Source organism: Entelurus aequoreus, linkage group LG10 (assembly GCF_033978785.1).
Source record: "Entelurus aequoreus isolate RoL-2023_Sb linkage group LG10, RoL_Eaeq_v1.1, whole genome shotgun sequence".
In the NCBI taxonomy this organism is placed as follows: domain Eukaryota; kingdom Metazoa; phylum Chordata; class Actinopteri; order Syngnathiformes; family Syngnathidae; genus Entelurus; species Entelurus aequoreus.
Genome location: NC_084740.1, coordinates 49850056 through 49994234, shown reverse-complemented (window position 1 = coordinate 49994234; position 144179 = coordinate 49850056). Strand labels below are relative to the sequence as shown.

The following is a 144179-nucleotide window of genomic DNA, read 5'->3' as shown; positions in this document are numbered from 1 at the left end:
TAGCCACAGATGCAGCAGAAGTGGCATCAAGGTGGCTGTGGATCAGGAGGGGAGAGGCGTGGCATGTAGGGCAGTAGAGGGGGGGGGGGGGATTACCCACATATGCGGTCCTCTCCAAGGTTTCTCATAGTCATTCACATTGACGTCCCACTGGGGTGAGTTTTCCTTGCCCGTATGTGGGCTCTGTACCGAGGATGTCGTTGTGGCTTGTACAGCCCTTTGAGACACTTGTGATTTAGGGTTATATAAATAAACATTGATTGATTGATTGATTGATTGATTGATTGATAGCGCTACCTGGACACAGGCTGGGGCCTGATCAACCCTAGCTGGGTCGCCTAAGGGAGGGGGTCTGATTGTTGAAAGACCCGAAACCCCCTGTGATCCTAGGTTACATCACTGAGGATGTGTCCAGTTGCACCATTGGTGTATTTAAAAAATATGTATATAAATATATATATATATATATATATATGCATGTATGTGTATATACAGTATATGTATATGTATATATATATATATATATATATATATATATATATATATATATATATATGTATGTATGTATGTGTATATACAGTATATATATATATATATATATATATATATATATATATATATATATATATATATATATATATATAAACTGTATATATATATATAAATACAGTGTGTATATCTAATCAACATAACAAGTGGGTAGTGGCTCGACAATATTTTTTATCCAAACAACACAACCGCATTACAACAAGCTTAAATGTCAACACACACACGTACACACACACACACACACACACACACACACACACACACACACACACACACACGCACATGCACACGCACGCACACACGCACACACACAGGCGTTCCAAAAACAAAAAAACTAAATAATTTTACCTTTTGTCTGCAAATATTTGTGGCATTGTTGAACACTTTGGGTTTTGGAGTGATAAAAAAACGGCTTCATGTAGTCACCGCTAGCGTTAATGCAATCTAGCAGTGTGAGGCAATCCTTCATTGGCTTGTGTCTATAGTGCCTTTTCCTTCGCTATGATAAAGGTTAGCTGTGGCATCTTTTTTAGTCTCATCACAATTAAAGACTTGCTGCAGAACAAATCCCCATTCGCTAATAAAGTCTTCTGACTGAAGTAGTTGCAAGCTGAGGGGTTCCTGGTTCGATTCCCAGCCTCTGGCATAATTCAGCAAGACACTTTACCCTTGCTCCTGATGAATGAGCTCTTGTGAATGGGTGAAAGTACCTTGAGGATAGAAAAGCTCCGTACAAATATGACCCATTTACCATTTAGCTCAAAGTGGCTGCTTAGCAACCCGGAACTGTACAGCAAGACGGTACACATTTAAAGCATTTCTGATCACACAATGTGATCTCTAAGACAGGTTGACGGGCACAATTGTGAAAATAAAAAAACTCAGAAGTGCCGCCAATAGTCAAAGCTTTTGGAAATGTGTACATGATGTAAACAGAATGTGACGTAAGGGGCCGGCCTCTTCAAAAAATGGCAGTGTACAGGAAGTGATGACCGAAAACAAATTATCTTTATGTATTTTTTGCTTTTAAAAAATAATCTGGTAGTCATTTCCCCAAATATTAATTAGTTTTGAGTAACGGGTGGATAACTAACTCCTTGGAATGCCCGCTTTGCATCGCCAGACTCAATATGCCACTTCCTTTTGGTGTGACGTCATCTACAGAATTGGAGCGCATTTTGCATTCGGATTCTCCCAACGAAGAAGCTGAGGAAAGCAAATTAGCTGCAATCGCGGACTTTAATCGCATCGTTTCAAGCCTGAAGCCAGGGAGGTAGAGGCAAGTCCTGACCAAGCTTCGGTTCAGGGCAGTGCAGCTGCAGATCAATGTGCTCTGTTGGCCTTTCCTCAAGATGCTTAAGGAAAAAATCAGTAAAAGAGAACGTAAATACTTGCGGCTTAAATGTTTTTTTTTTGTTTTTTACTACTCTTTCTCTATTCAGTCTTTCTCCACTCAAGGGGCCTTCTGATTTTCAGGGTCACATTTGCCTTGAGTCTTACACTTTTTTTTTTAATTCAAACTGCAACCAAACTCTGACCACTTCTTTAGTTGTATTGCTACAACCTGCAACAATGCATCTGCCAAACATATTTTAAGCATTCCTTCGAATTCTGTGCAAAAATATCATGGTTTGGGACAAATAGGCAGAGGTGGGTAGTCACTGGTGACGTTTGACTCCGTTTCACCAATCAAATGCAGTAACTGGTGACGTTTGCTTCCGTTTCACCAATCTAATGCAGTCACTGGTGACGTTTGACTCCGTTACACCAATCAAATGCAGTCACTGGTGACGTTTGCTTCCGTTTCACCAATCAAATGCAGTCACTGGTGACGTTGGCTTCCGTTTCACCAATCAAATGCAGTCACTGGTGACGTTTGACTCCGTTTCACCAATCAAATGCAGTCACTGGTGACGTTTGACTCCGTTTCACCAATCAGATGCAGTCACTGGTGAAGTTTGACTCCGTTTCACCAATCAAATGCAGTCACTGGTGACGTTTGACTCCGTTTCACCAATCAGATGCAGTCACTGGTGACATTTGACTCCGTTTCACCAATCAGATGCAGTCACTGGTGACGTTTGACTCCGTTTCACCAATCAGATGCAGTCACTGGTGACGTTTGACTCCGTTTCACCAATCAAATGCAGTCACTGGTGACGTTTGACTCCGTTTCACCAATCAGATGCAGTCACTGGTGACGTTTGACTCCGTTTCACCAATCAAATGCAGTCACTGGTGACGTTTGACTCCGTTTCACCAATCCGATGCAGTCACTGGTGACGTTTGACTCCGTTTCACCAATCAGATGCAGTCACTGGTGACGTTTGACTCAGTTTCACCAATCAAATGCAGTCACTGGTGACGTTTGACTCCGTTTCACCAATCAAATGCAGTCACTGGTGACGTTTGACTCCGTTTCACCAATCAAATGCAGCCACTGGTGACGTTTCACTCCGTTTCACCAATCAAATGCAGTCACTGGTGACGTTTCACTCCGTTTCACCAATCAGATGCAGTCACTGGTGACGTTTGACTCCGTTTCACCAATCAAATGCAGTCACTGGTGACGTTTGACTCCGTTTCACCAATCAGATGCAGTCACTGGTGACGTTTGACTCCGTTTCACCAATCAAATGCAGTCACTGGTGACGTTTGACTCCGTTTCACCAATGAAATGCAGTCACTGGTGACGTTTGACTCCGTTTCACCAATCAAATGCAGTCACTGGTGATGTTTGACTCTGTTTCACCAATCAAATGCAGTCACTGGTGACGTTTGAAGTGAAGTGAAGTGAAGTGAAGTGAATTATATTTATATAGCGCTTTTTCTCAAGTGACTCAAAGCGCTTTACATTGTGAAACCCAATATCTAAGTTACATTTAAACCAGTGTGGGTGGCACTGGGAGCAGGTGGGTAAAGTGTCTTGCCCAAGGACACAACGGCAGTGACTAGGATGGCGGAAGCGGGGATCGAACCTGCAACCCTCAAGTTGCTGGCACGGCCACTCTACCAGCCGAGCTATGCCGCTCCTGTTTGACTCCGTTTCACCAATCAAATGCAGTCACTGGTGACGTTTGACTCCGTTTCACCAATCAAATGCAGTCACTGGTGACGTGTGACTCCGTTTCATCAATCAAATGCAGTCACTGGTGACGTTTGCTTCCGTTTCACCAATCAAATGCAGTCACTGGTGATGTTTGCTTCCGTTTCACCAATCAAATGCAGTCACTGGTGACAGTTGACTCCGTTTCACCAATCAAATGCAGTCACTGGTGACGTTTGACTCCGTTTCACCAATCAAATGCAGTCACTGGTGACGTGTGACTCCGTTTCATCAATCAAATGCAGTCACTGGTGACGTTTGCTTCCGTTTCACCAATCAAATGCAGTCACTGGTGATGTTTGCTTCCGTTTCACCAATCAAATGCAGTCACAGGTGACAGTTGACTCCGTTTCACCAATCAAATGCAGTCACTGGTGACGTTTGACTCCGTTTCACCAATCAAATGCAGTCACTGGTGACGTTTGATTCCGTTTCACCAATCAAATGCAGTCACTGGTGACGTTTGCTTCCGTTTCACCAATCAAATGCAGTCACTGGTGACGTTTGACTCCGTTTCACCAATCAAATGCAGTCATTGGTGACGTTTGACTCCGTTTCACCAATCAAATGCAGTCACTGGTGACGTTTGACTCCGTTTCACCAATCAAATGCAGTCACTGGTGACGTTTGACTCCGTTTCACCAATCAGATGCAGTCACTGGTGACATTTGACTCCGTTTCACCAATCAGATGCAGTCACTGGTGACGTTTGACTCCGTTTCACCAATCAAATGCAGTCACTGGTGACGTTTGACTCCGTTTCACCAATCAGATGCAGTCACTGGTGACGTTTGACTCCGTTTCACCAATCAAATGCAGTCACTGGTGACGTTTGACTCCATTTCACCAATCCGATGCAGTCACTGGTGACGTTTGACTCCGTTTCACCAATCAAATGCAGTCACTGGTGACGTGTGACTCCGTTTCATCAATCAAATGCAGTCACTGGTGACGTTTGCTTCCGTTTCACCAATCAAATGCAGTCACTGGTGATGTTTGCTTCCGTTTCACCAATCAAATGCAGTCACTGGTGACAGTTGACTCCGTTTCACCAATCAAATGCAGTCACTGGTGACGTTTGACTCCATTTCACCAATCAAATACAGTCACTGGTGACGTGTGACTCCGTTTCATCAATCAAATGCAGTCACTGGTGACGTTTGCTTCCGTTTCACCAATCAAATGTAGTCACTGGTGATGTTTGCTTCCGTTTCACCAATCAAATGCAGTCACTAATGACGTTTGACTCCGTTTCACCAATCAAATGCAGTCACTGGTGACGTTTGACTCCATTTCACCAATCAAATGCAGTCACTGGTGACGTTTGACTCCGTTTCACCAATCAAATGCAGTCACTGGTGACGTTTGCTTCCGTTTCACCAATCAAATGCAGTCACTGGTGACGTTTGACTTCGTTTCACCAATCAAATACAGTCATTGGTGACGTTTGACTTCGTTTCACCAATCAAAGGCAGTCATTGGTGACGTTTGCTTCCGTTTCACCAATCAAATGCAGTCACTGGTGACGTTTGACTTCGTTTCACCAATCAAAGGCAGTCACTGGTGACGTTTGCTTCCGTTTCACCAATCAAATGCAGTCACTGGTGACGTTTGACTTCGTTTCACCAATCAAAGGCAGTCACTGGTGACGTTTGCTTCCGTTTCACCAATCAAATGCAGTCACTGGTGACGTTTGACTTCGTTTCACCAATCAAATGCAGTCACTGGTGACGTTTGACTCCGTTTCACTAATCAAATGCAGTCACTGGTGACGTTTGCTTCCGTTTCACCAATCAAATGCAGTCACTGGTGACGTTTGACTCCGTTTCACCAATCAAATGCAGTAACTGGTGACGTTTGCTTCCGTTTCACCAATCTAATGCAGTCACTGGTGACGTTTGACTCCGTTACACCAATCAAATGCAGTCACTGGTGACGTTTGCTTCCGTTTCACCAATCAAATGCAGTCACTGGTGACGTTGGCTTCCGTTTCACCAATCACATGCAGTCACTGGTGACGTTTGACTCCGTTTCACCAATCAAATGCAGTCACTGGTGACGTTTGACTCCGTTTCACCAATCAGATGCAGTCACTGGTGAAGTTTGACTCCGTTTCACCAATCAAATGCAGTCACTGGTGACGTTTGACTCCGTTTCACCAATCAGATGCAGTCACTGGTGACATTTGACTCCGTTTCACCAATCAGATGCAGTCACTGGTGACGTTTGACTCCGTTTCACCAATCAGATGCAGTCACTGGTGACGTTTGACTCCGTTTCACCAATCAAATGCAGTCACTGGTGACGTTTGACTCCGTTTCACCAATCAGATGCAGTCACTGGTGACGTTTGACTCCGTTTCACCAATCAAATGCAGTCACTGGTGACGTTTGACTCCGTTTCACCAATCCGATGCAGTCACTGGTGACGTTTGACTCCGTTTCACCAATCAGATGCAGTCACTGGTGACGTTTGACTCAGTTTCACCAATCAAATGCAGTCACTGGTGACGTTTGACTCCGTTTCACCAATCAAATGCAGTCACTGGTGACGTTTGACTCCGTTTCACCAATCAAATGCAGCCACTGGTGACGTTTCACTCCGTTTCACCAATCAAATGCAGTCACTGGTGACGTTTCACTCCGTTTCACCAATCAGATGCAGTCACTGGTGACGTTTGACTCCGTTTCACCAATCAAATGCAGTCACTGGTGACGTTTGACTCCGTTTCACCAATCAGATGCAGTCACTGGTGACGTTTGACTCCGTTTCACCAATCAAATGCAGTCACTGGTGACGTTTGACTCCGTTTCACCAATGAAATGCAGTCACTGGTGACGTTCGACTCCGTTTCACCAATGAAATGCAGTCACTGGTGATGTTTGACTCTGTTTCACCAATCAAATGCAGTCACTGGTGACGTTTGAAGTGAAGTGAAGTGAAGTGAAGTGAATTATATTTATATAGCGCTTTTTCTCAAGTGACTCAAAGCGCTTTACATTGTGAAACCCAATATCTAAGTTACATTTAAACCAGTGTGGGTGGCACTGGGAGCAGGTGGGTAAAGTGTCTTGCCCAAGGACACAACGGCAGTGACTAGGATGGCGGAAGCGGGGATCGAACCTGCAACCCTCAAGTTGCTGGCACGGCCACTCTACCAGCCGAGCTATGCCGCTCCTGTTTGACTCCGTTTCACCAATCAAATGCAGTCACTGGTGACGTTTGACTCCGTTTCACCAATCAAATGCAGTCACTGGTGACGTGTGACTCCGTTTCATCAATCAAATGCAGTCACTGGTGACGTTTGCTTCCGTTTCACCAATCAAATGCAGTCACTGGTGATGTTTGCTTCCGTTTCACCAATCAAATGCAGTCACTGGTGACAGTTGACTCCGTTTCACCAATCAAATGCAGTCACTGGTGACGTTTGACTCCGTTTCACCAATCAAATGCAGTCACTGGTGACGTGTGACTCCGTTTCATCAATCAAATGCAGTCACTGGTGACGTTTGCTTCCGTTTCACCAATCAAATGCAGTCACTGGTGATGTTTGCTTCCGTTTCACCAATCAAATGCAGTCACTGGTGACAGTTGACTCCGTTTCACCAATCAAATGCAGTCACTGGTGACGTTTGACTCCGTTTCACCAATCAAATGCAGTCACTGGTGACGTTTGATTCCGTTTCACCAATCAAATGCAGTCACTGGTGACGTTTGCTTCCGTTTCACCAATCAAATGCAGTCACTGGTGACGTTTGACTCCGTTTCACCAATCAAATGCAGTCATTGGTGACGTTTGACTCCGTTTCACCAATCAAATGCAGTCACTGGTGACGTTTGACTCCGTTTCACCAATCAAATGCAGTCACTGGTGACGTTTGACTCCGTTTCACCAATCAGATGCAGTCACTGGTGACATTTGACTCCGTTTCACCAATCAGATGCAGTCACTGGTGACGTTTGACTCCGTTTCACCAATCAAATGCAGTCACTGGTGACGTTTGACTCCGTTTCACCAATCCGATGCAGTCACTGGTGACGTTTGACTCCGTTTCACCAATCAAATGCAGTCACTGGTGACGTGTGACTCCGTTTCATCAATCAAATGCAGTCACTGGTGACGTTTGCTTCCGTTTCACCAATCAAATGCAGTCACTGGTGATGTTTGCTTCCGTTTCACCAATCAAATGCAGTCACTGGTGACAGTTGACTCCGTTTCACCAATCAAATGCAGTCACTGGTGACGTTTGACTCCATTTCACCAATCAAATACAGTCACTGGTGACGTGTGACTCCGTTTCATCAATCAAATGCAGTCACTGGTGACGTTTGCTTCCGTTTCACCAATCAAATGTAGTCACTGGTGATGTTTGCTTCCGTTTCACCAATCAAATGCAGTCACTAATGACGTTTGACTCCGTTTCACCAATCAAATGCAGTCACTGGTGACGTTTGACTCCATTTCACCAATCAAATGCAGTCACTGGTGACGTTTGACTCCGTTTCACCAATCAAATGCAGTCACTGGTGACGTTTGCTTCCGTTTCACCAATCAAATGCAGTCACTGGTGACGTTTGACTTCGTTTCACCAATCAAATACAGTCATTGGTGACGTTTGACTTCGTTTCACCAATCAAAGGCAGTCATTGGTGACGTTTGCTTCCGTTTCACCAATCAAATGCAGTCACTGGTGACGTTTGACTTCGTTTCACCAATCAAAGGCAGTCACTGGTGACGTTTGCTTCCGTTTCACCAATCAAATGCAGTCACTGGTGACGTTTGACTTCGTTTCACCAATCAAAGGCAGTCACTGGTGACGTTTGCTTCCGTTTCACCAATCAAATGCAGTCACTGGTGACGTTTGACTTCGTTTCACCAATCAAATGCAGTCACTGGTGACGTTTGACTCCGTTTCACTAATCAAATGCAGTCACTGGTGACGTTTGCTTCCGTTTCACCAATCAAATGCAGTCACTGGTGACGTTTGACTCCGTTTCACCAATCAAATGCAGTCACTGGTGGCGTTTGACTCCGTTTCACCAATCAGTGGCAGTCACTGGTGACGTTCGACTCCGTTTCACCAATGAAATGCAGTCACTGGTGACGTTTGACTCCGTTTCACCAATGAAATGCAGTCACTGGTGATGTTTGACTCCGTTTCACCAATCAAATGCAGTCACTGGTGACATTTGACTCCGTTTCACCAATCAAATTCAGTCACTGGTGACGTTTGACTCCGTTTCACCAATCAAATGCAGTCACTGGTGTCGTTTGACTTCGTTTCACCAATGAAATGCAGTCACTGGTGACGTTTGACTTCGTTTCACCAATCAAATGCAGTCACTGATGACGTTTGACTCCGTTTCACCAATCAAATGCAGTCACTGGTGATGTTTGACTCCGTTTCACCAATCAAATGCAGTCACTGGTGACGTTTGACTCCGTTTCACCAATCAAATGCAGTCACTGGTGACGTTTGACTCCGTTTCACCAATCAAATGCAGTCACTGGTGACGTTTGACTCCGTTTCACCAATCAAATGCAGTCACTGGTGACGTGTGACTCCGTTTCATCAATCAAATGCAGTCACTGGTGACGTTTGCTTCCGTTTCACCAATCAAATGCAGTCACTGGTGATGTTTGCTTCCGTTTCACCAATCAAATGCAGTCACTGGTGACAGTTGACTCCGTTTCACCAATCAAATGCAGTCACTGGTGACGTTTGACTCCGTTTCACCAATCAAATGCAGTCACTGGTGACGTGTGACTCCGTTTCATCAATCAAATGCAGTCACTGGTGACGTTTGCTTCCGTTTCACCAATCAAATGCAGTCACTGGTGATGTTTGCTTCCGTTTCACCAATCAAATGCAGTCACTGGTGACAGTTGACTCCGTTTCACCAATCAAATGCAGTCACTGGTGACGTTTGACTCCGTTTCACCAATCAAATGCAGTCACTGGTGACGTTTGATTCCGTTTCACCAATCAAATGCAGTCACTGGTGACGTTTGCTTCCGTTTCACCAATCAAATGCAGTCACTGGTGACGTTTGACTTCGTTTCACCAATCAAATACAGTCACTGGTGACGTTTGCTTCCGTTTCACCAATCAAAGGCAGTCATTGGTGACGTTTGCTTCCGTTTCACCAATCAAATGCAGTCACTGGTGACGTTTGACTTCGTTTCACCAATCAAAGGCAGTCACTGGTGACATTTGCTTCCGTTTCACCAATCAAATGCAGTCACTGGTGACGTTTGACTTCGTTTCACCAATCAAAGGCAGTCACTGGTGACGTTTGCTTCCGTTTCACCAATCAAATGCAGTCACTGGTGACGTTTGACTTCGTTTCACCAATCAAATGCAGTCACTGGTGACGTTTGACTCCGTTTCACTAATCAAATGCAGTCACTGGTGACGTTTGACTCCGTTTCACCAATCAAATGCAGTCACTGGTGGCGTTTGACTCCGTTTCACCAATCAGTGGCAGTCACTGGTGACGTTCGACTCCGTTTCACCAATGAAATGCAGTCACTGGTGACGTTTGACTCCGTTTCACCAATGAAATGCAGTCACTGGTGATGTTTGACTCCGTTTCACCAATCAAATGCAGTCACTGGTGACATTTGACTCCGTTTCACCAATCAAATTCAGTCACTGGTGACGTTTGACTCCGTTTCACCAATCAAATGCAGTCACTGGTGTCGTTTGACTTCGTTTCACCAATCAAATGCAGTCACTGGTGACGTTTGACTTCGTTTCACCAATCAAATGCAGTCACTGATGACGTTTGACTCCGTTTCACCAATCAAATGCAGTCACTGGTGATGTTTGACTCCGTTTCACCAATCAAATGCAGTCACTGGTGACGTTTGACTCCGTTTCACCAATCAAATGCAGTCACTGGTGACGTTTGACTCCGTTTCACCAATCAAATGCAGTCACTGGTGACGTTTGACTCCGTTTCACCAATCAAATGCAGTCACTGGTGACGTGTGACTCCGTTTCATCAATCAAATGCAGTCACTGGTGACGTTTGCTTCCGTTTCACCAATCAAATGCAGTCACTGGTGATGTTTGCTTCCGTTTCACCAATCAAATGCAGTCACTGGTGACAGTTGACTCCGTTTCACCAATCAAATGCAGTCACTGGTGACGTTTGACTCCGTTTCACCAATCAAATGCAGTCACTGGTGACGTGTGACTCCGTTTCATCAATCAAATGCAGTCACTGGTGACGTTTGCTTCCGTTTCACCAATCAAATGCAGTCACTGGTGATGTTTGCTTCCGTTTCACCAATCAAATGCAGTCACTGGTGACAGTTGACTCCGTTTCACCAATCAAATGCAGTCACTGGTGACGTTTGACTCCGTTTCACCAATCAAATGCAGTCACTGGTGACGTTTGATTCCGTTTCACCAATCAAATGCAGTCACTGGTGACGTTTGCTTCCGTTTCACCAATCAAATGCAGTCACTGGTGACGTTTGACTCCGTTTCACCAATCAAATGCAGTCATTGGTGACGTTTGACTCCGTTTCACCAATCAAATGCAGTCACTGGTGACGTTTGACTCCGTTTCACCAATCAGATGCAGTCACTGGTGACATTTGACTCCGTTTCACCAATCAGATGCAGTCACTGGTGACGTTTGACTCCGTTTCACCAATCAAATGCAGTCACTGGTGAGGTTTGACTCCGTTTCACCAATCAGATGCAGTCACTGGTGACGTTTGACTCCGTTTCACCAATCAAATGCAGTCACTGGTGACGTTTGACTCCGTTTCACCAATCAGATGCAGTCACTGGTGACGTTTGACTCCGTTTCACCAATCAAATGCAGTCACTGGTGACGTGTGACTCCGTTTCATCAATCAAATGCAGTCACTGGTGACGTTTGCTTCCGTTTCACCAATCAAATGCAGTCACTGGTGATGTTTGCTTCCGTTTCACCAATAAAATGCAGTCACTGGTGACAGTTGACTCCGTTTCACCAATCAAATGCAGTCACTGGTGACGTTTGACTCCATTTCACCAATCAAATACAGTCACTGGTGACGTGTGACTCCGTTTCATCAATCAAATGCAGTCACTGGTGACGTTTGCTTCCGTTTCACCAATCAAATGTAGTCACTGGTGATGTTTGCTTCCGTTTCACCAATCAAATGCAGTCACTAATGACGTTTGACTCCGTTTCACCAATCAAATGCAGTCACTGGTGACGTTTGACTCCATTTCACCAATCAAATGCAGTCACTGGTGACGTTTGACTCCGTTTCACCAATCAAATGCAGTCACTGGTGACGTTTGCTTCCGTTTCACCAATCAAATGCAGTCACTGGTGACGTTTGACTTCGTTTCACCAATCAAAGGCAGTCACTGGTGACGTTTGCTTCCGTTTCACCAATCAAAGGCAGTCACTGGTGACGTTTGCTTCCGTTTCACCAATCAAATGCAGTCACTGGTGACGTTTGACTTCGTTTCACCAATCAAAGGCAGTCACTGGTGACGTTTGCTTCCGTTTCACCAATCAAATGCAGTCACTGGTGACGTTTGACTTCGTTTCACCAATCAAAGGCAGTCACTGGTGACGTTTGCTTCCGTTTCACCAATCAAATGCAGTCACTGGTGACCTTTGACTTCGTTTCACCAATCAAATGCAGTCACTGGTGACGTTTGACTCCGTTTCACTAATCAAATGCAGTCACTGGTGACGTTTGACTCCGTTTCACCAATCAAATGCAGTCACTGGTGGCGTTTGACTCCGTTTCACCAATCAGTGGCAGTCACTGGTGACGTTCGACTCCGTTTCACCAATGAAATGCAGTCACTGGTGACGTTTGACTCCGTTTCACCAATGAAATGCAGTCACTGGTGATGTTTGACTCCGTTTCACCAATCAAATGCAGTCACTGGTGACATTTGACTCCGTTTCACCAATCAAATGCAGTCACTGGTGACGTTTGACTCCGTTTCACCAATCAAATGCAGTCACTGGTGTCGTTTGACTTCGTTTCACCAATCAAATGCAGTCACTGGTGACGTTTGACTTCGTTTCACCAATCAAATGCAGTCACTGATGACATTTGACTCCGTTTCACCAATCAAATGCAGTCACTGGTGATGTTTGACTCCGTTTCACCAATCAAATGCAGTCACTGGTGACGTTTGACTCCGTTTCACCAATCAAATGCAGTCACTGGTGACGTTTGACTCCGTTTCACCAATCAAATGCAGTCACTGGTGACGTTTGCTTCCGTTTCACCAATCAAATGCAGTCACTGGTGAAGTTTGACTCCGTTTCACCAATCAAATGCAGTCACTGGTGACGTTTGACTCCGTTTCACCAATCAAATGCAGTCACTGGTGACGTTTGACTCCGTTTCACCAATCAAATGCAGTCACTGGTGACGTTTGACTCCGTTTCACCAATCAAATGCAGTCACTGGTGACGTTTGACTCCGTTTCACCAATCAAATGCAGTCACTGGTGACGTTTGCTTCCGTTTCACCAATCAAATGCAGTCACTGGTGAAGTTTGACTCCGTTTCACCAATCAAATGCAGTCACTGGTGACGTTTGACTCCGTTTCACCAATCAAATGCAGTCACTGGTGACGTTTGACTCCGTTTCACCAATCAAATGCAGTCACTGGTGACGTTTGACTTCGTTTCACCAATCAAATGCAGTCACTGATGACGTTTGACTCCGTTTCACCAATCAAATGCAGTCACTGGTGATGTTTGACTCCGTTTCACCAATCAAATGCAGTCACTGGTGACGTTTGACTCCGTTTCACCAATCAAATGCAGTCACTGGTGACGTTTGACTTCGTTTCACCAATCAAATGCAGTCACTGATGACGTTTGACTCCGTTTCACCAATCAAATGCAGTCACTGGTGATGTTTGACTCCGTTTCACCAATCAAATGCAGTCACTGGTGACGTTTGACTCCGTTTCACCAATCAAATGCAGTCACTGGTGACGTTTGACTCCGTTTCACCAATCAAATGCAGTCACTGGTGACGTTTGACTCCGTTTCACCAATCAAATGCAGTCACTGGTGACGTTTGACTCCGTTTCACCAATCAAATGCAGTCACTGGTGACGTTTGCTTCCGTTTCACCAATCAAATGCAGTCACTGGTGATGTTTGACTCCATTTCACCAATCAAATGCAGTCACTGGTGACGTTTGACTTAGTTTTACCAATCAAATGCAGTCACTGGTGACGTTGGACCAATCAAACAGAGCCAGGCGGTCACATGACCGTCACACATGGACCCCGACTTAAACAAGTTGAAAAACGTATTAGGGTGTTACCATTTAGTGGTCAATTGTACGGAATATGTACTGAACTGTGCAATCTACTAATAAAAGTTTCAATCAATCAATCAAAAGTGTGAAGGAAAAAAAGACACTTTTTTTATTTCAACCGTACCTCCCTCAAAAGCTTAAAGACTGACCGCACAGTTCCTGTCTTCACAATAAAAGTGCCGCTCCATCGCGCCTGCGCTAACAAAATAAGAGTCTCCGAAAGCCAGCGCAAACAAGCTAGCAAGCTACGGAGTTTTCCGCCAATGTATTTCTTGTAAAGTATATAAAAACGAATATGGAAGCTGGACAAATAAGATACCAAAAACCAACCACTTTCATGTGGTATTAGACAGAAAGGAGGAACTTTTATTCTCCTCCATTTGAAAATGTGGACGTTATCAGCACTGCTGTCTGATTCCAATCAATACAAGTCATCAGAATCAGGTAATACACCAACTTATATTCTTGTCTTCATGAAAGAAAGGAATCTATATGTGTTAAACATGCATGTATATTCATTAAAACACCTTTAACATGTGAACAAAAAACGTCAAAATAAATAAATATAAATTATATACTGTATATATAAATGTATGTATGTATATATATATATATATATATATATATATATATATATATATATATATATATATATATATATATATATATATATATATATATATATATATATATATATATATATATATGATATGTGTGTGTATATATATGTATATATGAGGTAGATCACCTCGAATAAGTTGAAAAACTTATTGGTATGTTACCATTTAGTGGTCAATTGTACGGAAAATGTACTGTACTGTGCAATCTACTAATACAAGTTTCAATCAATCAATCAATGAATGCCTACTGAGCCTATGGTGCTGTTAAGTTATTGTGGCTCAATTTGCCTTCATTTTTTTTATTTTAATGTATTATTATTTAATATATATTATTGTTTTAGTTGCTTAAGAGATATTCCTGGCTCTGAGTTTGCTCATTGCTATTTTTATGTTTTTGTGCATTATTTGTTGCCGTCGTCATTAAACGAACAGGTTACTTAACAGTTACTCAGTACTTGAGTAGTTTTTTCACAAAATACTTTTTACTTTTACTCAAGTAAATATTTGGGTGACTACTCCTTACTTTTACTTGAGTAATAAATCTCTAAAGTAACAGTACTCTTACTTGAGTACAATTTCTGGTTACTCCACCCACCTCTGCAAATAGGCCACCAAAGCACATAATACTCAATATCAAATTGCCCCCAGTCTTCCTGAAACTCGTTAGAAACCAAGCATAAAATCCCTCTGGTGTCTATTTTGGGGGGAATCTTACACGCAGACATCATTTTTGGGTCCATAACTACGGAATAAGTGCCAATGTTGACAGCATTAGAGGGGCGCTGCAAGTGTGATCATGTTTGGCTCATTTAGAGCCCAGACAGGTTCGCAGAGATAAATAAATATAAACATTTTCTGTCAGACAATCAGATTAGGAGAGCCCATGCCGTCCCTGGGCCTAATTGGGGCCCCCACTTTTTTGTGTGAAATAATTTGTATACTTTTTTAACCAAACTGGAATCCAATGTGATGCACGTTTGTACTAAAATCAATTCATGGAAAATAAATTGTTTATTACCGTAATTTCCGGACTATAAGCCGCTACTTTTCCCCCTCGTTCTGGTCCCTGCGGCTTATACAAGGGTGCGGCTTATATACGGCCTGTTCTTCTCCGACACCGACGAAGAGGATTTGGGTGGTTTTAGTACGCAGGAGGAAGACGATGACACAATGATTAAAGACTGACTTTTCATATACCGGTAGGCTGGTTATTTTGATAACGTACAGGCGAGCACTTTGTATTACTTTGCAGCGTTGTATTATTTGTACTCTGCACGAATGCTGTTCGCCATGTCAAAGATGTGAAAGTTTGATTGAATGATTGAAAGATTTATAGTTAATAAATGGGACGCTTTGCGTTCCCAAACAGTCATCTCTGTCCCGACAATCCCCTCCGTGGTAGCAGGAACCCCTATATACTACGCTAATTACACATCAAAACCCTGCGGCTTATAGTCGGGTGCGGCTTATATATGGAGCAATCTGTATTTTCCCCTAAATTTAGCTGGTGCGGCTTATAGTCAGGTGCGGCTTATAGTCCGGAAATTACGGTATGTAAAAATATGTTAATTTTATGTTGTTGAAACATATTTTTGTAAACATTACCCCGACAAGGATTTAAACCCAGTATGGCGCAGAATAGAATGCCTTTTATTGACACAGGTACAATGAGATTAAAGGCCTACTGAAACCCACTACTATCGACCACGCAGTCTGATAGTTTATATATCAATGATGAAATCTTAACATTGCAACACATGCCAATACGGCCGGGTTAACTTATAAAGTGCAATTTTAAATTTCCCGCAAAACTTCCGGTTTTAAACGTCTATGTTTGTTGACGTATGCGCGTGACGTCAATGGTTGAAACGGAAGTATTCGGACACATTGTATCCAATACAAAAAGCTCTGTTTTCATCCCAAAATTCCACAGTATTCTGGACATCTGTGTTGGTGAATCTTTTGCAATTTGTTTAATGAACAATGAAGACTGCAAAGAAGAAAGTTGTAGGTGGGATCGGTGTATTAGCGGCTGGCTGCAGCAACACAACTAGGATGATTTTGACTTGGATAGCAGACACGCTATCCGACGCTAGCCGCCGACCGCATTGATGATCGGATGAAGTCCTTCATCGCTCCGTCGATCGCTGGAACGCAGGTGAGCACAGGTGTTGATGAGCAGATGAGGGCTGGCTGGCGTAGGTGGATAGCTAATGTTTTTAGCATAGCTCTGTGAGGTCCCGTAGCTAAGTTAGCTTCAATGGCGTCGTTAGCAACAACATTGTTAAGCTTCGCCAGGCTGGAAAGCATTAACCGTGTAGTTACATGTCCATGGTTTAATAGTATTGTTGATTTTCTGTCTATCCTTCCAGTCAGGGGTTTATTTCTTTTGTTTCTATATGCAGTTAAGCACGATGCTATCACGTTAGCTCCGTAGCTAACGTGCTTCGCCGATGTATTGTCATGGAGATAAAAGTCACTGTGAATGTCCATTTCGCGTTCTTGACTCTCATTTTCAAGAGGATATAGTATCCGAGGTGGTTTAAAATACAAATCCGTGATCCACAATAGAAAAAGGAGAAAGTGTGGAATCCAATGAGCCCTTGTACCTAAGTTACGGTCAGAGCGAAAAAAGATACGTCCTGCACTGCACTCTAGTCCTTCACTCTCACGTTCCTCATCCACGAATCTTTCATCCTCGCTCAAATTAATGGGGTAATCGTCGCTTTCTCGGTCCAAATCGCTCTCGCTGCTGGTGTAAACAATGAGGAAATGTGAGGAGCCTTTCAACCTGTGACGTCACGCTACTTCCGGCACAGGCTTGGCTTTTTTTATCAGCGACCAAAAGTTGCGAACTTTATCGTCGATGTTCTCTACTAAATCCTTTCAGCAAAAATATGGCAATATCGCGAAATGATCAAGTATGACACATAGAATGGATCTGCTATCCCCATTTAAATAAATAAAAATAATTTCAGTAGGTCTTTAAATATTATACTATATACATATATACAGAAGCATTCAGACTGTGGGTGGAAAGTCAAAATTGCACACAGAGAGGTGCTAAACTATAAAATCAGTGCCTATGAGAGTTCGCCGTGGTTATGGCTTCAGGGAAAAAACTGTTTTTGAGTCTGTTTGTCTTAGACCTGATGACCCTGTAGCGCCTTCCTGAGGGCAGCAGGTCAAACAGGTCAAAGCCAAGGTGTGAGCTGTACTTGATAATGTTGGTAGCGCTGCTGAAACAGCGGGAGGTGTAAATGTCTATCAGGGCCTTTACCACTCTCTGGAGCCTCTCCCTGTCTGCAGCGGTGCAGCTGCCGTACCATGCTGTGATGCTGTATGTCAGCAGGCTCTCAATGGATGAGCGGTAGAAGGTCAGCAGCAGGTTGGAGTCCAGGTTTTACTTCTTGAGGACTCTTAGGAAGTGCAGCCGCTGCTGAGCCTTCTTAGTGATGGCAGTAGTGTTATCTGACCAGGAGATGTTGTCAGAGATAAGGACGCCAAGAGACCGGATGGTGTGGACCCTCTCCACACACTCACCCTTGATGTAGAGGGGGGCTAGGTCAGTGCTGTGTTTCCTGAAGTCGATGACCATCTCCTTGGTTTTCTTGGTGTTCAGAGCAAGGTTGTTCTCTGAGCACCAGTCTGCCAACTTCCGGACCTCCTCTCTGTAGGCTGCCTCGTCCCCCTTTGAGGGGACTCCGACCACCGTAGTGTCGTCCACGAACTTCACTATGAGGTTGTTGTTGTGGGTCGGACTGCAGTCGTGGGTGTAGAGGCAGTACAGAAGAGGGCTCAGCACAGGAGCAGTGGGGGCCGAGTCGCACAGTCTGGGGCCGGTTGGAGAGAAAGTCCTTAATCCAGGCACAAGTGAGGGGGGGGGGCGCGAGAGTGTTCAGTTTTGTGATGATTTTCTTGCAAGCCCAGCACTTATCTTTGCTTTGCATGCTTTATGCTTCCTAAGCTCTTTTGCCCGTTCCCTGCAGCACATCTTTGTTTTTGTTCTTTCTACACTATCCCTTATAAGGAGGCCTCGTACCTGCACTTTGCCTGCCGTCTCTGCATCATGGGGTCCAGAAAAATACCAGACCTTGACAGAAACTGTCCCAAAAAACTCACAAGTTCAATGGGTGCAAGAATTGTCAAGGTTATAGCAAATAAATGGGTTCTATGTTAACATGTAACTCGGCCAGTTAAAATTTAAATATATTTTGCTTTTAGTAAATGTGACCTCCTAATATTACAAATGGTCATCTTCGGTTCTTAAAGACCTACTGAAAGCCACTACTACCGACCACGCAGTCTGATAGTTTATATATCAATGATGAAATATTAACATTGCAACACATGCCAATACGGCCGAGTTAGATTAGTAAAGTGCAATTTTAAATTTCCCGCAAAATATCCTGCTGAAAACGTCTCGGTATGATGACGTTTGCGCGTGACGTCACGGATTGTAGCGGACATTTTGGGACAGCATTGTGGCCAGCTATTAAGTCGTCTGTTTTCATCGCAAAATTCCACAGTATTCTGGACATCTGTGTTGGTGAATCTTTTGCAATTTGTTTAATGAACAATGGAGATAGCAAAGAAGAAAGCTGTAGGTGGGAAGCGGTGTATTAGCGTCCGGCTACAGCAACACAAACGCGTAGCGGCTACGTCGTAGCCGGTGTTTCATTGTTTACATTCCCGAAATCTGACAGTCAAGCTTTACCATTGGCCTGTGGGGAACTGGGACAACAGAGACTCTTACCAGGAGGACTTTGAGTTGGATACGTGCTACCGTGAGTATGCAGCTGCGGCTTCCAAACATTTGATCGCTTGCCCGTACGTGCGTGCCGCTATGTGCATGTCACGTACGTAACTTTGGGGAAATATATGTGCTTTATGAACTTTGGGGAGGTGAACGGTACTTTGGGCTATGGGATTGAGTGTGTTTTGTGGGTGTTTGATTTGTATTGGCGGGTTATATGGACAGGAGGGGGGAGGTGTTTGTTATGCGGGATTAATTTGTGGCATATTAAATATAAGCCAGGTTGTGTTGTGGCTAATAGAGTATATATATGTCTTGTGTTTATTTACTGTTTTAGTCATTCCCAGCTGAATATCAGTTCCCAGCCGCCTCTCACAGCATCTTCCCTATCTGAATCGCTTCCACTGCCCTCTAGTCCTTCACTCTCACTTTCCTCATCCACGAATCTTTCATCCTCGCTCAAATTAATGGGGAAATCGTAGCTTTCTCAGTCCGAATCGCTCACGCTGCTGGTGGCCATGATTGTAAACAAAGTGCAGATGTGAGGAGCTCCACAACCTGTGACGTCACGCTACTTCCGGTACAGGCAAGGCTTTTTTTTATCAGCGACCAAAAGTTGCGAACTTTATCGTCGATGTTCTCTACTAAATCCTTTCAGCAAAAATATGGCAATATCGCGAAATGATCAAGTATGACACATAGAATGGATCTGCTATCCCTGTTTAAATAAGAACATCTCATTTCAGTAGGCCTTTAACAACCACTGAAATATTGTGCTTAATTTGAAACTGCGTATTGACTACATAGAAAAATCTGTGACAAATATCATGTGCATAATATTTGGAGTGCTGTGAAACACACAGCCTCATACGTACAGTACATAATGGACGTCTCCACTTGGAACCTGCAATATTCCTGTGGACACTTGTCCAGGATGACTGCTCTACCATACAAAACGGATTAACTTTTGTTTAATTCATTTTGCTTACTGACCACAAGGCTCCAACATTCGATATAATATGAAGGAACAGCGGCTAAATTGGCTGGAAAGGCTTGATTATCATAATCAAAGCAAACGTTTTTCTGCCAGAGTGAACTCCTCGGGTATCTGGTGAAGCAGCAAAAAGAAGCTCAGGGCAGATGAAGTGGAATGACTCTTTGTTTTGTCCAGGATGCACATTAGTGTCGAAAGACCTGCACAGCGTGACACCTTTTGTTCCTGAAAAATGATCAAGTGAAATCGAATATAACATTTGTTTGTGGCCTACTAAATGATGCATACCCAAGTGGTGGCATAGTGTTTTTGCCTAAGACCATTTGTCTAATGACCATAACACTTTGAGATATTAGACCAGGGGTCACCAACGCGGTGCCCGCGGGCACCAGGTAGCCCGTAAGGACCAGATGAGTAGCCCGCTGGCCTGTTCTAAAAACAGCTCAAATAGCAGCACTTACCAGTGAGCTGCCTCTATTTTTAAAATTGTATTTATTTACTAGCAAGCTGGTCTCGCTTTGCCCGACATTTTTAATTCTAAGAGAGACAAAACTCAAATAAAATTTGAAAATCCAAGAAAATATTTTAAAGACTTGGTCTTCACTTGTTTAAATAAATTCATTTATTTTTTTACTCTGCTTCTTATAACTTTCAGAAAAACAATTTTAGAGAAAAAATACAACCTTAAAAATGATTTTAGGATTTTTAAACACATATACGTTTTTACCTTTTAAATTCCTTCCTCTTCTTTACTGACAATTTAAATCAATGTTCAAGTAAATTTATTTTTTTTATTGTAAAGAATAATAAATAGATTTTAATTTAATTCTTCATTTTAGCTTCTGTTTTTTCGACGAAGAATATTTGTGAAATATTTCAAATTTATTATGATTAAAATTTAAAAAAAATATTCTGGAAAATCTAGAAAATCTGTAGAATCAAATTTAAATCTTATTTCAAAGTCTTTTGAATTTCTTTTAAAATTTTTGTTCTGGAAAATCTAGAAGAAATAATGATTTGTCTTTGTTAGAAATATAGCTTGGTCCAATTTGTTATATAGTCTAACAAAGTGCAGATTGGATTTTAACCTATTTAAAACATGTCATCAAAATTCTAAAATTAATCTTAATCAGGAAAAATTACTAATGATGTTCCATAAATTATTTTTTTAATTTTTTCAAAAAGATTCGAATTTGCTAGTTTTTCTCTTCTTTTTTTCGGTTGAATTTTGAATTTTAAAGAGTCGAAATTGAAGATAAACTATGTTTCAAAATGTATTTGTCATTTTTTTCGTGTTTTCTCCTCTTTTAAACCGTTCAATTAAGTGTAAATATCATTAATTATTAATAATAACATAGAGTTAAAGGTAAATTGAGCAAATTGGCTATTTCTGGCAATTTATTTAAGTGTGTATCAAACTGGTAGCCCTTCGCATTAATCAGTACCCAAGAAGTAGCTCTTGGTTTCAAAAAGGTTGGCGACCCCTGTATTAGACGTATGCAGGGCATTTTGACCACAGCCCGTAGGAAGTGCCATATTTACTGTAGCACGGAACATTTCTGCCACAGAGCAACAGCTTTTGGAACATGCATGCATTCACACAGCTGAATCTAACTTCTGTTTTACCTCACAAAAATATGCCTATTTTCTATTTTTCCTCTGTTCTTGCTGCCTCGTTAAAGCGGGCGGCCCTTCGTGTCACAAAAGTATGTTTTTATTCAATATTCAAAGACTGTTGGTTTCCAACACAACACAGAAGACTTAGGTCCCTGTCTCGTTTCTCGGCTGGTAAGTAAGTCGCAAAACATCAGAGAAAAACTGCAAATAATTGGCACTGTAATAATTGGCATGTGTGGAGTTGAGCAATACATGTGTTTTGCAACTGAACTCATGTATTTGGAAGTGTTTATTGGTTGAAACAACAGAACTACGTATTGCGTGATAGTTTTTGTGTGCGTTTTTTGGTCAGTTTATCAAGAGAGTGGTGGACAACAAAATAACAACGTGACTAAATTAGTCGAATAAAATAACAACACAAAGGAAATGTGGAGGTGAAACATTGGGATGAAAGGTAGTTTTAAAGTACAACATTATTTGCAGTAATTTTCCAATAACAGGCTTTTACGAACCCCGTTTCCATATGAGTTGGGAAATTGTGTTAGATGTAAATATAAACGGAATGCAATGATTTGCAAATCCTTTTCAACCCATATTCAGTTGAATATGCTACAAAGACAAGATATTTGATGTTGAAACTCATAAACTTTGCTTTTTTTTGCTAATAATAATTAACTTAGAATTTCATGGCTGCAACACGTGCCAAAGTAGTTGGGAAAGGGCATGTTCACCACTGTGTTACATGGCCTTTCCTTTTAACAACACTCAGTAAACGTTTGGGAACTGAGGAGACACATTTTTGAAGCTTCTCAGGTGGAATTTTTCCCATTCTTGCTTGATGTACAGCTTAAGTTGTTCAACAGTCCGGGGGTCTCCGTTGTGGTATTTTAGGCTTCATAATGCGCCACACATTTTCGATGGGAGACAGGTCTGGACTGCAGGCGGGCCAGGAAAGTACCCGCACTCTTTTTTTACGAAGCCACGCTGTTGTAACATGTGCTGAATGTGGCTTGGCATTGTCTTGCTGAAATAAGCAGGGGCGTCCATGAAAAGGGCGGCGCTAACATGGCAGCATATGTTGTTCCAAAACCTGTATGTACCTTTCAGCATTAATGGTGCCTTCACAGATGTGTAAGTTACCCATGTCTTGGGCACGAATGCACCCCCATACCATCACAAATGCTGGCTTTTGAACTTTGCGTCAATAACAGTCTGGATGGTTCGCTTCCCCTTTGGTCCGGATGACACAATGTCGAATATTTCCAAAAACAATTTGAAATGTGGACTCCTCAGACCACAGAACACTTTTCCACTCTGCATCAGTCCATCTTAGATGATCTCGGGCCCAGAGAAGTCGGCGGCTTTTCTGGGTGTTGTTGATAAATGGCTTTCGCTTTGCATAGTAGAGCTTTAACTTGCACTTACAGATGTAGCGACCAACTGTATTTAGTGACAGTGGTTTTCTGAAGTGTTCCTGAGCCCATGTGGTGATATCCTTTAGAGATTGATGTCGGTTTTTGATACAGTGCCGTCTGAGGGATCGAAGGTCACGGTCATTCAATGTTGGTTTCCGGCCATGCCGCTTACGTGGAGTGATTTCTCCAGATTCTCTAAACCTTTTGATGATATTATGGACCGTAGATGTTGAAATCCCTAAATTTCTTGCAATTGCACTTTGAGAAACGTTGTTCTTAAACTGTTTGACTATTTGCTCACGCAGTTGTGGACAAAGTGGTGTACCTCGCCCCATCCTTTCTTGTGAAAGACTGAGCATTTTTGGGGAAGCTGTTTTTATACCCAATCATGGCACCCACCTGTTCCCAATTAGCCTGCACACCTGTGGGATGTTCCAAATAAGTGTTTGATGAGCATTCCTCAACTTTATCAGTATTTATTGCCAACTTTCCCAACTTCTTTGTCACGTGTTGCTGGCATCAAATTCTAAAGTTAATGATTATTTGCAAAAAAAAAAAATGTTTATGAGTTTGAACATCAAATATGTTGTCTTTGTAGCATATTCAACTGAATATGGGTTGAAAATGATTAACAAATCATTGTATTCCGTTTATATTTACATCTAACACAATTTCCCAACTCATATGGAAACGGGGTTTGTACTTTTTTGCTTTGTTAAATCCAGACTGTGGGTATCAAGATGGTGAATAAAGTACCATATTTTTCAGACCATAAGGTGCACTGACGATTAGCGGGTCTATTCGGGTATTTTTTTCAAAAGGTGCATTAAAGGGGTTATATTATGATTTTTTTCTACATTTAGAATACTTCCTTGTGGTCTATAACATATGTAATGGTGGTTATTTGGTCTAAATGTTGCATGGATTATGTTTTACAGATTGTTTTCAAGCCGCTTTCTTGATTTATGGTCTTAGTGCCTCCGCTTCGACAGTTTCTTCCCTCCGTCATCTTTATTGTACTGGTAGTTTTTAGCGCTTCCATAGCGAGCTTACTGACGGATGTAAGTTAGAACTATACACTACTTTATATTACAAATGGCAACAGAGGACAGAGATAAAGAAAGAGCTTATTGACTACGACGCAGACGCAAGCCCATTTTCGGGAGTTATGCGGAGCCCAAATACACATCAGCAGTTACCAATAGGCAAGAAAGGTTGATTTTGCATAATATTGCTAGACAAAACGACAGGTAATATCTCTTAATAGGTGCCCTTTTGGGGTCCTTATACACACACCATAAAAATACCCGTATGTTGAAGCACAGTACGTCTGGCTATGGTAGCCGTAATGCTCTGACAATTCATCAAGCGGTGTAGCTTCGTAGCTTACCCAAGTCGTATTAAAACCTTTTGACAGATATTTGAGACTCGTGTGTCATGATCTATATTCTCCATTAAACATCAAAGTTTTGGTGTTGCTTGCTTAGGAGTGCTTGCTCGGGTCATTTATTGAAGGTTTCAACCTGCAGTCCACATGTGTTTCTTATGTGGGACTCCCAACTATTGGTCACACGTATCATTACACCTTGTACCACATAAAATAACTTTGAGGTCAGTAAGCACATCCAGAAATAATACGTACATTAGGCGCACCGGGTTATAAGTACCGTATTTTCCGGACTATAAGGCGCACTTAAATTCCTTTTTTTCCCCTCAAAACTCGACAGTGCGCCTGTTGTACAGAATAATTATGGTTTCACTTGCCGACCTCGAAGCTATTTTATTTGGTACATGGTGAAATGATAAGTGTGACCAGTAGATGGCAGTCAAACATAAGTAATACGTGTAGACTGCAATATGACTCGAGTAAACAACACCAACATTTTATATGTTCCATTGAAAATGTAGAACATTACATACAGCGCTCCAAAATCTATCAAAATGTTTTCTGTACGACTTTGGTAAGCTATGAAGCCACACCACTTGATGGATTGTACTGTGCTTCAACATACCAGTATTATTATGGTGTGTGTATAAGGTAAGACATATTATCTGGCGTTTTGTTTCACAATATTATGCAAAAGCAACTGTTCTTACCTTCTGGTACCTGCTGATCTGTATTTGGGATCTGCATGAGTCCTAAAAAGTTGCGCTTGTCCACTTTATTAGTCCGTGGCGACGCCTTATCCGATAAGCTTCTTCTTTTTCTCTATCTTCTTATTATTTGACATTCATCCTCCACTTTTGCCATTTCTTATATAAAGTAGTGTAAAGTTCTTACTTATATCTGTCAGTAAACTCGCCATGAAAGCGCTAAAACATGCCGGTGTAGTGAGTTTACATTATTCACCCAAGGAACTTTAGTTATTAGAGAGTTCCAGTCGGACGTTTTTTCACAGGACACATTTCCGGCGTATGAGGAGATGCTGCTCCGTTATTGATTGAAGTAAAGTGTGAATGTCATTAAAACAGTTAGCGCCATCTTTTGACACTTCTTCCACTCCCGTCCTTGCACGCTACACCGCTACAACAAAGATGACGGGGAGAAGACGCTGCCTAAGGTGAGCCACGTAAATAAGACCGCCCACAAAACGGCGTATCCTGAAGCGACTGTCAGAAAGCGGCTTGAAGGTGATCTGTAAAACATCATCTATCCCAGTGATTTTCAACCTTTTTTGAGCAAAGGCACATTTTTTGTGTTGAAAAAATGCAGAGGCACACCACCAGCAGAAATCATTAAAAAATGACGCTCAGTTGACAGTAAAAAGTCGTTGTCGCAATTGTTGGATATGAATTTAAACCATAACCAACCATGCATCAATATAGCGCTTGTCTCAAAGTAGGTGTACTGTCACCACCTGTCACATCACATCATGACTTGTTTGGAGTTTTTTGCTGTTTTCCTGTGTGTAGTGTTTTACTTCTTGTCTTGCGCTCCTATTTTGGTGGCTTTTTCTCTTTTTTTGGTATTTTCCTGGAGCAGTTTCAGGTGTTCCTTTGAGCGATATTTCCCGCCTCTACTTTGTTTTTATCCTTCTTCGTGGGGACATAGTTGATTGTCATGTCATGTTCGGATGTACATTGTGGACGCCATCTTTGCTCCACAGTAAGTCTTTGCTGTCGTCCAGCATTCTGTTTTTGTTTACTTTGTAGCCAGTTCAGTTTTAGTTTCGTTCTGCATAGCCTTCCCTAAGCTTCAATGCCTTTTCTTAGGTGCAATCCCATTTTCTTTATTTGTGGTTTAAGCATTAGACTCCCTTTTACCTGCACACTGCCTCCCGCTGTTTCCGACATCTACAAAGCAATTAGCTACCTGCTGCCACCTACTGATATGGAAGAGTATTACACGGTTACTCTGCCAAGCTCTAGACAGCACCGACACTCAACAACAACACATCATTTGCAGACTATAATTACTGGTTTGCAAAAAATATTTTTTACCCCAAATAGGTGTGTGGAGAGGCGGGGCCGGCGGTCCGACACCGGGGCCCGCTCCAAGATGGCGGCGAGGAGGCGTGGCCTGCGGACCCGCGTCCAAATGGACTACAGGTGCGTGGGTCGGGCAGCTGGGCACAATCTGATAATCTGCTGTCGGTGTATAAAAGCGTGACAGCCGAGAGAGACGAGGAGGGAGGTGGAGAGCCAGAGGCAAGACGCGGAGCAGCGTATGCAGCAAGAGGAAGACGTCGACGGCGAAGACGCGGCCGGCTGAAAAGCGGACCGGAGGGCGAGCAGGGAAGAGGAGCTGCAAAGCGACCTGAGACTGAGGGGTTTGATTTGAAAAAATAAACGAAAGCCTACACCTGACGCAACATGTCTTCCTTTGATGGTCCATGGAACCCACCCGACAGCCTAGGACGGTCACATTTGGCGCCCAATGTGGCTGGACCATCGGAGGCGGGGGAGGACGATCTCCTGTGGGCCCTCGTGGGGGCGTTCACGGAACTGGCGGCAAGCAGCCGCCAGCGTCTCGAAGAGTCCCGCAAACAATTGCAGCTCCTGCAGGTCCTGGCGGGCCAGACGGGGGGCGGCGAATGGCCCCCCCACAAAAGAAGAGGAAGTGGTGGAAGAAGCACAGGAGGGAAACCACTCATGTGCTCAAGAAGAACAAGACAAAGGAAAAGACGACGAAGAAGAAGAACAACAACAACAACAAGACAAAGACAAAGAAGAAGAAGAACAACAACAAGACAAAGACAAAGAAGACAAAGGAACAGACAAAGGCGAACAAGGTACAGGAGAAGAAAAGAATACAGAAGAAGGAGAAAAGGACAAGGAAGAAGAAAAGGACACAGGGGAGGAGAAAACCGGGGCCACAGGAGAACCTGGCCGTTCTCACTTCCCGCTCCCTCAAAAAGGGGGGAAGGGAGTAGGCTTAGCCGGTCGGAAGTCCGGCTTGCGTCCGGCGATGGAGGACTGTGGCGAGGCGGAGCCGGAGGACCGACGGCGGGGCGTGCTGCGCCGGGGCCCACTCCAAGATGGCGGCGGGGACGGCGAGCAAGCGGCGAGGGAGACGCGACAACCAGGTGCGGGGATCGCGCACCTGGTCACAATTACCTAATCCCCTCGCAGTGTTTAAAGAGACAGCGGCCGAGAGCGACGGGGGAAAAAGGAGGTGGAGAGTCAGCGAGACACGCAGAGGTTAACGAGGAGCGAACACGAAGACAAAGACGCGGCCAGCTGAAAAGCGGACCGGAGGGCGAGCAAGGAAGAGGAGCTGCAAAGCGACCTGAGACTGAGGGGTTTGATTTGAAAAAATAAACGAAAGTCTACACCTGCTGCAACATGTCTTCCTTTGATGGTCCATGGAACCCACCCGACAGCCTAGGACTGTCACAAGGTGAAATTAGATCATCTCCCACGGCACACCAGACTGTATCTCACGGCACACTGTGTGCCGCGGCACAGTGGTTGAAAAACACTGATCTATGCAACATTTTGACCAAAGAACCACCATTACATGTTATGTAGACCAGTGGTGCCCAACCACCGGGCCGCGGCCTGGTACCGGTCCATGGACCGATTGGTACCGGGCCGCGGCCGCACAAGAAATAAAACATTTTTAAAAAAATACAAAAATAAAAAAAAAATCTTTTTTATTTTATTTTTTTTTAAATTAAATCAACATAAAAAACACAATATATACATTATATGTCAATATAAATCAATACAGTCTGCAGGGATACAGTCCGTAAGCACACATGATTGTATTTCTTTATGACAAAAAAAAAAAAAAAAAACATTTTTATTTGTTTTTACTACACCTCCCCCCCTACCCCCCGGTCCGTGGGACAAATTTTCAAGCATTGACCGGTCCGCAAGTACAAAAAGGTTGGGGAGCACTGATGCAGACCATAATGTAATTATAATCCGGTGCGCCCTGTGGTCCGGAAAATACGGTAGCAATGTCGATTTTTGAGAAAATGAAATTATTTTAAGTGCGCATTATAGTCCGAAAAATACGGTTCATGATTACATGCTAAAAAGGCAGATTTTTCAGCTCATGACTCAAAGGAGAAAGTCAGCCAAACCTAATCAAATACATCACGTGTTGCCATAACGTTCACATATAAACGGCTTATAAAAAGTGCAACATTTGTTACAACCAAAGCCAGCCCAAAAAAAAAATAATGCTTGCTTGAGAAGCAACAATAAAGCCTTAAGCCATCAGATAATCAGCGATCCGATAAAAACAGACCAGGGACCTATTTCCAAAAGTAATACCTTTATTAGGCACTAAACCAAAGCCTCACATTGCTAGCTCAGCTGATTACTTCATAACAGTTTGCTTACCTTTGAAAGTGTGTTTTTACTCCGGCAATGTTAGTGTATTAGTGTTGGCTTTGCTGTGAGGGTTCATACACTGAAGACAGTAAACAATGTTATTGACAGCGATACAATATTGTTGCAATTAGATCATAGAGGACAGAGTTAAACCACCCAACCACAGGACAATGACATGAGTGTCACTTCTGTCAATATACCTCAAAATCCAATTGTAATCTAGTTGTCACAATCCAACAAATCTATCTTAATAGCACACATTCCATCATTTGTAATGTTAAACAATGCACAAATAGGGAGCAGTCTGTTATGTCACTGTTGTGGAGTCCCATGATTAGGGACGGGTATTGAATTTGGTACTTTCATAAGCACCGATTAAAGTCCGTCGGTACTACCAAATACAAGTCACGTAAAAATCAAAAGGGGCCATATTTCGATACCTTTAGTTGCACGTTACGTCACGTCTGGTTGCAAAATCAACACAACCTCAAGCACTTGGCCAGGAAACAAGCAGTCAAGCATTTAGAGCGGACTCAGCCGGACCGCCTCGAGGTAATGTTACGATGTCCGTGCCGACAAATCTTCCACTGATCCACTTTTAAAAAGGCACAAGCTTGATGCTAATTTACATTGGCTACGCCACAGACATGCTACCGGTTAGCATTAGTGATTTTACATGGCAATTTTAACACCTCCAAATTTGGTAATTGAAACTATAATAGAATAGGTTGAGGTGTGGGGGAGGCAGGGTTTGTGGGGGGGGCGGGGTTTGCTGGTAGCGGGGGTGTATATTGTAGCCCGGATGAGTTAGGGCTGCAAGGGATTCTGGGTATTTGTTCTGTTGTGTTTATGTTGTGTTACGATGCGGATGTTCTCCCGAAATGTGTTTGTCATTCTTGTTTGGTGTGGGTTCACAGTGTGGCGCATATATGTAACAGTGTTAAAGTTGTTTATACGGCCACCCTCAGTGTGACCTGTATGGCGTGTCTGTAGAAGCCTAATACAACATGTGACTGGGCCGGCACGCTGTTTGTATGGAGAAAAAGCGGACGCGACGACAGGTTGTAGAGGACGCTAAAGGCAGCGCCATCACGGCACGCCCTTAATATTGTTGTCCGGGTGAAAATCGGGAGAAATTCGGGAGAATGTGTTATGATCCGCTGCCCGGATCATATTCTGTTTATGTTTCCAAGTCACTTGTGTGTTCTGCACCTCTTGAGTTTGTTTGTTTCTGTTGCCATGACGGCAGATTGCATTCACCTGCCTCTGGTTAGTGTTCGGGACGCTCACCTGTTGCCCGGGCACTAATCAGAGAGCTATTTAGTCTATGCCCTGGCCTCACTCGGCCTGGTGGTCTTGTTTGCTCCCATGCAACAAATTACGCTCTCGTTTATGCTCATAGTCTGTATTTTGGTACTGGCATCTTTTGGCTACCCTTTTGTTTTCCGTGCCGTGGGCACCGCGCAGCATATTTTGTCTGCTAATAGAATAAATAATTTATTCTCACCTGCAAGCCGCTTCCTGACATCCCTCTGCATCTTGAAAAGACGACCTCCGGCATCACAATGCCTTGTCACCGTAACAGAAGACCACCAGAACACAGTCTTTTCGAAGAGGGCGTGGAGGATCCCGGCTACGGGATGTGGCTGGTCTTAAAGGCCTACTGAAATTATTTTTTTTTTATTTAAACGGGGTTAGCACATCCATTCTATGTGTCATTCTTGATCATTTTGCGATATTGCCATATTTTTGCTGAAAGGATTTAGTAGAGAACATCGACGATAAAGTTCGCAACTTTTGGTCGCTGATGAAAAAAAGCCTTGCCTGTACCGGAAGTAGCGTGACATCACAGGTTGAAGGGCTGCTCACATTTTCCCATTGTTTACAATGCAGCGAGAGAGATTCGGACCGAGAAAGCGACCCCATTAATTTGAGCGAGGATGAAAGATTCGTGGATGAGGAACATGACAGTTAAGGACTATAGTGCAGTGCAGGACGTATCTTTTTTCGCTCTGACCGTAACTTAGGTAAAAGGGCTCATTGGATTTCACACTTGATAACTGGCCCTCTTTCTGGGGCAAACCAGGCTTGCTGATGAGAGACGGCCTTCACCCTAACCAGGAAGGCGCCATCATCCTGTCTAGAAACATAGACTACTATTTAAGTCTCACTTGACTGACTACACTAGAGCAAGCCCGGTCACAGGCAATTACAATGTCTGTTAGTCCGGGTGAGGAGTCAGTTAAGCTAGAACTAGCCAGCGCCAGGCTGGATAATCCATGTACGCATAGCAATTCTCTTAGAATAATACACAATTCACATAATGTTTTTTCTGTTGTGTCTGTGTCAGAGGTGGACATGCATTCTACTGAGGTGGCAAATTATGATATGTCCAGTCTATTGCAGCACCATGCAAACAATCGGAAAATTCCCGTCATATCAATTCCTAGATATGGTCGAAACTATTTAAAGTGCACTACGCATAATAAACGAAACTTTGTAATATTGCCACTACGGATAATCTTAACAAAAACTCGTCAAAACAGCCCAATACCTATAATATGGGCTTTTTAAACATAAGATCATTGTCTCCCAAGGCGTTATTGGTTAATGAGGTCATTAGAGACAACAATCTTAACGTCATTGGTCTTAGCGAAACCTGGCTCAAACCAGACGAATTTTTTGTGCTCAATGAGGCATCTCCTCCTAACTATACGAATGCGCATGTTGCCCGTCCTCTTAAAAGGGGAGGGGGTGTCGCACTAATATACAATGAAAATTTCAACCTTACCCCTAACCTAAATAATAAATATAAATCGTTTGAGGTGCTTACTATGAGGTCGGTCACACCGCTACCTCTCGACCTGGCTGTTATCTACCGCCCCCCTGGGCCCTATTCGGACTTTATCAGTGAATTCTCAGAGTTCGTTGCTGATCTAGTGACGCACGCCGACAATATAATCATAATGGGGGACTTTAATATCCATATGAATACCCCATCGGACCCTCAGTGCGTGGCGCTCCAAACCATAATTGATAGCTGTGGGCTTACACAAATAATACATGAACCCACGCATCGCAACGGTAATACAATAGATCTAGTGCTTGTCAGGGGTGTCACCACCTCCAAAGTTATGATACTTCCATATACTAAAGTAATGTCCGATCATTACCTTATAAAATTTGAAGTTTTGACTCATTGTCAACAAGCTAATAATAATAATAACTGCTATAGCGGCCGCAACATTAATGCTGCCACAACGATGACTCTTGCTGACCTACTGCCTTCGGTAATGGCACCATTCCCAAATTATGTCGGCTCTATTGATAACCTCACTAACAACTTTGACGATGCCTTGCGCGAAATTATTGATAGGATAGCACCGCTAAAGCAAAAAAGGGCCCCTAAAAGGCGCACCCCATGGTTTACAGAAGAAATTAGAGCTCATAAATTATCATGTAGAAAACTGGAACGCAAATGGCGCGCGACTAAACTTGAGGTTTTCCATCAAGCATGGAGTGATAGTTTAATAACTTATAAACGCATGCTTACCTTAGCTAAAGCTAAATACTACTCAAATCTCATCCGCCTCAACAAAAACGATCCTAAATTTCTGTTTAGTACAGTAGCATCGCTAACCCAACAAGGGACTCCTCCCAGTAGCTCCACCCACTCGGCAGATGATTTTATGAATTTCTTTAATAAGAAAATTGAACTCATTAGAAAGGAGATTAAAGACAACGCATCCCAGCTACAACTGGGTTCTATTAACACAAATACGACTGTATATACGACGGACACTGCCCTCCAAAATAGTCTCTCTATTTTTGATGAAATAACATTAGAGGAATTATTACAGCGTGTAAGTGGGATAAAACAAACAACATGTTTACTTGACCCACTTCCTGGGAAACTTATCAAGGAACTGTTTGTATTATTAGGTCCATCAGTGTTAAATATTATAAACTTATCACTTTCCTCCGGCACTGTTCCCCTAGCATTCAAAAAAGCGGTTATTCACCCTCTGCTCAAAAGACCTAACCTCGATCCTGACCTCATGGTAAACTACCGACCGGTCTCCCACCTTCCGTTTATTTCCAAAATTCTCGAAAAAATTGTTACACAGCAGCTAAATGAACACTTAGTGACTAACAATCTCTGTGAACCTTTTCAATCCGGTTTCAGGGCAAATCACTCTACGGAGACAGCCCTCGCAAAAATGGCTAATGATCTATTGCTAACGATGGATTCTGATGCGTCATCTATGTTGCTGCTTCTTGATCTTAGCGCCGCTTTCGATACCGTCGATCATAATATTTTATTAGAGCGTATCAAAACACGTATTGGTATGTCAGACTTAGCCTTGTCTTGGTTCAACTCTTATCTTACTGACAGGATGCACAACAAATCCGTGAAGGACATGTTCCTGGTACTAAATAAACATTGATTGATTGATTGATTGATTGACTTTAATTCGACAATTAAACAATATCAGGACATTTTTGTTAATTCTAGGTCTAGTCAGTCCCAGTCACCTTCTGACTTTCAAGCTCCGCTCACTCCTCTGTTTTCTCCCTCCTGGTCGTCCCTACAGTCCACTATGGGGGTGGCTCAGTTCCTGCCAGCCGAACTGCCACGCCCTGCAAAACCTTCTCTGCCTGCTGTTGCTCCAAGCTCGGCTCCGCCTCCTCTGTCTGCTGTGCCACGTGCTGCTCAGCCTTCTCCACTTCCTGTTCCAGCCCAGTCATCTTCCGGGACACCCCTTGAAAAGTACAGTCCTGCTTGGGTGGATGAGTGGTACCGCAAGGTCATACTTGCCAACCCTCCCGTTTTAGCGGGAGACTCCCGGTATTCAGCGCCTCTCCCGATAACCTCCCGGCAGAAATTTTCTCCCGACAAACTCCCGGTATTCAGCCGGAGCTGGAGGCCACGCCCCCTCCAGCTCAATGCGGACCTGAGGGGGGACAGCCTGTTCTCACGTCCGCTTTCCCACAATATAAACAGCTTGCCTGCCCAATGACGTCATAACTGTAGAATGATCGAGGGCGAGTTCTTGGCTTCTTATGTGGGTTTATTGTTAGGCAGTTTCATTAACGTCCTCCCAGCGCGGTAACAACACACAACAACAGCAGTCACGTTTAGTCTACCGTAAAGCAGTTCTTCTGCCGTAAACAGCAATGTTGTGACACTCTTAAACAGGACAATACTGCCATCTACTGGATAGCCTCCAGAACACTAAAATTCAAGTATTTCTTTTATTTATATGTATAATAAAATAAATTATATATATATATATATATATATATATATATATATATACATATATATATATATATATATATATATATACATATATATATATATATATATATATATATATATATATATATATATATATAGCTAGAATTCACTGAAAGTCAAGTATTTCATATATATATATATATATATATATATATATATATATATATATATATATATATATATATATATATATATATACATATATATATATGTATATACATATATATATATGTATATATATATATATATATGTATATATATATATATATATATATATATATATATATATATATATGTATATACATATATATATGTATATATATATATATATATATATATATATATATATATATATATATATATATATATATATATATATATATATATATATATATATATATATATATATATATATATGAAATACTTGAGTTGGTGAATTCTAGCTTAAATATATTCCCCTCTTAACCACGCCCCCAACCACGCCCCCGCCCCAAACCCCACCTCCCAGTATCGGAGGTCTCAAGGTTGGCAAGTATGTGCAAGGTACTTATTGAACTAAAACAGGAGGAACAATCCCAAGCGGCAGAGGCTATTGAGGCTTTTGACGACTCTCCTCGACAGTCCCATATTGGGGAGTATAACAGAGGGACAGAGGACGTGGTTGGGGGCGGGGGGCGTGGTTAAGAGGGGAGGAGTATATTTACAGCTAGAATTCACCAAGTCAAGTATTTCATACATACATATATATATATATATATATATATATATATATATATATATATATATATATATATATATATATATATATATATATATATATATATATATATATATATATATATATATATATACATACATACATACATATATATATATATATATATATATATATATATATATATATATATATATATATATATATATATATATAAGAAATACTTTACTTTCAGTGAATTCTAGCTATATATATATATTTATTTTATTATATATAAATATATATAAATAAAATAAATACTTGAATTTCAGTGTTCATTTATTTACACATATATACACACACGTAACACTCATCTACTCATTGTTGTACTTGAAAGACTTGATCAAATACACAGTAATGAAAACACAGTTGTTCTACTGACTGTACTGTGCTTGCTGCTTACTAAAAAAAACAAAAAACACTTACCTTTCATTATTTGAGTAGCCTTTGTTCTGCCATTTGCGTACTGGCGAGCGATCTCTGAATACCAGGAACATATCCTTCACGGATTTGTTGTAGACATCCGCAAATGAGAACGGGATGTTGCTTCCAGCTATCAGCATAGCCATCTTTGTCTCGGCATATGTTACACCAGTGGCACCGGTACCGGTCCGTGGACCGATTGGTACCGGGCCGCGGCCGCACAAGAAATATAAAAAAAAAAAAAAAATGTTTTTTTTTTATTTATTTTTTTTTATTAAATCAACATAAAAAACACAATATATACATTATACATCGATATAAATCAATACAGTCTGCAGGGATACAGTCCGTAAGCACACATGATTGTATTTCTTTATGACAAAAAAAAAATTTTAAAAAAAATTTAAAAATTTTTTTTATTACCCCCCTCGACCCCCCCGGTCCGTGGGACAAATTTTCAAGCGTTGACCAGTCCGCAAGTACAAAAAGGTTGGGGACCACTGTGTTACACCATCGGGTCTCCATTTAGCGAGGTGGCCCATAATACTGGGTTGTTGGGCTGTGACCGGTGCTGCGGTGCCGCCGCTTTGTGCTTCGCTGACCGTTCATGAGTGAGTATATCCGTTCGGCCACCGTGTTCAATGGAGAAGTCTGATCTACAAAATTTACAGGCAGCATACTCCTTCCCTTTCGAACTGTCCTGGACTGAATTTCCCCCAGGGATCAATAAAGTACTTTCTATTATATTCTATTCTATTCATAAACTGAAATTCTTGTTTCCATTCGTTTTGGAACTTACAAGCGTATTTCTTCATCTTACTCGTCGACGTCGCCATGGCTGTATCTTCCTCGTTCTTCTGCTTCGTCTCCTTGTTGTGTGCGCAGTTGGGCACTCTCTAAAAGCCGTAGATGTTATAACGTGACTGGGCAGGCACGCTGTTTATATCGTGGGAAAGCGGACGTGAGAACAGGCTGTCGACACGTCACTCAGGTCCCGCATGGAGCTGGAGGGGGCGTGGCCTCCAGCTTCAGCTGGAAATCGGGAGATTTTCGGGAGAACATTTGTCCCGGGAGGTTTACGGGAGGGGCGTTGAATTTTGGGAGTCTCACGGAAAATTCGGGAGGGTTGGCAAGTATGTCTATTATTAAACAATTAAAATGTATTAAAACAGTTGAACATACTAAAAATTGGTACAGTTGGCACTGTGAATGGTACACTACCCATCCCCCATTATGGATGTCGCTTTCATCTTTTCCTTGAAGCATGATAATACCTGCTCCCATGACGGAATAGGGTTTGTGAACAATTCCTGAGAACACGGGTAGATATGCATAGTCAGCTGAGCGTGAATCCATCTCTCCATTGGAAGTCAAAACCTTGTTTTTGTGGAGTTTATTTTGCAAAGCCACTGTGTTTGTGGACACCTTAGCTCAACTAAAAGGTTGCAGGTTTGATCCATCAGCTGCTCCCTTGCTCGAGTTCAGTCCAAGTGTCCTTGGGCATGACAATCAACCATTAGTTGCACCTGATGCTCCTGCGTCATCGTTATGCTGCCATTGTTGTGTGATCGATGTGAACCTACTGTGTAACATCATGTACCGTAAGTCATACAGTTCAGTCTATTACTGATGTAACATATAAATACGACTACAAGACGACGAAAGATGACAGTTTTTTGTAAAAATTTGACAAAAAATGACAAAGGTACTAATATTTTCTGTGACGGGTAGACTACAGTAAGTTAGAGGCGGTCATCTTTCTGCACTGCTGGACACTTCATGTTTGATTGACTGGTGGCTTCATTGATCTCCGTTACGGTCATGGTTCCACGTGACAGTTTGGACTTAATTATTAGTTCCAATACTTTCTGTACTATTTCCCGTCCTGTCCTGCCTTCACTACTTGTCTTGTGTGAGCGCTGGCTCCCTTACCTGTCACTGATTTAAAATCAGGATGTTTTGTATTTATTCATTTTGCTTTGCTCGGGGCTCGTACCTCCATGTTACATAGCTTTCCCTATGCTTTGTGCATTATTCCTTTGTTTTTGTTTTAAAATACATTTTTACCTGCCTCCCGGGAGCCTTTTGGCCATGGAGATCAGCTCCTGGGTCTCTGCCACACCAGAGTCTGTTTGGAGAGACTGGAGGAGATAATACTAATAATACATTTTACTAATAAGGCGCCTTTCTGGGCACTCAAGGACACCGTACAAAATCAAAACGGATAAAAACAACAACAACAAAGATAGAGAAGAAAAGATGATTACAATGAATAAGCAGTCAGGAATAGGTGTGTTTTGAGTCTTGATTTGAAGAGGGATATTGAGTCTAAGTGACGAAGGTCTGGTGGTAAAGAGTTCCAAAGATGTGGGGCAGAGCGGCTAAAAGCTCGGGCACCCATGGTGGACACTTTAAATAAGGGGACAGTGAGATGGATGGATGAAGAGGATCTTAGGGAACATGAGGGCGTGGCGACATGGATCAGGTCAGAGAGATATGACGGAGAGAGGTTATGGATGGCTTTGAAAGTGAGGAGAATTATTTTAAAGTGGATGCGATGTTCGATGGGTAGTGTTGGAACCAGATCAGAACCATATCCATATTTAAGTGTTACTTCTTTCTAAACTCCTATAGTCATATTTTCATCAGCTAATGTCTCGTCTGGTACTTGCATTCGAGTGTCCTTGATGAGAGAGTCAGAGCGTTGAATATTCTCTCTGTTGAGACTGCCATAACATTCCTGAGATAAGGGCACAGCGCGGGGCTGGGCTGGGGGACAGCAGGTGGGGAGGAGGAAGGAGAGGATCACAGCACTTCCATGGGTTTGAGGGGAGACCGATCTAGACGGAGCGAGGGAACGCTTGTGTACTGGATTGAGTCTCACGTTTGTCTTCAAAGTTTTGACAATAAACCACAAAATACCAACTACTGCCTGGCGATGAATTTAACCTTCAGCTTATTGCCATAAAAAGAATTTGGGAATGACCAGCACCTTAAAATCCCTGGGAGGAAGAGCTGGTCTACGCAACAGTAGCCAGTGGAGTTGCTGCAGAACAGGGGTGATGTGCTGGATTGAAGGGGTTCTGGTGATTATCAAGGCTGCAGAGTTCTGGAGAAGCTTAAGTTTGTGAAGTGATTTGTGAGGGAGACCAAACAGGAGAGATTTGCATTAGTCCAGGCGAGAGGTGACCAGGCTATGGACTAGTATGGCAGCAGTATGTGGGGTAAGGGATGGGCGAAGACGATTAATGTTCCGTAGATTAAAGTAAGCAGACCGGGTAATGTTGTTTATGTGGGCTTGAAAGGAGAGTGTGCTGTTGAGGATGACACCCAGACTCTTGACTTGGGAGGAGGGTGAGACAGAGGAATTGCCGAGAGTAACGGACAAGCTGTTGGTTTTGGCGAGAATGGTTTTTGTACCGACAAGTAAGATTTCGGTTTTATTACTATTGAGTTGAAGGAAGTTGGATGAGAACCACTGCTTGAGTTCACTGAGGCAGTCTGTAAGGGAGGAAGGAGGAAGAGAGGCAGTTGGTTTGGTTGAGATGTAGAGCTGGGTGTCATCCGCATAACAGTGAAAATGTATTTTAAATTTACGGAAAATATTGCCAAGGGGAAGAATGTAAATGATAAAAAGCAGGGCAGATGAAGAGACAGGGCTGCGGAGTTGGTGCTGAGCGCCGGGACGGACAAGTTTCACAGTGAATGAGCAGGTATCGGACACCTCGGTCTTCTTGGACGTATCCTCGCTCATCCATGCAGACTGGAGAGTTAGTGGGCGGGCGAGGGTGGAGTCAGCTCTCTTGGTTGCTTTGTTGGGTCTGCTCCTGTCTCTGGCCATGCTCCCCCCACCCCAGCAGACGATGCCGTGGAACACCGCCGAGGCCACCACAGTGTATATGGGTGCTGAAATGATGTGTTCTTTGATGTTTCCCTCTTACACACATGTTTATGTGTGCTATGGCTACGAGGTTTTTTTTCCATTGGCCTCAGTCTGGACCCCCTCTCCAGGGGCCCAGGCTGAGACTGAATATTTATTTTATTTATTTTTTTCCTCAACCTCCCCCACCTCCCCAGCGTTTACCTGTCTCTCACCTATTTTGTAAGGGTTGCCGGAAGTTGGCCGACCCGTCAGCGATCCTGTTCTGTCTCCCTGTAATGTTTGTCTGCTCTGAAAATCTTAAATTCCCCTCGGGAATTAATAAAGTACTTCTGATTCTGATTCTATAGGCTTCAATCATTCACCCACTCTGAAGGGAACCCACGCAAGCACAGAAACTCCAGCCTTCTTTGAGAACGTGTACTTATTATACAGTAATTGTCCCATCCTGTGCCAGCCTAAGTTGTTGCATTTGCACGTTTGGACCCTCAACTGTTGGCTTCTCTTGTCAGCCAAAGAGTGCGGTCGCTGTTATCGTCAGCTTCAGAAGCGGCCGTCGCAGCCCGCTGTAATCCCTGACCATAAATCCCCAAGTCCCCAAACAAAGTAGTGGCGGATGAGGCAACAAATTCACAGCATCAAACAAACTAGTGGGTTCTGGTTCTCCAGCACGGGGCCTCTTTTATGTGTCGTGTGCTGTCACTGGCAGTGCAGCCGCGTCTGGAGTGTGTTGGAGGGTAAGTTTGGAAGAAGAAGTTATTGGCTATTTTTTGAGGCATAATTCCCATTGCACCTTCAATTGACCCCTTTTTGAAGAAGTTAAAGATTTGATCGAGACAAATAGGCAATGCATTTCACAAATGATTTGAAATACACCATGATAGAAGTTTATATGCGTGAGCATCTGTGATTAGTCTAGTCCGTGGCTATTATCTAAAGATCCCAAAAACGTATTTTAAAACCCGTGGAGACCTGGCATTCCAGGCTATAGCTCCCAGACTCTGGAACAACTTGCACCAGTCCCTCCGTGATCTTGACTGTGTTGAAACTTTGAAAAAACATTAGAAAACTTCTCTTTTTAGTAAAGCTTTTAGTTATTGCACCTTTTTACTATCAATTTTAATCCACTTTAATCCTTTTATGATGTTGCCCATGTTGTTTTAATTGAATTGCTGTTTTACTTCACCTATGTTTTGTACAGTGCTTTGTGATGTTATGTGTGAAAAGCGCTTTATAAATAAAATTTACTGACTTACACTGCAAAAAGTCAGTGTTCAAAAACAAGGAAACAAAATACCAAAATTAGGGGTATTTTACTTAAACTAAGCAAAATTATCTGCCAATAGAACAAGAAAATTTGGCTTGTCAAGACATTCCAAAACAAGTCAAATTAGCTAACCTCAATGAACCCCAAAATAGCTTAAATAAGTATATTCTCACTAATAACAAGTGCACTTTTCTTGGTAGAAAAAACAAATATGAGACCTTTTTTCTCAATATGTTGAAAAATATTCTTAAATGAAGTAAATGCTAGTGCCATTATCTTGACATAATGATATGCGCTCGGCATTACATTTCTTGAAACCAGCAAACTTATACTAAAAACTAATTTATTGTTCTTAAAGGAAAGGCAACAAGGCAACCGCTTGTTACTCTCGGGGTCTCCTAGCCGCTCAGGCAAATCATATGGTCTAAAAAGGCATTTTTTCATCGATAACATGACATCATCACGCCAAGTGCGTGCTCTTTCAGTCAATTAGTGCGCAAGGAATATAGATATATATATATATATATATATATATATATATATATATATATATATATATATATATATATATATATATATATATATATATATATATATATATATATATATATTATTTTTTAATTGTAATTTTGAAGAATTTATCTGAATGTGCATGAACTATTTCTGTTCAAAATTGTCTGAAATGTCAAATGTTGAAATATTAACTGTCAGTTTACTGTACTGTGCCAACTGTACTACTATAAGAGTACATATTTTCTATTGTTAATTGAAAATAAAACAGCAAAGTCCATTTGGCTGTCATCTGTTTTAATTATGAGACACAATTGTGTCAAAGTCATGTTTTTTTTATTTCATGCTTGAAATAAGAAATGATTACATTAAAAAAGTAGTTTTATACTTGTGAGTGTTGATGACACAGCTTTGCAACAGTTGATATTCTAGTTTCAAGCATGTTTTACTCAATATAGGTCATCAAATCTCAGCAACAAGCTGTAATATCTTACTGAGATCATTTAGAACCAAAACACTTAAAACAAGTAAAACACTCTAACATAAAATCTGCTTAGTGAGAAGAATGATCTTATCAGACAGAAAATAAGCAAATATCACCCTTATTTGAGATATTTCATCTTACTTAGATTTCAGTTTTTGTAGTGTACTTACTTACTATTCAACTGGCAGTCTGTGCCGAATAAGGAATGGAGGAAATGATTACACCAAATAGTGGCCCCAAAGTTCAGTTCAAAACTTGGAAGACAAACATTTTTGCAAAAAATTCCTAAAAACACTAGAGTGCTCCTGTTGTGTAAAGGAACTCGTACCATTGTAAGCACATTGACAGATCCTAGCATTGACATTTTAACCTTGCTAGCAAATATAGAACCCTGGGGTCCAAACTCATGACTTATGTAACTGAGGAGTTCCTCAAAGCACCACTTTGAGTCCTCTCCTTTTTTATAATGTGATTTATGCAACTTTGGCGTTTAAAGCAGAGATGTTCTCAGAGGGGTGAGATGTCTCCTGGAAAATACCGGTTTAGGGTGGCCTAAGGCAGGGGTCGGCAACCCAGAGTGTTGAAAGAGCCATATTAGACCAAGAATACAAAAAACGAATCTGTCTGGAGTCGCAAAAAGTTAAAAAGTCTTATATAAGTGTTATAATGAGGCAACACATGATGTGTCTATATTAGCTGTATTAGCCTACTATCAAAATGACTTTAAAAGCCTTATATAAGTGTTATAATGAAGGCAACACATGATGTAAGTGTCTATATTAGCTATATTAGCCTACTATCAAAATGACTTTAAAAGTCTTATATAAGTGTTATAATGAAGGCAACACATGATATAAGTGTCTTTGTTAGCTATATTAGCCTACTATCAAAATGACTTTAAAAGTCTTATATAAGTGTTATAGTGAAGACAACACACGATGTAAGTGTCTATATTAGCTATAATAGCCTACTATCAAAATGGCTATGTGTCGCAGGCTAATGCAAATATGCGTTGAAAGAAATGTTGAAATGTAATATTTATTATTATTCCCCCCTCTGTCTTCCTTTTTTTCTCTTTCTATCCCCTCCTGCTCCGGCCCGGCTGCACCAAATGATAATATAAATACATTTAATAAAGTCAAAATACAAATAAGGCAACAAGAGAAGTATCCTACACTTCTCTTTTGTAAAGTAAATCTGAACAGCCGATATGGGCATCTACATCTGCTATATGATTTGCCTGAGAAGCTGGGCAGGACATTATTAAAAAAATAAAAAATAAAAAATAAAAAAATTAATATTTATTCTACACATTTTTACAACATTGGAAAACATGAGTAAAATGGAGGCTACTCAGAAGGTGAGATAACTCCTGGAAATGACTGACTTAAAATGGCCAAAGGTATAGATGTGTGTGTCCAAGTTAAAGGAAACGGCAGTGTGTCTTCTTCTAATGGATTTATTACAATGTTTGCAAGCTGGCTAACGTTTGCTGTGGTCTGGAACAACATGGCACACAAACAACTATTATTTAATGCAGCCAATATTACATACAGATAATGTGTCATGAGACATGCAAATATAAATTAAATACACAGAGGACATAAGTATCAAATATACCTACAAACGAGGCATAATGATGCAATATGTACAAACAGCTAGCCTAAATAGCATCGATTAGCTTGCAGTTATGCACTGACCAAATATGCCTGATTAGCACTCCACACACAAGTCAATTACATCAACAAAGTTCACCTTTGTGCATTCACGCACAGTACAAAACGTTTGGTGGACAAAATGAGACAAAGAAGGAGTGGCATAAAACACGTCTTTCTGTAAAAAAGCGTTGGAGAAAGTTGTACATGTAAAACTACAGTGAGTGCAAGAACTGCCAAAATAAGTATTTAAAAGCAAACCCCAGTTGATCAAGATGTCATAAAACAAATACAAAATGGTGCAAAACAGGGTCACACTGGAATTATAACAAAGCAGGAGGAATAAAATAGTACAATAGCAATTGTATTTTAAAAGAACTGTGAAAAAGATAAAAACACCAAAATAATAAAATATTATAAATAAATAATATATGAAAAATAATAAGGAAAAAAAACAGTGAAAGATATTTAGAAGGAATTAAAAAAAAAATATATATATATATATATATATATATATATATATATATAAAACAAGTATAAATAAAAATATTTAAAAACAAATAAATGAACTAAAAAAAAAATAAAGACCACGTGTGTCCTGCAGGCTGATCCACTTAAGTGGGGGATGCAGGGTTACTATGGAAATAAAAGAGATGTCATTGTTGTAATGTAAGCCATAGTAACATCTAAACATGAGTTTAGAGAGGTCCGATAATGGCTTTTTTGCCGATATCCGATATTCCGATATTGTCCAACTCTTAATTACCGATTCCGATATCAAGCGATACCGATATATACAGTGGTGGAATTAACACATTATTATGCCTAATTTTGTTTTGATGCCCTGCTGTATGCATTAAACAATGTAGCTTTACCATGAACTGATTAACGTGGACCCCGACTCAAACAAGTTGAAAAACATATTGGGGTGTTACCATTTAGTGGTCAATTGTACGGATTATGTACTGTACTGTGCAATCTACTAATACAAGTTTCAATCAATCAATCAACAACAAGGTTTTCCAACAACTTCAACTCCAGTTATGGAAAAAAGTGACAACATGGTGGTAGCGGGGTGTGTGTATTGTAGCATCCCGGAAGAGTTAGTGCTGCAAGGGGTTCTGGGTATTTGTTCTGTTGTGTTTATGTTGTGTTACAGTGTGGATGTTCTCCCGAAAAGGGTTTGTCATTCTTGTTTGGTGTGGGTTCACAGTGTGGTGCATTTTTGTAACAGTGTTAAAGTTGTTTATCCTGTTATTGACTATGGAGATGTGTTGTACATGAATGCTACTGCTGGTTGTCTCCACAAGCTGGATAGTGTGTACCATGGTGCACTGAGATTTATCACCAACTGCGCTCCCCTTACTCACCATTGCGTATTATACTCAATGGTTAACTGGACATCTTTATGTGCTCGACGCCTCAATCATTGGTATGTTTTCATCTACAAAACCATTCTGGGTATCACTCCATCTTATCTGTCTTGTCTTTTAACAAAGAAACAAGGAAGTCACAATCTTCGTTCAATGAATGTTCTGCAATTTGTCGTCCCCAAAGTAAGAACTGAACTGGGCAAAAAAGCATTTAGGTTTTCAGCAGCGAAGGCTTGGAATAACCTACAATCGAATATTAAACTTCAAACCCTTGTTACGTTGAATGAGTTTAAAGCTTCTGTGAAAGGACTGCAGTCTACCTTGTCTGTATGCACATGTGTTATGTGAGCAAGTTTTAATGTCGCAAATGTGATGTTTTATGTATTTGTTTACTGTTTTTAATGTAACCTTGCGGCTGCCCTCTTGGCCAGGTCTCCCTTGGAAAAGAGATCTTTGATCTCAATGGGATTTTACCTGGTTAAATAAAGGCTAATAATAATAATACATCCACCCTCATTGTGACCTGTATGGCTGTTGATCAAGTATGCCTTGTATTCACTTATGTGTGTGTAAAAGCCGCTTTTATTATGTGACTAGGCAGGCACGCTGTTTGTATGGAGGAAAAGCGGTTGTAGAGGACACTAAAGGCAGTGCCTTTAAGGCACGCCCCCAATAATGGGGAGAATGGTTGCGCCGGGAGATTTTCGGGAGGGGCACTGAAATTCTGGAGTCTCCCGGGAAAATCGGGAGGTTGAAACCGATACTGATAATTTACGATATTACATTTTAAAGCATTTATCGGCCGATAATATCGGACATCTCTACATGAGTTAAACATAAACACTGCAAAAAGTGAAATCTAAGTAAGATGAAATATCTCAAATAAGGGTGATATTTGCTTATTTTCTGTCTGATAAGATAATTCTTCTCACTAAGCAGATTTTATGTTCGAGTGTTTTACTTGTTTTAAGTGTTTTGGTCCTAAATGATCTCAGTAAGATATTACAGCTTGTTGCTGAGATTTGATGACCTATATTGAGTAAAACATGCTTGAAACTAGAATATCAACTGTTGCAAAGATGTGTCATCAACACTCACAAGTATAAAACTACTTTTTTAAAGTAATAATTTCTTATTTCAAGCATGAAATAAAAAATCATGGCTTTGACACAATTGTGTCTCATAATTAAAACAGATGACAGCCAAATGGACTTTGCTGTTTTATTTTCAATGAAACAATAGAAAATATGTACTCATATAGAAGTACAGTTGGCACAGTACAGTAAACTGACAGCTAATATTTAAACATTTAACACGTGACATTTCTAACAATTTTGAACAGAAATAGTTCATGCACATTCAGATAAATTCTTCAAATTTACAATTAAAGAATTTTTGGCCGGGGGCCGGGCTGTATATATGCGCACTAATTGACTGAAAGAGCACGCACTTGGCGCGATGATGTCATGTTATCGACGGAAAAATGCATTTTTAGACCATATTATTTGCCTGAGCTGCTAGGAGACCCCGAGAGTAACAAGCGCTTGCCTTGTTGCCTTTCCATTAAGAACAATAAATTAGTTTTTAGTATAAGTTTGCTGTTTTCAAGAAATGTAATGCCGAGCGCATATCATTATGTCAAGATAATGGCACTAGCATTTACTTCTTTTAAGAATATTTTTCAACATATTGAGCAAAAAGGTCTCATATCTTTTTTTTCTACCAAGAAAAGTGCACTTGTTATTAGTGAGAATATACTTATTTTAAGGTATTTTGGGGTTCATTGAGGTTAGCTAATTTGACTTGTTTTGGAAAGCCAAATGTTCTTGTTCTATTGGCAGATAATTTCGCTTAGTTCAAATAAAATACCCCTCATTTTTGTATTTTTTAGGGCCCGCACGGCCTATTGTCAAAGGAATCCCAAAGGGAGTCCTTTTGCAATGGGACGAAAGGACCTATTGAATTTGTAAGGTTTTATTATTATTATTATTCTTTCTTTTTTCTTCCGCCGCCTCTTTGAGCCGTAATTTGACCTACTTAACATGCTTCAAAACTCACCATATTTGACAGACACATCAGGACCTGCGAAAATTGCTATCTAATAAAAAAACCTAGCCCCAAAACTCAAAATTGCGCTCTAGCGCCCCCTAGGAAGAAACACAAAACAAACTGCCTGTAACTCCCACTAGGAAGATCGTAGAGACATGAAACATCTCTATGTATGTCTCACTTAGACCTACATTTCATAATTTAACATCCTCGGGCAAAAACCAACAGGAAGTTGGAAAATCCCCCTTCAAGACAAAATTGTACTAAAAACACTCATTTTTGCCTCTTTGAGCTGTAATTTCACCCACTTAAAATACTTAAAAACTCACCAAACTTTTCACACACATCAGGACTGGTGGAAATTGCGATCTAATTAAAAAAGCGCAATTTTTGAATAAAACAGAGACAAAACTGCTCCTCAGAGGAAAACACAGACAAAACTGCTTGTAACTTCCGGTAGGAACGTCTTAGAGACATGAAACAAAAACCTCTATGTAGGGCTCACTTAGACCTACATTTCATAGGTTGACACCCTTCAGCAAAAATCAACAGGAAGTTTGATATCCCCCCTTCAAAACAAAATTTTTGTAAAAAGCTGTCACCAAACATCAAACATTATGTCCTCTGAGCGCGTTTGTCGTTTCGGCTTCAAACTACTACAGGAGAGAGATTGAACCCTTCTGATTGAAGGATACTCAAATAGTTTGGATAAGTGCTACGGTTTTGATTTTACGAGCCTTCAAAGAAAAGAACCACTGTGCCGCAGCACCTAGGAAAAAAACACAGACACAACTTCCTCTAACTCCCAGTACGAATATCGTAGAGACATGAAACAAAAACCTCTATGTAGGTCTGACTTAGAGCTAGATTTCATACACTGACCACTTAGGACTAGCACCTGCCAAATATGCGGGCCCGACCAACGCTGCTTGCAGCTTTAATTTTTTCTTGTTTTTGAACACTGACTTTTTGCAGTGTAAACATCACCTGTAATCTTATCGGTGACATCAAATCAGGCTGCATGGTGACGTGTTGCAATTAAAGACTGCTTGTGTATGTCGTCCTGCACAGTTAAGATCCGACATCCAAATGGAGTAGCAATAGAAACAAACAAAAAAATCTCCAATATCATCCTTCACTTCTTTTTTCAAATTTTTACAAATTAGATTGTACCCAGAGCATAAATCTGAGGTACAATATCTGCAAAAAGCTTGGCAAGTAACACTGTGGAATAATAGTGATATATATGTTTTTATCATCCAGCGCAATTTTTGAATAAAACAGAGACAAAACTGTTCCTCAGAGGAAAACACGGACAAAACTGCTTGTAACTTCCGGTAGGAACGTCTTAGAGACATGAAACAAAAACCTCTATGTAGAGCTCACTTAGACCTACATTTCATAGATTGACACCCTTCAGCAAAAATCAACAGGAAGTTTGATATCCCCCCCCTTCAAAACAAAATTTTATTAAAAAGCGGTCACCAAACATCAAACATTATGTCCAGGGGCGGATTAAGAAATTTTGGCCCCCTGGGCCTGACATGGTCTTGGCCCCTCAACCCCCCGCGCGTGTGGGCGCACACACACGCACGCACTATGCAAGAAATACTGTATACTGTGAACAGACATGCACACTGTACTGTACAGAAGAGTGCACATACTGCACACACACTATTAGGTATACCACACAGACACTGACAAGCACAGGTTTCACACAGACACAGGGGGAGGGGATAAATGGCCTAAAAATAAACATTTTTGAAAATGATTACGCCCACTTCAGTGATGGTGCATTGGGTCATTTGAGAGATATTATGTATTGGAAGTTGGTAGCTATCATGAAATAAACCCCCCAACCCACCCAAAAAACTAAATCGGACATGATTTTTGCCCCCTTTTCCTCCCTTCTATCATTAAAAATAAAATAATATCTTAGGAAAACACATTGGCATAACGGCAGCTGTGCAGCAAATTGAGGCTCAAAGTCTGTATCTATTTGTGGTTAAGCTTGAGGAGAAGGAGAAAGGTAAAATGATAACATGCATCGGAGAGCACCACAAAGAAAGGTGTAGGCCAGTTCATGGTACAAGGGCTGCATGCAGGTCAAGATAGCCCATTTCCAAGAATGCTATAGTGGCTGGACAGGCACTGGACATGTCCTGAACTCAGTGTCAGACGTGGCTGCCGAATACTTGGATGAAGTGAAGCAGCTGACAGATCTCATGCTGCCCCATCTGAAGACTGTCCTGGCCAGGCAGAGGATGGATGAGGAGACCTTCCCAATGGACCCTGTCAGTGAACAGGCTAGTAACATTGATGGCACCCCTGTGCACAACATTGGGATGGAGAGACAATGTGGCAAGGTGGACTACAAACTGAAGAAGTTGGGCACACTGAACGCAGTCAATAGGTCAATAATTTTACAGAAGAGCCAGGAGCTTCAGAGGTTTCAAGGCAGCAGCACAAGCAAAAAGGGAGGTTGAACTCAACTGGAGTAAATTCATGAAGGCAAAATTCGAGAGTAGGGCAGATGAGAAACAAGAGATGGCTCAAAGAAAGGAGAGTAAGAGATTAGACATGCTGGACACACTGAAATCTTTTGATGGCCCCTTCACGATAGTGGGGAAGTTGAAAAGTTCCTTGTGGATGAAAGTCTGCACAAGAATGCAAAGCTGCAGAGAATGAAGCTTGAGGTTCAGTTTGCCAGAGAAAGCACCAAGCTTCTGCCTAAAGTCAATCCTATCTTCACAATCCAGGTGACACTTCCCAGAAATGGCAAAAGTGCAATTCTCCAAGTCATAATGGATACTTAGAATTTTATGGTGGTGGTAAGTATTCATGAAAACAGGTAGCCTAACATTAGTGAATGGGTGAATTCTGGAAATAACCTAAAAATCTTACACAGTGCACCTTTAAGCAAGGGGTTTCTTTCGTGCTTTCAATTTTGCAAAATCATCCACCACATCATTGAAGTCCAACTCTCTTGTCAGCTCACTCTCAATTGCCATTAGAGATAACGCATTTAATCTTTTCTGAGTCATTCTTGTGCGCAGCTCATTTTTTACTCTTGACAAAAGAGAGAATGAGCGTTCTCCCTCACAGTTACTGACCGGTAGAGTGAGAAAAATCTGTAGCGCAATGTATGTATTAGGAAACGTAGGCTGTAGTCCAAAATGTATTATTGTTTTGAGCAGTCCTGAAGGGGTCCTCTCCTCATCAGTGTTGTTGAGCTGTATAAAAGATTTGAACTGTATAAGCTCCTGTCCAAGACTTTCATTGAGGTCAGATGGGTATGATTCAGTGAGAATCTTGGCCTTGTGAAGGACTGAAGCATTGGACTCTGTATCCAAAGAGAAAAGGACACTGAACAAATTGTTCAGATGTTTGTAGGCCTCCAGACGGTGATTAAGGCTTGAACTCAGTTGATCAATAGAGGCAATAAATGTCTCTATTTGAAACAGTTGCCTTCCCTCAAGCACAACATCTGGGGATGCTGATTCATCAGCAAACTTTTTACGTTTCCTCGTCCGTTCAGCCCTGTAAGATGGGGTGCCACCCAACATGTTTAAGGCTTTCTGCTCAAAATGATCAAATAGATCTCTTTGGGAGAGAACAAAGGTGCGCAGAGATTCCAGCAATCTAACTGCTGTACCAAGGTCCATGTCTGCTTTTTGAAGTTGCAGACTTGTGGCCTGAAATCTGGACAGAACAGTGTCCCAAAAGCCTGCCATGAAGGCCATCTCAAGTGAATCCAGCTTCCGCACTAGACTGTCAGCTTCAGTTCGTGTGTCTCGTTTCTCTGTGTCATCAGTGGAAATAACCTGTAGTGCTGCTTTTATTTTACTGTAGTTCTGCCACAGTGCTTTGGTAGATTCTGCACGGCAACTCCAACGCGTGTTGGATAAAGCTTTAAGTGTGAGATCTATGTTGGAATTGCCAAATACCCTGTCCCATCGGTGTGTGGATGCAGTTGTGAAGTTGTAAATAGACTGAATCAAGTCAAAATACTTAGAGACTTCATTTCCACATCTGTCAATGCTGTTGACTCCCACCAAATTCAAAGAGTGAGCTGCACATGGAATATAGTGTATTAATGGGTTGCTTTTCTTTAAGTGAGCCTGCAACCCATTATACCTCCCTGACATGTTGCTGGCATTATCATAAGCCTGCCCCCTGCAATTTGACAGCTCTAACCCTAGATTTTCCAACACAGACATGACACAGTTAGCCAAACTTTCACCTGTATGGCTAGTAATGGGCTCAAAACCCACAAAGCGTTCAACAACACTGCCCTCTTTGCTAACAAAACGGAATATGAATGTCAATTGGTCCACATGAGATAAATCTGGGGTTGAATCCACAATGATAGAGTAGTATTTGCTTGCTTGCAGTTCATCTGCTATAGCCTGTTTGGTTTTTGCACCCATCAATTCAATGAATTCCTCACAAATGGTGGAGGACAGATATGAGGTATTACCTCGACCCATCTGCCCAAACTTTCTGATGTGATCCTTTAGAAAGGGATCAAATTCAGCCAGGACCTCCAGAATACCAAGGTAGTTCCCATTGAGAGGAGACCCTAACGATTCATTTTTACCCCTAAATGCAAGGCCCCTTTCTGCAAGGAATTTAATGACTGCAACAACTCTTTGTAACACCTGCCTCCAATAGCTGCTCTCTGCCTGAAACTGTTTGAACAGGTCTGCATCAACTGTGGCACCTTTGGCGCGGTTCAAGACTGCTTGCATGCAGGTTATGTGCTCAGCACTTCGCTCATGTTCACCAAATCTTTCTGAGTGTTTCCAATCACAATAGCCTGTCACAAAAGAATGCGTTTTTGGGGAAAACAGTTTGCATGCAAAGCAGTAAACATTACCAGTAGAGGGAGAGTACATCAGCCACTCTCTTTGTACTCGTTGTCCATTGGGCAAGTGTGAAGTAAAATGTTCATTGTTTAGGCATCGGGTTTTGCCTCCTAGCCCACTGTTCCTCACAGAAGCTGGATAATGGCTGTGACGGTTGTGAAATGATTTTGCACCTCTTTGAATAACAACTTCCTTCATTGACTCAGTGAGGGTCTCAGCCCATTTAGCGGGATCACTAGGTAGAGTTGTCACTGTAGATGGTGTTGAAGAAATATTCAGCTCATTTTCTATGCTGTCCAGAGGTGCAGTGACCTCACATTCATCCGAGCAACTGGCTACTGCTGAATTGGTTGAATCATAAGCATCAGAAGCATTTGGTTCAGTGTCTACACTTGTAGTGGTCTCAGGATCTTGGGAGCTACATGCTAGCTCAGGTGCATTGCTAACCTTAGCTGAATTTGCAGTAGCATTTATAGAATTGCTTTCAGCAGATGTCTTTGTACTGAAGAAGCTGGAGATATTTGGAACACTCTCAAGTAAAACTGATTCCTTTTTTTTCTTTTCTTGCTGAATTTTTTTTCTAGCTCCTCCACTTAAACGTTTATGATCCATATTTCCCTTCTTTCTTTGCACATTGGCTCTTTGCCTATCACAACAGATAAACCAACTATGTGTGTGTGTGTGTGTGTGTGTGTGTGTGTGTGTGTGTGTGTGTGTGTGTGTGTGTGTGTGTGTGTGTGTGTGAGTTTGTTTGTGTGTTTATGATCGGTGCTGCTTCCTTCAAGTGTGTGAGGTGATTTAGAAAACTAGCAACCCAGCATCAACACTCCAAAGCAGAGAATAACAGCTTACTAGCATAGACAATTGAGAGCAGAGAATCAACTGATTCGTCTGATAGACAGCAGGAGAGCAGAGTGGTCAGTGATGATCGAATCAAGAAAATGTCTAAATGGCAAGGGAACAGACTGATTTGTACTGAGGAGAAAGAGAGAGAGAGCCAATTACAGTGAAATATATTCCAAAAGAGCCAAGTGACTAGCTGAAGGCAGGGACAAATGCCTTGGAGTGACCAACAAGAGTGCAAAGTACCAAATGGCAAAATGTGGAAAGACCAACAGGCAGATCTGCTTTTACCTCTTATCTTCACAACCAAAAAGTTGCTAAATGATGTTTTCAGTCGCTAGCCAGGTATGGCCAAAAGACGCGAAATCTAGCGGCAAAGTCGGTCAATCACACTGACAGTGAAACAAATATTTTGAAAAGATAATAATTGTACACCTTTGTGCACTTTAGTCTTCTATCTAAATATTTTCACAAAGGACACCAAGGCAGCTTGCTAGCTATGATGGGAGCAACAATGTCTGATAGACAGCAGGAGAGCAGAGTGGTCAGTGATGATCCAATCAAGAAAATGTCTAAATGGCAAGGGAACAGACTGATTTGTACTGAGGAGAAAGAGAGAGCCAAGTACAGTTAAATATATTCCAGAGCCAAGTGACTAACTGAAGGCAAAGACAACAGCCAGATACCTTAGCAGAGACCAACAAGAATTCAAAGTACCTAATAGCAAGATGGCGAGACCAACACAATAAATTGTATTAGGATTTAATTTATTAACGTTAATCTTAACAGCCAAAAAGTTGCTGAATAATGTTTGTAGTCGCTAGCCAGGTATGCCCAAAACAAGAGTCGCTAAACCTAGCAGCAAAGTTGCTTAATTGCAACACACTCTAGGATTCAGGGGAATTAAGGATAATAAAGATATTAATTGTACAACTTTTTGTACTTTTTTTCTAGTTTTTTGAGTCGCCAGCCATGTATGGCCAAAAGTCGCTAATTGAATGCCAACGTTGCTTAATCGCCAACACACTGGGACTCACTGAAGGACTGACTGAATAAAAAAGATAATTAAGATAATTGTGTACTTTTCTCTTCTGATATTTTCTCTAAGGACCCCAAGCTATCTGCAAGCAGCAATAATGTCTGACAGACAGGAGAGCAGAGTGGTCAGTGATGAATGGCAAGGGAACAGGCTGATTTGTACTGAGGAGAAAGAGAGAGAGAGAGCCAATTACAGTGAAATATATTCCAAAAGAGCCAAGTGACTAGCTGAAGGCAGGGACAAATGCCTTGGAGTGACCAAGAAGAGTGCAAAGTACCAAATGGCAAAATGTGGGAAGACCAACAGGAAGATCTGCTTTTACCACTTATCTTCACAACCAAAAAGTCGCTAAATGATGTTTTTAGTCGCTAGCCAGGTATGGCCAAAAGACGCGAAATCTAGCGGCAAAGTCGGTCAATCACACAGTGAAACAAATAATTTTAAAAAGATAGTAATCGTACAATGTCTTGTACTTTTGTCTTCTTTCTTAATATTTCTCAAAGGACACCAAAATGTCGCTATCTGCAGGCAGCTTGCTAGCTATGATGGCAGCAACAATGTACCTTAGAGTGACTGACCAACAAGAGCTCAAAGTACCTAATGGCAAAATGTGGAGAGACAGACACAATAAATTGCATTAAGATGAAGAGAACTGTTGCTATTATTAATCTTAACATCAACCAGAAAGTCGCTAAATGTCACCAGCCAGGTATGGCCAAAAGTCGCTTAATTGGCCACACACAGTAACAGAGAAACTAACAAAAAAAAGATCATAAAGATAATAGTTGTACAACTGTGTGTACTTTTGTCTTCTTTCTAAATATTTTCCCAAAGGACACCAAAATGTTGCTATCTGCAGGCGGGAGCGTGCCTATGTTCCCCGGGTCCTATGTTCCCCAGGTCCTATGTTCCCCGGTTGTTCCTGGGTCTTTGTATGCGACCGGGGAACTTAGGACCCTTTTTCTAAAAAAGGGTCCTATGTTCCCTGCATTGTATCTGGCGAAATTGCGAAATTGTGCCCTGACCAAAACCATCCCTAAACCTAACCTGTCACAGGGCGTTGTGGAGCACTTTTTTTTGGCGAAATTGTGCCCTGACCAAAACTATCCCTAAACCTAACCTGTCACAGGGCGTTGTGGAGCACTTTTTTGGCGAAATTGTGCCCTGACCAAAACCATCCCTAAACCTAACCTGTCACAGGGCGTGCGGCAGCAGATAGAGCAACTCAAACGCGAACTTCCTTCCTTCGACAACTTAAACGCGTCTCTGTCATGCGTGTCTGCGTGCGTCTTACTTAGTCGCGCATTGGAAGCAGCGGGGAACATAGAACCCTTTTCTGGAAAAAGTGTTGTACGTTCCCCGCAGCGGGGAACATAGAACCCTTTTTTTTAAAAAGGGTCCTTAGTTCCCCGGTAGAGGGGAACATAGGACCCGGGTAACATAGGGACGGGGAACATAGGGATGACCCGCTGCAGGCAGCTTGCTAGCTATGATGGCAGCAACGATGTCTGCCAGACAGGAGAGAGTGGTCAGTGACGATCGAATCGAGAAAATGACAAAATGGGTCAAAGACCAAAAAGTTATTAACTGACAGCAGTGACAAATGTCAGACTGTAAACTTTCTCGAAAGAAAAGGACAAAATGGGAAGATGCTGATAATAACAGCAAAATGGAAAATATAAGAATTTCCAAGTAATGCTCAACTCAAGTGTGTGTGTGTGTGTGTGTGTGTGCGCGCGTTAAACTTCTTGTTGAATGATTTCAAATTATCTCTGAGTCTGAACTGAGGGAAAGGAAACCAAATTTTGAGCAGTCTCTCACGAGTTCAAAATACCAAATGAGGAGATTCTAAAAGAACAGACCGGTTTATGAAAGACTTGATGGGGGAGGGGCACAGCTAAGAATACTTGAGTGAGATTCTGTGATCCAAATTCGAGATAGAGCTTTTTGATAATGATAATTTGTCAGAGTAAGGTTGTGTAATCAAAATTTGAGAATGAGCTTTGTCAATCAATCAAGAATATTTGCATTAAGTTCTGTGATCAAAATTCAGAAACAACCTTTAATAATTGATAAATAATATGTGAGTGAGGTTGTGTGATCCATCCAATTTGAGAATTAGCTTTGATAATAATGATTGAGAGCCTCTGGCCCTCTGTGGATCATGGCCGCGGGGCCAATTTTGCCTGGCCCCTTGGGGCCTCTGTGGGTCGTGGCCGCGGGGCCAAGTTGGCCTGGCCCCTTGGGGCCTCTGACCCTCTATGGATCGGGGCCAAGTTGGCCTGACCCCTCGGGGCCTCTGGCCCTCTATGGATCATGGCCGCGGGGCCAAGTTGGCCTGACCCCTTAGGACCTCAGGCCCTCTGTGGGTCGCGGCCGCGGGGCCAAGTTGACCTGGCCCCTTGGGGCCTCTTACCCTCTATGGATCGTGGCCGCGGGGCCAAGTTGACCTGGCCCCTTGGGGCCTCTGGCCTTCTGTGGCTCGCGGCCGCGGGGCCAAGTTGGCCTGGCCCTTTGGGGCCTCTGGCCTTCTGTGGGTCGTGGCCGCGGGGCCAAGTTGGCCTGGCCCCTTGGGGCCTCTGACCGTCTATGGATCGTGGCCGCGGGGCCAAGTTGACCTGGCCCCCTGGGGCCTCTGACCCTCTATGGATCGTGGCCGCGGGGCCAAGTTGGCCTGGCCCCTTGGGGCCTCTGACCGTCTATGGATCATGGCCGCGGGGCCATGTTGGCCTGGCCCCTTGGGGCCTCTGGCCCTCTGTGGGTCGCGGCCGCGGGGCCAAGTTGACCTGGCCCCTTGGGGCCTCTTACCCTCTATGGATCATGGCCGCGGGGCCAAGTTGGCCTGGCCCCTTGGGGCTTAAGATTATTATTTTTGCAAAAGTAGTTTTGCTTGGGTCGCGGCCGCGGGGCCAAGTTGGCCTGGCCCCTTGGGGCCTCTGGCCCCCTGGGCCTGGGCCCGGTAGGCCCGGTCATTAATCCACCTATGATTATGTCCTCTGAGCGCGTTTGTCGTTTCGGCTTCAAACTACTACAGGAGAGAGATTGAACCCTTCTGATTGAAGGATACTCAAAGAGTTTGGATAAGTGCTACGGTTTTGATTTTACGAGCCTTCAAAGAAAAGAACCACTGTGCCGCAGCACCTAGGAAAAAACACAGACACAACTTCCTCTAACTCCCAGTACGAATATCGTAGAGACATGAAACAAAAACCTCTATGTAGGTCTGACTTAGAGCTAGATTTCATACACTGACCACTTAGGACTAGCACCTGCCAAATATGCGGGCCCGACCAACGCTGCTTGCAGCTTTAATATTTTGTCTTGTTTTTGAACACTGACTTTTTGCAGTGTAAACATCACATCAGGCTGCATAGTGACGTGTTGCAATTAAAGAGTGCTTGTGTATGTCGTCCTGCACAGTTAAGATCAGACATCCAAATGGAGTAGCAATAGAAAAAAAATAAAATTCTCCAATATCATCCTTCACTTCTTTTTTCAAATTTTTACAAATTAGATTGTACCCAGAGCATAAATCTGAGGTACAATATCTGCAAAAAGCTTGGCAAGTAACACTGTGGAATAATAGTGATATATATATTTTTATTATCCAGCGCAATTTTTGAATAAAACAGAGACAAAACTGCTCCTCAGAGGAAAACACAGACAAAACTGCTTGTAACTTCCGGTAGGAACGTCTTAGAGACATGAAACAAAAACCTCTATGTAGGGCTCACTTAGACCTACATTTCATAGATTGACACCCTTCAGCAAAACTCAACAGGAAGTTTGATATCCCCCCTTCAAAACAAAATTTTTGTAAAAAGCGGTCACCAAACATCAAACATTATGTCCTCTGAGCGCGTTTGTCGTTTCGGCTTCAAACTACTACAGGCGAGAGATTGAACCCTTCTGATTGAAGGATACTCAAAGAGTTTGGATAAGTGCTATGGTTTTGATTTTACGAGCCTTCAAAGAAAAGAACCACTGTGCCGCAGCACCTAGGAAAAAAAACACAGACACGACTTCCTCTAACTCCCAGTACGAATATCGTAGAGACATGAAACAAAAACCTCTGTGGAGGTCTGACTTAGAGCTAGATTTCATACACTGACCACTTAGGACTAGCACCTGCCAAATATGCGGGCTCGACCAACGCTGCTTGCAGTTTTAATTTTTTCTTGTGTTTGAACACTGACTTTTTGCAGTGTAATCACCTGTAATCTCATCGGTGACATCACATCAGGCTGCATGGTGACGTGTTGCAATTAAAGAGTGCTTGTGTATGTCGTCCTGCACAGTTAAGATCAGACATCTAAATGGAGTAGCAATAGAAACAAAATAAAATTCTCCAATATCATCCTTCACTTCTTTTTTCAAATTTTTACAAATTAGATTGTACCCAGAGCATAAATCTGAGGTACAATATCTGCAAAAAGCTTGGCAAGTAACACTGTGGAATAATAGTGATATATATGTTTTTATCATCCAGCTCTAAAGAACACATTTCATTGTCAGAGGTTAAACGCATTGAAAATAAAATCTCTCTCAGAGCGCCAGTGTTTTATGGTCCGTGTGGGAGAGAGAAAGAGAGAGAGAGAGAGATAGTTGTATTAGAGGTCTGCATGCCAGGGTGCACATAAGCCAATTTGTCAACTTTGAAAATGTACACAGCGCCTGTCCATGAGACTGAGGCAGGATAGGGCCCGTCTTTAATGGTCTGTCTGTCAGCGCTGCTTTGTGAAGAGAGAGATTCTTTTGGCGGAAGGTTTCTCTTTGGTCAAACAGACACGTCTCGGCGGCCTTGTGTTTGCCAGGACAACGTGAGGCGACGTCAGCGCGCACTTTCCTTTGGAGGCTGTTTGATATGTAATCTTCATGCTGCACAGGCGCTGTCTGCACGGGCGCTTTAAGCCTACACCGTCCACATGCTTAAATGGGCACAAGACTGCAGCCCCATGAGAAACACATTGAAATTCATACAAGCAGTCCCCATTTTCACGCAGTGCATCCCGGAAAGTATTCACAGCGCTTCAGATGTGTCCACGTTTTGTTAAGTATTCACAGCACTTGTTTAATGCTTTGTTGATGCACCTTTGGCAGCAAATGCAGCCTCAAGTCTTTTTGAAGACGATGCCACAAGCTGTTCTGTTGCAGAGAACAAGGAAATTGGATACAATTGCTATGGTATGAAAAGGGGTAGGATTAAATCAGCTCTGCTTCTTCCTACCCCTTTTCGGACGTGCTGTAATGAAACAACTGGAAATATGTGATGCATTACATCAGGGGTCCCAAACCTTTTGACTCTGGGGCCGCATTGGGGTAAAACAATTTGGCTGGGGGCCGCGCTATATATATATATATATATATATATATATATATATATATATATATATATATATATATATATATATATATATATATATATATATATATATATATATATATATATATATATATATATATATATATATATATATATATATATATATATATATATATATACATATGTATGTATGTATGTATGTATGTATGTATGTATATATATATATATTATATGTAAATGTGTGTATATATGTATATGTAAATGTGTATACATGTGTGTGTATATCAATCAATCAATCAATCAATCAATCGATGTTTATTTATATAGCCCTAAATCACAAGTGTCTCAAAGGGCTGTACAAGCCACAACGACATCCTCGGTACAGAGCCCACATACGGGCAAGGAAAACTCACCCCAGTGGGACGTCAATGTGAATGACTATGAGAAACCTTGGAGAGGACCGCATATGTGGGTAACCCCCCCCCCCCCCCTCTAGGGGAATATATGTATGTCTATGTATATGTCCATGTATATATATATGTACTGTATATATGTCTATATGTGTATATATATATATATATATATATATATATATATATATATATATATATATATATATATATATATATATATGTACTGTATATATGTATATATGTCTATATGTGTATATATACATATATATATATATATATATATATATATATATATATATATATACATATATATATATATATATATATATATATATATATATATATATATATATATATATATATATATATGTAATGCAGGGGTCCCCAAACTACGGCCCGCGGGCCGGATACGGCCCCCCAGCGTCCAAAATCCGGCCCACAGGAAGTCCCAAGTTTAAAAAAAAAAATATATATATATATATATATATATATATATATATAATTTTTTTTTTTTAAATTTGTCCTTAATAGTCCATTTTCTACCATCTCCTAGCCACTCAGGCAAATAATATTGTCTAAAAATGCATTTTACCATCGATAACGTGACATGCAGCAAGTGCGCTCTTTAAGTCAATTAGTGCGTGAGGAATATATATGTATGAATACATATATATATATGTAATATATGTGTATGAATATACATATATATATATATATATATATATATATATATATATATATATATATGTATATATATATATATATATATACACATATATGTGTATGTATATATATATATATGTCATAACTGGGTCTTTGGCGTGGTTTGCTCTCCCGTGGTGCAAAAGAAATGGAACGGACGTGGCGTGCAGGTAAAGACATAGTTTAATTATAACTATAAACTACAAAGTACAAACAAAAGGGTACAAACAAAAGGCGCTCACAGCGGAGGTAAAAAAAAACTTCACTAGGAAAAAACAAAAGACGCGCACAATGGCGGAGAACTATGAACATTAAACAAACAAAAACTTACGTGACAAGAGATGAAACAAGAACTAACGTGACAAGGAACTGTGGACATGGCATGAATGGGTGTGATGTCGCCAGGACCAACAACAGAAACAGAAAAGCCTATATAGTGACATGATAAGTGAAAACAGGTGCGTGACTAACTGTGAACAGGTGCATGACATGACTGTGAAAACGTGAGACAGGTGTGTGTGAGTCCAAACGTGGAACAGGTGAAACTAATGGTTGCTATGGTGACAAACAAAACCAGGAAGTGAAACCAGGAACTAAGGAAGTGTCCAAAAAACAAAACAGCACATGGCCAAACAAAAACATGAACACAGACATGACAATATATATATATACATACATATAGACATATATACATATATCCATATATATATATATATATATATATATATATATATATATATATATATATATATATATATATATATATATATATATATATATATATATATATATATACATATATATATATATATGTGTATTCATACACATATATTACATATATATATATGTATTCATACATATATATTCCTCACGCACTAATTGACTTAAAGAGCGCACTTGCTGCATGTCACGTTATCGATGGTAAAATACATTTTTAGACAATATTATTTGCCTGAGTGGCTAGGAGATGGTAGAAAATGGACTATTAAGAACAAATTTTAAAAAAAAAAATTATATATACATTTTTTTTAATTTTTTTTTTAAACTTGGGACTTCCCGTGGGCCGGCTTTTGGACGCTGGGGGGCCGTATCCGGCCCGCGGGCCGTAGTTTGGGGACCCCTGCATTACATTGTATCGTATGCATGCTCCAAAAAAACTGAAACTGAACTGAACAGAACATGTCGGCTGTGATTCTACTTAGCGAAAAACTTTGTCCATTTGTCAAAGGCGAGACAACGAGAATGGATGTGATAAAAAAAAAAGGTAGCGTGTGCTTTGTGTTACCTGGCCGACGAGGGAAAGCTACGGGAAAAAAAGCGAGTGCATTTGGACTTGCTAAGCCGACTGTATCAGTTATTGTCCGCCATGTGCGATTACTCAACGTCTAGTTTTGTCCTCCATAACTACTGTGAAGCCATGAAGGAGCCACTAAACGAACGGTGAGTGGTTGCGGCCTTCGAGTACAAACGCCAATTTCCAGCCTCCAAGCACAGGCAGGATTGCAAGAATGGACAATGAAGGTGAAGGCAAAAGGGTGAGGAGTGTCCTGACCAGATATCTAGTTTAATTAATGTAAAATGTTCTTTATCACATTGTTTACGAGTCTAATAAAGATTTGAATTATTTATGATGGCTCAGGTGTGATTCACTACAATAGTCTAACAGCTGCTGATGATGAGGCAAGCAAGGTTTACTGTTAAAAGAACATTACATTGAAATACTTCATACCAGTCAGAGGTGACTATGACGTAATATATATGCGAGTTTTTTCCGCGCATGCGTACTAGGTCGCATTGCGGATGGAGGGGGCAGGGGGTCTTAAACGATGGCGTTGTGTGTGTGTGGACAGGGATAAGGTTAGGTGGGTTGTATCCTGTATAACCTTAAAGGCCTACTGAAACCCACTACTACCGACCACGCAGTCTGATAGTTTATATATCAATGATGAAATCTTAACATTGCAACACATGCCAATACGGACGGGTTAGATTAGTAAAGTGCAATTTTAAATTTCCCGCAAAATATCCTGCTGAAAACGTCTTGGTATAATGACGTTTGCGCGTGACGTCACGGATTGTAGCGGACATTTTGGGACAGCATTGTGGCCAGCTATTAAGTCGTCTGTTTTCATCGCAAAATTCCACAGTATTCTGGACATCTGTGTTGGTGAATCTTTTGCAATTTGTTTAATGAACAATGGAGACAGTAAAGAAGAAAGCTGTAGGTGGGAAGCGGTGTATTAGCGGACGGCTGCAGCAACACAAACACGTAGCCGGTGTTTCATTGTTTACATTCCCGAAATCTGACAGTCAAGCTTTACCATTGGCCTGTGGAGAACTGGGACAACAGAGACTCTTACCAGGAGGACTTTGAGTTGGATACGCGCTACCGTGAGTACGCAGCTGCGGCTTCCAAACATTTGATCGCTTGCCCGTCCGTGCGTGCCGCTATGTGCAAGTCACGTACGTAACTTTGGGGAAATATATGGTCTGTATGAATTTTGCGGAGGTGAACGGTACTTCAGGCTGTGGGATTGAGTGTGTTGTGCGGGTGTTTGATTTGTATTGGCGGGTTGTATGGACGGGAGGGGGGAGGAGTTTGTTATGCGAGATTAATTTGTGGCATATTAAATATAAACCTGGTTGTGTTGTGGCTAATAGACTATATATATGTCTTGTGTTTATTTACTGTTTTAGTCATTCCCATCTGAATATCAGGTCCGACCCGCCTCTCACAGCATCTTCCCTATCTGAATCGCTTCCACTGCCCTCTAGTCCTTCACTCTCACTTTCCTCATCCACAAATCTTTAATCCTCGCTCAAATTAATGGGGAAATTGTCGCTTTCTCGGTCCGAATCGCTCTCGCTGCTGGTGGCCGTGATTGTAAACAATGTGCAGATGTGAGGAGCTCCACAACCTGTGACGTCACGCTAGGCAAGGCTTTTTTTTATCAGCGATCAAAAGTTGCAAACTTTATCGTCGATGTTCTCTACTAAATCCTTTCAGCAAAAATATGGCAATATCGCGAAATGATCAAGTATGACACATAAAATGGATTTGCTATCCCCGTTTAAATAAGAAAATCCCATTTCAGTAGGCCTTTAAGGAAACTTAAGGTGCCGACCGAGATGCTGGTGCAGTTTTACTCAGCCATCATCGAGTCCATCCTCACCTCCTCCATCACCGTGTGGTTCCCCGGCGCCACAGTCCAGAATAAGCATCGACTGCAGCGCATGGTACGTGCTGCTGAGAAGGTGATTGGCTGCAAGCTCCCACCCCTCCAGGACCTGTTCTCCTCCAGGACCAGGAGGCGTGTGGGTCGGATCACAGCTGACTCTTCTCACCCTGGACACAAACTATTCTCCCCTCTCCCCTCAGGCAGGAGACTACGGTCCATCCAGACCCACACCTCCCGCCACCTGAACAGTTTTTTCTCCTCTGCCATCAGGCACATGAACAATAACAAGTTCTGATAGCTCAGTTACAGCTCTTTTTATTACCAAATCTGTGTTATATGTGTTTTATGTTGCACCATTGCACCAAGAAAAATTCCTAGTTTGTGAACCCGTTCTCAAGCAATGGCAATAAAAACTATACTGATTCTGATTCTGATTCTGAACCTCAGTCGGCTTAGTGTAAAGCAGCATATGCCACAACTGCCCGCGTTGCTCCCCTCTAGGCCAACGCAGTTCTTTTCCTAGATGTGTGAATCGGACCGTCTGATCATCCCTCTGCCGTTGCTGGATTGGCGTTGTGGAGTTGTGGACGGGCCGGATAAAGTGCGGACTTTGCCCCAACTACCGACGGTAAACTCTGCCCCAACTAGACTTAGACTTAGACTTCTTTTTATTGTCATTCAAATTTGAACTTTACAGTACAGATAAGAACCAAATGTCGTTGCATTAGCTCATGGTTGTGCAGGGTAAAAGAGCAATAAGGTACAGATATAAATAAATAGATTACTGTACAGATAAATATATTGCACTTTTGCATATGCATCCACGTTTATGGATGTATGTTATATTGTCTTTATATTCCAGCGAGTTAATCCATTTTTGGGGGGAGTTGAGGGGATGATTATGATGTGTTCAAGAGTCTTATGGCCTGAGGGAAGAAGCTGTTACGGAGGCTGCGGAACCTCTTTCTAGAGTCCAGCAGTGAAAACAGTCCTTGGTGGGGGTGGGAGGAGTCTCTGCAGATTATCTGAGCCCTGGTCAGGCAGCGGCTTTTTGCGATCTCCTGGATAGGAGGAAGAGGAGTCCTGATGATCTTTTCCGCCGTCCTCACCACTCTCTGGAGAGACTTCCAGTCTGAGGCACTGCAGGCTCCAGTCCAGACAGAGATGCCGTTGCTCAGTAGAGCCTCTATAGTGCCTCTGTAGAATGCACCGACAACTGTTGCGTTGTTGATGGTGTCCTCCTGCCTATGGGTTGCCTGATTGCAACCTCCCTGTCTATGGAGAGCCCAAGTTTTCGGACATGCGGATGCGGTGTTGATGGACACAGCCACAGTCCGATGAGCGGAGGTATTTAGCTTTAGCTGCCGGCAGCCCGGCAAGACAGGCATCGCAGCTCCCAGGTCCACCACAAATCTTGTGATTTTCTGTTGCATCCCCCCCAGGAATAAGAAAATAAATCCCCCCTCACCCCCTCAGGCCCAGCGAAGCCGGCGGTGTTTCTGGGTGTTGCTGATAAATGGCTTTCGCTTTGCATAGTAGAGTTTTAACTTGCACTTACAGATGTAGGACCAGAAACCCCCCCCCCCCCCCCCCCCCCCCCCGCCCCACTCTCCACATTGACTATAAATAGTGTAATTTGTCTATAAATTTTCTATAAACATACCTCTGCATACCATTGTAAGCGTATTAACATTAAAGGAAGCAACACGGCAATCTTTGCTCATCTCCCGCTGTAGTCACACTGAAGGGGAGTGCTACAGAGTCTTCAGCAAAAAAAAAAACATGTTCCCCGAGGTCACATGTGCCCCCCCTGGCATCCCAGGGGAGCCCGCCCCGCTATTTGAGAAAGACTGCATTAAAGGCACAGCACACATACACAAATATCACAAAGAGTACATTATGTTTAGGGCAGAGGTGTGAAACTTGTTTTCATGGAGGGCCACATTGTGGTTACGGCTGCTCTCCAGGGGCCGCGTGTTACAGTGAATATATATGAATGTTATTATTGTATAATCTCATGATATTATTACACAATTCCATATGCATTTGATTGTTTTGTTCTGTGCAAACTGATGTAAAATGTACTTGCTATTGAAATATAGGGGTGTCCAAACTTTTTCACCAAGGGCCGCTTCCTAAAAAGTTGAAGACTGCGCAGGCCTTTTTGATGATTTTTTTTAATTTCACAAAAAGAAACGCTAAAAAACAGATATGACATATTTAAAGACAATGCTTGGTGTCAGCTTGGTGTTGTAGGGGACAAAATGTACTATTTTAGTTATTGCACGGGTAACAAAATGTAAGCAAAAAGACGTAATGTAATAAGAAAAAGATGAAACGTTGATACTAAGGATGTCCGATAATATCGGGCTGCTGATATTATCGGCCGATAAATGCTTTAAAATGTAATATCGGAAATGATCGGTATCGGTTTCATAATTATCGGTATCGGTTTCTAAAAGTAAAATGTATGACGTTTTAAAACGCCGCTGTGTACACGGACGTAGGGAGAAGTACAGAGCCGCCAATAAACCTTAAAGGCATTTCCTTTGCGTGCGTGCCGGCCCAGTCACATAATATCTACCGGCTGTTCTCATCACGAATTAATGCAAGGCATACTTGATTAACAGCCATACAGGTCACACTGAGGGTAGCCGTATAAACAACTTTAACACTGTTACAAATATGCGCCACACTGTGAACCCACACCAAACAAGAATGACAAACACAGTTGGGGAGAACATCCGCACCGTAACACAACATAAACACAACAGAACAAATACCCAGAATCCCTTGCAATACTAACTCTTCCGGGACGCTACAATATACACCTCCCGCTACTGCTGCTGTTTGGATAGATAGATAGATAGATAGATAGATAGATAGATAGATAGATAGATAGATAGATAGATAGATAGATAGATAGATAGATAGATAGATAGATAGATAGATAGATAGATAGATAGATAGATAGATAGATAGATAGATAGATGGATAGAACTTTATTGATTCCTTCAGGAGAGTTCCCTCAGGAAAATTAAAATTCCAGCAGCAGTGTACAGAATTGAGATCAAATTTAAAAAGTAAATAATGGGGGTATAAATGGAAACAGAATAGAAAAATATTACAATAAGAATACAAATAAAAAGCAACAATGAGAATACAAATATAACAGTAAAATAAGAATATAACAAGAGAAACTAGGCAGTAGTGACCATGTTATGAAAAAGTATTGCACTGTTATTGTTTTGAGGCATGTTAAAAAAAATAATGCACTTTGTGACTTCAATAATAAATATGGCAGTGCCATGTTGCCATTTTTTCCATAACTTGAGTTGATTTATTTTGGAAAACCTTGTTACATTGTTTAATGCATCACAACAAAATTAGGCATAATAATGTGTTCATTCCACCACTGTATATATCGGTATCGGTTGATATCGGTATCGGTAATTAAGAGTTGGGGAATATCGGATATCGTTGATACTAATAACTAATAATAATGCACGTCACGTACAACACAAAGCTGACCCTAACTTTTCTCTTAAAATATAAAAAAATTATCTTTTTATCTTTTCTTTTTTTACAAAATAAAACTATTTTAAAACGGCCGCCACATACTTTGACTTTTCACTATGCGATCTCGGTGGAAAAAGGTTAAACACGTTTGGATGTTTTAATATCAAATAGTCAGCTTTTTTTTTGTTGTTTCATCACAAATTTGTGCTCTTTTTTATTTTTTTATTTTTACTGTTGTTTTTTTTATCCCAAATTAAACTGCAGGCTGCACTTTGGACACCCCTGTTTTGAAATAATGTATTTTTGCATGGTCCCATTGTTCTCACGTTTACAGGAAATGTAATGTTTCTGTCAAAACTGAAAGAACGAATATTTTTCGTGAGGAAGATAAAGTTGACTTATTCTCAGGCTTACGAGGGGCACAAAAAAACAACAATGTGGTGGGCCGGATGTGGCCCCCGGTCTTTGAGTTTGACACCTGTGGTTTAGGGCTGTTGCACTCACTTTTGAATTAAATTTGCATTCATTTGCAACTCTAATGTTCTTACACGTGGTATCATTTCCTGTTAGTTCATTTTATATTTGTCCAAATCTCCTCCATATTGTACTATTCAGCCAGGGAATGCGGTTCATTTTCTTCAGTTTCTGTTTAGTGTTTTAATAAAACTCTTCATTGTTTTTTGAATCACTGACATAAAGATGTTACAATTGTCGTCCACTTGTTGACATAGAAGCATTTAAGTCTCATCTTAAAACTGATTTGTATACTCTATCCTTTAAATAGACCCCCCTTTTAGACCAGTTGATCTGCCGTCTCTTTTCTGCTCTACCCCTCTCTCCTGTGTGGAGAGGTTATTAGGTGACCACAGATGCGCTAGCTGATCAAAGTCAGGACCCGGGGGTGGACCACTCATCTGTGCATCAGATGGAAACTTCTCTGTGCTGCTGACTTGTCTGATGATCCCCTGCTGGCCCCACTATAGACTGGACTCTCACACTATTAACTAGATCCACTATAGACTGGATTCTCACACTATTAACTAGATCCACTATAGACTGGACTCTCACACTATTAACTAGATCCACTATAGACTGGATTCTCACACTATTAACTAGATCCACTATAGACTGGACTCTCACACTATTAACTAGATCCACTATGGACTGGACTCTCACACTATTATGTTAGATCCACTACGGACTGGACTCTCACTATTATGTTAGATCCACTATGGACTGGACTCTCACACTATTAACTAGATCCACTATGGACTGGACTCTCACACTATTATGTTAGATCCACTACGGACTGGACTCTCACTATTATGTTAGATCCACTATGGACTGGACTCTCACACTATTAACTAGATCCACTATAGACTGGATTCTCACACTACTAACTAGATCCACTATAGACTGGACTCTCACACTATTAACTAGATCCACTATAGACTGGATTCTCACACTATTAACTAGATCCACTATGGACTGGACTCTCACACTATTATGTTAGATCCACTACGGACTGGACTCTCACTATTATGTTAGATCCACTATGGACTGGACTCTCACACTATTAACTAGATCCACTATGGACTGGACTCTCACACTATTATGTTAGATCCACTATGGACTGGACTCTCACACTATTATGTTAGATCCACTATGGACTGGACTCTCACTATTATGTTAGATCCACTATGGACTGGACTCTCACTATTATGTTGGATCTACTATGGACTGGACTCTCACTATTATGTTAGATCCACTATGGACTGGACTCTCACACTATTATGTTAGATCCACTATGGACTGGACTCTCACTATTATGTTGGATCCACTATGGACTGGACTCTCACTATTATGTTAGATCCACTATGGACTGGACTTTCACTATTATGTTAGATCCACTATGGAATGGACTCTCACTATTATGTTAGATCCACTATGGACTGGACTCTCACACTATTATGTTAGATCCACTATGGACTGGACTCTCACTATTACGTTGTATCCACTATGGACTGGACTCTCACTATTATGTTAGATCCACTATGGACTGGACTCTCACTGTTATGTTAGATCCACTATGGACTGGACTCTCACTATTATGTTGGATCCACTAAGGACTGGACTCTCACTATTATGTTAGATCCACTATGGACTGGACTCTCACTATTATGTTAGATCCACTATGGACTGGACTCTCACACTATTATGTTAGATCCACTGTGGACTGGACTCTCACTATTATGTTAGATCCACTATGGACTGGACTCTCACTATTATGTTAGATCTACTATGGACTGGACTCTCACTATTATGTTAGATCCACTATGGACTGGACTCTCACACTATTATGTTAGATCCACTATGGACTGGACTCTCACTATTATGTTGGATCCACTATGGACTGGACTCTCACTATTATGTTTGATCCACTATGGACTGGACTCTCACTATTATGTTAGATCCACTATGGACTGGACTTTCACTATTATGTTAGATCCACTATGGAATGGACTCTCACTATTATGTTAGATCCACTATGGACTGGACTCTCACACTATTATGTTAGATCCACTATGGACTGGACTCTCACTATTATGTTGTATCCACTATGGACTGGACTCTCACTATTATGTTAGATCCACTATGGACTGGACTCTCACTGTTATGTTAGATCCACTATGAACTGGACTCTCACTATTATGTTAGATCCACTATGGACTGGACTCTCACTATTATGTTAGATCCACTATGGACTGGACTCTCACTATTATGTTAGATCCACTATGGACTGGACTTTCACTATTATGTTAGATCCACTATGGACTGGACTTTCACTATTATGTTAGATCCACTATGGACTGGACTCTCACACTATTATGTTAGATCCACTATGGACTGGACTCTCACTATTACGTTAGATCCACTATGGACTGGACTCTCACACTATTTTGTTACATCCACTATGGACTGGACTCTCACACTATTATGTTAGATCCACTATGGACTGGACTCTCACTATTACGTTAGATCCACTATGGACTGGACTCTCACACTATTTTGTTAGATCCACTATGGACTGGACTCTCACACTATTATGTTAGATCCACTATGGACTGGACTCTCACTATTACGTTAGATCCACTATGGACTGGACTCTCACACTATTATGTTAGATCCACTATGGACTGGACTCTCACACTATTATGTTAGATCCACTGTGGACTGCACTCTCAGTATTATGTTAGATCCACTATGGACTGGACTCTCACTATTATGTTATATCCACTATGGACCGGACTCTCACTATTATGTCAGATCCACTATGGACTGGACTCTCACTATTACGTTAGATCCACTATGGACTGGACTCTCACACTATTTTGTTAGATCCACTATGACTGGACTCTCACACTATTATGTTAGATCCACTATGGACTGGACTCTCACTATTACGTTAGATCCACTATGGACTGGACTCTCACACTATTATGTTAGATCCACTATGGACTGGACTCTCACACTATTATGTTAGATCCACTGTGGACTGGACTCTCACTATTATGTTATATCCACTATGGACTGGACTCTCACTATTATGTCAGATCCACTATGGACTGGACTCTCACTATTATGTCAGATCCACTATGGACTGGACTCTCACTATTATGTCAGATCCACTATGGACTGGACTCTCACACTATTATGTTAGATCCACTGTGGACTGCACTCTCACTATTATGTTAGATCCACTATGGACTGGACTCTCACACTATTTTGTTACATCCACTATGGACTGGACTCTCACACTATTATGTTAGATCCACTATGGACTGGACTCTCACTATTACGTTAGATCCACTATGGACTGGACTCTCACACTATTTTGTTACATCCACTATGGACTGGACTCTCACACTATTATGTTAGATCCACTATGGACTGGACTCTCACTATTACGTTAGATCCACTATGGACTGGACTCTCACACTATTATGTTAGATCCACTATGGACTGGACTCTCACACTATTATGTTAGATCCACTGTGGACTGCACTCTCAGTATTATGTTAGATCCACTATGGACTGGACTCTCACTATTATGTTATATCCACTATGGACCGGACTCTCACTATTATGTCAGATCCACTATGGACTGGACTCTCACTATTACGTTAGATCCACTATGGACTGGACTCTCACACTATTTTGTTAGATCCACTATGACTGGACTCTCACACTATTATGTTAGATCCACTATGGACTGGACTCTCACTATTACGTTAGATCCACTATGGACTGGACTCTCACACTATTATGTTAGATCCACTATGGACTGGACTCTCACACTATTATGTTAGATCCACTGTGGACTGGACTCTCACTATTATGTTATATCCACTATGGACTGGACTCTCACTATTATGTCAGATCCACTATGGACTGGACTCTCACTATTATGTCAGATCCACTATGGACTGGACTCTCACTATTATGTCAGATCCACTATGGACTGGACTCTCACACTATTATGTTAGATCCACTGTGGACTGCACTCTCACTATTATGTTAGATCCACTATGGACTGGACTCTCACTATTATGTTATATCCACTATGGACTGGACTCTCACTATTATGTCAGATCCACTATGGACTGGACTCTCACTATTATGTCAGATCCACTATGGACTGGACTCTCTCACTATTAACTACATCCGCTCGACATCCATTGCACCGGTCGCCCAGTGTCGGGGGGGGGGGGGGGTCCCCATATCTGCGGTCCCCTCCAAGGTTTCTCATTGTATCCCATTGGGTTGAGTTTTTCCTTGCCCTGATGTGGGATTTGAGCCGAGGATGTCGTTGTGGCTTATGCAGCCCTTTGAGACACTTGTGATTTAGGGCTATATAAATAAACTTTGATTGATTGATTGCTAAAAAAAATTACTTTAAAAAAATTGTATTTCAGTCTTAGGTATTCTAAGTCGTTCTGACTTTTCGCAGGAGGGACCATAACGTTGTTTAGTTACTTCTCTTGAAAATAATATATTCATATTGTGATCTGATATGTCATGAAGACTATTTGCTTCGTTCCATTTTCATGTTTGAGCTCTCCTTCCTTCACTGGCCTGCCAAAGTTAGTGTTGCAATGCACCTTTTCGCCAACAGAGGGCGCAAGTGGCCATGCAAGAAAAGGCGCTTTGTGACGTCACATCTTCCGGAAGATTCACATCCTCCCATTAAAAATAATCGCAGTCCTGCTGCCTCTCCAGCAGCTCACGACAACACACATTGTTTCCTCCTAAAACACCTTCTTGACACTTCACTCGGAGTGTATTATTATTTATTTATGTGTGCGACATGCAGAAGAGAAGGAAGCCGGAGCCGATCCAACTCAACCCCATCCCAGATGGGAACACCATCAGCGGCACTGAAGCCACAGAGTGAGTGACACCTCAGTGATCATATGTAACACCTTTGCTTTATGTCTACCTGGACTTGCTTAATACTGATGCATTTATTGCATCTGCTGCTACTGCATGCCATGATGTATATGTGTGTAATCACTATTAGGGATGTATAGGACACATCCACACAAAATTGTTTTTTTTTGTTTTAAAAAAAAGTTGTGTAAACTTCCTCCCACTACCACACACAGTAATGGAGATGCTGAGTAGTTGTGACACTGGCATCACTTCCCAAGCAGCCCATGCAACATGCAGGATGACGATTACATAATCATGCCTCATCTTTCAGGGTGGCTGCTTTTGACGGAATGTCTAACCGATACCAACACGTCTCAAGATAATTCACACAAACTGATTTGTTTTGCACAGGCGTGAATTTGCAAATGATCGGTACACAATCTACAAAACCCGTTTCCATGTGAGTTGAGAAATTGTGTTAGATGTAAATACAAACGGAATACAATGATTTGCAAATCATTTTCAACCCATATTCAGTTGAATATGCTACAAAGACAACATATTTGATGTTCAAACTGATAAACTTTTTTTTTTGTTGCAAATATTCATTAACTTTAGAATTTGATGCCAGCAACACGTGACAAAGAAGTTGGGAAAGGTGGCAATAAATACTGATAAAGTTGAGGAATGCTCATCAAACACTTATTTGGAACATCCCACAGGTGAACAGGCTAATTGGGAACAAGTGGGTGCCATGATTGGGTATAAAAGTAGATTTCATGAAATGCTCAGTCATTCACAAACAAGGATGGGGCGAGGGTCACCACTTTGTCAACAAATGCGTGAGCAAATTGTTGAACAGTTTAAGAAAAACCTTTCTCAACCAGCTATTGCAAGGAATTTAGGGATTTCACCATCTACGGTCCGTAATATCATGAAAGGGTTCAGAGAATCTGGAGAAATCACTGCACATAAGCAGCTAAGCCCGTGACCTTCGATCCCTCAGGCTGTACTGCATCAACAAGCGACATCAGTGTGTAAAGGATATCACCACATGGGCTCAGGAACACTTCAGAAACCCACAGTCAGTAACTACAGTTGGTCGCTACATCTGTAAGTGCAAGTTAAAACTCTCCTATGCAAGGCGAAAACCGTTTATCAACAACACCCAGAAACGCAGTCGGCTTCGCTGGGCCTGAACTCATCTAAGATGGACTGATACAAAGTGGAATAGTGTTCTGTGGTCTGACGAGTCCACATTTCAAATTGTTTTTGGAAACTGTGGACGTCGTGTCCTCCGGACCAAAGAGGAAAAGAACCATCCGGATTGTTATAGGCGCAAAGTGTAAAAGCCAGCATGTGTGATGGTATGGGGGTGTATTAGTGCCCAAGACATGGGTAACTTACACATCTGTGAAGGCACCATTAATGCTGAAAGGTACATTCCGGTTTTGGAGCAACATATGCTGCCATCCAAGCAACGTTACCATGGACGCCCCTGCTTATTTCAGCAAGACAATGCCAAGACACGTGTTACATCAACGTGGCTTCATAGTAAAAGAGTGCGGGTACTAGACTGGCCTGCCTGTAGTCCAGACCTGTCTCCCATTTAAAATGTGTGGTGCATTATGAAGCCTAAAATACCACAACGGAGACCCCCGGACTGTTGAACAACTTAAGCTGTACATCAAGCAAGAATGGGAAAGAATTCCACCTGAGAAGCTTCAAAAATGTGTCTCCTCAGTTCCCAAACGTTTACTGAGTGTTGTTAAAAGGAAAGGCCATTTAACACAGTGGTGAACATGCCCTTTCCCAACTACTTTGGCACGTGTTGCAGCCATGAAATTCTAAGTTAATTATTATTTGCAAAAAAAAAATAAAGTTTATGAGTTTGAACATCAAATATGTTGTCTTTGTAGTGCATTCAATTGAATATGGGTTGAAAATGATTTGCAAATCATTGTATTCCGTTTATATTTACATCTAACACAATTTCCCAACTCATATGGAAACGGGGTTTGTATGTTTACACTGTAATTCTGCATGCTAACACTGTAATTAACTGTAAAATCACAGCATATAGTTGTAACTATAGTTGTTGTGTGACTATCAGAAACTAATTAGTCACTGAGAGTGGAAAGCTGGGTCCAAGGATGCAACATGAAGTCATTACTGCTGTTTTTAGGGTGATTTATTTTCCCTTTGAGTAAAAATGCAATACATTACATGCAGATGGTTTGTGGTCCCTTTGCGGTCAACAGAAGTAACGGCACCCAGGTTCACACTCTCTCCATACAAGCCAAACAATTCACAGACATGTGGAGGTGTTACTCATTCAGCAATCAGCCCCACACACACTCCGCCCACACCCACACACACACATGTAGCCACACCCACTATCCCAGGTGACAAGTAAGAAACAAATCCCTGCCTCTACAATAGTGTTGTCTCGATGCCAATATTTTGGTACCGGTACTAAAATTATTTCAATACTTTTCGGTACTATTCGATACTTTTCTAAATAAAAGGGACCACATAAAATTGCATTATTGGCTTTATTTTAACAAAAAAATCTTAGGGTACATTAAACATATGTTTCTTTTTGCAAGTTTGTCCTTAAATAAAATAGTGAACATACAAGACAACTTGTCTTTTATTAGTAAGTAAACAAACAAAGGCTCCTAATTAGTCTGCTGACATATGCAGTAACATATTATGTCATTTATACACCTATTATTTTGTCACCATTATTAAGGACAAGTGGTAGAAAATGAATTATTAATCTACTTGTTCATTTACTGTTAATATCTGCTTACTTTCTCTTTTAACATGTTCTAACCATACTTCTGTTAAAATGTAATAATCACTTATTCTTCTCTTCTTTGATACAGTAGCGGCTGGCTACGGGGTGTTAGCCAATGGCTTTGGCTGGGGGGCGGGACTTCCGGGGAAGTTAGGGAAGTGACGTTGTTGACAGGAAGTGTTGGTTCGAGTTTTGCCGGGAAAGGAGATAGACGCATGTGGGAGCTGTTGTGTGCCTTAAATGCATCTTGTACAATAAATGCAAGATAACTGAAGAAGTCTCTGAGCCTACATTCCTGAGATTATTACAATACTTTACATTAGTTTTGGATGATACCACACATTTGGGTATCAATCCGATACCAAGTCGTTACAGGATCATACATTGGTCATATTTAGGCTGACCATACGTCCTCTTTTCCCCGGACATGTCCTCTTTTGCGGGGGTGTCCGGGCGGGGTTTCCTATTTGCCTCAAATGTCCGGCATTTTGAATTAGGGTTGCGTGTATTTTCAATGTACGTCCAGGGTTAAGTTACGAAGGGCTTTGTCACGGCCAAGGCGCATTCCAATGCGCCCTCATCTGTTCGTCCTGACGAACGCACCTCGGGACACGCCCACGGCGCACATCCAGGGACGCGCGTCTCCGCCCTGCAGCTGCCACCAGCTGCACTCATTTACCGGCAATCGGCACACTTGCCTGTAATGAAGGAGCTGCCTACATAATAAATCTTTGTATATACTGCCCTCTGGTGTCTGAGCCGTCACCTCCCTTAGTCCAACTACAACAGGGTTAAACAAAACAAACTGAAGGTGTGCGCACGCAGAAAAATTTGTGAGGGAGGGGCAGAGACACAGCGCGAGAGAGCTAGTGAGTGAAGAGACCATACTTGCCAACCTTCCCGTTTTTAGCGGAAGACTCCCGGTATTCAGCGCCTCTCCCGATAACCTCCCGGCAGACAAGAGACAGACAAACATGCCGAAACGTAAACGCAATTTCACGGATGATTTGCGGAAAAAGTATTCGTGTTTTCGTCCTGGCCGTGACACATGGGAAGCAGAATGCACCGTGTGCAAAGCAGGAACGTACGTATCTGTGGCAAATAAAGGGGCTAAAGATCTACAAGCCCATATTGACACTAAAAAGCACAAAACAGCTGTGCAGGGCGAGAGCTCGTCTACTAAATTGACAGAGTACTTTGTGCGACCTGGAAAAGGAGAAGATGTTGTAAACGCAGCAGAGGGTGTTTTAGCATTCCACACAGTCAAACACCATAACAGTTACAGGTCGATGGATTGCACCAGTGCTTTGCTGAAAAAAGCATTCCCAGACTCAGACACGGCAAAAAAGTTTTCAAGTGCACGCACCAAAACAGAGGCGATTGTCAACAGTGTTATAGCACCCCACAGCATCGACATTGCGCTAGAGGCGCTCAAAGAAATAAAGTACTGTGGCATCGCTACAGATGTGAGTAACCATGGTGCAGTGAAAATATTCCCAATCATAATCCAGTATTTTGACTGGAAGAAAGGTGGTGTACAATCAACATTGCTTGAGCTGGTCAAAGACACACCTGATGAGACAGCGGACACCATTGCAAACTACTTGATTGAAACACTGAGAAAAAATAATTTGTCAGAAAAATGTATAGCATTTACTGGTGACAACTGCAACACAAACTTCGGAGGAATCAGACGTGATGAAGGGGGGAAGAATGTGTATGCAAATTGGAAGAAGCTGCTCCAGAATAAGACGCTGATCGGTGTGGGTTGCCCAGCACACATAATGAACAATTGTGTCCATCATGGTGCAGACACACTTGATATTGAAATTGAGAATATCATGTTCAAAATCTACCAGTACTTCCACATTTACACTGTGCGCACTGAGAGTTTGAAGGAGTACTGTGACTTTGTAGATGTGAATACAGAAAGCTCCTTTCCCACAGCAAGACACAATGGCTGTCATTATTCCCTGGAATCGAGAGGCTGCTGCAGATGTTTCCAGCATTAAAGGGATATTTTATGTCACAGGAAAAAACACCTGTAATGATCAAGAGGTTTTTTGAAAATTAATTCAGTGAAATTTACCTCTGGCACATGCATTCACTCATGTGTGTGTTCCACTCACCCATTAAAGAAATGGAAAAGGAAAATAATTCCATTGTTGAAGTGCGTAACATCTTGCAGAGAGTCCACACAACACTTGAGGGCCGGCAGAGAAACAACTTCATGTCCCTGAAAGTTAAGGGACTCCTGGCACAGAAGCGCACAGATGGGCATGGAAAAGAATGTGAACAGTTCTATGCTGATGTGCAGGGTCTCTACAGTGCATGCCTGCAGTATCTCCAGAAGTGGATGACACCCATGGAAGAATTCACCCCATTCATGTGGATGGATCTGAGTCAGACACCTAGTTGGAATGATGTGGAAGCCTGCATCAAGTACCTTGGAGAAAAGGGGGTGCCAATTGATGATGCCAAGTGTTTTGATAATGGTCACCAATCTCAAGAAATTCACTGAGAGTAGCAACAGTGATGGAGAGTTCAATGGCCTGCAAGTGCACCAGAAGTGGTGCAAATATTTTGAGAAGGCCAAAAGCATTGCATGTTACTCAGAGCTGCTGAAGATTGCACAGTTTGTCTTTGCCCTTCCTTCTCACAATGCAAATGTTGAGAGGGTTTTCTCACAGATGCAGAGCCAGTGGACCAAGGAAAAGAGCAGGTTGTCTGTTGAGTCATTGAAAGGGCTTCTATTTGTACAATACAACTTCAAAGAAACATCCTGCACAGACTTACATGCTTATTTGATGAGCAACCGGAAACTGCTGGGGAAAATAAGCTCTTCAGCTAAATATGCATGGGCAAACAAGGAAGGCCAGGGAGACGAGGATGAAGACCCGGGAGATGAGGAGGAAAACCAAGGAGATAAGGCCAAGACGACTAAATAAGAAGAAACGCAATACACCACTTCTCCTTTTTTTTGTTTTAAATGTTGACTCTGCATTTTTTTTTTTTTTTTTTACAGAAGCCTAAAATAATTGGCTCAGAAATGCTACCTCTGTTTTTGTTGTTTTAACTGATTTGTGAAATACTCTTCACCTATGGTGTATTCTCTGAAAACATCTGCTTTTGTTTCAAATGTTTTGAGGCATTATTTATATTTTTTACATTAGAATGGTCCACTAGACTGAGAAGAGACATTTTAAAGAATGGGCTGTTACCTGTTTTTTGTTTAAATATAATTAACCTGTTTTGAGGCATTATTTATGTTTATATTATATACAAGAGGTTATTTTGAATATTGCTACCTCTGTACTTTTTCTAAAACTGTGAATGTTACAGAATAGAAGTGTGACTTATTTTGTTATATTGTCAACAGAGGAGAAAAAATGCTTTATTTAAATAAATATATTATTTATAAAGCAAGTTCAAGTATCATTGGCAAATTTTCTGGCACGCATATATGTGTCCTCTTTTTGGGATTTCAGAATATGGTCAGCCTAGTCATATTCAAAGTCCTCATGTGTCCAGGGACATATTTACTGACTTTATAAACATAATATACATTTATTTTAAACGAAAGAAGATGTTGTGATGCCAAAAAATATCGACATAATCATAGTAATATCGACTAGATACGCTCCTGTACTTGGTATCATAACAGTGGATGTCAGGTGTAGATCCACCAATGCAATTGTTTACATTGTGACGGGGGTGAGCTACGGTGTGTAGTGAAGCATGTTTAGCTATTCCTCGTCCTGCAGGGATGATACTTGTAAGAAACTTACTTTATTTGTCGCCATGGAGGCGAGGATTAGTGATTTAGACAGCGGCTGGACTTTAGCCGCTAGCTAGCTAGCTATGTCTTAAAGCACCTCTTCCTGAGGGCGTTTCAGTGTTATAACTTCTACACACTGTGTCTGCTTGTAAGTACTCCGTGATTGTGCGCTGCCGAACATGCTCCTCTGCTCGTAAACCAGCAATGACACAACGTGATGACGACGGGGGGTGGTGAACCTGTACTTTTCAGATTCGGTATAGTACCGAATATAATTCATTAGTATCGCGGTACTATACTAATACTGTATTTACTAATACAAATGAGTTTATTTCTCCTGACCTAACGAATATATACAGTATATACTGTATATATATATATATATATGTGTGTGTGTGTGTGTGTGTGTGTGTGCTGGTGCCCAGAGACAGGACCAAACATGGTGAGGCTGCATTTCAGTTTTATGCTGCTAAAATCTGGAATAGTCTTCCAGAATAAGTGAGACAGGCCTCAATGTTGGCAATGTTCCAATTTAGGCTGACAACATTTAATGGTGCATATAATAACTGAAAGTATTTCGTATACACACTTTGATTTTAATTTGACTTTAATTGTTTTTAGAACTATTTTTATGAATATTTTTTTAGTTTTCTGCCTTATTGTAATTTTCTGTAAATCACTTTGAATTGGCTTGTGTACAAATTGTGCTCTATAAAGAACATGCCTGGTCTTGCCTTGCTTATCCTGTTTGGACTCATGGACAAGCTGCAGCCTATCCAAGCTAGAGTTGTACGGTATACCGGTATTGGTATAGTACCGCGATACTAATGAATCATATTCTGTACTATACCGCCTCTGAAAAGTACCGGCCCCCACAACCCACCCCGCCGTCGTCGTCACGTCGTGTCATTGCTGGTTTACGAGCAGAGGAGCATGTTCGGCAGCGCACAATCATGGAGTACTTACAAGCAGACACAGTGTGTGGACAGAAAAAGGAGAACGCACGAATTTTGGCTTAAAAACTAACGAAAAAGGTGAAGTTATAACACTGAAACACCCTCAGGAAGAGGTGCTTTAAGACATGGCTAGCTAGCTAGCGGCTAAAGTCCATCCTCATCACCAAGGCGACAAATAAAGTATGTTTCTTACAAGTATCATCCCTGCAGGATGTGGAATAACTAAACACCGTAGCTCACTGGCCTCACCGGTAATGACGCCGTACCTGAATGTAAACAAACGCCATTGGAGGATCTACATCTAACATCCACTGTAATGATACCAAGTACAAGAGTGTATCTAGTCGATACTACTATGATTACATTGATAGTTTTTAACATAACAAAATCTTTTTTCGTTTTTTTAAATTTCATATTATGTTTATAAACTCAGTAAATATGTCCCTGGACACATGAGGACTTAGAATATGACCAATGTATGATCCTGTAACGACTTGGTATCGGATTGATACCCATATTTGTGGTACCATCCAAAACTAATGTAATGTATCAAACAACAGAAGAATAAGTGATTATTACATTTTAACAGAAGTGTAGATAGAACATGTTAAAAGAGAAAGTAAGTAGATATTAACAAGTAGATGAATAATTCATTTTCCACCGCTTGTCCTTAATAATGATGACAAAATAATAGAATGGAAAATTACACAATATGTTACTGCATAAGTCAGCAGACTAATTAGGAGCATTTGTTTGCTTACTTACTACTAAAAGACAAGTTGTCTAGTATGTTCACTATTTTATTTAAGGACAAAATTGCAATAAGAAACATATGTTTCATGTACCCTCAGATTTTGTGTTAAAATAAAGCCAATAATGACATTTTTTGTGGTCTCCTTTATTTAGAAAAGTAGCGAAAAGTACCGAAAAGTATCAAAATACATATTGGTACCGGTACCAAATTATTGGTATCAGGCCAACACTAATCCGAGCTGACTTTTGGGTATGATCAATGTTCCCTCTAAGGTGCGCGCCTGTGCAATTGCGCACTGCTCAAGCGTCCTCTGCGCACGGCAAATCTATGCCACGCACAAAATCAAATAAAAAAATAAACGCATAACAATTTTCGACACGACAGAGAAAACAGTTTTCGTCATCATTGTTCAAATATTGTAACGTCTGTCGAGACGCTTTGAGGACATGAATTCCATCCATCACTTTACTGAGCAAAACTCTTTATTGTCGGCCATAAACACATCACCAAAACATTAGTAAAAAAAATGATATCTAGCAAAAGTGGTCATTTTCTGCAGTACAAACCAGACCAAAAGCAACTTTGTTATATCAACAGCAGCCGCTCGCTCTTTCTCACTTGCGCCAACACATGCACATATGGCACTTAGCCAGTGATGCGTTTACAGCCACACAAAAAGTCGGACAACTCCAACACCACACATAAAGTGTCATTCCAGGTCGTTACACTATGATTTACCAATCAAATGTGTGCTTATTCTAGTGTCATTTATTAGGAATCTTAATGTATAAATATTAATCATGAAATGCTGTTAGTATATTAAATAAATACTAATAAAAATATATATTTTTACAAACAGGAAGTTGCAGGAATGTACACATGATCCCCTGCTTACATCTCATTGTGCAACATGTGAATGTTTTAATGGGAACTAAATGCAATGTCTGAAAGGGGTACAAATTATTTCCAAAGCAGGACCTCCACCCAGACAAACAATACAAGTACACAGTTCATGAAAAACAATATTTGTTGTTATTGTCATTGTAAGTGGGCCTAAACACTTATATTAGAAATGGAAATGACTGCTGTCATTTGATTATAATAATAAGAGAATGTTGTCTGTCTATCTGTGTTGGCCCTGCGATGAGGTGGGGACTTGTCCAGGGTGTGACCCCGCCTTCCGCCCGAATGCAGCTGAGATAGGCTCCAGCGACCCCGAAAGGGACAAGCGGTAGAAAATGGATGGAGATTGAACTTATTATTTAGTCAGGTCTGGGACAGGTGTGCTGCTGGTGTAGCCACAGTGTGCACGTCTGATGTTGCTCACATGGGCTCCACTGAATGCTCAGGGAGTTTTTGCCTTTGCTCACACACATGAAAAATTAGAGGGAACATTGGGTATGAGGTCAGTAGTCTATGACAGAACTCAAAGAGATAAACAATCCTTTGTGACAATTTAGAGTCTCCAATTAACAGTAGCTACACAACCTTGCACCACAACACTTGTGTTACTCGTGTAACAAAAGCATTGAAATAGTCCAAATAAAAAGGATGGAAGACACAGCAGCACAAATTCTGCATCTCTTTCATTGGACTGCAGCAGCTGTCCTCGGACTTTGTGTGTGGACGGATTTCAAGAGCACACTCCACTCTCCTGCAAACGTGCGGCCCCTCTTCGTCCCTCCCACATATTGTGTGAAGGGTGCGTTTCAGGCAGCATCTCCGGTTGTCCTCCTCCACCTTCAGCTTTTGTCCAACAGAACGCCCACGCCCGCCCACAGGCTACGTTGAACTCACAAATTAGTCTCCATGGTTATGATGCAGGGATGCTACAGTAAAAAAAAAAAAGAAAAAAAAAGAACCTTTAAAGGCCTACTGAAATGAAATGTTTTTATTTAAACGGGGATAGCAGATCCATTCTATGTGTCATACTTGATCATTTCGCGATATTGCCATATTTTTGCGGAAAGGATTTAGTAGAGAACAACGACGATAAAGTTCGCAACTTTTGGTCGCTGATAAAAAAAGCCTTGCTTGTACCGGAAGTAGCGTGACGTCACAGGTTGAAAGGCTCCTCACATTTCCCCATTGTTTACACCAGCAGCGAGAGCGATTTGGACCGAGAAAGCGATGATTACACCATTAATTTGAGCGAGGATGAAAGATTCGTGGATGAGGAACGTAAGAGTGAAGGACTAGCGTGCAGTACAGGACGCATCTTTTTTCGCTCTGACCGTAACTTAGGTACAAGCTGGCTCATTGGATTCCAGACTTTCTCCTTTTTCTATTGTGGATCACGGATTTGTATTTTAAACCACCTCGGATACTATATCCTCTTGAAAATGAGAGTCGAGAACGCGAAATGGACATTCACAGTGACTTTTATCTCCACGACAATACATCGGCGAAGCACTTTAGCTACGGAGCTAACGTGATAGCATCGGGCTTAACTGCAGATAGAAACAAAAGAAATAAACCCCTGACTGGAAGGATAGACAGAAAATCAACAATACAATTAAACCATGGACATGTAAATACACGGTTAATGCTTTCCAGCCTGGCGAAGCTTAACAATGCTGTTGCTAACGACGCCATTGAAGCTAACTTAGCTACGGGACCTCACAGAGCTATACTAAAAACATTAGCTATCCACCTACGCCAGCCAGCCCTCATCTGCTCATCAACACCCGTGCTCACCTGCGTTCCAGCGATCGACGGAGCGATGAAGGACTTCACCCGATCATCGATGCGGTCGGCGGCTAGCGTCGGATAGCGCGTCTGCTATTCAACTCAAAGTCCTCCTGGTTGTGTTGCTGCAGCCAGCCGCTAATACACCAATCCCACCTACAACTTTCTTCTTTGCAGTCTCCATTGTTCATTAAACAAATTGCAAAAGATTCACCAACACAGATGTCCAGAATACTGTGGAATTTTGAGATGAAAACAGAGCTTTTTGTATTGAGATACAATGTGTCCCAATACTTCCGTTTCAACCATTGACGTCACGCGCATACGTCATCATACATAGACGTTTTCAACCGGAAGTTTCGCGGGAAATTTAAAATTGCACTTTATAAGTTAACTCGGCCGTATTGGCATGTGTTGCAATGTTAAGATTTCATCATTGATATATAAACTATCAGACTGCGTGGTCGGTAGTAGTGGCTTTCAGTAGGCCTTTAAAGAAATTGTTTTTGCAAAGATAATTGGCACCGCTGCAAACATAGTAATAAACAAATGAAGGAGCAGCTGCTCACAGCAGCTCCTTATTATCGCAACCTGTTTGCTTCTCAAGGTAAGTGGTTGCTATGACAACACAAGGAGCAACAGTAGGTGCTTTTCAGCATTAAATCTGGTAGAAATCATTCAAACAGACCACGTGACTCTCACTTTCTTGTCATTGCTCCACAAATACTACTTAAGCAGCAGAAGGAGCCTGTCTTAATAGCGCCACCTTCAGTCCTCGCTAGTGTTGTCCCGATACCAATATTTTGGTACCGGTACCAAAATTATTTAGATACTTTTCGGTACTTTTCGATACTTTTCTAAATAAAGGGGACCAAAAAAATGGCATTATTGGCTTTATTTTGACAAAAAATCTTAGGGTACATTAAACATATGTCTCTTATTGCAAGTTTGTCCTTAAATAAAATAGTGAATATACTAGACAATAGGGCTGTGGGAAAAAATAGATTCGAATTCGAATCGTGATTCTCACGTCGTGCGATTCAGAATCGATTCTCATTTTTAAATAATCGAATTTTTAAAAAATTGTATTTATTTATTTATTTTTTCCTTTTTTTTTTTTTTTTTTTTTTAAATTAATCAATCCAACAAAACAATACACAGCAATACCATAACAATGCAATCCAATTCCAAAACCAAACCCGACCCAGCAACACTCAGAACTGCAATAAACAGAGCAATTGAGAGGAGACACAAACACGACACAGAACAAACCAAAAGTAGTGAAACAAAAATGAATATTATCAACAACAGTATCAATATTAGTTACAATTTCAACATAGCAGTGATTAAAAATCCCTCATTGACATTATCATTAGACATTTATAAAAAAGAACAATAGTGTCACAGTGGCTTACACTTACACTCATAAGCTTGACAACACACTGTGTCCAATATTTTCACAAAGATAAAATAAGTCATATTTTTGGTTCATTTAATAGTTAAAACTAATGTACATTATTGCAATCAGTTGATAAAACATTGTCCTTTACAATTATAAAAGCTTTTTACAAAAATCTACTACTCTGCTTGCATGTCAGCAGACTGGGGTAGATCCTGCTGAAATCTATGTATTGAATGAATAGAGAATCCTTTTGAATCGGGAAAATATCCTTTTTGAATCGAGAATCGCGTTGAATTGAAAAAAAAATCAATTCATAATCGAATCGTGACCCCAAGAATCGATATTGAATCGAATCGTGGGACACCCAAAGATTCGCAGCCCTACTAGACAACTTGTCCAGTAGGGCTAATTCTAGCCTGATTAAGCCATTCCTTTACCACTTTTGACGTGTGTTTGGGGTCATTGTCCTGTTGGAACACCCAACTGCGCCCAAGACCCAACCTTCAGGCTGATGATTTTAGCTTGTCCTGAAGAATTTGGAGGTAATCCTCCTTTTTCATTGTCCCATTTACTCTCAGTAAAGCACCAGTTCCATTGGCAGCAAAACAGGCCCAGAGCATAATACTACCACCACCATGCTTGACGGTAGGCATGGTGTTCCTGGGATTAAAGGCCTCACCTTTTCTCCTCCAAACATATTGCTGGGTATTGTGGCCAAACAGCTCCATTTTTGTTTCATCTGACGTCACATGGACAAAAATAAAACCTTTTGGAGGAAAGTTCTTCACTTTTTCCACATTTTGTTATGTCACAGCCTTATTCCAAAATGGAATAAATTCATTTTTGTCCTCAAAAATTCTACAGACAATGCCCCATCATGACAATGTGTAATGGGTTGTATTTGTTGTTGTTTTTTGCAAATGTATTAAAAATAAACTAAGGAGTCACATGAACATACTGTAAGTATTCACAAGCTTTGCTCAATACTTTGTTGATGCACCTTTGGTAGCAATTAAAGCCTCAAGTCTTTTTGGATACGATGCCACAAGTTTTTGGCAGTTTTGCCAATTCCTCCTTGAAGCACCTCTTAAAGGCCTTCTGAAATGAGATTTTCTTATTTAAACGGGGATAGCAGATGCATTCTATGTGTCATACTTGATCATTTCGCGATATTGCCATATTTTTGCTGAAAGGATTTAGTAGAGAACATCGACGATAAATTTCGCAACTTTTGGTCGCTGATAAAAAAAGCCTTGCCTGTACCGGAAGTAGCGTGACGTCACAGGTTGTGGAGCTCCTCACATTTGCACATTGTTTACAATCATGGCCACAAGCAGCGAGAGCGATTCGGACCAAGAAAGCTACGATTTCCCCATTAATTTGAGCGAGGATGAAAGATTCGTGGATGCGGAAAGTGAGAGTGAAGGACTAGAGGGCAGTGGAAGCGATTCAGATAGGTAAGATGCTGTGAGAGGCGGGTGGGACCTGATATTCAGCTGGGAATGACTAAAACAGTAAATAAACACAAGACATATATATACTCTATTAGTCACAACACAACCAGGCTTATATTTAATATGCCACAAATTAATCCTGCATAACAAACACCTCCCGTCCATATAACCCGCCAATACAAATCAAACACCCGCACAACACACTCAATCCCACAGCCCAAAGTACCGTTCACCTCCGCAAAGTTCATACAGCACTTATGTTTCCCCAAAGTTACGTACGTGACATGCACATAGCGGCACGCACGTACGGGCAAGCGATCAAATGTTTGGAAGCCGCAGCTGCGTACTCACGGTAGCGCGTATCCAACTCAAAGTCCTCCTGGTAAGAGTCTCTGTTGTCCCAGTTCTCCACAGGCCAATAGTAACGCTTGACTGTCATATTTCGGGAATGTAAACAATGAAATACCGGCTACGTGTTTGTGTTGCTGCAGCCGGCCGCTAATACACCGCTTCCCACCTACAGTTTTCTTCTTTGCTGTCTTCATTGTTCATTAAACAAATTTCAAAAGATACACCAACACAGATGTCCAGAATACTGTGGAATTTTGCGATGAAAACAGACGACTTAATAGCTGGCCACAATGCTGTCCCAAAATGTCCGCTACAATCCGTGACGTCACGCGCAAACGTCATCATACCGAGACGTTTTCAGCAGGATATTTTGCGGGAAATTTAAAATTGCACTCTACTAATCTAACCCGGCCGTATTGGCATGTGTTGCAATGTTAAGATTTCATCATTGATATATAAACTATCAGACTGCGTGGTCGGTAGTAGTGGGTTTCAGTAGGCCTTTAAGCTCCATCAGGTTGGATGGGAAGTGTTGATTTTCATCTAAGATGTCTCTGTACATTGCTGCATTCATCTTTTCCTCTATCCTGACTAGTTTGCCAGTTCCTGTCACTAAAAAACATCCCCACAGCATGATGCTGCCACCACTATGCTTCACTTTAGGGAAGGTATAGACTTGGTGATGAGCGTGGGCCTGGTTTCCTCCAAACATGATGCCTGAAAGAGTTCAATCATTGTCTCATCAGACTAGAGATTTTTGTTTTTCATGGTCCGAGAGTCCTTTAGATGCATTTTGGCAAACTTCTTACTAAGAAATGGCTTCTATCTGGCCACTATACCATACAGGCCTGATTGGTGGATTGCTGCAGAGATTGTTGTCCTTCTGGAAGGTTGTCCTCTCTCCACAGAGGAATACTGTAGCTCTGACAGTTTGACCTTCGGATTCTTGGTCACCTGCCTGACTAGACTAAGATGAATGCAGCAATGTACAGAAACATCCTGGATGAAAACTTTTGTGGTGTCATATTGATCATCACTTTTTGTTTTTCCTTCAAGAACAAATTTGGAGGCCCTGCAGAAGAAGCTGGAGGAGCTGGAGTTGGATGAGCAGCAACGCAAGCGCCTTGAAGCTTTTCTGACGCAGAAGCAGAAAGTGGGAGAGTTAAAGGATGACGACTTTGAGAAAATATGCGAACTTGGCGCAGGCAATGGAGGAGTGGTCTTCAAGGTGTCTCACAGACCTTCTGGTCTGATCATGGCCAGGAAGGTAAAGCTGCCCTTTTGATGGCCACGTTGTCAATGTACAAACCCTGTTTCCATATGAATTGGGAAATTGTGTTAGATGTAAATATAAACGGAATACAATGATTTGCAAATCATTTTCAACCCATATTCAGTTGAATATGCTACAAAGACAACATATTTGATGTTCAAACTGATAAACATTTTTTTTTGTGCAAATAATCATTAACTTTAGAATTTGATGCCAGCAACACGTGACAAAGAAGTTGGGAAAGGTGGCAATAAATACTGATAAAGTTGAGGAATGCTCATCAAACACTTATTTGGAACATCCCACAAGTGTGCAGGCTAATTGGGAACAGGTGGGTGCCATGATTGGGTATAAAAGTAGATTCCATGAAATGCTCAGTCATTCACAAACAAGGATGGGGCGAGGGTCACCACTTTGTCAACAAATGCGTGAGCAAATTGTTGAACAGTTTAAGAAAAACATTTCTCAACCAGCTATTTCAAGGAATGTAGGGATTTCACCATCTACGGTCCGTAATATCATCAAAGGGTTCAGAGAATCTGGAGAAATCACTGCACGTAAGCAGCTAAGCCTGTGACCTTCGATCCCTCAGGTTGTACTGCATCAACAAGCGACATCAGTGTGTAAAGGATATCACCACATGGGCTCAGGAACACTTCAGAAACCCACTGTCAGTAACTACAGTTGGTCACTATATCTGTAAGTGCAAGTTAAAACTCTCCTATGCAAGGCGAAAACCATTTATCAACAACACCCAGAAACGCCGTCGGCTTCGCTGGGCCTGAGCTCATCTAAGATGGACTGATACAAAGTGTAAAAGTGTTCTGTGGTCTGACAAGTCCACATTTCAAATTGCTTTTGAAAACTGTGGATGTCGTGTCCTTCGGACTTAAAGAGGAAAAGAACCATCCGGATTGTTATAGGCACAAAGTGTAAAAGCCAGCATGTGTGATGGTATGGGGGTGTATTAGTGCCCAAGACATGGGTAACTTACACATCTGTGAAGGCGCCATTAATGCTGAAAGGTACATACAGGTTTTGGAGCAACATATGTTGCCATCCAAGCAACGTTACCATGGACGCCCCTGCTTATTTCAGCAAGACAATGCCCAGCCACGTGTTACATCAACGTGGCTTCATAGTAAAAGAGTGCGGGTACTAGACTGGCCTGCCTGTAGTCCAGACCTGTCTCCCATTGAAAATGTGTGGCGCATTATGAAGCATCAAGCAAGAATGGGAAAGAATTCCACCTGAGAAGCTTCAAAAATGTGTCTCCTCAGTTCCCAAACGTTTACTGAGTGTTGTTAAAAGGAATGGCCATGTAACACAGTGGTGAACATGCCCTTTCCCAAGTACTTTGGCACGTGTTGCAGCCATGAAATTCTAAGTTAATTATTATTTGCAAAAAAAAAATAAAGTTTATGAGTTTAAACATCAAATATCTTGTCTTTGTAGTGCATTCAATTGAATATGGGTTAAAAAGGATTTGCAAATCATTGTATTCCGTTTATATTTACATCTAACACAATTTCCCAACTCATATGGAAACGGGGTTTGTATGAATATATTCCAGTCGTTTTGTTCCAGCTCATCCACTTGGAGATCAAACCTGCCATCAGGAACCAGATAATTAGGGAGCTTCAGGTGCTGCATGAATGCAACTCTCCATACATTGTGGGCTTCTATGGAGCTTTCTACAGCGATGGAGAAATTAGCATCTGCATGGAGCACATGGTACACATCAATTATATTTCTAAATGTGAATTTATTTTTTAATTGAACATCAAATGTTACCCTTTCTTTCTGTTTTTTTTCTTCAGGATGGTGGCTCTTTAGATCAATCACTTAAAAAGGCTGGAAAGATCCCAGAGCAGATCCTGTGCAAAATCAGTATTGCGGTACGTACAGGAGCTTCTGGAAGGAATTTACTCATGCAAGCATAGAGGGAATAGACAGGCCCATGTGATGTTGTTCCTCCATTCTGATTCAGACTGAAATATACATGGGTTAAGAGCTAATAAGTCATTTGAACAATAGAAATGATCATCCTGTATCACACTCAGTACGTGTCTATGCACTAAATTAGTTTGATTTCTCAAATAGTTTGGCTCTAAATAAGAATCATATAACCCATGGAAACACCTTAATCCAATCGTGTTTGGGTTTTGTAAAGTCGGACTAACACACCTGGATTATGCAATTGAAAACCAGATTTTTTGACCGCCGGAGGGGGCCCTTCGTATCGCGCATACGGCAGTCGCAACCTGTGGAATACAACCCGGAAGCAGATACCATTCAATAAAAACATAGGCAACAATTGTAATGAAGAGGACACAGTTTATTTCCTTCACAAAGTAAAATAACATCATTTTAAAGTACATTGTGTCATGATCTGTGGTCTGGATCATGTTTTTGTTATTTTCTGTTAGTTTTAAGACTCCATAGTTCCTGTTTTTGTGCACCCTTGTTTGTTTTAGTTTCCATGGCGACTTATGATTTTCACCTGCCTCTTGCGTTCGGGACACACCTGTTTCTAATCAGGAGACCATTATTTAAGCCTGTCTTTGCCAGTTAGTCGTCCTGGCGTCATTGATTGTTTCATGCTTAGTTCATGCTGCTCGTTTCTTACCACAGTAAGTTTTGTTCTTGCTATGCCATAGTTCATGCCAAGCGTTAACGTGTATATTTTCTGCATTAAGTTTGTTGTTCTTTAGCCTCTCGTGCGTACGGCACGCTTTCCTTTTGTTTTTGTCTTTTGTGATGTGTAGGATTTTGAATAATTAAATATGTTCTTAACTTCACGCCTTGTCCGAAATAGTCCAATTGCATCCCGGCAGAACAATCCTCGCAGTAAGCTGCGAAAACCCCCCCGTTATGACACATTGATTGGAGAAATGGAAACAGCTTTGTTTAAGAAGGTAGCGAAGGAAATGCCTGCTTAATTCGGACTCCCGAACAAAATACGAATGAGATGAGAGAGAACGAAGCAAGTATAATAAATGTGAATATTAAAACGTACACAAACCTCTTGACGCTGCATTTGTGCGCTCCAAACTGATTACCATTAACTCTGTATTCCACACAACTGGCAAGATAGTCCAGAACAATAACAACCCTCATCTGGAACAGTATTGGCCACGGCATGAACAGTCTTTTCCTTCGGATTTAAAACTCCTTCCATCAATCCACAAAACTTTATGAATGAACTCGGAGACATTCAAAAGTAATGTTTCCATTATTTTCCCTTCCAAAGATTCCTTCGAAAAAACCCTCTGCGTGCCCTCAGTCTTTCTTTGCTTCGGACCTGCATCCGCTTCGATACATTCCTGGTAGTAGCGTCATGTCTGTAGCGCAATCTAAGATAATTTCTTGATGCTGTCTGCTGTATAACATCAGCATAGCCTTTAGAGACGTAATATTTCCAATCTAATATTTCCAATCCCAGTGGGATACAATGAGAAACCTTGGAGGGGACCGCAGATGTACATATACAATCAGCAAGATAGGATGGAGCTAGACCGTTAAAGGCCTACTGAAACCCACTACTACCGACCACGCAGTCTGATAGTTTATATATCAATGATGAAATCTTAACATTGCAACACATGCCAATACGGCCGGGTTAACTTATAAAGTGCAATTTTAAATTTCCCGCTAAACTTCCGGTTGAAAACGTCTTTGTATGATGACGTATGCGCGTGACGTCACTAGTTAAACGGAAGTATTGGTACACCTTTGAATCCAATACAAAAAAGCTCTGTTTTCATCTCAAAATGCCACAGTATTCTGGACATCTGTGTTGTTGAATCTTTTGCAATTTGTTTAATGAACAATGAAGACTGCAAAGAAGAAAGTTGTAGGTGGGATCGGTGTATTAGCGGCCTGGCTGTAGCAACACAACCAGGAGGACTTACTTGGATAGCAGATGCGCTAGCCGACGCTAACCGCCGACCGCATTGATGATCAGGTGAAGTCCTTCGTCCTTCCGTCGATCGCAGGAACGCAGGTGAGCACGGGTGTTGATGAACAGATAAGGGCTGGCTGGCTGGCGTATGTGCAGAGCTAATTTTTTTAGCATAGTTCTGTCGAGGTTCCGTAGCTAAGTTATCTTCAATGGCGTCGTTAGCAACAGCATTGCTAAGCTTCGCCAAGCTGGAAAGCATTAACCGTGTATTTACAGATCCAGGGTTTAATAGTATTGTTGATCTTCTGTCTATCCTTCCAGTCAGGGATTTATTTATTTTGTTTCTATCTGCATTTGAGCCCGATGCTATCACGTTAGCTCAGCAGCTAAAGAGCTTCGCCGATGTATTGTCGTGGAGATAAAAGTCACTGTGAATGTCCATTTCGCGTTCTCGACTCTCATTTTCAAGAGGATATAGTATCCGAGGTGGTTTAAAATACAAATCCGTGATCCACAATAGAAAAAGGAGAAAGTGTGGAATCCAATGAGCCAGCTTGTACCTAAGTTACGGTCAGAGCGAAAAAAGATACGTCCTGCACTGCACTGTAGTCCTTCACTCTCACTTTCCTCATCCACAAATCTTTCATCCTCGCTCAAATTAATGGGGTAATCGTCGCTTACTCGGTCCGAATCTCTCTCGCTGCATTGTAAACAATGGGAAAATGTGAGGAGTCCTTCCTCCGGTGACGTCACGCTACTTCCGGTACAGGCAAGGCTTTTTTATCAGCGACCAAAAGTTCTCTACTAAATCCTTTCAGCAAAAATATGTCAATATCGCGAAATGATCAAGTATGACACATAGAATGGATCTGCTATCCCCGTTTAAATAAAAAAAAATTCATTTCAGTAGGCCTTTAAGTAATTGGCTGGATTGATGAAAACAGATTTGAAACCTGTCTCAAAAGCCACCAGGTTAACCACTTGACCGTTTGAGTTGACTCATTCAAAATTTCAGTCCAAACATTTAATATTCTGGTTTCTGGCAATAAATCATTACGTTTGTCTTCAATTATGGGACATCTTGCTTTCGCTGAAATGTTTTCGGTCCTCGCTTTGATTAAGAGTCAAACTCCAGTTGTACACACATACACTCTGCTAAAATGTATATAGCAAACTTCCATTACCGGTTCTCAATGCCCCCATACCTTTGCTCCATGTCCAAACCATTTTAGTTGTTTACCTAAGTCTGAGACTCTGTAGTCTGGAACTAGTTAATCAAAAGTTAAGTGACATCTCAGGCAGCAACTGGATTAGCGTGCAATAATTTAAACCAGATAACTTTAGTCCTGGTTTAATTTATGCCCTAAACGCAAAACCAGGCCGTTATGTTTAAGGTGTCACACTGAGCTAAGGTCTGTTTTACTTTAAATGCATTTAAATGCTTTACATTAGATGTGTTGTTTGTGAACATAATTTTGCGCATAAGGTAAGAATCCTGTTTGTGAATTGAGGTGAGAAGTTTGTAATGAGTGCTTTGACAAAAAAATGTCCTATCGTTGCAAAAAGTAAAACAGGAGATGTTGAAATTTCCAAAAACATGCACACATAGGAAGCTTTGAATTCACAATGTTGTGTGTTTCTTTTTGTATGTATAACTTTGTTATACCTCAGTAAGAATAGCTGCAACTAATGGGGATCTTAAATCTAAAACACCCCAGATAACTAACTCTTTAAAAAAAATGAGAAGTGCATCTAAAATCCTACGAGCTAAATCTTGACATGTTTTCCATTTGTATTCTTTGCAGGTCATTAAGGGTCTTTCCTACCTGAGGGAGAAACACAAGATCATGCACAGAGGTCAATCACTGCACTAAATGTTTCTACAGTGTTTACTAATGCCCATGGCTCAAGGAACTTTAAAGTGTGATACAGTGAGCCTGATCCCCTCAGAGAATTTTACAAACCCCGTTTCCATATGAGTTGGGAAATTGTGTTAGATGTTAATATAAACGGAATACAATGATTTGCAAATCATTTTCAACCCATATTCAGTTGAATATGCTACAAAGACAACATATTTGATGTTCAAACTGATAAGCATTCTTTTTTTTTGCAAATAATCATTAACTTTAGAATTTGGTGCCAGCAACACGTGACAAAGAAGTTGGGAAAGGTGGCAATAAATACTGATAAAGTTGAGGAATGCTCATCAAACACTTATTTGGAACATCCCACGGGTGTGCAGGCTAATTGGGAACAGGTGGGTGCCATGATTGGGTATAAAAACAGCTTCCCAAAAAATGCTCAGTCTTTCACAAGAAAGGATGGGGCGAGGGTCACCACTTTGTCCACAACTGTGTGAGCAAATAGTCAAACAGTTTAAGAACAACGTTTCTCAAAGTGCAATTGCAAGAAATTTAGGGATTTCAACATCTACGGTCCATAATATCATCAAAAGGTTCAGAGAATCTGGAGAAATCACTCCACGTAAGCAGCATGGCCGGAAACCAACATTGAATGACCGTGACTTTCGATCCTTCAGACGGCACTGTATCAAAAACCGACATCAATCTCTAAAGGATATCACCACATGGGCTCAGGAACACTTCAGAAAACCACTGTCACTAAATACAGTTTGTCGCTACATCTGTAAGTGCAAGTTAAAGCTCTACTATGCAAAGTGAAAGCCATTTATCAACAACACCCAGAAACGCCGCCGGCTTCTCTGGGCCCGAGATCATCTAAGATGGACTCATGCAAAGTGGAAAAGTGTTCTGTGGTCTGACGAGTCCACATTTCAAATTGTTTTTGGAAATATTCGACGTCGTGTCATCCGGACCAAAGGGGAAGCGAACCATCCAGACTGTTATCGACGCAAAGTTCAAAAGCCAGCATCTGTGATGGTATGGGGGTGCATTAGTGCCCAAGGCATGGGTAACTTACACATCTGTGAAGGCACCATTAATGCTGAAAGGTACATACAGGTTTTGGAACAACATATGCTGCCATCTAAGCGCCGTCTTTTTCATGGACGCCCCTGCTTATTTCAGCAAGACAATGCCAAGCCACATTCAGCACGTGTTACAACAGCGTGGCTTCGTAAAAAAAGAGTGTGGGTACTTTTCTGGCCCGCCTGCAGTCCAGGCCTGTCTCCCATCGAAAATGTGTGGCGCATTATGAAGCGTAAAATACGACAGCGGAGACCCCGGACTGTTGAACGACTGAAGCTCTACATAAAACAAGAATGGGAAATAATTCCACTTTCAAAGCTTCAACAATTAGTTTCCTCAGTTCCCAATTGTTTATTGAGTGTTGTTAAAAGGAAATGCCATGTAACACAGTGGTGAACATGCCCATTCCCAACTACTTTGGCACGTGTTGCAGCCATGAAATTCTAAGTTAATTATTATTTGCAAAAAAAAAATAAAGTTTATGACTTTGAACATCAAATATGTTGTCTTTGTAGTGCATTCAATTGAATATGGGTTGAAAAAGATTTGCAAATCATTGTATTCCGTTTATATTTACATCTAACACAATTTCCCAACTCATATGGAAACGGGGTTTGTAGTTGGAGCCATCCTGTATGACAAAAAACTGTCTATAGTGCAGATTTTATTGGTATTCTGTTTACAGCCTCAAACATATATGATCTAATCAATAAGTGAAGTTGAACATGTTTGAAAAATATGATTTGTAGTTTCCTCAACCTGTTGCTCCTTAAACTCTTTAGGAATTTCCTGGGGAAGGCCACCTTGACAAATTGAAAACCTCTGACTTTGAAGATTCATATATTCATTTGTACCCAACACCACCATGCTCATACACTCACTCCCTCCCTCCAGATGTCAAGCCTTCCAACGTCCTAGTGAATTCCCGTGGTGAGATCAAGCTGTGTGACTTTGGAGTTAGTGGACAGCTCATTGACTCCATGGCCAACTCCTTTGTGGGCACACGCTCATACATGTCTGTAAGTGTACACATACAATCTGAGCACCCTGCAAATGATATGACACAATATAGTTCTCAGGGCATTCAATTGACCCCAACTGGGCTGTTCAGTTTGTCTTAAAAGACGTTTCGCCTCTCACCCGAGTAGGCTTCATCAGTTCATGCTCATAGAGACTTAAATTGGTCAGAGCTAGTCTAAGATGAGACTTAAATTGGTCAGACCTAGTCTAAGATGAGACTTGAATTGGTCAGACCTAGTCTAGGACGAGACTTAGATTGGTCAGATCGAGAGTATGAGAATATCCATAGACACAATTCAGTCCACTCCCAAAGCTTGGACACCATGACTAGCAATAATCAAACTGTGGGGTAGACATTGATATTCTCACCATAATTGCTATGTTAGCAGTGTAAATTATTCAAACGTGCATAGTTCAATGAAATGTTCTTCAATGACAGTGTTTCATTGTGCAGCCAGAGCGTTTGCAGGGCACCCATTACTCGGTTCAGTCAGACATTTGGAGCATGGGTCTGTCCCTGGTTGAAATGGCCATTGGACGTTTCCCTATCCCTCCACCTGACACTAAGGAGTTAGAACAGATTTTTGGGACTGCAGTGGAAGGAGGAAACTCTGAAGTGTCCTCACCCAAGGCTCACCTGCCCGGACGGCCAAGCAGCTGTAAGTTTTAAGACCTAAGCCAGTGGTTCTTAACCTTGTTGGAAGTACCGAACCCCACCAGTTTCATGTGCGCATTCACCGAACCCTTCTTTAGTGAAAAATAAAATGTTGTTTTTTTTCAAATTCAAGACAAAGTTATATGTTTTTGGTAACACTTTAGTATGGGGAACATATTCTAAGTAACAAAGACTTAATTTAGAGTTTTTTGGACACTAGGGGAACATATTCTAAGTAACAAAGACTTAAAGGCCTACTGAAACCCACTACTACCGACCACGCAGTCTGATAGTTTATATATCAATGATGAAATCTTAACATTGCAACACATGCCAATCCGGCCGGGTTAATTTATAAAGTGCAATTTTAAATTTCCCGCCAAACTTCCGGTTGAAAAAGCCTTTGGAGGATGACGTATGCGCGTGACGTAGCCCGGGGAACAGAGGTATGCCTTCCCCATTGAATACAATACAAAAAAGCTCTGTTTTCATTTCATAATTCCACAGTATTCTGGACATCTGTGTTGGTGAATCTTTTGCAATTTGTTTAATGAACAATGGAGGCTGCAAAGAAGAATGTTGTAGGTGGGATCGGTGTATTAGCGGCTGGCTGTAGCAACACAACAAGGACTACTTACTTGGATAGCAGACGCCTAGCCGATGCTAGCCGCGGCCACCGCACGGATGATCGGGTGAAGTCCTTCGTCGCTCCGTCGATCGCTGGAACGCAGGTGAGCACGGGTGTTGATGAGCAGATGAGGGCTGGCGTAGGTGGAGCGTTAATGTTTTTATCATAGCTCTGTGAGGTCCGGTTGCTAAGTTGCTAAGTTAGCCTTAGCGTCATTAGCAACAGCATTGTTAAGCTTTGCCAGGCTGAGATCTATTAACCGTGTAGTTACATGTCCATGGTTTAATAGTATTGTTGATCTTCTGTCTATCCTTCCAGTCAGGGATTTATTTATTTTGTTTCTATCTGCATTTGAGACAGATGCTATCACGTTAGCTCATGCTAAAGAGCTTCGTCGATGTATTGTCGTGGAGATAAAAGGCACTGTGAATGTCCATTTCGCGTTCTCGACTCTCATTTTCAAGAGGATATAGTATCCGAGGTGGTTTAAAATACAAATCCGTGATCCACAATAGAAAAAGGAGAGAGTGTGGAATCCAATGAGCCAGCTTGTACCTAAGTTACGGTCAGAGCGAAAAAAAATATGTATTTCACTGCATTCTAGTCCGTCACTCTAACATTCCTCATCCACAAATCTTTCATCCTCGCTCAAATTAATGGGGTAATCGTCGCTTTCTCGGTCCGAATCGCTCTAGCTGTGTTGAAAACAATAGGAAAATATGAGGGAGTGAACAACTGACAACGTCACGCTACTTCCGGTAGGGGCAAGGTTTTTTTTTATCGGGGACCAAAAGTTGCGAACTTTATCGACGTTGTTCTATACTAAATCCTTTCAGCAAAAATATGGCAATATCGCAAAATGATCAAGTATGACACATAGAATGGATCTGCTATCCCTGTTTAAATTTAAAAAAATTCATTTCAGTAGGCCTTTAATTTAGAGTTATTTGGTTAGGGTTAGGGGTTAGGGTTAGGGTTATAATGAGGCCATGCCGAATAAGGCATTAATAAGTACTTAATAATGACTAGTTAAGAGCCAATATGTTACTAATTTGCATGTTAATAAGCAACTAATTAATGGTGAATATGTTCCCCATACTAAAGTGTTACGATGTTTTATTACTGGTGCACAAATGAAGCGTGCATGAACATCACCTTGTTCAAAGAACAAAACCAACACAGTGCATAAACTCACAACAAATTACACACCTGCAAATCAGTCTGACTTCTGCTGTTGCCGTATCCGTAATACGCCGATAGGGAGAAGTTTTTATTTACACGATGAGTCGGGTGTGTTTTGACCTCCGCCGAACCCCTGAGCCTGACTCACCGAACCCCTAGGGTTCCATCGAACCCAGGTTAAGAACCACTGACCTAAGCCTTATAGACTAAACCTATTGTATGCTGATTCTAACCCTAACCCTAATGCCCACCCCAACTTATAAAAATATGTTTCAGGTCATGGAGCAGACAACAGGCCTCCAATGGCCATCTTTGAATTGCTCGACTACATAGTCAACGAAGTGAGGATGCACACAATTAAGAGATCATGATACTAATTTCAACTTTACTAATTCAGTTTATTGGCTATGTCCACAGTCTCCACCTCAGCTGCCTGGGCTATTTAGTTCTGAATTCCAGGACTTTGTCAATAAATGGTAATTTATCATAAACCACTATTCTCGTTAAACAAAACACCACTTTACCTGTGTTGTATTCATATTTCAGCTTGATAAAGAACCCAGCTGAGAGGGCAGACCTTAAACAGTTAATGGTTGGTGCATACTTTTAATGATCTTGACTTCATTGGTTACCTTTCATCTTCTCCTTCGCTCTTCTCTCTCTCCTTCCAGGCTCATCCTTTTATTAGACAGTCTGAGGCACAGCAGGTAGATTTTGCCGGCTGGTTGTGCAGCACCATTGGACTCAAAAATCCCGGGACACCCACTCACGGCTCAGCAATGTGAATGTCGCATCACAGTACATCCGGACAGTATTCGAGATCGCTTCACTTTTTCCACATTTTGTTATGTTACAGCCTTTTATTTTATTTTTAATTTGCAAATGTTTTACAACTAAATAGAACTACAGCCTCAAGTCTTTACTGGATGAAAACTAACGATTCCCACCCAATCTGACGGAGCTTGTGAGGTGCTGCAAAGAGGAATGGGCGAAAATGCCCAATGAAAAGGATTTGCAAATCATTGTATTCCATTTATATTTACATCTAACACGATTTCCCAACTCATATGGAAACGGGGTTTGTAAATATAAACGGAATACAATGATTTGCAAATCCTTTTCAACCCATATTCGATTGAATGCACTACAAAGACAAGATATTTGATGTTCAAACTCATAAACTTTTTTTTTTTTTTGCAAATAATAATTAACTTAGAATTTCATGGCTGCAACACGTGCCAAAGTAGTTGGGAAAGGGCATGTTCACCACTGTGTTACATGGCCTTTCCTTTTAACAACACTCAGTAAACGTTTGGGAACTGAGGAGACACATTTTTGAAGCTTCTCAGGTGGAATTCTTTCCCATTCTTGCTTGATGTACAGCTTAAGTTGTTCAACAGTCCGGGGGTCTCCGTTGTGGTATTTAGGCTTCATAATGTGCCACACATTTTCAATGGGAGACAGGTCTGGACTACAGGCAGGCCAGTCTAGTACCCGCACTCTTTTACTATGAAGCCACGTTGATGTAACACGTGGCTTGGCATTGTCTTGCTGAAATAAGCAGGGGCGTCCATGGTAACGTTGCTTGGATGGCAATATATGTTGCTCCAAAACCTGTATGTACTTTTCAGCATTAATGGTGCCTTCACAGATGTGTAAGTTACCCACCTGCTTGGCACTCAGCAACAAAGGGTTGGAGTTGGGGGTTAAATCACCAAAATGATTCCCGGGCGCGTCGCCGCTGCTGCCCACTGCTCCCCAAGGGGATGGGACAAATGCAGAGGACAAATTTCGCCACATCTAGTGTGTGTGTGACAATCATTGGTACTTTAATCTTTAATCTTAATCTTTAATGTCTTGGGCACTAATACACCCCCATACCATCACACATGCTGGCTTTTCAACTTTGCGCCTATAACAATCCGGATGGTTCTTTTCCTCTTTGGTCCGGAGGACACGACGTCCACAGTTTCCAAAAACAATTTGAAATGTGGACTCGTCAGACCACAGAACACTTTTCCACTCTGTATCAGTCCATCTTAGATGAGCTCAGGCCCAGCGAAGCCGACGGCGTTTCTGGGTGTTGTTGATAAACGGTTTTCGCCTTGCATAGGAGAGTTTTAACTTGCACTTACAGATGTAGCGACCAACTGTAGTTACTGAAAGTGGGTTTCTGAAGTGTTCCTGATCCCATGTGGTGATATCCTTTACACACTGATGTCGCTTGTTGATGCAGTACAGCCTGAGGGATCGAAGGTCACGGGCTTAGCTGCTTACGTGCAGTGATTTCTCCAGATTCTCTGAACCCTTTCATGATATTACGGAGCGTAGATGGTGAAATCCCTAAATTACTTGCAATAGCTGGTTGAGAAAGGTTTTTCTTAAACTGTTCAACAATTTGCTCACGCATTTGTTGACAAAGTGGTGACCCTCGCCCCATCCTTGTTTGTGAATGACTGAGCATTTCATGGAATCTACTTTTATACCCAATCATGGCACCCACCTGTTCCCAATTTGCGTGTTCACCTGTGGGATGTTCCAAATAAGTGTTCGATGAGCATTCCTCAACTTTATCAGTATTTATTGCCACCTTTCCCAACTTCTTTGTCATGTGTTGCTGGCATCAAATTCTAAAGTTAATGATTATTTGCAAAAAAAAAAATGTTTATGAGTTTGAACATCAAATATGTTGTCTTTGTAGCATATTCAATTGAATATGGGTTGAAAATGATTTGCAAAACATTGTTTTCCGTTTATATTTACATCTAACACAATTTCCCAACTCATATGGAAATGGGGTTTGTATAAAGTAGTGTAAAGTTATACCTTATATCTCGCTATGGAAGCGCTAAAAACTACCAGTATAGTAAGTTTACATTATTTACCCAAGGAACTTTAGTTATTAGAGAGTTCCGAATGGACAGTTTTTCACGGGACCAATTTCCGGCGTTGTTGCACTAGTGAGCCACGGATGAGGAGATGCTGCTCCGTTATTGATTGAAGTAAAGTGTTAATGTCATTAAAACAGTTAGCGCCATCTTTTGACACTTCTTCCACTCCCGTCCTTGCACGTGAAGCATTGTGAATACTTTCCAGATGCACTGTTTGTCCGCATATTTGCAATGTACAATTTTGATCAAGTGTTGGGGCATAAAAGAGCCATCAATGGTTAAAATATGTTTGTTGGTACAAAACTACAAGGCAAGTTAATGTTTAGGCTGAATTGCAAAGTTCCATGTGCTTTGAGCCCAGAATAAAAATGTGTGAAAGTAGAAAAATAAGGAGTGGTTTTTAATGCTGTCTTCGACTAAGGATTTTCATGGTCAAATCTGATTAGATTGAGATTTTACACATAGTCTACTGTATGTCAAATCTATGACATTGTTTGTAAAAGAGACGGAAATAAATCGGGATGATACATTTACTGACTGGTCCCAACATGTCAGTATAACATCACATGATGAAAATAAAATAAAAGGACATTTTTCATTAAAGTGAACAAAACACATCTTTTGCTACTTCTTCCATCTCTGAAAAATGCTAAACCACTCTGATGAACAGATTGTATTGCTTTGTGAGATCCTCGGCTCAAGATTCAAGATTCAAGATCAAGATGCTTTATTATTGTCCATTCTTTAAAGGCCTACTGAAAGCCACTACTACCGACCACGCAGTCTGATAGTTTATATATCAATGATGAAATCTTAACATTGCAACACATGCCAATACGGCCGGGTTAACTTATAAAGTGCAATTTTAAATTTCCCGCTAAACTTCCGGTTGAAAACGTCTATGTATGATGACGTATGCGCATGACGTCAATCGTTGAAACGGAAGTATTCGGACCCCATTGAATCCAATACAAAAAGCTCTGTTTTCATCCCAAAATTCCACAGTATTCTGGACATCTGTGTTGGTGAATCTTTTGCAATTTGTTTAATGAACAATGAAGACTGCAAAGAAGAAAGTTGTAGGTGGGATCGGTGTATTAGCGGTGGATAGCAGACGCGCTAGCCACCGACCTCACCTTGACTTCCTCTGTCTCCGGGCCGCCGACCGCATCTATGATCGGGTCCTTCGTCGCTCCGTCGATCGCTGGAACGCAGGTGAGCACGGGTGTTGATGAGCAGATGAGGTCTGGCGTAGGTGGATAGCTAATGTTTTTAGCATAGCTCTGTGAGGTCCCGTTGCTAAGTTAGCTTCAATGGCGTCGTTAGCAACAGCATTGTTAAGCTTCGCCAGGCTGGAAAGCATTAACCGTGTAGTTACATGTCCATGGTTTAATAGTATTGTTGATCTTCTGTCTATCCTTCCAGTCAGGGGTTTATTTCTTTTGTTTCTATCTGCATTTAAGCACGATGCTATCACGTTAGCTCCATAGCTAAAGAGCTTCGCCAATGTATTGTCGTGGAGATAAAAGTCACTGTGAATGTCCATTTTGCGTTCTCGACTCTCGTTTTCAAGAGGATATAGTATCCGAGGTGGTTTAAAATACAAATCCGTGATCCACAATAGAAAAAGGAGAAAGTGTGGAATCCAATGAACCCTTGTACCTAAGTTACGGTCAGAGCGAAAAAAGATACGTCCTGCACTGCACGCTAGTCCTTCACTCTCACGTTCCTCATCCACGAATCTTTCATCCTGGCTCAAATTAATGGGGTAATCGTCGCTTTCTCGGTCCGAATCGCTCTCGCGGGGAAATGTGAGGAGCCTTTTAACCTGTGACGTCACGCTACTTCCGGTACAGGCAAGGCTTTTTTTATCAGCGACCAAAAGTTGCGAACTTTATCGTCGATGTTCTCTACTAAATCCTTTCTTTTTCCACTGAGGGCCGCACATGGAAAAATTAAAGCAAGCGGGGGCCATTTTGATATTTTTAATTTTCAAACCATAACAAAATATGGATTTTTTTTTTTTTACCTTTAGGGCTCCCGGGGACCATAAAGGGTCTCAGTCATTAAAATGTTAAAAATAAGTCAAATTATTTTTTATTTTAACGCTTACAGTAAATCTCTATATCAACTTGAGGTTGATATGAAGTAAAAAAAAATTTAAAAAAAAGGTTTTATGTCTTTTTTGTCAAAGACAACTTGGGTTTTTATAGTAAAACTGAAATATGCTGTTTTTAGTAATTAGAGCCACAAAAGATCAATAATGCAGGACACCATTTATTTTAATTCATTATTATTTTTGAGTAATCACAGTGTAAAGATAAATAAAATCCCTTTCAATATATTTGGGATCCAAAAGGTGCCCCACTCATAAAGTGATACATTAGGGCTTTTTTTAACTTTCAACACTTAAGTTACGAGATCAACTTCAGATATATCTGTCCATTTTACGTTTGAACTATTATTTTCTTTGCTTTAAAGAAAACTTTGATGTTTTTATATGGCAACCACACAATACATGCAATATTTTCTCCACATAAAACATTTCAAAGTGACATTTTTTAAGTAATTGGAGCCTCGAAAATAATTCACTATAACATTGATTTTTTTGTCTTTTTTTTGAGCAATGGCAAAAAAAAGAAAAATGAAGAAAGACAAAAGAAACAAAAAACAGTCCGCATGGCAGCTTTGTGTCAACATTGCAACTTTTTCTCGTTAGATTTCACCTCATTCCACTTTTTTAAATGTTTTTTAAAAAAATTGCAAAAGCTGCTCGCTGTACATATCCTACCAAGTCAGACCTACACTGTTTCAATGTCCATTCCTCTGATGATGCAATTGTTGATGACTGAAGTGCTGATATCAACCAAACCCTCCTCATCCCACCCCCCGGATTGTAAATAATGTAAATAATTCAATGTATATACTCTGATGATTAACTTGTGTGATGACTGTATTATGATGATAGTATATATTTGTACCATGAATTGATTAACGTGGACTTAAACTTAAACAAGTTGAAAAACATATTGGGGTGTTACCATTTAGTGGTCAATTGTACGGAATATGTACTGTACTGTGCAATCTACTCATAAAAGTTTTAATCAATTAATCAAAAGCATTTCCAGAATGTGTGGCGGGCCGGTAAGCAATTAGCTGCGGGCCACAAATGGCCCCCGGGCCGCACTTTGGACACCCCTGTTTTAGTGCTTTCATAGTGAGTCTACTGACAGATATAAGCTGTAACATTACGCTAGGGTGTATTAGAATGGCAACAGTGGAGGATGAATGTCCCATAACAAGAAGATAGAGAGAAAGAAGAAGACTACGGTATCGGCACGGACTACAGTGGCGGACGTGTGCATACTTTCAGGACTTATGCAGATCCCAAATACACATCAGCAGGTACCAAAAGGTAAGAAAAGTTGGTTTTGTATAATATTGTGAAACAAAACGCCAGATAATGTCTCCTAAATGGTAGCATTTTGCGGTCCTTGTACACACACCATAATAATACCCGTATGTTGAACGTCTGACTATGGTAGCCGTAATGCGCTGACAATCCATCAAGTGGTGCGACTTCTTAGCTTACGTAAGTCGTACTAAAATTGACAGATTTTTGAGCGCCGTGTGTAATGTTCCATATTCTCAATGTATCACGTGGGGGTCGCATGTTATCGCGAGGTGGTTCTTCCAAGATGCAGAAGGACAACTCCGGACGAAAGCGTGAAGGTAGGAATATGATTTATTGTCATAAATCCTACACATTACAAGAGACAGGAAACAAAACAAAAAGGAAAGCCTGCCGATCGCACGAGAAGAGAGAACCAAAACTTAGCACAGGAATCATTAGCCAGAAAAGAAGAATACCAACGTGAATGTTGCACACAGCAAACAACCAAGCCAGACTGAGTGTGGCGAGAAAGGTGAATAAATAGCTCTCTGATTAGTGCTCGACAGCAGGTGAGCGTGCTGACCACTAACCAGAGGCGGGTGAACCCAATTAGTACCCATGGTAACCAAAACAAACCCAGAGGCGCACAAAACAGGAACTTAAAGGCCTACTGAAATGATTTTTTTTTAATTTAAACGGGGATAGCAGATCCATTCTGTGTCATACTTGATCATTTCGCGATATTGCCGTATTTTTGCTGAAAGGATTTAAAGATTAAGATTAAGATTAAAGTACCAATGATTATCACACACACACTAGATGTGGCGAAATTTGTCCTCTGCATTTGTCCCATCCCCTTGGGGAGCAGTGGGCAGCAGCGGCGCCGCGCCCGGGAATCATTTTTGGTGATTTAACCCCCAACTCCAACCCTTTGTTGCTGAGTGCCAAGCAGGGAGGTTATGGGTCCCATTTTTATAGTCTTTGGTATGACTCGGCTGGATTTTGTAGAGAACATCGACGATAAAGATCGCAACTTTTGGTGGCGGATAAAAAAAAGCCTTGCCTGTACCGGAAGTAGCGTGACGTAGTCAGTTGATAGCCTCCTCATATTTTCCTATTGTTTACACCAGCAGCGACAGCGATTCGGACCGAGAAAGCGACGATTACCCCATTAATTTGAGCGAGGATGAAAGATTTGTGGATGAGGAACGTTAGAGTTAAGGACTAGAATGCAGTGCAAGACATATCTTTTTTCGCTCTGACCGTAACTTAGGTACAAGGGTTCATTGGATTCCACACTTTCTCCTTTTTCTATTGTGGATCACGGATTTGTGTTTTAAACCACCTCGGATACTATATCCTCTTGAAAATGAGAGTCGAGAACGCGAAATGGACATTCACAGTGACTTTTATCTCCACGACAATACATCGGCGAAGCACTTTAGCTACGGAGCTAAAGTGATAGCATCGGGCTTAACTGCAGATAGAAACAAAAGAAATAAACCCCTGACTGGAAGGATAGACAGAAAATCAACAATACTATTAAACCATGGACCTGTAACTACAGGGTTAATGCTTTCCAGCCTGGCGAAGCTTAACAATGCTGTTGCTAACGACGCCATTGAAGCTAACTTAGCAACGGGACCTCACAGAGCTATGCTAAAAACATTAGCTATCCACCTACGCCAGCCAGCCCTCATCTGCTCATCAACACCAGTACTCACCTGCGTTCCAGCGATCGACGGAAGGACTTCACCCGATCATCCATGCGGTCGGCGGCTAGCGCGTCTGCTATCCAAGTCATAGTCTCTGTTGCTGCAGCCAGCCGCTAATACACCGATCCCACCTACAACTTTCTTCTTTGCAGTCTTCATTGTTCATTAAACAAATTGCAAAATATTCACCAACACAGATGTCCAGAATACTGTGGAATTTTGAGATGAAAAAAGAGCTTTTTTGTATTGGATTCAATGGGGTACCGATACTTCTGTTTCACTGGTTACGTCACACGCATACATCATCATCCAAAGACGTTTTCAACCGGAAGTTTAGCGGGAAATTTAAAATTGCACTTTATACGTTAACCCGGCCGTATTGGCATGTGTTGCAATGTTAAGATTTCATCATTGATATATAAACTATCAGACTGCGTGGTCGGTAGTAGTGGGTTTCAGTAGGCCTTTAGGAAGTCCAAAACTAACAGAACATGACTAAACAAAACATGATCCGGGTCACGGCTAATGACACAATGGAACATTTAAAGTTTTAGTGTTGTGTTCTGTCCTCACTATATTTGTTGAGGCAGACAGCTAACAAACAATCCAAGATGTCTAATAAAGTTCCAAAGCAAATGAATCCATTTAGGCTCTTTATTGTTGTTGATCTTGCTTTGTCTTCTCCTATCTTTACTTTTGTCTTGCACTGGACTTTTATTTCGTAAAACTGAAATACACACAATGACAAATGTATAAGCTATGAGATTCAAATAACATACTGAAATGTAATACACAATATGTAAATATTAGCTTCACACAAATATACAGTACTATCATCAAACAAATACTGCTGAGTGTTGAAACTATTTCAAAGGTGGAAATACACGACTGGCAGCCATTTTAAGTCCTCAAAACATCCATTAAAACAGTGCACAAAAATTGTTTTTCAATAAACATCTTAGTATCAAATGTAACCACTTTCCACCTTAATATTGAGTTTACATAAACAAGTTAAACAGTTTACTTACAGACTTATCTTTTCCAAGGCTTGTAAGAGCTAACACAACTTGTCTACTTCTCAATTGTCTCATGAACTGAACTGACATCGTCAACCCGAAAGTGCCCAAACTAATGACGCATAGTATTTTCATATCGCCACAAGGTGTCAGTAAGAGTCTACAATCAAATGGGCATAACATGTTGATTACTGGCGTCATCTTGCAATCTACACGTATCTCTTATGTGACTTATCATTACACCATGTACCAAATAAAATTGCTTCGAGGTCGGTAGGCACTGCCAGAATTATTCCATTCATTAGGCACACCAGGTTATAAGGCACACTGTCGATTTTTGAGGAAATTAAAGGATTTTAAGTGCGCCTTATAGTCCGAAAAATACGGTATTTTAACTTTGGTTATATATGATCTTTTCCTAGTTTTTTTCTGAAGGGCCTGGAAGTTGCAGAGGAAAGGTTAAAGGTCAAAGACAAACATTTTAAACACATTTGATGAAGCCAAGATTGGTAGGTGGGAGCAGACATTTAGAATTTCAGTAAATATGGCCTAAATGTGGAAGGTGAAGAATAATAATAGTACTAGATGTTTGAGATTGTAGGCCACAAAGGGAACAAAAAGATGAATGGGGGAAAAAATGGAGGGAAAAGGAGGTTATAAAAAAGATCCATTAAATAATTTTCATTTTGATTCATTCTTGCCAATACCTTTTCCTCACCAAAACATATTTGTACCAAATTAAATAAGTAAGCATCTTGCTGGCAAAATAACGTATGTGTACCTGTGTATACCTACTCAGTGGTTAAGAGTGTCCGCCCTGAGATGGGTAGGTTGTGAGGTCAAACCCCGGCCGAGTCATACCAAAGACTATAAAAATGGGAGCCATTACCTCCCTGCTTGGCACTCAGCATCAAGGGTTGGAATTGGGGGTTTAATCACCAAAAATTATTCCCGGGCGCGGCCACCGCTGCTGCTCACTGCTCCCCTCACCTCCCGGGGGGTGATCAAGGGTGATGGCTCAAATGCAGAGAATAATTTTGCCACACCTCGTGTGTGTGTGACAATCATTGCTACTTTAACTTTAAATTGGGGAAGATAGATAAAAATATAACTGATGCTGCTCTAATAAGATTAGTCAACAGGGACGCTCACCAGGGGGGGTGAGGGGGACCGGCCTGCCCCTCCTTCGTTCCTTGTGAACATAAACCAGATTATCGACACACTTTCAAGGATACTCCTTTTCTTTTAAAACATTTAGGATGAGGGAGAGTGAACACACATTTCAATAAATTATAAAAGTTGCAGGATGATTTCAATATCAGTAGCTCAATTAAGATAAAGAACCCAATTGAAGGATAAGGAAGTTTCTAACCTTGATTAGAGGGTGAATTAGTAGTTTACAATATTGAACTTTTTGAAAATCATTTATTATACTTTTTTTATGGCTTTCTGAGTTAGCTAGGTTAGTTAGTTAGGTACCGGTTGTGGAGGTTGCCCCCCAGTGGGTTATTTGGACCACCAAGCACCGACATGATAGCCCGGTTCAGGTTCAATATACAAACCCTGTTTCCATATTGTGTTAGATGTAAATATAAACGGAATACAATGATTTGCAAATCCTTTTCAACCCTCGGAGTGCACTACAAAGACAAGATATTTGATGTTCAAACTCATAAATTTTTATTTTTTTTTGCAAATAATAATTCACTTAGAATTTCATGGCTGCAACACGTGCCAAAGTAGTTGGGAAAGGGCATGTTCACCACTGTGTTACATGGCCTTTCCTTTTAACAACACTCAGTAAACGTTTGGGAACTGAGGAGACACATTTTTTAAGCTTCTCAGGTGGAATTCTTTCCCACTCTTGCTCGATGTACAGCTTAAGTTGTTCAACAGTCCGGGGGTCTCGGATGGCAACATATGTTGCTCCAAAACCTGTATGTACCTTTCAGCATTAATGGCGCCTTCACAGATGTGTAAGTTACCCATGTCTTGGGCACTAATACACCCCCATACCATCACACATGCTGGCTTTTACACTTTGCGCCTATAAAAATCCGGATGGTTCTTTCCCTCTTTGGTCCAGAGGACACGACGTCCACACTTTCCAAAAACAATTTGAAATGTGGACTCGTCAGACCACGGAACACTTTTCCACTTTGTATCAGTCCATCTTAGATGCGCTCAGGCCCAGCGAAGCCGACGGCGTTTCTGGGTGTTGTTGATAAACGGTTTTCACCTTGCACAGGAGAGTTTTAACTTGCACTTACAGATGTAACGATCAACTGTAGTTACTGACAGTGGGTTTCTGAAGTGTTCCTGAGCCCATGTGGTGATATCCTTTACACACTGATGTCGCTTGTTGATGCAGTACAGCCTGAGGGATCGAAGGTCACGGGCTTAGCTGCTTACGTGCAGTGATTTCTCCAGATTCTCTGAACCCTTTGATGATATTACGGACCGTAGATGGTGAAATCCCTAAATTCCTTGCAATAGCTGGTTGAGAAAGGTTTTTCTTAAACTGTTCAACAATTTGCTCACGCATTTGTTGACAAAGTGGTGACCCTCGCCCCATCCTTGTTTGTGAATGACTGAGCATTTCATGGAATCTACTTTTATACCCAATCATGGCACCCACCTGTTCCCAATTAGCCTGCACACCTGTGGGATGTTCCAAATAAGTGTTTGATGAGCATTCCTCAACTTTATCAGTATTTATTGCCACCTTTCCCAACTTCTTTGTCACGTGTTGCTGGCATCAAATTCTAAAGTTAATTATTATTTGCAAAAAAAAAAATGTTTATCAGTTTGAACATCAAATATGTTGTCTTTGTAGCATATTCAACTGAATATGGGTTGAAAATGATTTGCAAATCATTGTATTCCGTTTATATTTACATATAACACAATTTCCCAACTCATATGGAAACGGGGTTTGTAGTTGTATTTTCCAATCAAGTCTCTTGGTTGCTTTCCAGCAATTGTCTTTTTGTGACGGTGACAGGCACACTCTCGCTCTCACACCAGCTCCCACCATTTCTCTCCTCCCGGCTGCTGCTTAAATAGAGCGACAGGTGATTAGATAATAAGGCCCACCTGGGCCATCTACGCACCTGTCGCTGACTTCGAGGCCGGTCCTGGCACACCCCATTCCGCTGCATGCCTCGCCCCCCTCCACACCGGTATTAAGGACATTTTAGTTTTTAAATATCTCACACTAATTCTGGCCTATTTCAAATCATTTTACTTTTTCAATGTAACAACTGAAATAAAAGTTTAGGTTTTAAATTGAAAAACTAAAATAACTTTTTGGGAATCTCCTGGTTTATTGAGATATGCTAGTATTCTTTACTATATACATTTACAGTAATACATAAGTTATGTCAGAAAGCTGAAAAGGAAAATGTATTTTAAAAAAAAGTTTCTTAAAGTTACAGAAGGTGGAGGAAAGAGCAAACGGTGAGAGAAACATCTGATGGCAAACCCCCATTGCCAGCTCAATGTCCGGCTGTCTGCTACCTGGCAAATGGTTGAGTACACATCTGGGGCCGTACTTATCAAGCTTCTTAGAGTGCCATTTTACACTCAAGTCCTGAGAATTTGCGAAATTTAGTCCTACTCTCAAACTTAAGAATAAAAGCTTTTTATCAACGTTCTTAAGTCTAAGAATCACTCCTACTCTCCACGATATTTAAGAGACCTTCAGAGGTGTCTTAAGTGGTTAGGAGTTGCCAGCAGGGGATGGCACTGAGGCGAGAGAGACGTGCGCGAACATTCAGGGAACGGAACAATGTTCTGTTTTTTTTTATGACGAGCCGCTGATCAAACGGTATCGTTTAGACAGAGCGGATATTATTTTTGTCACAGATTTAATACTTTTCGATTCTTTGTTGATTTCTGCATGTGTCTGCAGTGGGCTAGTATATATAGAGCCACCCACACCAGTTTCAAATTAGTTGCCTAATTAATGAATTGGAAAGAAAATGTTATGACAGTAGCGTATGTGTGTGGCCGTGAGGTGAGTGACGTCAGTGAGTGTGTGGGCGATAGAAGAGAGGGAGCGGTAGCGTGAGTGCCGGTGGGGACTAGTTTGTTTTGTATTATTTTGTAGTTTATTGTCAAAATATACACTACCATTGTCCACTTAAATATTTCCAAGATATTTCTTTATTCTTAGACAACGGATTCCCTTCCGTGATTGGTCATTTCTATGGACACAGAAATGACGTCACCTAAAATTCCGTTTACGGCACATAGTAATGTCGTAATTCAGCTCTGAGTGTGACACTTAAGATTCAGTCCTACACTTTGCTGAAAGTGTGAGTAAGACGCTTGATAACTAACTTTTAAGTGCAGCTTTCAGCGAAGAATTTATTTACTCTTAAGTCAACTCTTAGCAGACTTCTTAGGAGTAATTCTAAGAAGCTTGATAAGTACGGCCCCTGGTTTCCACTTTGATGTGCTGGAAAAGAAGGGTGAGTGTGATATTAAATCAAAATTAATTTAAATGGAAGGCATGTTTTAAAAAATATATGCACAGTACAGGCCAAAAGTTTGGACACACCTCATTCACAACACAACTGATGGTCCCAATTCCATTGATAACATAAGAAATTCCACTGATCAACCCTGATAAGGCACACCTGTGAAGTGAAAAGCATTTCATTTTTTCACCTATTGAAGCTCATCGAGAGAATGCCAAGAGTGTGCAAAGCAGTACTCAGAGCAAAGCATGGCTATTTTGAAGAAACTAGACTATAAAACATGTTTTCAGTTATTTCACCTTTTTTTGTTAAGTACATAACTCCACATAGTTGTGATGTGACAATCTACAATGTAAATAGTCATGAAAATAAAGAAAACGCATTGAATGAGGTGTGTCCAAACTTTTGGCCTGTACTGTATATACAGTGCAAAGATGAACAATGTTGCAAAAGGACAAAATAGTGTGTTGCAGTTTTATCATTGTGAAAATCAAACATTAATGACAGCTGAAGCAACTTTTAACAGGAGTTGCGGTTGTTCAAATGCAAATGGAATTCCAAGACAGAGTTAGCATAGCGGAGGGAAGGTAGACCTGACAGGCAGTGTGGGGCGGTATAACTCGGTTGGTAGAGTGGCCGTACCAGCAACTTGAGGGCTCCAGGTTCGATCCCCGCTTCCGCCATCCGTTGTGTAGTTGGGCAAGACACTTTACCCACCTGCTCCCAGTGCCACCCACACGGCTTTAAATGTAACTTAGATATTGGGTTTCACTATGTAAAAGCGCTTTGAGTCTCTAGAGAAAAGCGCTATTTAAATATAATTCTCTTCAATAACCATATTGAATCTGATTTGAGTATACAGGAACTGATGGAGATGCAGGATGTTGTGTCGCATGACGAAATGTCAAAATTAAGTCGTCGAAAAAGCTTAATTGGTGTGGCTTTATTTAGGTAAGATTGTTGCTTCTGCAAAATTCATTGATTATTGAAATATTTTTCATTGTTACATTGTGAGGTATTCTGGTTCTTGTAAGTCTTTTGATGTCCTGGACGCGATGACAGGTTGTAGAGGACGTTTAAGGCAGTGCTATCACGGCATGTTAGGGATGATACTCAAACCCGGTTTTCCTGGTTGTTCGATAAGAAAAGAACCGAGTCCCCTGACTCGAATCCCTTTTTGAGAACCGGTACCCGTTAACGAGACCACTATAGTAAAGAAAAGAGTTGGTTTTTTATTCAAATCCCGTCCCGAGCAGAAATGCTCCGTGGGACATCACAAGAAATGACGTCACGTAGCTCAGTCATTAGGCGCAGATAGGGAAAGCAGGAAAAACAATGGACCGGAAAAAGCGCTCCAAGGTGAAATAGAGTTCAAAACAAAAGGTATAATCCAACAAATAACTTTACTGAGATTTGAGCAGGGTACAAACACATGACGAACACTCTTACGACCAACCGGAAACATAGCAACCAGGCTAGCAACGCACCTCGTTTACGGCAGCTGCCGCAACGTTCTTAAAGCAACCGCAGCACATACATATATATACACACAACACATCTCCCTTTTTTAACTTTTTTCTTTCCTTGTAAACAAAACCAAATCACAATGTACGGTATATGTGTTGTCTGTCTAATTATAAATAATGCAGACGAGGCGGGTTGGCTGAGTTCTTGACGTTTACTTTCACAGCGTGCTCATAACCTCATTCTTATCTGCCGGGTGACGACATGCAGCAACACTTTTCGGGACTACCGCGCATGCTCGTCACTCCAGTTGCATGCTGGGTAGTGTAGTTGTTATATTCCCTAGCTCATAACATCACATCTTTCCCCCTATAAAGAAATGTTAACTCAATAAAGTGTATTTCTTTTTTTAGCTTTAACTTTTCATTTTTTAGCATTGTAACCACATTTGCAAACAACTTTTCTCTTCATAGAATTTTATTTCAACAAAGACCAAAAATGTCAAGCATCATAATCAGTTATGTCACTTTTTTTTTTTTAAACAACTCAAAAAAACCAAGAGTTCTTGACAACTCTCAATCAGCCTCTTAGGTGGCTGAACATGTCTCTTAGGTCTAGACAGTCTCAACAGCAGGTGACGCGGACACTGCTGTCAGTCCTTGGTCAGCAAGTTCTGCAGGTCCAGCTGAGTCCTGTTGAGCCTTTTCCTGAGTAATAACTGTAGTTAGTATGTTCCAATAGCTGTAGTTAGTACGTTCCAATAGCTGTAGTTAGTACGTTCCAATAGCAGCAGAAGTGCACTTTTTGGAGAGCTGTATTATTTTCAGTTTTGTGCCCAAGGGACTGATTTTATATAACATTTTATTTATACACCTATAGTGATCAGAGACAGGTTGTTTTTGTTACTGTATATATATATTTTTTCTGAAAAATCCCACTTAATATACTTTGGGTAACAACAGTCAATATTTATTTTATTTATTATTTATGGAAAAATCGGGAGAGCTGGCTAATATGTTGCTAGGACGGGATAGCCATACAAAGAAGGTGAATTCATTAAAAAGTGCATGTTAAGATTTTTTTAAGAAATCTTTTCTTGCGGCCCAGCCTCACACAGTTTCCGCATCCAGTGGCCCCCCAGGTAAATTGAGTTTGAGACCCCTACACTAGGGCCAATTCAGTGTTGCCAATCAACCCATCTCCAGGTGCATGTCTTTAGAGGTGGGAGGAAGCTGGAGTACCCGGAGGGAGCCCACGCAGTCACGGGGAGAACATGCAAACTCCACACAAAAAGATCTTGTGCCCGGGATTGAACTCACGTCCTTCCTTTTGTGAGGCACATGCACTAACCCGTTCAACCGTGCTGCCCATATTTAATAAGTCTGAAACAAAAACAGCACAACCATTTCAACTGCACAAATGAATGAGACTATTTCAAAAGTTTTGTGAGGGCTGGGGGGACCAACTTCACCCAGGTGCTAGATGTGTTATGTCACGTGCGACCATGTGTTGACTTTATTTGTTGTTTAAAGTTCATTTTTACCATAAGTGGGAAAAGTTGTTAGGATTGGGTCATATCTACAGTATATATATATATATATTGATACTGTGCCTAATATGATTTGAGAACAAACTTGTTGTCAATTCCATCAACTGCCACATGGGGGCTGTGAAACGTCAGATAAGTCAATTCGGCTACAAAATGGACCACAGGCCAAGCTTCTGACTTGTAACGTCTCACGGGCCGCAATGAAGACTTTGGCAGGCTGTAGTTTGGACATCACTATTCTAGTTGCATTCTTCCCCTGGTTGTGTGGTCTGTTGATCCAGCTGTAAAAAGAAGAAAACGCCACTTAGTGACATTTTGCAACACCAATTCAGCTTTAGTGCCGGCTATTGCATTGCTCAGGACTTCCATATGATCAGGATTCAGAAACACGGACCTGAAGTGGAGTATCATCAGTTGGCTTAGCTACAAAGCAAACTAAATTAGTAGCACTTACATGGTGCTTTAAGACTGGATCCTCTTGCGCTTCAGAATTCTTCCAAGGTTGGTCATCTAGTAAAAAGAGGAAAACGCCACTTAGTGACATCTTGCAACATCAATTCAGCTTTAGTGCCGGCTATTGCATTGCTCAGGACTTCCATATGATCAGGATTCAGAAACACGGACCTGAAGTGGAGTATCATCAGTTGGCTTAGCTACAAAGCAAACTAAATTAGTAGCACTTACATGGTGCTTTAAGACTGGATCCTCTTGCGCTTCAGAATTCTTCCAAGGTTGGTCATCTAGTAAAAAGAGGAAAACGCCACTTAGTGACATCTTGCAACATCAATTCAGCTTTAGTGCCGGCTATTGCATTGCTCAGGACTTCCATATGATCAGGATTCAGAAACACGGACCTGAAGTGGAGTATCATCAGTTGGCTTAGCTACAAAGCAAACTAAATTAGTAGCACTTACTTGGGGTTTTAAGACTGGATCCTCTTGGGCTTCAGAATTCTTCTAAGGTTGGTCATCTAGTAAAAAGAAGAAAACAGCATTTAGTGACATCTTGCAACATCAATTCAGCTTTAGTGCCGGCTATTGCATTGCTCAGGACTTCCATATGATCAGGATTCAGAAACACGGACCTGAAGTGGAGTATCATCAGTTGGCTTAGCTACCAAGCAAACTAAATTAGTAGCACTTACTTGGTGCTTTAAGACTGGATCCTCTTGCGCTTCAGAATTCTTCCAAGGTTGGTCATCTAGTAAAAAGAGGAAAACGCCACTTAGTGACATCTTGCAACATCAATTCAGCTTTAGTGCCGGCTATTGCATTGCTCAGGACTTCCATATGATCAGGATTCAGAAACACGGACCTGAAGTGGAGTATCATCAGTTGGCTTAGCTACAAAGCAAACTAAATTAGTAGCACTTACTTGGGGTTTTAAGACTGGATCCTCTTGGGCTTCAGAATTCTTCCAAGGTTGGTCATCTAGTAAAAAGAAGAAAACGGCATTTAGTGACATCTTGCAACATCAATTCAGCTTTAGTGCCGGCTATTGCATTGCTCAGGACTTCCATATGATCAGGATTCAGAAACACGGACCTGAAGTGGAGTATCATCAGTTGGCTTAGCTAAAAAGCAAACATGCAAACTAAACTAGTAGCACTTACTTTGTGTTTTAAGACTGGATCCTCTTGCGCTTCAGAGTTCTTCCAAGGCTGGTCATCTTGTGCACAGACAGGCTAAAATGTGACAAATTGTAAGATGAACTGCTCAAACTTCATAACCAAGTTAATTGTTGTCTTAAAGGGGAACTGCACTTTTTTTGGAATTCTGCCCATCGTTTACAACCCTTATGACAAGACTTTTTTTTTGCATTTTAACAAAAATCGTCTTTCTTGGTGGATAGCAATGCAGCTAATAGGAGCAATCAATTCTACCTCTAAATGACTAAAATGCATTCCAAAAACAGTCAATACTTCAGTTCCATAACCTGCATAATAACCAATCTGTAGCAACATTGTTATTGTAAGAGCGAACACTGTGGAACTCTTTCTCTAGCGTACCAACACATCAGCGTGTGACGGTATTAGCTTTTACGTCAGCATGAAACGCATCTGAGTTTGTAATGCACACCACTGCGATAGAACAATTCGTAATGACTGAAAAACATGATCATATTACAGTAGTAACTGTTAAGTATTATCCCACATTTCAGGTTTTGTTTGTAGACAGCTAACACGAAGAGCGTACGCACTGTAGGGTACGGTGATGTGCTGCATGTACCATGATCAGTAGTAAAGTGACCTGCTCGACGGACAGTTGGCCGGGGATGTTTCAGGTTGATTTGGTAACAAGCCATTAATTCGGCATAGCTTGGATCAACGTTCCAGATTTGCAACATGACTGTCGCACTCTCTGCTTCCATCTGCTTTAATGTTTTAGCCTCTTTTTGTGCTAGCTTCTATAAGCAGTATATTTGGCTTTAAAAAGACAATGCTGCGAATCCTCAGACCAAAAATAGTCTTCATTGTCAGTTACCAAGTCTGCCATGATTAGAAAACACTTGCGTTTGATTCAGAGTAGCAATAAATTTTTTGTTGTAAGTCGGAAGTGCACTGCTATGGAAACAGAAATAAATGCTAAGAATTAGTTCCGGTGTGCATGAAATGACCAAAATATGCTAAGTATTGTACATATTACATGTTATGATTGTCTATTGTCTCCATTTTATGCTGCTGCTGTCATATAGACTGTATATACTGTAATATTGTACATGGTCATTGGTTTATATTGTATATATGTTATAGACATAATATAATATATCTGTATATAAATTACTCTGTACACATGTATATATTCGTATATATGTTAGATTTTTTATAGCTATATTAGTCTATTTATACCTGCATTGTCCTTTCCATCATTGTAACTGAGCTACTGTGTTGAACAATTTCCCTTGTGGATCATTAAAGGTTGTCTAAGTCTAATACATTATATATACCATATTTTCCACACTATAAGGCGCACCTAAAAACCTCCAATTTCCTCAGAAGCTGACAGTGCGCCTTATAATCCGGTGCGCCTTATATATGGACCAATATTGAGTCACAACAGGTCTCGCAACTACGGTAAGCAGCCGCCGACTTCATTATCCCCCGCGCTTCTTCTACGGGGGAAAATGAAGTTGGCGGCTGATTACCGTAGTTGCGAGACCTAAACTTTATGTTAAGACCCAAAAATGGCTCCTATTAAGAGACACGCTTACGACGCAGAGTTTAAACTCAAGGCGATCAGTCACGCAGTAGAACACGGGAATAGAGCAGCAGCGAGATCATTTAACATTAACGAATCAATGGTGCGCCAAGTAAAGAAGACTAAACAGAGTTTCCGAGGGAACAAAGCGAGATGGCTACAGTTGGAGGACAAACTCGGACAGTGAGTTGTTGAACAGAGAGCAGCAAGTAGAAGTGTCAGTACAATCACTATTTGTTTTGTTGACATTCCCTTTAGCGCAGCTCCATCTAATGGATGCTTAATGTAACCCCAGCCTCTACTGTAGCGTCTATTCTATGCGCCTTATATATGAACAACGTTTTAAAATAGGCCATTCATTGAAGGTGCCCTTATAATCCGATGCACCTTATAGTGCGGAAAATACGGTAGATTGGCAGCATGTATATAAAACATTGCTGGAGGGTTTTGAAGTTGTTTTAGAGGGCTTTGAAGGCTGCAACGGTGACTCCTATTAGCCACATCTTGCAGGCGTTTATCTTTATAATCCTAAAAAAGAAAAAGAAAAAAAGACTTGTTCATGTCTCATGATTGTGAACGATAGGCAAAAATGTCCTTTAAGACTCAGTTCATTTATACAGGTGTCAGATACATGGATTGGTGAACTAGCTTAAACTCATGAGACAGTAATCCTACCGTCTGAAAAAACATTAACTCACTTGTGTTGGCTTTAATAAGGCAGAAGGCATGATCATATGGGGCAAGTATCATGTGGGATCAACTGGTTCTTGTTCTGCAGAGTGATGCCTGTTAAAAAAAAAGTTCAATGGGATCAATGACCATCATGAAAGTCAGTACTCATGCCAGGTAGTTCACCTTTGAATCTTGAGCTCTTCCCAAGTTCTTTTGAGGCGGATACAGAAAGGGTCAACTGAAGGAGTCTACCACTTGCTAGTGCCTTTGACCACACCAACATTTGGGTACTATTTATTATGAGTAGGTGGAAACATTAAGCACATACCTTATGTTAATTTAGGAATACTCCTGACTGGTGTTCAATCTCAATGCCGGGAGTTCAACCCCAGAATACAAGCTGAACAATGTGAATGAAAGGCCCAACTCCTCTGACTTGAAACCAATTATTTATTTTCTTAATGAACTCCAGTCAGCAAGTATACATTTATGCCTTGATTTTCTTAGGTGCTCCTTTCTTTCCAGGCTTCTTCTTAGGTTTCAGCATTTTTGCCTTGATCTGTAGGGAACAAACAATTTCAGTTGGATAAAGCCATAAGGCCGGATTTACTATGATCCTAATACCACACGCTAAACAGCACATGCAATGTATAAAATTGCAAGTACTATTATTGGGCGTGTTGCATGTGCTCTACTAACATTGTGTACAATTCAAGCGTCTTGCGGACAGCTTTATATAAAATGAGGATTGTGCGCGTACTATTTACACACACACACACACACACACACACACACGGCTTCATCACGGAGATACTATTGTTTCCGGCACACTCATTTTTATCATGCTCCTACCTGTGGCGTGTGCAGTTTTTAAAGATGCATGCATCCCTTTTTATAGGCATTTTAGACTGTACAAAATGCATCTAAATGGGAACCTACTATTTTGTATTTTATTTAAAATCGCTGAAGGTGTGCTACTGGGAGAGGGGCCGCAGTTACTGAGCTCAAGACGCAAAAATGCATATTTTGAAATGTATTTGATATGTTATGAATAAAAAAAAACATTAAAAAACACCAGCAGACACCAAAATGTATTAATTTAATAAGCCCCTTAAATCACCTTGCATGCAGTTATAAAATTATAAAAAAGGGTGTTCAGTAGGCAATATGTTTTAACGTTTTTTCCTGACAGACCGTGTAAATATGCTGACATGTTAGGGTTTCGCTATAATGTTACTGAACGTGGCGCACCGCCACAGTAAAATCATAGCCCCCACTCCTTAAAAATAAGGGTTTTACATGGAAACTAATCAATGCATTGTAGCCTCCAGAAAAAGTCAGACGCTTGCTATTTTAACCTGAGAATGTTATAGTAAAAGCTGGCCCAATTCCAACAGGTTTTTTCTCCCGTGCAAACACTTTCGTCTCCGTGCTTCTGTGTGTTTGAGATCATGGGAAAAATAATCAAAACCAAAACCACACGAACATAAATCACCACCAGCAGGTCGTTACAATATGAATGGATATATATTATTTGTGCACTATTGACAAGCGAAGCATCAAATTTAAGCTGTCGCAAAAATTACTTTCACTACCAAAAACGGCGCAGCCGAAACCGGATGTTGTGATGTGAAGACGACGCACGCAATTGGAGCATATTCTGCACCTGTGCTATGTAGACATAATATAAACCAGGTATACCCGCGGACAGCAATCTACAAAATGTGCAAATATTAAGAGGACAGTGGAGGCTTTTAAAGAAAGAAAGTCCAACTGGAGCAGCCGTGCCAAACAAGTGTGACTTCATGCTTGCTGCAACTCGCTTTTCGTTGGGGACATCAGGGGACAGAAGTTCTAGACACAGGTAAATTCTATTATAACACCAGAAAAAAAGCTAGATTTGTTACTAGTCATTTTTAATAAAGAAAAGGTCACTTAAAGTCTCTAGACAATTCAAAAATTCTCAAAGTACGTTGTACAATAAGCAGCAAGAATGGGGAAAAAAGCTATATTGATATAATGTAAAAATGTTAATACTAATTACCAGATTTGTTTGCATACATTTTTGGGCCTTTTTAAAGAAAATCATATAGCCAATTGTGCAAATTATACAATGGCGCCATAGTGACTACATCCCCCACCACAGGTATCTTGGCAATCCTAGGGGAAACTCTGCAATGGGACGGAGGATTCTGTCTATGGACTCTTTGCAGCACGAGCACCAAGTGTGTCAGTTTGCATATACTTCTCAGAGGTGCTACATAAAACTGATGTGTTGATAAATCACATTGTGCATGCTGTATAACATTTACATCCTCTCCTAGTTTGTGGGCGTTCTGACGATCAGCATGTAATCTACATATTAATGAACACAGACGCAAAATGGATTACAAGCCTTATTTAGCTCACTTAACAGACGCATTCCCCTCTGCACATGCTAAGTAGATCAGCGTTGCGCGTGCTATCAAGTTTGCAAATGTTTTAATACACACAAACCTTTAGTAAATCAGGCCCATAATATACCAAACACCAAAGAGTGGTTGTTTCTTACCTTGGGGTCATGCTTAAGAATGGCGTGACGTCTTGCTGTCTTGGCGTGGGGGTTCAGTTTGAACATAACCCTAATGTTCTTAAGGGGATTCTTCTTCAGTACTCTGCGGTTGATCTTCTTGCTACAGGGAGAAGATGAGCTTTTAATTTCTTCCATTAACGATGAATGAATACTTGTATCATTTCATTGCTCAGGACTTATATTTAATATCAGGATTCAGAAACACAGACCAAAGTAGAGTATCATCATAGCCACCGCAAAGTCAGAAATGTTCAGTCAGTACTTACTTGGGTGCACGAAGTGCTTTCTGGACCTCCTCACTCTTCAGAATCCTGCTCAGGTCTGTGTTTGTCATCTTATGCATTGGCAGGCTAATTTAGAAAAAATATTAGTATTGTAAAGGCTGAACAATACCATGTTTATCACTATGACAGTCAATTGACTCAGAACTTCATTCATATCACAGGTTTCAAAAACACGGACCGTGAAGTAGAAAAGCTCATCATAGCAATATGCTACTTTCTGCCACAATGCTTACACTTGCACAAAAAAAATAAAATCTTACTTGTAGTCAACTTTGAGGGTGGACGCTTTACGCCATGTGCCATACAGTTCATCCAGCTTGCGGAAAGCACTCTCAGTCCAGATGCAGAAGCGTCCAACATGACCGCCAGGGGCCAATCTCAGAAGGTTCAGCTTGTTCACATTCTGCAGAGTTATTCCTGCAAAACAACACAAATATATAACGTGCATGCACACGATTCATGAGTTTTAACAAGAAATTAACAAAAAAGATTCAGTAAGCTATTCTTTCAAGCTCAAAATTTAAAGTACCAGTAGAATTGAAAAACAATTGACTTTATATGCCTAATAGTGTTTCATTGGTCACTGGTCGCACACCTAAACAGAGTAAAAGGAGAAAAAGTTGAAGCGAAAGATATTTTAAGCTAATTAATGCATTTGTTGTCTTTTGACATTACCGACAACAATGTCTAACTTTACACAGTGTGCGTCTTCAAACATCGCTTTGTGGCGTGTACAATTGTCCCTGTGCGCGTCAATGATTGTCTCTGTGCCCTGCGGTTGGCCATGCTAATTTGAGTTAGCTTGTCTAATTGTATTGCTTTTTTCAGTTTATTCCAAATCATATTATTAATCTAACGTGATTTCTACATGTATGTGTACTGTGTGTGTACAAATAATGTACTTTAATGTGGTTAGTTTTACAGTGACAGTGAAAAATAACACTTTTTTTCCCAAATTTAACGCAAAAGGACGGTTTACATATTTGGCAAACTAAATTGCAAAACAAGTATAGTCTAAGTACAATAAGCAGCAACAATTGAAATTGCATTGAAAAACAAACCATATTCTTTGTGTTAAAACTGATTGTGATTCTGATAAAGAAAAATGTTAATATTCATATTAGTGGTATTAACTAATAACACTAATATTTGTTTTTAAATATACAAAACATGTGTTCAGCCTTATCAAAGAATATATTCATCATTGCAAATCAAAATTGTCATATTGACCACGCCACTAACCACACCCCCACCGCCAGTATAAAGTGGCAATCAAGAGGAAACCCTGTATGTGTTTCTTTTTAATGCGTTCTAAGTACAGACAAATACACCCGTCAATCGAGGCTCTATTCCACCCATAAAACCCCGCCACCAATACACTATATACATATTGAGACCTGAATTTTAACCAAATGTTAGCCCTCTGCTGCTTTACTGTGAGCTGGCCGTGATGTCCTGTTGCTCCCACATCACATCTTGGCTCATCAAAATTATTCTAGATTATAAATAATGTCTCTCATTTGGATATTAGGAGTATTTAGCCATAAATCTATACGTGTTTTTTAATCTGTGACATTCAATTCATATGGGGACAAACAACTGAAGACAGTGTCTGCAGGGAGACTATGATGCTTAGTGCTTCACTAAAGCTGGATCTGTTTAGCAGAGCTTCCAAAACTTGTAGCGTATCCTTCTTATATTCAGGATAAATATAAGTTTCTGGATCATAATCCCCCCCCAGTAATCGGTGTTGGCTCTCAAAGTCTGCATGATTTGCATCCTTGGTGATACGGGGATCTGTGGTTCCTACCTCTGTCACACGATGACGTGTCTGGCTAGCTTATCTCTCAAAATGGCTCGGGGCTCTCCGTGAGATTGATACCGATTTGATCATATCTGTTTACTCGCAGACTTTGTAAGTATTTGTGTGTCATACATCAAAAATATGATAATGGCTTCAAAATAGAGACAACTTGTTTCTCCACTCTACTGGTACTTTTGATTTAAAATTACCAGGGATATTTCTGAAGGCCTTTGTGACACCAGAATCTTGATTGTAGATGATGCAAGGCCCTCTGCGTTGAATGCGTCGACGATTTCTCATTTTACCCTTACCGGCACGCATGCGCTGAGAGGCGTAGACCTTAACAGGGAAATTACATTAATGATATACGGTATATGTAGCTTATATAATTATCTGCCCCCTAAACAAATGAATGTGGTTCACACGTTTTTCTATAGACTTGTCCAAGTCCCTTGTGTATGGTTCAGTTAAGTGACAAAGTAAGAAAAAAGTATTAGGAAATTTAATTTACCTTCTTTATGTCATTCCAGGCTTTGAGCTTCTTCAGCAGGAGTACAGCCTCCTTAGTCTTCTTGTAACCCTCAACTTTGTCTTCAACAACCAGAGGGACCTCAGGGATTTCCTCAACACAGTGCCCTGTAGACGACATCATGTCAACATCCCAACACAACCAGATAAGACCATAAAGACCTTAACTGAGCCTGCTCAGAACTTCACAACACATCAACCCCCTGTGACAGCTTGATGACAGCAGGCAACTGTCACTGTTCACAGGGTCAGACGCAAATTACACCATCATGGCAAGTTTAACACATTCAACAAATCCTCAATTTAGGAATTTGATTTGAATATAACTGAGCTCACCCTTGGACATGACAAGTGCAGGGATTGCCGAAGCAGCCAGGGCTGAGCAGATGGCATATCGCTTCTGGGGGATGTTGACCCTGCGGTGCCAACGACGCCAGGTCTTGGTGGGGGCAAACATGCGCCCTCCACGACACATCTTTTGGGAAAATTAAGGTGTCTTTTCTAGCACAGAGAGTTTGTATATATATTTTTTCCTCCAAAACATGCTCAGACAAAATGTTCGTCAGTCGACCGAGCCAGTGTTTGACAATAGGCATTTTGTCTCTGGATGCGGTGTCGGACGCAAATTACACCATCATTGCAAGTTTGACCGTTACTGCCACTTTGCCTAAGGGGTAATAATTAAAAAAGGATACATTTCCAAAAGCGCCCTGGCCAGAGCGGTGAGTACCGCCACCCCTCACACGTGGGATACGGGCCACAGCTCTTCCTGTACCCCAGGACTCAGCACTGGTTTGGTGGCCTAAAACAAAGCAGCATTTAAATGACAGCATATAAATTATAATAGACACCAGTATATAAGTTTAATGTACTGACCTGCCAGTTTACTGACTGCATAGGGCTGGCGACTGTTCTTGCGCATGTTGGTGTGCACAAAATTCACGACATCAGGGCGAATGGGAGCCCTGAACACAGCGGGCATGACAACATTTTTGCCTGAAAATTCTCCTTTCTCGGAGTACACCGAGATGAGGGGTCGGGCACAGGCCTGAAAGAAAAAGTAGATGTGCACAAATTACGTTGCTTGTTTTTAATAAGAGTTAACTAAAAGCACGGGAACTAGATTGACCACATTTAGAAAAGAAAAAGTCAACATCCCAGGAGTTGCCCTTCACTAGACACCTTAAAGGTAACTATGATGACTTTCGTCTTTACCGACTTATATGTTACAATAGGGTTGTACGGTATACCGGTATTAGTATAGTACCGCGGTACTAATGAATCATATTCGGTACTCTATCGCCTCTAAAAAGTACCGGTGCCCCACCCATCGTCTCACGTCATGCAGACACGCATGTTTGCAGCGAGGTGTTATAATTACTTCTAAATCTCTAATCCTTGTCTCCATGGTAATGAATATAAATGCTCCAGAATTGGTAAAGACAAGACTCAACTATGCCCATTCTTTAATCCTATCTTTCAACACACTACATGTAAGTGAATGAAGTGCATACTTAGTCAACAGCCATACATACAAGGGTGGCCGTATGAACAATGCCAACACTGTCATAAACATATGCCATAAAGTAAAGCTAGACTAAACAATGACAAACATTTTGGGAGAATATCTGCACTGCAACACAACATAAACACTAAAGAACAAATTCCCAGAATTCTCTGCAGCACCAACTCTTCCGGGACGCTACAATATAAACAAATGACATTGGTGGATCTACAATTAACATCCACTGTAATGATACCAAGTGCAATAGCGTATCTAGTCAATACTACTATGATTACATCGATATTCTTTATCGTCAAATTATTTTTTCCTTTTTAAAATGTATATTATGTTTATTAACTCAGGAAAGACGTACCTGGACACATGAGGACTTTGAATATGACCAATGTATGATCTTGTAACTACCGTATTTTTCGGATTATAAATCGCAGTTTTTTTCATAGTTTGGCCGGGGGTGCGACATATACTCCAGAGCGATTTACAGTGTGTGAAATTATTAACACATTACCGTAAAATATCAAATATTATTTATCTCATTCGCGTAAGAGACGAAGCAAATGTCCGCAATCGTCACACACACGTCAGGAATTGTCACACACACGTCAACCACTAAGAATTTGGCGGGGGCGGGTCATGGCAGAAGTGCATTGTGCGTCATGGGATGCTAACTGCTGCTACGTCCGTAGCAATTAAAATGGATAATTTCAACTTATAAAAACTAAGAAGGGCTGAACTAAAATGGCACCGAAAAGGAAATCAAATACTGCTGATTACAAGCCGGACGTAGTGAAATATGCAGCAGAAAGAAAGGAAACAGCGCATACCAGAGGCGACGCCGCAGAAGATTTCATCGGATTTAGCGATCAGGAGTGACAGATTCTTTGGTAAACGTATGGCATGTTCTATATGTTATAGTTATTTGAATGACTCTTACCATAATATGTTACGTTAACATACCAGGCACCTTCTCAGTTGGTTATTTATGCCTCATATAACATACACTTATTCAACCTGTTGTTCACTATTCTTTATTTTAAACTGCTTTTCAAATGTCTATTCTTGGCGTTGGATTTTATCAAATAAATTTCCCCAAAAAATGCGACGTATATATGTTTTTTTCCTTCTTTATTGTGCATTTTCGGCCAGTGCGACGTATACTCCGGAGCGACTTAGTCCGAAAAATACGGTACTTGGTATCGGATCGACACCCAAATTTGTGGTATCATCCAGAACTAATGTAAAGTATCAAACAGAAGAATAAGTGATTATTACATTTTGACAGAAGTGTAGATAGAACATGTTTAAAGAGAAAGTAAGCAGATATCAACAGTAAATGAACAAGTGGATTAAAAACTCACTTAGAAGTACCGGAATACATTTTGGTACCGGCACTAAAATATTGGTATCGGGATACACTATGTTACAACGCCAAACAGTCAAATCATATGGTTCATTCATTTGGGCTGTGAGCTTGCACAATTTTGGATGCTTCTGCAGTCTGGCATGTTGTGACACCACAGCATGGCGGACATACTTGGACCTTAAATTGAGCTATCAATGAAATCTGCGAACCAGACATGACGAAGTGTCTTTTTCTGCCACCTTCAGAAGTTTTCTGATGACTCTGCGATAGTGGGGTGTATTGACGATGGTGATGAGGAATACAGGGCACTGGTGGAGGACTGTCACATGGTGTGGAAAGAACCACCTCCAGCTCAATGTAACAAAGACCAAGGAGCTGGTTGTGGACCTGGGAAGGAGGAGGAGTACTCCGGCGACCCCTGTTTTTATCAGGGGGGTCGATGTGGACATGGTTGAGGATTATAAATACCTCAGAGTACCGTATTTTCCGCACCATAAGCCGCACCTAAAAACCACAATTTTTCTCAAAAGCAGACAGTGCGGCTAATGCCTTATATATGGATTAATATTCATATTTATTTTCATAAAGTTTAGGTCTCGCAACTACGGTAAACAGCCGCCATCTTTTTTCCCCGTAAAAGAGGAGGCGCTTCTTCTTCTACGGTAAGCAACCGCCCCCATAGAAGAGGAAGCGCTTCTTCTACTGTAAGCAACCGCCCCCATAGAAGAGGAAGCGCTTCTTCTACTGTAAGCAACCGCCAAGGTGAGCACCCGCCCCCGTAGAAGAAGAAGCGCGCGGATATTACGTTTCATTTCATTTGTGTATTTCTGTAAAGACAACAAAATGTCTCCTACTAAGAGACACGCGTACAAGGTTCCACTGACTTTTGATATTCATGTGAACCGCACTGTGGATACAACGGGAACACGTACGGTGAATATTCGCACCACAGCGAATGAGAAGTCGTCCTACTGTGGTTCTAGCTTGCCATGCTAACGGCCAGAAACTTCCACCCATTGTGATATTCAAAAGGAAGACCTTGCCAAAAGAGAACTTTCCAGCCGGCGTCATCATAAAAGCTATCTCGAAGGGATGGATGGATGAAGAAAAGATGAGCGAGTGGTTGATAGACGTTTACGCGAAGACACCGGGTGACTTTTTTCACGCAGCGCCGTTCCTGTTGATCTACGACTGCATGCGCGTCCACATCATCGATGGTGTCAAAAAACAAGTGAAGCACACCGAAGAAGAATAATTCGAGGGATTTGTGGATGAGTAATAACTTCAGAAAGTGAGCTTTAAATGTTTATTTTGTGTGTTGTGTGACACTAACGTATGAGCAACGTTGAGTTATTGATGTTGCTATTGCTCTGCACTATTTTGAGTGTTACTATTTTTGTGATTGCACATTTGTACATTACATTTTGGGAGTGAACAGAGTTGTTAGAACGCTGGTTTGTAATATATTATTAAAGTTTGACTGACCTGACTGTTTTGTTGACATTCCCTTTAGCGTAGCGTAGGTGCGGCTAATAGCACGGGGCGGCTAATAGGGAAACAAAGTTTTGAAATATTCCGTTCATTAAACGTGCGGCTAATAACACGGGGCGCCTTATGGTGCGGAAAATACGGTACACATGGACAACAAGCTGAATGGGACAAAACACGCTGAGGCACTCTACAAGAAGGGACAGAGCCGCCTCTACTTCCTCAGGAGGCTAGGATCCTTCAACGTCTGTACAAAGATGTTCTACGAGTCGGTGGTGGCGGGCTCCTTTTTGTATGCTGTGGCCTTCTGGGGCAGCGGACTAAGAGTGAGGGACGCAAACAGACTGGACAAGTTGGTAGAGAAGGCCAGTAACGTGGTAGGAGTGGAGCTAGACTCTCTGGCGGTGGTGTCAGAGAGGAGAAGTCTAGCAAAACTCCTAGCCATTATGAACAACACCTCCCACCCACTACACTCGGACCTGGCAGAGAGAATGAGCACGTTCAGTGGAAGGCTCAGACTCCCAAAATGCAACACAGAACGACACAGGAGGTCCTTCATACAGACAGCCATCAGACTGTATAAGGCATATGTTCCTTGACTGCACTTAAATGTAAAATATATTCATATTATTCATATATTATATATAATACAATATATATATATATATATATATATATATATTACATTATTCATTATTTATTATTGTGATTATTGTCTATTGTGAGCGAACTGTGGTGCTGAATTTCTCCCAGGATAAAGTACTTTCTATTCTATTCTAAAACAGGCCAGAGGTGATAACCTTTGTTGTTCTTATTTGCCGGGAGGCACAGTGGGCAGAATATATGTTCATAACAAAATCTTATTTATTGTACGTATTGAACTGGACTCAAATAGGATGAAAACACAACTAACTCGTGAATGCAGTGTTATTCCATCGGCCATCATATGGGTTTTAATAACGTTGATGAAGATGCTATCGCGAGAAGTCACCGAACGAGGCCTGTTAGCTACTATTAGCTAGCCTGGGTAGGTTGGCCGTCCAGACAATGATTTACCTTGTGAACATGGCTAAAACATGTGACATGAACTTCAATTGCCAGCATAAGACTGCAACAAGGGAAATAATACATACATTGTGATGGTATTAACGGCAAGCTAATCGAAATGCTGACACACGTGTAAATAGGGACTAGCTTCAAAATGGCTCCTCGTGTCTGCCGCGCTGAACATTAGAAAAACCGCCGACAATTTTAAATATATCGCACATACATATGCTACTTAATTGCGTAGAAAGGCTATAGTTACTACGACACGACATACACGTTACACAATTGACAAACCTGTAAATTCTCACCATGATCGGTAATAAAGTTTGGGCTCGCCGGGAAGCTCCACTCACTATGGCGGCCACAGAAAAAAGGAAGCGTGTCTTTCAGACTCACTGCTTTATCCCTCCGCCGCAACACTCCACTTCCGTCTACTTCGCCAAGAGCCTTACTTTGACAAATGCGACTGAATAGGAACGAAATGAGAGTTTAAAAATGATAAATACAATTAGAAAACATTTTTTTAGTTTTTACATTGTCTTGGTAAAAACCACATGATAATTTGACTCGTGTCTTTTGGTTGGACTATTTCTTTATGCCATGTTGTCAAATCATATAACGTACAAACCGGAACTACTTATTCGTGCGACGATTTTTTTTTTTTAATAAAAACAATTTTTTTTTAGATGTAATTCATTCGTGATTATTAGACACACAAACAACGATATTTCCACCATAATCAATTTATTTGTCGTGCAATTTATTTAAAATTGATTATTATATCTGACGAACTTTGACAAGGAAGCGGAAGTGGACCAATGATCGGTGGCTGACAGTGAATTATCAATTGTTTGAATCTTCCATTTCATTTCATTTTTATTTATCTCCTTCATTGGTGTGCTTCTTTGATCGATAGACAATTTATACCTCAACTATTCAATTATACATTTACACACCAATGCATGAGAAGGAGCAGGATGAAGAAAAATCTTATATTTTCCTGCCCCCTTCAACATAATACGTATATCTTACTTAATGGATATCATATAAACCAACAATTACATCCAAATATAATGAAAACAAAAAAAAAAAAACACAACAAGTGCAAAACTTCATGAAGTACAAACCGAAAATAAAAATAAAATAATATACAACTCACAGGATGATACAAAACAAATACAAAACCAGGCAAAAAATAAGTAAAATAATAAATATAAAGCAAAATGTAAACACTTATGGCTGTCCATATGATCTTATTGTTCTGTCTTTATATATGTTTTTCAATTGGAATATATTTTTACAATCTTTTATCTCATTGTAAAGAGAATTCCATAGTTGAACCCCCACCATTGATATACACATTTGTTTTAAAGTTGTCCTTGAATACTGATGTTGGAAATTACCTTTTCTTCTATGCTCTTCATTCTCAGAAGTGATAAACATTTTTTGTAAATTTGCCTTAAACATGACACATAATGTCTGTAACTTTGCTAGCTCCTGTAGTTTCAATAAACCAGAATTAATAAATAATATGTTAGTGTGTTCTAAGTAATCTACTTTATGAATAATCCTTATAGCTCTTTTCTGTAGTTGATACAATGCCTTTATGTGACTCTTATATGTGTTCCCCCACACTTTATGTTACTCTATGTGTTCCCCCACACTTTGTTACTCTTATATGTGTTCCCCCACACTTCCACACAGTAGCTGATATATGGCAATATAAGTGCACCATACAATATACGCATTGCCCTATAATCTAACACATATTTTACCATATTTAATATAAAAATAGTCTTAGACATCTTTTTCCGTACATGTGCAATATGAGATTTCCATGTCAGACCGTCATCCAGTATCACTCCTAAAAATCTAAGTTCAGAAACCCTTTCAATATCAATTCCATCTATTGACAGTTTGATCGTTTCCTCCCTTTTCCTCTTACAAAAAAATCATGAAGTTTTTTTTTTACATTTAATGATAATTTATTGACATCAAATCATCTCTTAAGTCTAATCATTTCCTGTTCAACAATGTTTGATAATGCTTTTAAGTCATATCCCGAACTATAAAAGTTTGAATCTTCCATTCATTATAGAAGAGATCAAATTTGGTATTTTTATAAACGACTGTAACATAGAAATGTTTGTCAACATTATTATGCTGCAGGCAAAAAAATTTCTACATAAATGTCGATTTACCATGAATTGATTTACGTGGTCCCTGTGATGAGGTGGCGACTTGTCCAGGGTGTACCCCGCCTTCCGCCCGAATGCAGCTGAGATAGGCTCCAGCGACCCCAAAAAGGGACAAGCGGTAGAAAATGGATGGATGGATGGATGATTTACGTGGACCCCGACTTAAACAAGTTGAAAAACTTATTGGGGTGTTACCATTTAGTGGTCAATTGTACGGAATATGTACTGTACTGTGCAAACTACTAATAAAAGTTTCAATCAATCAATCAATCAATTTACAAAGTAAGGCCTACATTTTCTAATTGGCTAATGGGTTGCAATTATCTATCAAATCTTGGAGAATGATTAAGAGTACAAAACCCCTTAAATTGATATCTTTGTTAAAAACATAAGTGATTTCGGTAGCCCTTTTTGTCTTTTTATTTATTTATTTATTTTTCCATATTTTTTAGTATTATTACTCTATCTGTATTTGCTTTTGTTTTCGTTCCTTGATGTTGTTGAAAGTGCCTTGACTTGTGTGTGAATTATAAATGTATGTTTGTTGTTCATTTAAAAAAAATTTACCAAAAAAAAAAGTCCAAAAAAAAAAAATGTGTTTGAATCTTTTTGGCGGCTGGCATAATCTGATTTGTGACTGGAGGAGAGAAGGTGTAATGAGAGGAGGCAATAGAATTAGGAAGGAAGAAGACATTATTACGATAATGAGATTAGGACATACATATCTAAATAGTTCATTGAAATTGATAGGGAAACATAATACAGGGCTCTGTGACTGTTGCCGTCATATAGAAAGGGTAGGACATGTTTTAATACAGTGTAGGAAATACAATAGAGAAAGGGAAATACTGGGAAATAAGTTAGCGAAAGGGAAGGTTAGGTTAGTAGTGGAAGATATTTTAAGATTGCACTCAGAACACATAGGATACAAAACATTATATACATATTTTAAAAAGACTAGGTTAAATAAAAGAATATTAAGTTAAGTAGGTCCACACTCCATTTCAGAAGGTGGCGGTAATGCAAATGAGAAGGTTGCTTGCAAAACACCATTGAACAAAAAAAAAGAAGAAGAAGATTTGTGACTGGATCGAGATGGAAGGGTATAGTGACGAGATGTATGAGGAAGGTATGGACATGGATAGGACTAGAGGGGAGAGAGGAAAGAAGTGTATTGATTGATTGAAACTTTTATTGGTAGATTGCACAGTTCAGTACATATTCCGTACAATTGACCACTAAATGGTAACACCCGAATAGGTTTTTCCACTTGTTTAAGTCGGGGTCCACTTAAATCAATTCATGGTACAAATATATACTATCATCATAATACAGTCATCACACAAGTTAATCATCAGAGTATATACATTGAATTATTTAAATTATTTACAATCCGGGGGGTGGGATGAGGAGGGTTTGGTTGATATCAGCACTTCAGTCATCAACAATTGCATCATCAGAGAAATGGACATTGAAACAGTGTAGGTCTGACTTGGTAGGATATGTACAGCGAGCAGAGAACATAGTGAGCTCAGATAGCATAAGAACAAGTATATACATTAGAAATACATTTGATTATTTACATTTGGTTATTAACAATCCGGGGAAGTGGGATGTGGAAGGGGGAGGGTGTTAGTCAAGGGTTGAAGTTGACTGGAGGTGTTGTTTTAGTGCGGTTTTGAAGGAGGATAGAGATGCCCTTTCTTTTACACCTGTTGGGAGTGCATTCCATATTGATGTGGCATAGAAGGAGAATGAGTTAAGACCTTTGTTAGATCGGAATCTGGGTTTAACGTGGTTAGTGGAGCTCCCCCTGGTGTTGTGGTTATGGCGGTCGTTTACGTTAAGGAAGTAGTTTAACATGTACTTCGGTATCAGGGAGGTGTAGCGGATTTTATAGACTAGGCTCAGTGCAAGTTGTTTTACTCTGTCCTCCACCTTGAGCCAGCCCACTTTGGAGAAGTGGGTAGGAGTGAGGTGTGATCTGGGGTGGAGGTCTAGAAGTAACCTGACTAGCTTGTTCTGGGATGTTTGGAGTTTAGATTTGAGGGTTTTGGAGGTGCTGGGGTACCAGGAGGTGCATGCGTAATCGAAAAAGGGTTGAATGAGAGTTCCCGCTAGAATCTTCATGGTGCTTTTGTTGACCAGAGAGGAGATTCTGTAGAGAAATCTTGTTCGTTGGTTGACCTTTTTGATTACCTTGGTTGCCATTTTATCACAGGAAAGATTAGCCTCTAGAATGGAACCTAGGTTAAAGGAAGACATGAAACTGCTACAGAAAAAAAGGCACCAAAATAGGAGCGCAAGACAAAAACTAAAACACTACACACAATAAAACACCAAAAAACTCAAAATAAGTCACGGCGTGATGTGACAGGTGGTGACAGTAAACCTACTTTGAGACAAGAGCTATAGTGATGCATGCTTGGTTATGGTTTAAAGTCATATCCAACAATTGCAAGAACAACTTTTTACTGTGTCTTTTAGAGTCCATTTTAAAATTATCTTACTCGTTTTTAAATCCTTGTGTGGTCTTGCCCCACCGTACCTCTCTGAGCTGCTCCACCTCTATGCCCCCACCCGGTCCCTCAGGTCAGCTGATCAGCTGATCCTGGAGGTACCCAAAACAAAGCGCAAGCTCAGAGGGGACAGAGCCTTCTCTGTTGGGGTCCCAAACTCTGGAACGATCTCCCTCTCCATGTGAGACAGGCCCCTTCTTTGGCTATTTTTAAGACCCTTCTTAAAACCCATTTTTATTCACTGGCTTTTAACCCAGCATATGAGACTATGAGACTTTAAACTGTTTTTAGCTTTTAACTTTTTTAACTGTTTTTAACTTTTTAAACTGTTTTTTTATCTAACAAATTGTTCTTAGGGTAATTTGCATTTGCTTTTTCAATGAGTATTTTCATTTCTGTTTTAAATGTTATTTTGTAGTCTGTCCTTTGCCTCTATTTCTTTGTGGTGTACAGCCCTTTATTCTTCAACTGTGCTTGTTTTTAAAGGGCTTTATAAATAAAGTTGGTATGGTATGGTACGGTCAATATCGGATGCTGAGTTTCATTTTTTAATGTTTTCTGCTGGTGGTGTGCCTCCGCATTTTTTCAATGAAAAAAATGTGCCTTGGCTCAAAAAAGGTTGAAAAACACTGGAGTAGGGTTATACCTCGGTCCACACTCCATATCAAAAGGTGGCGGTAATGCACATCACAAGGTTGCTCGCCAACCGCCATTAAACCAAAGAAGAAGAAAAACCTTGACGTCATTTCAAAGAGAGCGCGGGAAATGTGTTTCCCTGAGTAAACCAAGAGCGGTGGCTAAACACGTGAGAGTATCCAAATCTTCTTGGCGGTTGTGCATAAGCTGTTTTGTGACTGGATCGAGATGGAAGGGGATAGTGACGGGATGTATGAGGAAGGTATGGACGTGGATAGGACTAGAGGGGAGAGAGGAAAGAAGGGGAGTGGAGGGCATGAAGGAAAGTCGAGTGCTAAAAGAGTTCACGAAGAAGATGAGACATGAATGACATAAGTTTAATGACACTGGTTAAGGGGTTAAAGAAGGACATCGAAGAGGTGGAGATAGCAAAGGTGCTTAGGGACGGACGACTTTTGATTAAATGCAAAAATGGAGAACAAAAGAATAAAGCAATGCGGTTGCAAAAACTGTGCAATAAGATAATAAAGGAAAAAATGGAAGTGGGAGAAAGAAAGGGGGCAAGAGGAGTAGTGACAGGAATTCCAAGAGGTGAAAATTTAGAAGAATTAAAAAGACAAATAAAAGGGGGAACTGTCAAGATGATGACAAGAATGATGGCATATAGAAATGCAGAAAAGACAGAGAGCGAATCAGTATTAGTACAGTTTGTCGAGGAAGTCCTCCCGCAAAGAATTATGATTGGGTTTTTAAGCTTTTATGTTAGAGCTTACGTCCCACCCCCAGTACGCTGCTTCAAGTGCCAACGCTATGGGCACATAGCCAGTGTGTGCCATGCTAAGTTGAGATGTGGAAGGTGTGGAGGGGAGCATGAATATGGACAATGTGGAGATAATGATCTGGTCAAGTATTGTAACTGTGGCGGGAATCACACAGCAGCGTATGGGGGATGTGTCATTAGGAAACAGGCAACAGAAGTACAGCAAATCAAAGTAGAAAGAAATATTACATACGCAGAGGCAGTTAAAGTAAGAAATCAAGAAAGTGCAGAACAAGATAGAAGTGAGAATAGTTCAGAACGAGACAGAAGTGGCAATGGTTCAAGTAATAAAAAACAAGAGGCAGCAAATACAGGACTTTCTATGGACAAGCTAGTTGTGTTCCTGGCATATGTCATAAACTGTACAGAACAGGCAAGAAATAAAACTGAGAAGATCAAAATAATTGTCAAAGCAGCAGCAAAGTTCTTAAATTTAAAAGAACTATCTTGGGAACAGGTACAAGGTGAACTACAGAGAGTAGACGAGACAGAGTCATGTTACCACAATCCAACGTCATGTTAATTATTCAGTGGAATGCCAGAAGTTTAGTAGCAAACGGACAGGAACTAAAGGGATATATTAATAATATGAAAAATAAACCACATATAATATGTATTCAAGAAACCTGGCTGAAGCCAAAATTGAGCTTTATAATAAAAGGATACGTAACAATACGTAAAGATAGGAATGATGGGCAAGGAGGAGGATGTGCCATATTTATTAAAGAAGACATGCATTATACAATATTAAAAGAAAAACAAGAACTAGAAATAGTAGGGGTAGAAGTATGGAATAATAAAGAAAGATACAAAGTGCTAAACTTCTATAATCCGTGCAAGAAATTACAAATTCATCAACTGGAAAAAATAGTTGAGCACTGGAGTGGCAATATCATTTGGTGTGGTGACTTTAATGCACATAGCACAATGTGGGGTGAAAGGGATGACTGGAATGGGGAAACATTGGAAGCATTTTTGGAGGAAAAAGAACTGGTGTGTGTGAATGATGGGTCGGGAACAAGGTTAGATGTAGTTACGGGTAAAGAAACAGCAATAGATTTAACACTGGTTGTAACGGCTACTCTTGCATTCAAAAAAGTTCGAAAAAATAAAAATAAAGTAATGCAGAGTAGTCTTGAGGAGGAGGTGTTTGACTCACTAAATTCCTTAATAAGCACTCGCGGAGATATTTCTAGATTCAAAATGATCATAATTTATTTTCACAAACAAAACATATTCTCCGTGGTTGACTTTCAACATAATCAAAATAACTTGTTTTAGCGGTAAACAAACTGTTTCACTCCTCACTCCTTCAACATGATAGACAGACAAAGGGCACCCAGCTGTCCTGTCTTCTTAATCATAGGAGGAGGAAGTGGCTCACCAGTAGGAGCGTGAGCAGCTGAAAACAATCAGTCAATCACAATGAAATCTAAAACATCCAATAATTCATTAACATCATTCTTGACATTATTTGATTTAATTGTCAAACTGGCTCCAACATCCCGGCCCCTAATTGTGTGCTTTAGCAAAACAATTACATAAATAATAATATTCACAGGAGCCATAATAGAACAATATAATCCAAACAATTATGTTCTTCAAATTCAAAATTAATTAAGTTACTTGAGTTATTAGTCAAGTCTCATCAAAGTCCATAGTCATATCTGAAGCGGTCATCGAGTCATCGAGTCTGGAGAATCGAAGCCCCCCTCAGTCCATCAAGCTGCTTCCATTAGCAGGCAGAGTTCATCTATTGGTCGTTGAACCGTGTTGGTCTTGGTTTTAACCAAAACACTTCTCACAAAGCCTTTGGCATCTGGAAATGTCTTTACTTGTTCCATGGTCTTAGGTCCATGGTCTTGTTATGTGTTTCCTTGTTCCATGGTCTTGTTACATATTTCCTTGTTCCATGGTCTTATGTGTTTTCTTGTTCCATGGTCCATGGTCTTGTCCTTGGTGGAGTCATTGATTTTGTTACTTTTCTCCTTTTCGACTGTTCTGTGCACGTCTTTGCCATCTCCTTTTCCGGCGTATGGGAATGTGTAAGGATCAGCCTCTAAGGGCATTGGCTCTTGGTTAAAAGGTAAGCTTCCCCTCCAACCGTACAGATCTCTGAGTTCCTCCGTTTTGTCACGTTTGTCTCCTTTGTCCTTCTTGACCTTTTCTTTATCTTTGTCATATTTTTTTTGGAAGAAGAAAAGGAGGAATGCCGATGTCTTTCTTTCTCTCTGAACTTATCCTGAGGTGTGACTTTGTCTTTATCCCGGAAAGGCAGTGGCAGAGGATCGTGACCATCTTTAAGAAAGACTGAACTTGAGGCGATCTCCATAGAACATTTATCCTCAACTGACATCTCATTTTTCTTCTCATATATGTTTTCAGAGAAATCCTGGTTATATTGTCTGATGAGGAGGTCCTTCAGCTCAATTACTGAGATTCTGTTAGTTGACACTGCGATGGGCCCAGCATGTTCTGTAGCACTGCAACTGAGTGGTCTAGTTACCACCCATCCCAGTCTGGTTTGGACTGCATATGGTCCATTCTTTTGACTGTTTATTATATTCCACGGCTCCATTGCCCGAGGAACATCAGTCCCAATAAGAAGTTCAATGTCTGCTTCAATTTCTTTTAAGTCAATGCCACCAAGATATGGCCACCTCTTCAAGTCAGCCTTTGTGATGATGTTTTTCTTTGAGACAGGTATCTTGCTCTGTGTGTACACTTTCGGCAGGTCCAGATATGTGAACCCTTCAAAGTCTCCAACCTCCAGTCCTCTGACCTCATAGGTCTTCGCAGGCTTTTCCTGTCCCATTGTTCGCCAAATAATTTCTGTTTTGCGTCCTTTCACATTCAGTCGGTCCATTAGATTTTCCGTGCAAAATGTTGCCGTGCTGCCTGGATCGAGAAAGGCATAGGTCTGAACATAGCTGTTCCCTTTTCCGGCCTTAACTCTGACTGGCACGATTGAAAGTGCACAGTCTTTCCCGGCCCCGGTTGCATCACCGGCTGAAACAAGAGCAATGCTTATAGGGGTTTCTTCTGTCTCTGCAGTGGGCTTTGCTTGAGTTTCCTGCCTTGGGCCTTTTTCATTTGGAATATGAAGGACAGTAGGTTGTTTCATTTTGCAAACATGACACATTAATCTTCTTTTACAATTTTTGCTTAAATGACCCTTTAGTAGGCAACCAAAACAATATCCTTGCTTTCTTAAAAAGTCAACCTTTTTGTCATGTGACTGTTTTGAATTGTGAGCAGTCAATCAGAGCATGTTTGCCATGACAATATCCACATGAAGGGATGATACCACTGGGTGTGGTTTGAGCAGGTTGTTGTGGAACAGATGATTGTTTTACAGTGCATCCTGCTGGCTCTGTATTCACAGCTACTGACGTAGCAAAGCTGCTTCTTCTTTGGCTGATTTGTTTTAGTTCACTTTTGCTTCTTGGGAGAGGCCTTTTCGTTGTTATTTGGTCCTGAATGTCTCCAAACAACGGATCCAAAAGCATTTGGCATGCTTTTCCACAAAATCCACAAAGTTGTTAAATCTGATTCTCCTGCAAGTTCTCTGTTGTGTCTCATAAGCTGTGCTTCGCCACTTTTTTCTGAGTTTGTAGGGTAGTTTGGATGTAATTAGCCTTAGGTTCGATGGGACATCAAGTTCCTCCACATACTGTAAATCTTGCATTACATTACAGCATCCTCTCAAATACATTGCATATGCATGCAGCATTTTCCCATCCTCAGCTTTAATCGCTGTCCAATTCAAGGCTTTTTCCAAAAAAGCTCCCGAAATCTTCATCTCATTTCCAAAATGCTCTTTTAAGAGCCACCTTGCTTCATTATAGCCCCTACTGGCTTCCATGTGCAAACAGCTGCGAACCAAGTCTCTTGGCAAACCAGAGGTAAACTGCTCAAGGTAGTAGAGCCGGTCTTGATCATTATCAGTCTTGTCTTCAATCAAGTGTTCAAATGCATGGATAAAAGACTGATATGCCAGTGGGTTACCATCAAACACCGAAATCTCTCTTGCTGGTAGTAGAGACAGTTTTTGCTGTTAGACAATGAGTTTTGCGATGTCACTTTGTCTTTGAATAACCATATCCAAGTTATCATGACCAGCATTGATAACCACATTATCTTGTGCAGAGTGATTTATTGGTTGAGTCTGATTTACAATCTGGGTCTTGTGTTTTTCAGTTGCGTTTTTGTCTTGAGGTTTATTTAGATCTTCTGATGTGTTGGTGTTCCTTTTAAGTAGAGGTCTGTGGAGACTTAAGATGGTTTGGTGAAGTGGGTTCTTGGGTATTGCACCGAACTCTATAAAGTCCACATTGCTCTCCATAGTTTCTGTATCATGGTGAGAATCATAATACTCAGTCATGCCATCACCTGGAGGTTCCTGAGCCACATCATGGCTTTCATGAATTAAATCACTTTGAAGGATTTGTATTTTAGCAGTTGATGCTGCGAGGTCTGCTTCCAACTCCATTTGCTCCATCTTTACTTTAAGCTTTGTTTCCTCCAGTTGCATTTGCTCCATCTTTGCTTTAAGCTTTGTTTCCTCCAGTTGCAAGGTGTGTTTTTCCCTTAAGTGCAGCAGCTCGAGCCATTGTGGCAGCTTGTTCCGCTTTGGCAATTTTTAATTCTGAGGATACTGAGGAACATCTGGAGGCTTTTGATCCAGTGGCAGACTTTGATTTGTGAGATACATTTGATATGCTGTCCAGTGGTCCAACTTTTGATTGTGCAATTTCTCTTTTCCATGTTTCAACATCTTTCATAAAATAATTCAAATTTATTATTCTGGGTTCATACCAGTCATAATAATCATTTTCCTTTTCCTCTTCTGATAAGAATTCTTGCACAAAGTTGTGAGCATTTTTAAATTCATCCACAGCTCCCTTAAATACTTCAAATGCATCATTGACTTTATCAGCATTTCTAACATCAGTCATCAAAGTCTTTATTTCATTTAGCCTCCTCGTGCACGCGCCCAGTCTGCCTCTGTGCGAAGCAATGCGCGTTCTCAGCATGTCCTCGTGTTCAGCTGCCGTTCAGCTGTGTGCCAGACATCATTCCAGGTAATCACACAGCTCAATTTAATGTCCACTTATTTCATTCTTAAATGTCCTTCCAACATCCTGTTTTATTGCATTTCACATCCACAATCTGTTCGAATGATTTCATACAGCGCAGCGGCGCGTTCATTCGTTCATTCATGACGTCATCAGCTGATTTTACTCACGGCCCGCCGGCTGCTGGCTGTCATCGGTGCAGCGCGATCTTGCTTTGGTCCTTTGGGTCTTCAGTGAAGTTTGTTTACTTGTAACGACTACTCTTGCATTCAAAAAAGTTCGAAAACATAAAAATAAAGTAATGCAGAGTAGTCTTGAGGAGGAGGTGTTTGACCCACTAAATTCCTTAATAAGCACCCGCGGAGATATTTCTAGATTCAAAATGATCATAATTTATTTTCACAAACAAAACATATTCTCCGTGGTTGACTTTCAACATAATCAAAATAAGTTGTTTTAGCGGTAAACAAACTGTTTCACTCCTTCAACATGATAGACAGACAAAGGGCACCCAGCTGTCCTGTCTTCTTAATTATAGGAGGAGGAAGTGGCTCACCAGTAGGAGCGTGAGCAGCTGAAAACAATCAGTCAATCACAATGAAATCTAAAACATCCAATAATTCATTAACATCATTCTTGACATTATTTGATTTCATTGTCAAACAATTAATAAATAAATAATATAGATAGGCTCCACCTGGCTCCAACACTGGTGTCACAAGGGTTAGCAGAAAAGGTAGAGTGGGAAGTAAATAAAGACAGCACTATAGGAAGTGATCACTACCCAATCTTCATTCACATAAACATAAACCAAAGGACAGAAAGCACTAAAAAAGAAGGAAGATGGAAGAATAATCACGGTGATTGGGGACAATTTAGGGAAAGTACCGACATGACATTAAAGGAAGTGGATATAAATCAAGATATTGAACAACTGAATACAGATATTACAAAGTGCATAATAGAAGCAGTCAAAAAGAGCATGCCAAGGAGTAGTATAGGGAAAAGAAGGAAGATAGTGCCGCGGTGGACACAAGCATGCACAGATGCAATAAAAGAACAGAATAGAGCATTTAGAATATTGAGAAGAACACATAATTTCCAAGATATGATCCAATATAAAAGGCACCAAGCTAAAGTAAGGTACGTTATTAAAAAGACAAAAAAAAAACACTATTGGAGAACGTTTTGTGAATCATTAAATAGAACCACTCCTTTAGGCCAAGTGTGGGGAATGATCAAGAAAATGTCAGGGATCAGAAGTGAACATAAAAATCATGTGATGAAAGATGGGACACGGTGTGTGGTAGAAAATAAAGAAAAAGCAGAACTTTTAGCAAAGACATTTGTTAAAGTGCACAGTAATGATAATTTGAGAAATGTAGAAAAACAAAAGAGAGAAGAAACAATTAGTTTAAATATTAGGGAAATGGTGGAAGACAATGATAATAGTTTAACCAACACTATAGATATGAAATTTTCTTTGAATGAAATGGTTCGAATATTGAAAAAGGTTAAAAATACAACACCAGGAAAAGACCAGGTGAGTTATCAGATGATCAAAAATTTAAGCAGCATTGGCAAAGAAGTGGTCTTGAAATTATATAATAGGATATATGAAGAAGGGAAATTACCAGCAGAGTGGAAACAAGCTGTAATAATTCCGATATGCAAACCAGGGAAAGACCCGGAAGAGGCAGGTAATTATAGGCCGATAGCATTGACCTCAAATTTGGGTAAAGTAATGGAAAAAATGATTAATGAAAGACTAGTATATTATTTAGAGTCAAAAGAAATAATAAGAAACTACCAAAGTGGATTTCGCAAAGCAAGAAACACAAACGATCCAGCAGTGCAGCTGGAAGAGGAAATTAGAAAGGGACAAATAAATAAAGAAAGTATAATTGCAGTATTTTTTGACATAGAGAAAGCTTATGATATGTTGTGGAAACAGGGGTTGCTGATAAAACTAAATATAATTGGGATTAGAGGGAAAATGTATAGATGGATAAAAGACTTCTTAACAAGTAGTGTAGGAGCCATTTAAGGCATCTTTATTTTTGTGTTGGCATTACTTTATTTTGTCACTAGGTGGCGGGCTTTTTGGTTGAGCGGTGCAGGGGGGGAATGCATATGTAGGAGCACAGGTGAGCCAAACGAGGAAGGACTCAGGTGTGGGAAAACAAACCGTTCTTACGAGCAGCAGCACACAGCAGCAGACAGCAGCACACAGCAGCAGACAGCAGCACACAGCAGCACACAGCAGCAGACAGCAGCACACAGCAGCAGACAACAGCAAACCACAGCAGACCACAGCAGACAGCAACAGGCAGGAGAACATATAACACAATATCACTGCAATAATCCCTGGTATGTTTCATTCACCCTGCAAGTTCGTTAATAAATATGCATAAACTGGATTTCTGACTGGACCTCACTTCATATACAATGTTTGCTACTGCGTATAGGATCACTCCCTCAAACCTGTTGAGTAATGACAATAAATTGGAACATTTGAAGGTGAAGATTGCCATTACAAGTAGGAAAATAATAGTAAAAATAGAGAATGAATACAGCAGAGTATATGAAGTGGAAAATGGGACCCCACAAGGGAGTATAATAAGTCCAGTATTATTTTCAATAATGATCAATTAAGTTTTTAGTGAAGTGGAAGGGTTAGTGGATGTGGCACTGTTTGCTGACGATGGAGTGATGTGGAAGAGAGGTAGAAATACCAATCATATAGAAAAGAAGATTCAAAAAGCGGTAAATAATGTTCAAGAATGGGGAACGGCGTGGGGTTTAGGATTCTCTGTTGGAAAGACAAAAGTCATACATTTTACAAAGAGGGAAGTACAAAACAAGATCCAAATTAAACTCTATGGAGAACATATAGAAGAGGTACAAGTATTTAAATATTTGGGTATATGGTTTGATAAAAATATTAACTGGTCAACCCATATCAGCAAAATAGTGGAGAAAAGTAAAAAGGTGTTAAATATAATGAGGGCTTTGAGGGGTAAAGACTGGGGGGCTGATAGGCAGACATTGAAAGCAATATACATCAGTTTAATTACATCTGTTATTGATTATGGATGCATGATTTATCAATCTGCTTCAAAAACATTACTTGGGAAAATAGACAGAATCCAATCACAGGCTTTAAGATTATGTTGTGGAGCTACTAAATCATCCCCAGTTGCAGCATTACAAGTAGAGATGAATGAAAAACCTTTAGATATGAGGAGAGATCAACTATCAGTAGTTTATTGGGCAAACTTAAAAGGGTCCAAGCAAGGACATCCAACCCATCAAGTGCTACTAAACTGCCAAGAAAAAGAGAAGAAAAAAATGAATAGTTTCGGGTGGATAATAGGAGACAGATGTAATAAAGTTAAAATTGATAATATTAAAGTTAGCCCTACAGTCCCAATCCCCGCAATACCACCGTGGATGTATGAAAACCCAAATGTAAACATGCAATTACTAAAGAATAGAAATTTAAATAGTTACTAGATAGAACAATGGATTGAGGAAACGTTTTTAGACAACATCATGGTGTACACAGATGCATCAAAAACTATAAATAATAAGGTAGGAGCAGCAGCTGTTATCCCACAAGGAAACATAGTATTAAATACAAGAATTAGTGATAAATTATCTGTTTTTACGGGAGAATTGGTAGCAATTTATACGGCAATTCATTGGATAGAAGAAAATAAAGCAAGAAAAGCAGTCGTGTGCTCGGACTCCAGCAGTGCATTGACTAGCATAAAAAACATAGCGTCAAAAACAAGACACAATTTAGTTTATGAAATAGTTCAGGCAGTCTACAGAATAAATAAAGTGGGAGGTGTGGTAACATTTCTTTGGGTTCCTGCTCATGTACGAGTTGAGGGGAACGAATTAGCGGATAAGTACGCAAAACAAGCAACCACTAAAACAGAAGTAAACATGGAGATTAAGC

At 40.8% G+C, this 144179-nt stretch overlaps 3 protein-coding genes, 1 long non-coding RNA gene and 4 other non-coding genes across 8 annotated transcripts in view; 2 read left to right on the top strand and 6 right to left on the bottom strand.

Annotated features, from left to right (window-relative positions):
• Positions 1 to 28218, top strand: part of LOC133658747 (cilia- and flagella-associated protein 251-like) — a 39536-nt gene extending 11318 nt beyond the window's left edge. The window contains exon 2 of the mRNA XM_062061107.1: positions 26823 to 28218. Within this exon, the coding sequence (XP_061917091.1) occupies positions 27250 to 27933 (684 nt within the window). The 5' untranslated portion in view covers positions 26823 to 27249 and the 3' untranslated portion in view covers positions 27934 to 28218. The remainder of the gene's footprint in view (positions 1 to 26822) is intronic.
• Positions 28219 to 71992: 43774 nt separating this feature from the next.
• On the top strand, positions 71993 to 101377 carry map2k1 (mitogen-activated protein kinase kinase 1). Its single transcript, XM_062062185.1, has 11 exons — positions 71993 to 72190; positions 87415 to 87625; positions 89219 to 89365; positions 89452 to 89529; positions 93341 to 93392; positions 95381 to 95505; positions 95961 to 96165; positions 98248 to 98312; positions 98389 to 98447; positions 98518 to 98563; positions 98643 to 101377. The coding sequence occupies exons 1-11, from the start codon at positions 72108 to 72110 to the stop codon at positions 98754 to 98756; spliced, it is 1185 nt and encodes a 394-aa protein (XP_061918169.1). The 5' UTR covers positions 71993 to 72107; the 3' UTR covers positions 98757 to 101377.
• Positions 101378 to 112961: 11584 nt separating this feature from the next.
• LOC133658741 (uncharacterized) lies at positions 112962 to 118362 on the bottom strand. The gene is made up of 7 exons (XR_009827523.1): positions 116097 to 118362; positions 115859 to 115914; positions 115629 to 115684; positions 115399 to 115454; positions 115169 to 115224; positions 114939 to 114994; positions 112962 to 114765 (listed from the first exon to the last, which is right to left on the bottom strand). It is a non-coding gene; the product is annotated as an uncharacterized LOC133658741 (long non-coding RNA).
• Positions 118363 to 118783: 421 nt separating this feature from the next.
• Positions 118784 to 129435, bottom strand: rpl4 (ribosomal protein L4). The gene is made up of 10 exons (XM_062061095.1): positions 129270 to 129435; positions 124418 to 124589; positions 124237 to 124343; positions 123878 to 124016; positions 123525 to 123649; positions 123223 to 123352; positions 121470 to 121626; positions 121192 to 121275; positions 120905 to 121025; positions 118784 to 118912 (listed from the first exon to the last, which is right to left on the bottom strand). The coding sequence occupies exons 1-10, from the start codon at positions 129270 to 129272 to the stop codon at positions 118841 to 118843; spliced, it is 1110 nt and encodes a 369-aa protein (XP_061917079.1). The 5' UTR covers positions 129273 to 129435; the 3' UTR covers positions 118784 to 118840.
• On the bottom strand, positions 121091 to 121158 carry LOC133659461 (small nucleolar RNA SNORD18). Its single transcript, XR_009827688.1, has one exon. It is a non-coding gene; the product is annotated as a small nucleolar RNA SNORD18 (small nucleolar RNA).
• LOC133659460 (small nucleolar RNA SNORD18) lies at positions 121344 to 121415 on the bottom strand. Its single transcript, XR_009827687.1, has one exon. It is a non-coding gene; the product is annotated as a small nucleolar RNA SNORD18 (small nucleolar RNA).
• Positions 123716 to 123816, bottom strand: LOC133659466 (small nucleolar RNA SNORD16). Its single transcript, XR_009827693.1, has one exon. It is a non-coding gene; the product is annotated as a small nucleolar RNA SNORD16 (small nucleolar RNA).
• Positions 124085 to 124183, bottom strand: LOC133659467 (small nucleolar RNA SNORD16). Its single transcript, XR_009827694.1, has one exon. It is a non-coding gene; the product is annotated as a small nucleolar RNA SNORD16 (small nucleolar RNA).
• Positions 129436 to 144179: the final 14744 nt, after the last annotated feature.

What these genes read in the sequence shown, in the direction of transcription:
- map2k1 (XM_062062185.1), top strand. Translation starts at nt 72,108, where the DNA reads ATGCAGAAGAGAAGGAAGCCGGAGCCGATCCAACTCAACCCCATCCCA. An exon ending in ACACAAGATCATGCACAGAG is followed by an intron (nt 93,393 to 95,380) that starts GTCAATCACTGC and finishes CCCTCCCTCCAG; the next exon opens with ATGTCAAGCCTTCCAACGTC. An exon ending in CAGACCTTAAACAGTTAATG is followed by an intron (nt 98,564 to 98,642) that starts GTTGGTGCATAC and finishes CTCTCCTTCCAG; the next exon opens with GCTCATCCTTTTATTAGACA.
- rpl4 (XM_062061095.1), bottom strand. An exon ending in TGCAGTCAGTAAACTGGCAG is followed by an intron (nt 124,344 to 124,417) that starts GTCAGTACATTA and finishes GCTTTGTTTTAG; the next exon opens with GCCACCAAACCAGTGCTGAG. An exon ending in GCCAGGGCGCTTTTGGAAAT is followed by an intron (nt 124,017 to 124,236) that starts GTATCCTTTTTT and finishes TTTTCCCAAAAG; the next exon opens with ATGTGTCGTGGAGGGCGCAT.